We start from the raw sequence: 125985 nt of genomic DNA on the forward strand, positions 1-125985 counted from the left end.
GAGTATGTCTCCTCTGAGATGGTCTCACAAATCTTTATATGTGATACGGGTCAATCCTACCGATATTCACAATAAAAAATAATACTCTTAGCATAAAAAATAATATTTTTCATTAATATTTTTTTATGGATGATCCAAATAAGAGATCTGTCTCACAAAATACGACCCGTGAGACCGTCTCACATAAGTTTTTGAAAAAAAAAAAAAAAAAACCTAAGTTATGTGTAAAGATACAATAGATGAATCTCGAAGGGCTATATACTAGAATTTTTTTAATACATGATTAAATGTGCTTGATTCAAAGAAAAAAACACAGATATACTAGCCGATTAAGATTTTTAAACGTTTGTCTTTTAGATTTTTGACACGGGATCTGACGCAGTTATCCCAGGAAATCACATACGAAATTTTTATAACAATTGTTTGAATCGAAAAAATAAAAGCAAAAGTATTTCGGCTTCTAAACTCTATCACTTCAGGAACGAAAGAATACCTTAATTCAAGACAATCGCGATCCATCCTTCTTCTCATTCCATTTTATGAGGTAATCGTGTTTATATACCAAGAAGCTCTATTTTGATTGTACTTAGCGAAGTATATTCGGTTGTTATTTGGAAATTCTTGAGTTATTGATGAAAGATTCATACTCTTGTTGTAATAATTTTAATGGGTATTTCTTGATATAATTAATGTAGTTAGCTAGTTTGGCTGGTTTGATGTGTGAGATTTGTTTTCTAATGAACGTGGATTTGTTTCTTGCGAGTGCATGAGGAAGTACCGTTGTGAATATATGTATCTTTGCTGATCTGAATTGTGCAACTTCGGTTTGAAATGGTGTTTGCCAACTCAAATTAGATTTCTAATATTGTATTGGGTGTTTGAAATGCGAACAGTTATTCTTGTTAATGGTTAATCATAATACCAAAATAAACAGCAAATAAAGCTTCTTCCTCTTACTCATTATGAAACCTTGACCAATTACGCTGGCAGAAACACCAATCTATGGTGGACGATTTCTTATTAGCTATTGATTTTGAATATATCATCAGTTGGTGATTTTTTCTTTATGTTCCCAGCCTTTAGGTTGCAGCTGAAGACTCACCTAACAGTATTATAACGACAGAGATATTGCCCTGCCCAATTCGACGATTAGAGTTAGCGAGGAGCAAAAAATGGATTATAGAAGAATAAAGGATCAGGTTTTATTCTTCTTTCCATTGCTTACTTTTCAATAACTTACCAATACTATATATGTCCCTTGCGAGTGTTAAATATTTTAGAGGTTTCAGTTTTTGCCCTGACTTTTCATTTTTGAAAAGTTTATGCATCGATAGTTTACCCGCATGTTGTCGACTTTTGTCTGCTGGCACAGTGTCTGTACAGATTTCTATTTTTCCAATATGAATTGCATCTATTGCAATATTGCATCATTCAGTGTATATGGGTGGGTGGGTATGTTCTTTATTTTTTTTATTTCGCGCCCATATTTTAGGATGCTCTAAATTGAGTTTCTGAAAATGAATCGTTGCCCTATTAACTCAGTCCAACTCTATCCTGTTTCCTTAACACTTTTCATTTCTTAATTCCAAATCATTTAGGATAAGGACAGGACTATAGCTGATGATGTAGAGAGTCTACGGGGAAAATCCCATTCAGGTGCCATGCTTCTAGCACTTAAGTTTTTTGATCAGCAATACCATTTACTGTTCTTTTTTCTTGTATTCTCTCATTTTTCCTCAGACATGCATGCAGGTTAGTTGATCCTGATGTTTGCTATTGAATTACAGGATCTCCCAGTAGTGTGGCTGGTTTTGGAGGTAACTCTAATGAACTGTCTAAGTGGAAGCTCAAGTATGAATGCCTTTTGATTCCTCTGCATTGTAATAACTAGATGCTGCAAAATAAAGTTCTCATCTGTTACTTCTTTTTGTTTAAAAACAGGTCAGTTGTAACACTTGCATTGACTCTACTTACGAGTTCACAAGCAATTCTCATTGTCTGGTCAAAGAGGGCAGGAAAGTACGAGTACAGTGTCACAACTGCAAACTTTTTGGTGAGTCTATGCGTTCACTATCAGACTGTTTACACCAGTATCCTACCACAGTTGTTGTACTATTAGTCATATCCTACCACAGTTGTTTTACCGTTGGTCATATTTCTCCGTAGAATAAACGTTTCTGGCTTCTTACAAGAGTGTTCTGAAATTAGCTTCAGTTCCTTTTTTCTTACTAGGTAGAAGCTTTGAAATGTGCACTATCACTTGCTGCCTTGGTAAGAATATGGAAGAGCGAAGGTGTTACTGAGGATAACAGGTTTTCTACCCTTCACTGTTCAAGTCATTCCATAATGAAGTGATAAACAACAGCGATCTTAGATTTTGGACACGTATTTTAATCATTTTTACTTGATAAAAGGTTCTAGAACCAAAGCTCCGTAAAAGGTTCCAGTTCCACGACAATACAATTAACAGAAATCTAAGTCTGAACTCGCTGAGCTTGGGTTTTGACAACTACTTCTATCATTTTACCATATTCCAGAACTTGTGGGAGTTTAACTTATGAGCTTACGTTCATTAAATTTTTTTAGATCGCAATATAAATATTTCTAAAAAATGATCTCCTGCAGAATGACATGTCTATACTGATGAATATTGCCTTTTAACTTTAGGCCGGTATAATTGAACTAACATTCGGTTTTGTTACTTTTTGAAATCCCTTTTTAGCTGACCACAATTTTTTCCTCTCTTCAAAAACTTATGTTATCTGTAGGTTGACTACTACATTTGATGAAGTTAGTGTATATCCCATTCCTGCTGCTCTTTATCTTATCAAGAATTTACTTCAAGTAGGTTTTCATTATTATCTAACGAAGTTTTCCAGATAATTTTACTTTCTGTTTTTGCATTGCTAATTTCTAGTATGTATCGGTTTGTGGCAGTATTACATCTTTGCATATGTAGATGCTCCAGGGTATCAAATATTAAAGAATCTGAACATCATAAGCACTGGCGTGTTATACCGTATCATACTTAAGAGAAAGTAAGTCATTCCTGAATTTAAAGAATCTAGTGTCAACATTTCAAATTTAGAAAAGGCTCTGTAATTCTTCTCTGCACACAGAAAGGATTAATGCATTCTCGTGTTATGTAAGTATCTTTTTCCTCCGCAATGGATGAGAAAGTGACAAAGGCCGACCTTCTAATTTAAAAACTATTAATCAATTAAGAAAATGCATTTTGTTTGGCCAGGTTGAGTGAAATTCAGTGGGCAGCTTTCATTTTATTGTGTGCAGGGTGCACTACAGCACAACTCAACTCTAAGTAAGGATGCTTTGTGTTATCTTAAGCATATATTCGGAGTGTTCACTATATTCTTTACGATGCTTGCTCTAAATTTACTTTATTTTGTAACCGTTCCAAGATAATTATAAGATTTGCTTTATGCATTTTTTGTACTCCACACTATACTGAAAGAGTTGTTTGTGCAGTTCAGATCAAGTAATGCAAACTCCTTTGCAAGGCTGGCTGATGGCAATTGTAAGTTTCTTAATTGAGAGTATGGCAGTGTTATCAGTTATGGTATCCCTTGATTGAGTGCTGGATAGAGAAAAGGGAATTATCATTTACTTTATTCTTTTGACTTGTTACTTTTAGTAACATTTTGTGGATATGTTCCAGATCATGGCCCTTCTCAGTGGTTTTGCTGGAGTCTACACTGAGGTGAATCTGTATAAAAAAAAATTTCCCTAAGAAACAGTGAATCTTTTATTAATCACAGCTTTCGATATGTCACTATCAGCTTCTTTGAAAAAGTTATGAAATATCTTTTTTCAGTTGTTTGGCCTTAATATTTTTTTCCTGTAGGCTATAGTTAAAAAACAACCTTCGAGGAACATTAACGTCCAGAACTTTTGGTTGTATGTATTTGGGATGGCTTTCAATGCTGTTGCAATCCTTGTTCAAGATTTTGATGCTGTCGTCAACAAGTACATTGCAATTGCTTTTCCCTTTTACTTTTTCCTTCATTTTATGCCAATGATGCAGGTTATGCTTGCCATATTATGCATTTACTGTGTTATTCACCGTGATCATTGTTGAGATCAAAATCAACAAAATTATGCTCGGATGGTAGTTGCAAAACCTAGAATGATCTAATTTACCAAACAATTTATTCTGGATATTTCCATATGAATTATAATAAAGGTCACCTCCATTGGTAATCTTCTTGCCTTAGAATACTGGCCAAGGTTGAAGATTTGCTAGAGGATGATGTACATACGTTTACAAGGAAACAGACAAATTTGAAATATTCATCACCTGCCTCTTGTTGTGTGACAAAAGTATACATATATTCTGCATTGACGTTTATATTATTGTTTTACAGGGGATTCTTTCATGGGTATTCATTAATTACAGCTCTCATGATCCTAAACCATGCTCTCAGGTATTAGTTCCTTTGTATATCTTGAATTGACTCGACTGGCTGGAAGAGCATCGATTTTAGTATGGGTTACAGGCTTCCTCTTATTATTTGATAATTAAAATGCTATGGAGTGAGTCCGTTTTAGCCTGGGTGGGGAAAGGAAGTTTATCTTTGAGATGAAAATATTGAGTTGAAATTTGAAAATGGTTGTCACATGTTATTCATTACTTGATTTTTGATGAGTTTTTACTCCCTGCTCATTGATTATTTATTATTTCTAAAAAATATATTTAATGCCATCTTTCCCAGTCGGTTGTGAATATTGTCTGATGCCTGTATTTATTTTCTTCAACACATTAGTTAGTATCTCTTATTCCCGAGAATCTCAGCTTATTAGGGGTATTACCTGATATAGTTGATGTCATTGCAGTGGAATTGCTGTATCAATGGTAATGAAGTATGCAGATAACATAGTGAAGGTAAGGACTGATTATGTTTTGCTCCACAGCGCTAAGCATAAGTCAATTGTGAGATCACACTGTGGTCATTTATTGAGTAGGCAATAGCATAGCAGTAGGAAGAAATTCCCAAAACAGTCTTTATACGGATAAAATATCAAGAACTGTCAAATAGATATTATTGTTAAATGAGTGGGTTAATGTTGTTTCTGTAAGTGTTCTTATAGGCAACTGGAAACCTCCCAAATTACTAGCCATAAGCATGATAATGGAGAAGAAATGACTTTGTTTGCTTTATGAGATATGAAGGTTTCCAGCCAAATCGGTCTTACTAATTCACGGTGAGACTTGGATTGTTTCATCTGACAGCCGATTGAGTGAATTCCTTTGGCATGGATAAATTTCGGGAAGATGAGTGAAGAGACGTTCATAGTACTTAATTAAGATATGGTTATTGAATCCTCTTTCTCTACTCCCATGGCTGGTAAGTCATGGAACATAGATCGACTCTTGTCATTACTAAAGGGACCATACTTAACATTTTGTTTGGCTGGACATGGCTTCAAGTGCAAGGTGGTAGAAATAGTTGGGACAAAAACAAATAAATGATGGTGTGGTTTTTGTCCTTCAATTGTTTATGGAGCTGAGATCTACTGAATTAGCTTTAAATGTTATAGTTGGTGTGTATTTGTCATTGAAATATACTACAGAAAGGAGTGACTGATTCCACAGCGGCATTCACTGGATAAAATATAAAATATTTATGTGGGTGCCCAATTTTCACCTCCTAGAAGTATAAGAACGCTTACCTTTCTATCCCATGAGAAAGGAACAACAGATGCTTACCTAACTTAATTATTTTTGCAGGTCTATTCTACATCTGTTGCAATGCTTTTGACTGCTGTTGTGTCTGTTTTTCTATTTGGATTTCATCTTTCTCTTGCTTTTTTCCTTGGTTCCACGTGAGTACTTTCCCAATTTCACCATTCAGATACAAGCAAGTAAAATATGATCTGTGCACTTCTTAAAATTCATATATGAAAACGTGAATTGCTTTTGCAGTGTTGTTTCTGTGTCTGTTTACCTACATTCAATTGGAAAGCTCCAGAGATAGCAACAAATGGTATTTTCAGCCAGCTCGAGGGGTTAACTCAAGGTTTAAACTATTTTCTTCTACTCTCTCTTAAAATTTTTAAAACTAGGGAATTTGAATGCACAAGTGCATACTAACTCTTATTTTTAATCGAGCCATCATCAGAAGGAAATTTAACTGGATGATATAAGATGATTGGCGGTAAAAAGTCATTAATGACTAGTCTGCAATAGTGTTTTTACCATTGCAGCATTGTCATATTGTATTCCCACATATGCGCTAACGTTGTTGCCTGTTGTAAGTTAAGCTTAGGTTCCCGTTAGTTGTTACTTAATAAATGCTTCTTTCTGCAGGCTCCATAAAAATGTCATGGCCGTATGAAGCAGATGTTGCTATTGAGTTCACAATCCACCTATATTGTGCTATTTAGGTGGCTGTAGCTGGCATCTAAGTGAAGCGGTTGTTTTACATGATTGAACTGATGCTGTTTAGTCATCTTCACATGAGAAGATATGCGACGGATTATTTTTTGGTCATTGGATTTTTCGCCTCTTCGTAATCAACCATCAAGTTTCATTAATTCAATGTTAACTGTTCGAAACACAACATCATCAAGCTACTTCAGTTGGATCGGAAAAAAAAAAGGCTACTTCAGTTGAATGAAAGAAAACCTGTGCCTCTTCTATTTATAGCTTTTCTGTATCATTCCAATCTTACATTATAGCTATTTATTACACTACAAATATGAATTTAACTGATGCTTGGCTGGGATTGCATGTGGTGGTATCATGTGGACATTGACATTTATTAAATTGATGCTCAATGTGTCTTGTTGTTAATAAGATTTAAATATATTTTTGGACCTGATTATATAGTTCAATATGTAATGAGCTGATTTAGGCTCCCATGAATAATGTTTCGCTCTCATGATAATGGCAGTAATGAATTTGGTGATTTCAAATTTCTACTCATGTGGAACCAATGAAAGTTGCATTCTTCAAAACATTTAACTAATCAAACCTCCTACATTTTTGTTACAAAACACCAGATACAGGGACTTTGTGCGTGCTTCTGTTGCTTACCGGCTCTCTGGAACATTCGATCACTGATCCCGTTGATGTGTCGTCCTTAAGATTAAGATTTGACAAATCATTGCCCAATAAATCAGTTGTTGATGACATCTCTGGTGCCTCGACAGAGTTTTCATCCCCATTTTTGTTCGAAAATTGAGTGGTCGTTTCACCACTAATTTCCAGCTGAAGCTTCTTGAATTCATCTTCTATATCTTCTTCAACTAAATCTGTATACATTGGAGATGATTCTGACATATATACACAAATGCTTGTCAGATATCTGTGATATGTTGCAGTTTTCATTAAAAATTGGTTTTGAGTTCTAATGTAATAAAATAAACTTACCTAAAACACTGTCAACTTGTTTCAAAGAATGAATATTGTCATCGATTTCCTGTAGACAGAGCTCAACTTCTTCGACTGTGATCTGATTTTCACGTGTCGCCAGGCTGCTGATTTGTATGGCATCGGAAACCTAAATCAGGATACCATAAGTTTCACAATCTACAATTCAAAAGCGCTCTAAATTGTTAGAGAAAATAAATTATAGACCACAGTTAATATGAAGATGAAGGCCTAGTTTATAAAAAAAAATTCTAACTTTCTGGTGTCACATAAGGCAAGAAAAAACTGAGGCAAGATCCTATAATCAACCCACCATTTTAGATGACTCGGCATCTGCAATGACCTGGATAACTTTCTCCACCCGCTCCAAAAGTGCTGTGCATTTTTCTCGGCTCAGCGATACCTGCTTCAGTTCTCTTGCATATTTCAGGGCGACTCTCTTGTTTCCCGATTTAAGAAAAGCTAGAGCTGAATTCCTGGTTCTTAAATAGCAAAAAAAAATCTCAAGAAAAAGAAAGTCATTGCATATTACCAAGAAACTAGAATTTCATTTAATGGAGAATCGATATTTATAGATAAGTACTTTTCATTTCTGAAAATATCCCCCCGTATGTAGAATTATCCATGCTGTCGAATACCGACATTACCAACTAGAACATTTTATGGCGCCTCCTTCTTTCTGCTGGCATTTACAGCACTTGGGCTGCTCACTGTCGATGGTATAAATTGGAAACAACGGGTTTTTAGTAGTTCTAAGTTCCGTAATCTCTTTCCAAGCGTCTTTTCAACGTCCTTTTAATGAATCTGGATAGCCTACTCTTTCACAACCACCATGTCCAATTGGTTTTTAAGTTGATACTATTTTAAGGTCTGGAGCTGGTATTATGACTTGGTTGAGATTTTATTTATTAGGTTGAGATTGGTAGCAATGTTAGGTCTTTTTGTTGTATAGTTGTGTTCCAATAATGGAGGTTGTCAGTTAACTCCAATTTGTTTGGGTATGCCGTTCGAACTGTTTTTTTATGGTATTTTTTTTGTTTGATTTACCAGCATGTTGGTCAACAAGTTTGTGCAGTCCTGTTGCTGCAATTTCAAGAATCTCAGTTAATCGGTCTTTATTGACCTGGATGTTTTTTGACAAGCTAGCTACTTACGGTCAATATAACTGGTGAAAATTATTTCCAAAAAAAAAAAAATTTACTGTTAAAAAACTATTTCCCATTAGATTTTTAGTGATGGAGTCCATCAAGATTGAGTATTTCGTTATGACATGATAGGGTTGTTCTTAATATCAATATTAGATTAATCTTCAATTTTCAACAGTAGATGAGAAATTATAGTTCATCAAGCGTGGTATTTCCAAGTAAAATAACTATGTCTTACTTATGATATCGCTGGTCAATCACATTAAGCTGCTGTTCTAGCTTTTCTGCGGTCCAAATTAAGTGCAAAACACTGTAGTCCATACTCGAGGCACTAGCAACTGCAACCTCAGTAAGACAAACTTTTACTCCCTATATTAGAGAAAGAACGCCGCAATCAAGATTTGAGACAGCAGGATTTATGGAAGGTGAGAGAAACCGCCCCTTTAAATGATGGAACAATTGCTACATTATGAACACATAAATCAGGAACTATAGAATGGAATCCAAGTCTTAATATGACACATATATCATCACTGCAAAAAACTAGTAACACTGTAACCTGCTACGACCTCATTTCAGTGGAAAAATGGCAGATAACTCTCAAAACACAAAATCTAAGAACTAGAAGCCTGAAATGAAAAGTTACGCTATATGCTAACAAAAACAAAAGAGGAGGTTTCCCCTAGTTTAACAATATGTATTTTACATTACCTCAATCCGTTCAGCTGTGTTCATGACAAGTTGTTTTGCCTTGCCATGTGTTGACAAATAATTTAGAATCACGAGTGCTTCCTTGGATCCTAGACAAACATCTTGAAATTTTCTCATGGAAATGACACAAGAAAGTGTCCAGTGGTTTTCAGACAAAGTCTTTACTACTTCCAAAGCTCTTTCCTACAAATAACATTATCAATGTTGTGGCAAAAAGAAAACAACTAGTAGCTGACAAAACCAAAGTTGAGAAAAATAGTGGCAGCAAACCTCTAAGAGTGCGGCAAGAATGTAATTGTCTCCGGAAAGAGGGAGACTATCATCATTAGAAGTTGAAGGACGAGAAACCAAAAAATGTATTGATTTGCGAAGAAAGTGAGAGAGATGAGAAGTTATAGTAGGTGGATGGGCGGAGGAGATTGGCAATAAGTCACCGGCTCGGCACATCTCCACGAGTATGCGTTGGAGGCACAGAGGGGACAAACCATTTCGGCGGAACCAGAGGCATTGAACATGGGAGGGGCGGATGAGGAAGATTCGGAGGTGGCGAGCAACCTTAATAATCAAATCCCTCCAGAAAAGGTAAAGTGGTTCCCAATCAGATCTCTGTCCGCTCAGGGCTTTGAATCTTACTCGTTTCTTGACCTCGTCATCCCAATCACTAACCTCTTTCCTAACAAAATCAGCCACTGCCTCTGCCTCTGCCTCTGCCTCAGCTTCATCTTCAACTTTTTCTTCGTTCTCCATGGTCTACCAACTTTTTAATAGGTATAATAATGTGCTCTGCGTCAAGTACCAATAATTACTTCAAATGCCAAGGTTCCTAAGCAGGCTTTCAATTATAGCTTCAGCAAATTTTCCCTTTCCTCCACAGGACATGACCTTATATGCATAAGATATTAATGACTAAAAATAAATAAATTAAATATTTCTTTCAATTTTTTTAGTACCTAAGGAAGACAAATTTCTTCATCGATTCATTTTATGAATGAAGGAGTTCTAATCTTCAATGAAAACCTTTCCTGTGCCTTGTAGGTATGATGTGGGCCCTTCTCTATGCTGAAAAGGCTTAAAAGTCACTTGAGTTGATGGAACCAGGAAGTCTTTGGTAACATATTCGATAAGGTCCAAAAGGCGGGGGAGGTTGTTCAAGAGATTGAGCAACTATATAATACTGATGTTTCAGAACCTAGGTGTATGCATCTTTTTCAGAGTCGTGCTGAATTAGGTTCTATCTATGCAGGAAACTTTCTTGAAGCACAAAAGCATCTGCAGAGACAAAGAAACGCCAAACTTTTCATATCATGTTCCGTACTCATCATTTTTGCTTGTTGGAGAAGTGGCGTCCAGATTTCTTTCAAATAATGGTAAAATATGGTTTGTCTTTTTGACTTATAAAAAATTATTGGGTCCATTTCCAAGGTCAAATTGAGAACTTTCTTTTGCCATCTGAGTTTTGCATTTTGATTGTGTTCCACCGGAGACACCTCGGGGAAATGACCGGTAAAAAATAAAAACTCATATCAACAAAGACACGCACATTCATATCGGCATATTGTCAAGAACTTGCAAACAAATCCAAATTCATCACAAGAAAAATCTTACCCTACAACAAGCCAAATCTAACTATCTTCATTCAAGTCGATCAAAAGTTCCCATGACAAAAATTTTACATCACTCGCCACAAAATTCCAAACGACAATTCGGTAAAACTCAATACCTCAACTGGATTAAAATTCAGTAGAGGAACATAATTACCTCGTATAATCGCATGAGAAGAAGAAGAAGCGATCGAAGTCCCTCTTCCTCTCTTCCAGGCATAGTTGCAGAATGGCCAATACGGAAGATGAGTCCATTTATCGGACAGAGAGATTCGATTAGGCCAAATCGGGTAAAGTTTATGTGGGCCATGGCCCATTTATGGATTCTATTAAGAATTGAACTGTTTGGATTTTGTTAATTTGAGGCCCAATTTTAACATATTGACCCATTTATATGGGCTTGTTAAGTCTCAGTTTGGCGAGGCCCAATGGAGAACATAATACCTAAACAAATTAACGCACCTTTGAATAAGTATTAGGACTACCACAATAAAATCATAAAAGTTTTATAAACGTAATAATATTTAATTCATTAAAGAAATGACAAAAACTTGTGTGAGACGATCTCACGGATCGTATTTGTGAGACGGATCTCTTATTTGGGTCATCCATGAAAAAATATTTCTTTTTATTGTGAATATCGGTAAAATTGACATGTCTCACAATAAAGATATGTGAGAGCGTCTCACAAGAGGCCTATTCTAAAGAAATTATCAGACATCTTGTAATACTTAGTTAATAGGTAATATTTAATTAATTTTGAAATTCGAATATATATTTGCGGAAAAAGAAATGCAATATATATGCTATATCCCAAACTTTGACAAACTTCAAGAAAATTAAATAATACTTTTTCATCTCATGCATGCTTTAATCGCTCATTTCAAGAACTTGTGAAAGAGAGATTGGAATTTCTCCAACTCCTTAGGTGGCAATGCGACCAGAACATTGACTCCATTATTGATGGACGTAGCTCCGCTAATCTCAGGAAACAGCAATATGATATCCTTTCTATGGTACACGACGGGGCAACCGTAGATCGATTTCCCCCACGGGTACACCACCTCGTCAAACCCTAGTTTCCACCATGAAGAAATCAAGAACTCCCCGTCTGGAAACCCTTGGTATATCTCCCCCCAGTCTATGGAGGACCTGGCGTAATCGTTGTTCATTCGGCTGGCCCCCTCCGAGACCATGGTCACTAACTTGGAGAACGGTTCGTGTTCGAGCTCCGAACATTTGGCTGATGCGTAAGCAGGGAGCACCGCGTTACCGGAGTAGGAGAGTGGCAGCGGCGGCCTCAGCCGGGAGCGTATGTCCACGGAGAAGAGAATCGTTGAGAGCCGATCAGCGTTGTTTTCGACGTCACGCGAAAGCGCCTTGCACCGCCAGATGTGCGTGGCGACGACATTGAAGCTGGTGATCTTGGGGGTTTCTAGGGTTCCAGTTCTGATCATTTCAGTCCCTATACTAGTTTTCGCCGTTTCCTTCAAGAAACTTACATCATCGGGGCTCAAGTTCATGATCTTGAATTCTAGGTCCTCTTGCTCGGCCTCGAACTCGAGATTTGCTAATTCTTCGCCAATCGGGAGTTTGAGTTTGAGTAATTCAGGGTGAGGGAACGTGACTTGCGGCGGAGACCTAGCAGCGAGGAGGCGACGGTTATTGCATGGAACCGTGGCTAATGGCTTATCCTCAAAAGCTTGTGAAGCTAGGTTTTCCAAGAAATGCTTGAAGCTCATTCCATCAAACAACACAGTGATTAGCGGACGTTCCCAATACAAAACCACCACACTTGAACGAAGTCACCTGCAAATTTAAGGGCAAAAAATAATTAATTAATTTGATCAAAGGACGAGGATTGAAATTCGATTTATTTATTATTTTTTTTTCAGCAATTAAGATATTTAATTAATATAAAAAATAATTAAAAAAATTTCAAGATATTTCAGGAAATCGAAAGAGTAAAGGCTGTCAAGTACATATATTAAATATTTGCGATTAGAGAGAGTAGAGTTCAACAACCCATGCTCATTTATGAAATATTTAATGGCTTGAACTTAAAAAAAAAAAAGCATAATTATTTGATTTTATATAGGTAGAAAATTAATGATATGACAATGACTATATATGTTCGGCCATAATTAATGATCCTACAAACAAAGAATACATTTAAATTTTTTAAATTCAAATTCATCCATAAAATGCAACTTTAATGAAATTCAGGAATGCAATACTCGAATGTTTGTAAAGCAATCACACAAAAAATTTAGAGTAAGTCTTTTGGAAGACGGTCTCACAAATCTTTATCTATGAGGCGAGTAAACCCTATCGATATTCACAATAAAAAGTAATACTATTAGCATAAAAAGTAATATTTTTCCATGGATGACCCAAATAAAAAATCCATCTCACAAAATACGTCCCGTGAGACCGTCTCACATGAGTTTTTGCCAAAAATTTATTTGCTTAGGTTAATTAAAGGCATAAGTAATACACTCAACTCTAATGTTATTTAAGATAACAAAATTCGATCGAATTGTTTGAGATGAATGTTAGGCCATAATTTTTTTTAAATAAAAATACAAAATTATAATTTTTTTCTTAAAATTTTTCCTATTAGCTTGTGGCATTAAAAATATTTTAGATGGAGAACATGCATGTGCATATGTACCTGAAAAATGCAAAGTGGCTGATCACCTTCAACATCATCCAACCTCTGGATGATAAGCTCTCTATATGCTGGATTAGGATACACCAAATCCCCAATTTCCTCCATTGTAATGTCGGCCGAAGCCACCACGAAGCCTACACCTGGCCCGTTACACTCGATCTCCGGCCGCCCGGACTGGTGGTTCAGTATCAACTTTCCAGCCAAGAAATCATACGGAACCATGACTAGTTTCTCTATAGCCTTTTTAAGCCTAGCGGCCACAACTTCCAGGGGAAACTCAGGGTTCGGAGGGAAGAAATGCACTGTCTGGACATTGAAATTGAGGACTTTGTCGATGTTGGACAAGAAAATCGGTTTCGGGGTTTGAGAACTCTGTTGGGATATTGGTGATATTATTAGAGTTGAGCTGTGGGTGGTGACCTTCAAGTCTTGGATGGAAGCAGGGTGGTTAGGTTCGAGAGTTCCCATGAATTGATCTTGTGTTTGTTTGTGTATACTCTTGTCTTGACTCGACCATTTATATATACTAGTCAGTGCAGCGGATCCAGGGGGACCACATGGGATTGCAAGCAGACGTGAAATCTTTATAATTAATCGATTTTGAAAACGCTGGATCTCGTGGATAAGCGTACCTGACAGAATCCTACTGATGTGACATGATGAAAAAGTAGGACGGCGTGACAGGAAGTCAACGACAAGTCTACAAGTGGAAAGTAGGCACTGAAAACAAGGAAAATCAATAATCTTCCTTCCTATAAATAATAGGTTCTTCTTACATTAAACACATTCAATCACATATATTGACACCAGCAGCATTTATTTCTCTCCAAAAAAGTTGCACTAGTTATCTTCATTATCCTTCACTTGTTGACTTAAGTATCGGAGTGGTCAAGCCAGACACCCCTCCGGAGCTCATTCACGAGTTCATTTCCTTGTTTGCATGTTACAGCCGAAGTCATAGCCTACAGATATACCTTACTCACAAGCTATGTATCTTGCTCATTTCCTAAACAAAAACTCTTATCAAATCTAGTGAATTATCCGATCCTACTCACCCGATTCACCCGAATATCATCAATGGATATATTCTATTTATTTTGGACAAACGAAAAAAGAAAACCGACTTTGAGAATTGGGAGTAATATATATATATATATATATATATGTTGGAATGAAGAAGTTAATTAGGATCATATCTCTGCGAAATTAATATATATTATTTTCCAACGAACACCAACTTTATTAAATAATTTTGAATGGCCGTATACTGTAAAGAAACTAGGATGTTGGGAGCAATTAATTCTTGAAATTATTGAATTTGTGGTACTATACATCATCACTATATATATATATATATATATATGGGCCGAATTTGTTACCCTGCACATGTGCAGGGTATCATGAGCATCGCCTACGTGGCGGTGCATGATTGATCAGCCTTTTTAAAAAAAAACAAAAAAAAATTTTGTGTGGTTGTGGGCGTGCCACGTAGACAGACGCCCACATGTGTGCAGAAAAAGGATGTACAGGGTATCATTCCTCATATATGGGCATATATATATATATATATATATATATATATATATATATATGGGCCCTAAAAGAGAAACAGGATACGTGCATTAAATTATCGCGCACACAGGCATCAAAATTAGTTGAAGCTTTTTCGTCGCTGTCCAACTTGCCTTCTTAATTTAAATTCATTTGTCTCATGTGATTACATAATATACTTTTTGCGATGATGTTCCTAGAGTCGTGACATATATTAAGAAAAAAAAAACTATAATTTTTATTTTTATATATTTATCTTTTTACGATTTTCTATTTTATGTTTGTCAAATTTCAGTTTTTTAATAAAGAATTTTTCATTTTTTTTACAGTTTTAATCGTTTTTTTATTGAAAATGCTGACAAAATTTTACCTTTAATTTTGATATTTAGAAAATATTTCAATTAAAAATATAAAAGATGGCAAAATGATTGATTTAATTTGAGTTGAGGTGGATTCTACCAAAAATGGTGCAGTGTCCAAAATTATTATTATTTTTTTTAATGAACTAATTCATTAAAGTGTGGTAAAAAAAAATATTATTATACAAATACAATAGGCATCTCCATGAGATAAAATAAGATAACAGATACACGCACCCTAGGAGATAACACTAACAGTACAACCATACAACAATCAACTAAACCAATACTCGAAATACAATGTGAATGCACCTAAAGACAAGATTCTAAATAGCTTCTTAATAGTATCTCCTACATACATTTTCTCCAGATCGAAGATGATCCTATTTCTGGGATTATTCCATCCTGGGTCGGAATTTTTTCTGGCCCAATTTTTTTTTTTTAATTTTTTTTTCCCATGAAGTGGAATCTCAAATCATTCATATGGGGTGTGAGGACTGCCTCCACATCCAGGATCGAACGAACCCTATTTCTGGTGGTCCATATGTGGTAAAATGTTGCCGCAAGTGCTGTGTGCCTCATTTTTGCGAGCGTGGAGTTACCTCGATAAGTGCTTCTGAAAGCCTTGAGTATAAATGCCGGAGTACCCATGAGCTTCTTCACCCCGTGCCACACAATACCATTCCATATGCTTTTTGTGATTGGGCATTCAAAAAACAAGTGTCCAACAGATTCATCAACACTCTTGCGTAGCATGCATGATCGAACAGTGACAGTGTCCAAAATTATTATTATTTTTTTAATGAAGTAATTCCATTAAAAAGAGTTAAAAAGAGTTACAAATACAAGTACATTGGGTATTTCCAGGAGATGCACATAAAATCGAACCACTACAATCTACCTATGTCAAACTAGAAAACAAATCAGTGTCCAAAATTATTGATTATAGGTGAAGTTGCCAAATATTCTACTTTTTTTATTAAAATTGTGTACAAAATTTATATACCTAAAATATTGATATTAAGAAAAAAAAAATCTACATTTGTAATATGTAGCCCCCCACCCTCATGGTATGTATGCTTCATAAAGTTGGTCCATCCATTTGACTTCAAGGACCATGGTATATTATTATTATTATTATTTAGTAATGCATTTATTGAATTTTTTAATTCAATTAACTCATTTTTTTTATTTCTGTAGCAATTTTTTTTTTTTAAAAAAAAGTCTGTCTAGAACTGAATTGTCATGTTTTAAATTTTTTCATACAACTCCCCAGAGTTGGATCTTGATAAAAAACAATTTTTTTTAAGAAAAGTTCCAACTCTTATTTCGTTAGAGATTGGAGACACGTCGGCAATATCTAGTGTCATGCCACCAAAATTTCTAAGATTTATTATTAGTGTTTTTTAAAAGGAAAATTTGCTATTCGTTGTTAATTGAAAGGCATCCAACTTCGTAGGGAACAACTCATTTAATTTAATCTCAACCGCCCCTCACCAACAAACTGTACAAATTTATGCTGTCTAATGCCTTGAAATATTAGTAAATCTCCAACAAACCGATCACTCTAATATAATTATTGTTACTATGTTTAAATAAAACGTAATTTTTTTGTTGAAAGTAGCTAATGAATAAGAGTAGATTGGTAAGTGAATAAATAAAATAATATTAAATATCGATATATTGGATTTTTTTATATAATATATATATATATATATATATATATATATATGGAACGAATGAAAAAATGAAATATATTTGTATTTTGGTTATACATACAATAGATGGGAGAAGGATTTGAGCTTTACCAAAATTCATCAAAAATGTTATTATTCTCTTCTCTTAGTTTTTGAGTGATATTTTGTTAGTACAAATAATGTGATAGATAAAAGAGGATTATCCGAATTCGTATTTAAACCCAGAAATAGTTGAAAACCTTAATCCACGATTCTCAAATATTTTGGATCATGTGAAGGCTTGATCCCAATTAGATAATAAAAATGATATGCAAAATATGTCTCACTATATATATATACATATGATAGATACAAACTTAACCATAGCCACTATACTTGGTGAGAGTTTTGTTCATATTACTCACATGAGCAGTGTTTTTATCCATTCAGCATATGAGATAAATGACACATTTGGTGGGTGAATAAATTACGGTCACTCGTTCAATTATGATGCATCGATAAGTGATCATGATTTATCACTCATCACACGTATCATATTCGAGATAGATGAGAGTACTATCAACATGGCCATCAATGCATAATGCTATTAATACTGGTGGGTGAATCGAGCAGTTTGACTGCGATTATGTTCAGTGCATGTGGCTTTATACGGTCTTGACTTCAGTGCCATATTCAAGATCAGCACTTCAAAACTATTTTTATTCAGCCAGAGATTCTTGTCATATTTAATCCAGACAGATAATTATCAATCTTCTAATGAGTTATTTTTTAAATTCTAGCATCGAACAATACATAAACCGACCACCATTCATCTGATAAACATTAAAATAAATCGATAATTGTTTCGATGTAAATAAATCACCCTATATGTGGGAGGCTTCATTCCTGGACCACATCGCACAATAGTTCCAATTAGCTACTCATACCTATCATAATTATTATATTGGTGGAGCTGATTTTTGGGGAAGGAAGCGAGTGTCCATGCACATTTTGCGCCATAAAAGAGGTGGTGGCACCCATGCATGTCATTCCCAAGGACAGCATTTGTTTCAGTTTCGGATGCCCCGAAGGCGACCAGCTTTCTTTTTCATAAGAAAAAAAAAAAAGACTTAGAAGTGTACTATTAAGGTCCATACCTGCATCAGCCCCGCTAGCGAACCGTGAGCTCGAGTACAGCTGAGCATATGTCTGCATATCATTATGTCATTTTCTATTCATCCAAGAACAATGATCTTATCAAGCATCCATCTTTTACTCACATTCATCAGGGATCTTTCATACATGTTAGGAACAATGATCTAATGCATAAGATTCTACTATGCCACAGGTTTTATGTACCCAATTAAACTTGAATTGGTTCACACGCACCTAACAAGTTCTTCATTTGTTTTACAACTAGCGGATTCATCAACTAGATCAAGGTTAAAAGAATACACATGTTAAGCAAATAATTTCTCCAGGGCAAGGAGCTTCAAGAATTGTTCTCCTTCTTGACTACAGCATGTTCCAGCTTTGTTTTTCGTGCAGCTCTTCTCTTGTGTTTGATTTGTCGGACATACTCAGCAATGATGATATGGAGCTTAGGAGCAAGCTTGCTAGCAGAAGAGACATTGAGTCCCGCTCTCTTTAGAGCACATGCCATATGCTTTTCAGCCTTTTGAAAATGGATAGGGCAATAAGAAGGGACAGTTGATCTTAGTATTGGTTTCCCACAAAGTATTGGTCCGGTGGTTGAACTGGCATAAATAATCACAAATGGAGAGGAACGTCATCTTCAAGTAAATAAAATAATTCATTGTAGTGAAATCAGCGTAATGAAGGCGATAAATTAACTGAGATACCATTCTGATCTTATGCACGAAAAATCCACACCAATAATATTACTGTAATCATCATCAAGGCATCACAATTCTTGGAAATTTCGTATATGTGAACGTTAGTTCAAGGCTTCAAAACAGGAACAAAGGATATTTCTCAGCTCATGGAGAAACAGTAATTTAATAACAGTTATCTCCAAAATCAAATAGATATGGGGCAATCAGCGTCTGGAATAAAAGACCATCTTTGCTTACCGTCCGTTCTAATCACTTGCGATCTATAACATAATACCAATTCAAATCATGGATCATGCAGATGGACGATCGTTTAGACACAAAAGTCAATTTGAAACCCACATAAAGCGCAACACCTCCCAGCCCCCCACACCCAAAGCAAGCAGAAATACCAGCCGAGTGTTACTAACCAAAAGTTGACACGGGAGGCGGATTGCTATTTGCCCCAACTCCAACATCGTACTGAATTACTGCCTCATATAAAGCTTAAGTTATTGGCGAGAATTAATGTAATTAATGTCATGATAGATCTAAAGCATTAAAGACATGAGCAGTGATTAGAGCCCCAAAATGAAATTGTTGTAGAAACAACACATTCTCCTATAACCTCCTACATAAATTTTGAGGATGCAATGATAAAGCCATGTTTGTGCTGAGGGAAGAAAAGAAATGATATCGCAGAGCCAGCCCATGTACAAATGGATATATTATCAACTCAAATTTGTGTTAGTACACATCAATACCAATACCAACCTACAAAAGCGTACACATCAATACCAATACCAACCTACAAAAGCACCAAAATGACGAGGTCCGGTTACAGGTAAAAGTGTAATACCCAATCACACAAATGATGAGGTCCAGTTAAGTGGGCACGTAAATCAGGCTCAAGTCAAACAAAAAACAATTCAAGCTCGGTTAGAACTTTTTGAAGAGCTTTAAATTGTGTAACGGGTCAATATGAAATCCAATTTTAAATATCCTTCAATAAACAGAGTTCAACCACAAGTAGCTCAACACTGTTTTAAAGCTCAACGATATTTTTTTACCTGAATTTTATCAAGTGAGCCACAGAAATTTACGAAGGGGAGAGCTATTTTAGCGACTACTTAAAGGCAAAGTCGTTAATTAGCTCACATCACAGCTGCAACTTTCATGAAGAGAGAGTTTTATGCCTCACTTTAGCAAAGTATACAACATCAATCAACATCAAGTCAATCCATTGATCACGACAAAATACTCGCATTAATTTCATCCTTATATGAATACATCCAGCTGAGCCAAAAAAAAAAAAAACAGAATTAATCTTTGTTTGGAAAAAAATGCTTATATCCATTACCTTCAACCTGTAATAAAACTTGACAATAACAAAATGTTTTAAGAGGTTTTATCTAGAAGGATCAGAGAACATGTTTTCAAAAGACATAGCAGCTAAACATCTTCTTCAATTCTCGGATGTTCTTTATGACAACTATTTATTTTTTTCATCTAACAAATTTCCTATGCCATTTAGGAGATAGTAAAATTAATGTGGGCTTCCATTTCATAATTTAATAAGCTATTTTAGAAGTATCAATTTATTTAATTCTCCTTCGAATGTTTCAGTTAAGGGAAATTTGGTGTGATAGCATGTGGCGTCATCAGTTTACGAACTCATAAGAAACTCTGAATCAGATCTGGGCAGTCAGATGTTAAAACAGGCCCATCATATAAAGCAATTCCCAGCATAGATTATTGAGGATCAGGCTGTTTGAAAGGAAGTATGCAAGCACAAATTCCAAAAAGAAAACACTCAAATATATGCTAAGAATGCTAATATATTACCACCTTTCCGGTGTGATAGATAAATCAGTCGATGCAATTTTGAAAAATCAAAGGAATCATTCCATGTCACAGGCTCACAGTTACAGGATCTAACCCCAAACAAGGACAACGGCAACGGGTTTAAAACCTATCACAAAATATTTTTTGTATGTTCAGCACACGTGGCATTTACAAAAGGGTTAGAACCCCAAAGAGCCTGAAATGCTCTCAATTCGCAACTAACGGGTGAATCATACATGTGTCACTAGCTCATACTTTCACGCTAACCAGTGTTTCACTAGACAGGTAATGTGGAGCAAGAATGGTCTGATTCATCCTCATTATTTTATATTAGGATTACGACGAATGGTCGTGATCATGCCCCGAACCTCGTTGATTTGAATTCAAGTAATTTTCTACCATATTTCATCGCCAGTCCTGAAAAATCCCCTCCAACTTTCATTTTCCTTTACTATTTTTAGTTAAGAAAAAATAATAAGTCTTTCCTCACAACAATCACGCAGTTCCAAATACCAACCAAAGAGACGAGGAGTACATGTGCCTCCTACCCAATCAATCAACATCATTCCAAAAGACAGACCAATTTTGAATACACAATCCTCTGCGGATATATTACAATAATGCTGTAAATTAGCTATAATTAGCAGCCTCGAAGTAGTTTATAGTATAAAACTAAATTCAAACCTCTTGATGGAGAAACTGCAAGCCTCGTAGAGCTTCTGCTTGGCATCGGACAGTATATGCATATGACAAAATCTCGTCATCGCCATAGCCTTAGCCTTGCACCCGTGAACCCCACACCTACTATTATTCTTATTTGTAACCCACGGATTCCCATTATTGTCATTTCCATGTGCGTTCTCTGCGATCACAATGGTGCAGTCCCCCCGGTTCCAATTAGTTCTATCTCCCTCTTCGTCTTCTTGAAAAGGACTTTTGCCGAACTCCCAATAGTATTCTCTGTACTTGAATTTGAGCTCCTCCATCAACGCCCAATAGTGGTCCCTGTAAATTCGGGCCAACTGTTTGACCCTACGTGAACGGCGCTTTAACAGTTCCGGCCGTGTCAGGAACTGCGATTTGGATAAAATTAGGTCTTCTTCGAATCCATCGATTCGCACAGGAACCGCCGAAGATGACGACGACGGGAGGTCGAGCTGAGAAAATAGTTTCGGTTCGGTTTTGAAAGACGGGTGGGGTGTAGAATTTTGATTCTGCATAACGGCGGCGGCGGCCGCTGGGGCGGCGGAGGGCATGAAGTGTGTAGAGAGAATGGCTTGCACCCCCGAGTCTTATTGGGCCTTTCTTAGCGAAGCGCAAGTGAAAAAAGAGAAGGGCCGCACTGTGCCATTCTCATTATCTGGACTGGTTCAGTCAATGTGAGTTGGAATTAACATTTGCCGATCACCATTTTCATCGACATCAAAATTTCAAATTTGAGACGATGTTTCGATTCAAAAATCGATTATAATAGTTTCTCTCCCGCTCAAAAAGATTATAGAAAAATGTTTATATCTCGGGTAAATATCGTTTTTAACACGTGTGAAAATCATAAATATCATTAAAGTTTTTGTGAAAAATAAATGATAATATATATCTTTATTTTTTAAAAATATTAAGCAAAAAAAGCCCTATTTTACATTTGGATTCAAATTTTATTTTAAAAGGTGAAACAATAATAATTTTGATGATGATAATAGTAACAATTTATATTAATAATAATCATAATAATATTAATATAAAATAACAATAAAATAATTATTTTTAAAAAATGAAATTAGCAACAATAGTAAAATGATTAATAATAATAATCACAAACAATGATAAAAATTATCAATAAAATTAATATTATTAGTAATAGAAAGTAACAAATAAATTAATTATAATAGAGATATTACTAAAAAATGATAACAAATAAATTTATATTACTTCGTGGTATTTACCTGATTTGGAATTTCTCGAGCATCATAGATAAAATTTAGTAAGAACTAGTTTTTTTATTTTTGTTATTTAATGACTCAAATTTTTTTTTTAAAAAAATAATGATGATAAATAATTGAAAAATATAATTTATTTTTAATTTTTTATTAACCTAAATTTCTAAATTTTGTTATTTAAATTTTTCATTAAAATATAATTTATTTTATTTATTGTTGTTTCACATTATAAAATAAAATTTGGTTAGAAATGCAAATAAAAAAGAGGGGTTTTTTTGTTTAAATTTTAAAAATACGAGGTTATGTAAGATCATTTATTTTTCATAAAAGGTTTTATGATTCTTCTTTTTTTTCACGAGTGTAAAAAATGGTATTTTTCCTTATATATGTGTAAAGTGTTTAGACATAGATAGATAATCATACACCACATTTCATTACGTAAAATGACAAAAACTTGTATGAGACGGTGTCACGGATCGTATTTTGTGAGACAGATCTTTTATTTGGGTCATCTATGAAAAAATATTACTTTTTATGATAATAGTATTACTTTTTATTATGAATATCGGTAGGATTGACTCGTCTGAAAGATAAAGATTCGTGACACCGTCTCACAAGAGACCTACTCATGTAAAATATTCCACTAACGGTTGCCCTGGTTGACTTATTAAATAAAATACCTATTATAGAATTAAATTTAAACTCGCATTTGAAGATAAAATTAGTATCTTTAGTGTGATGCACGAACTGTTATTTTATTTAATTAATTATTACAAGTTAGTTAATATAAAAATTTGAATAGATTTTTAAAATCCAAATAAACTAAATTGATAACAAATCACATGATATTAAAACAAATAATAATAATTATTATTATTATACATTTTGAAAAACTTCTTTAAATACCATTTTTGTAAGTTTTTTATGGCTATGAATATTGCGACATACACAACTAATTAAAAAATGATACTTCAAAGACAAAAACTTATGTGAGACGGTCTCACGGATCGTATTCTGTGAGACGGGTCTCTATTTGGGTTATCCATGAAAAAATATTACTTTTTATGCTAAGTGTATTACTTTTTATTGTGAATATCGGTAGGGTTGACCCGTCTCACGTATAAAGATTCGTGAGACCGTCTCACAAAAATCCTATTCTACTTCAAAACGAGTCTTACATTAGATAAAAATCGACCTTGACTTTTTTTTTTTTTTTGTCATTATGTATGAAACAATCAAAGAAAATTGTCCTCATTAGAATTTAAAAGAAGTATTGGATCAAAAAAGGTAACATACATCCTTTGAATAAGAACATTATAAGTTATGATATGAATTATTTCTAGTAAGAATCTTTCATTTCAAAATATAGTTTCCGAACCTAGTCACAATCAATCTATATTCCGCTTCAAATTTAACTCGTGATTTGGTATTCCGTAACATCTTAGTACATTTAAAAATTCAAGCATATGCACATAATACAATGATTTTTATTCGAATGAGATGTTGTATCATAACTTAAATACAATCTCTGAGCTCAATTTATATATGTACTCAAAAGGTGCAATATCAAATATTTTGAATCTCTTCTGAACTACAGTTTTTTGGATGTCTCTCTCTTTCGTTGAAGCTCCAACTCACGGTTCTTTCATGGTGCCTGAGATTCCATGCTGCTATCATGTGGGATGGGTTAATGTCTCATTTAAGACTCCATTTTAATAAAAAAATTTACCTATTACATATGATATTTTTTCAAAAATCAAGTTTGGCATCTTCTGTTCAGAACAATTTTTTCCAATGTTGTCAAATAAAATTTGAAATATCGAAACTCTGCCTTAGACAAAATGTGGTTTTAGTGCAATGAATTATTCAACACAGATAATTCTCAGCTGCTGCTTCTTCACTAACTGATAAGCATCAATCTACCATGTCACCAAGTACGATATCTGTTACTTACAACTTTCATCAATTATCCTACAAACTCAAAAGTTTGACCATTTGAATTTATACTTTTAAACTTCGCGTGTGACGTACCGTACTTTTACCATTCAAAATTTGCGGAAAAATTAAAATTTTCTTAAACATAAAATAACCTTCAAATTTTGCCATAAAATATCTCAACCAAGTCCCCCATAAGACATGGTTGTTCAAAATAACTACAATAAAATTTGCTCACAAAAGGTTTGTTCAAAGTATTTCCATCAAAATATGAAATCAGAGTAATTTAACTTTTGCATAAAACTTAAACATGGCGGTCCTCGGGTTTAGCCTCCCGCTCAGTCCAAGCCTGTCCCTTGGTCGCCACCTCCTGTCTCCTCAACAACATACTCACCTGCATCGATCAAGTCTAGTGAGTCTAAAGACTCAACACGTATAAACTGGAAGTAACGAGTAGTACATAATAAAATCACATACAACTTTAAAATAGGACATACATACTGAAAACTTGAACTTGCATAATAAAACTGAACATACTGTACATACATACTTAGACGTGCCATCAACATAAACTTTTCTTAAACGTGCTTGCATACATGAACATACTTGAACATACATAACTTCATCATTTTGCGTAGAGGATGTTTCAAAGCAAGTGACCCATAACATAATAAATGCCTGATCAGACAAACCACAGTACTGGGCTGATAAGGACGCATCCACTGCCGCATACATGAGATCCCTGTTCATAATTTAACGGGTTGGTTGGTCCCCGTTCATAATTTAACGCTTTCCAACCTCGATCTAACCAGTTCATAATTTAACGGGCGGATTGGTCCCGGTTCATAATTTAACGCTTTCCAATCCTAACATAATTTGGTCACAAGACATTTAGCATACCTTAAAACTTAAAATATTTTCTTTTTGCACGTCAACATACTTACTTGGCGTTGAGGGATTCGTTGGACTTCGATCGGGGGCGTTGCTGCACCTACTAATCATGAATTGGCATGCTTATCTGCGTAACTTAGACATAATTTCAAGCTTACATAAGAACTCATTCAATTCCTTATGACGTTGTAAATTCCCATGACTCGAATGCGTAAATCACTGAACTAAAACCATGCCATCAACCCCCCCAAAGCATACTATAGAAATTTTCCCCAAAGTTGTGAAGGACACGGACCTCGTGCCTACCTCCGTGTAGGGGTCCGTGTAGACTCGGATGAGAAGGCTCGAAAGGGAAGGTGGACACGGACCCCGTGTCAGGGTCCGTGTGGACTCTAGAAAAAGGCACTTGGGTTGAACAAGGGCACGGACCCCGTGTGGGGGTCCGGGTGAGAGTCCGAGTACCTACTGTGAACGCGAACTTACAAAAATTTTGTACATGTTTCGCTTAACTTTCTAGACTCGATTGCGCGGACTATGAATCGACACTCCAAGGCTCATCCTAGCACGCCATAACCTCAAACCAAATTCGTACAAATCCCCAAGGTGACTATGTTCACCCTACGACACATACCAATCAAAACATTGTAATTGACATCAAAAGTTACCCACGACTTTTAATTAAATCGAGCACCTATTGACATGAACTGAAACCTCAAAAATACTCCCAACATCGTACTAAGCATACCTAAATGCAGCAACGATCATCCGACGATCCCCAACGAAGCCTGCAACAATAAAATCTCAAGAACACATCAAAACATAATTTCTGAAAAACGCAGTTTGTGCAGTCCCACAAAAAACCCTATAACTCACTCAATTTTTGTCCAAATATTTCGAATTTACTGTCAAATCGAAGGTATCAAAAAGTTCTACAATTCTCTAGTTGAAAGTTTTATCAAAATATCGACTAAAAACTCGCAGTTTCAACCAGAACAGTAAAAACGTGATTTTTGATCCCTAAAATGGTTTCAAAAGTGATCCCAACACAATTGCTCGAACTTCTACACATCGTACACATGGTTTTACGCATAAATAACAACGCACGCATAATATGACATGATCGATGCATCAAGAACAGATTATACGTGCCTTTTGATATTCAAAATACCGTAACGACGATACCGAAGCGGAGAAAGAAGCGAGGTTGATCCGGGACGACCGCGTCGCTAAAATCTTGCAATAAAATCACCGAAAACCTACTGGAAGATCGAGTGGAAGGGGAGGCTGCTCTAGGGAAGGAGACCCTAGGTTTTCTATCCTCTCAAAATTTTAAAATCTGAAAAGACTTGTGTGTGTGTGTGTGTGTCGCTATTTAGTGTGTGTAAAAATGTGTGTGTGTGATTAGTAATTTAGGGAAAAATTGCTTAATTAAATAATAAATAAAACTATTTTAAATACTTACACTCTTTAAACTTTAATAAAATCCTTCAATTAAAATAATGCACACAAAAATACTAATTTTAAAAGTTTTAAACTCTTAAATAACTAAACACCTAAATAAGGCTTTAAAATGCTAAACTAAATAAATTATTTAAAATGCACCTTCCTAACTTTTAAAATAAAATACCGCATTTTAAATTGCCAAGAATCGTCCCCGGTCTTTTCATCGATCCCGCCTCGAATAATCGCCTGATTTTATGAAACTCGAAAAACATTTTAACGTGCATCGTATAAACATAATTAATTTAAAATAATACATTTAAATAAATCATGCACTACTAAGACTCGTTTTAAAATTAAATAAATGCTTTAATAATTAAATAAATGCATGGGTTATACGTGTACTGAATTTGGGCACTACAGTTCCTCCCCCACTTATAAAAATTTCGTCCTCGAAATTAAGTCTTACCGAACAACTCCGGGTAGCGGTTCCTCATGTCCGCTTCTGCCTCCCAAGTGGCTTCCTCCACTGATTGATTCAGCTACTTGACTTTGACCAGCTTGGTCACCTTGCTCCGAAGCCTCCGCTCCTGTCTGTCTAGGATTTGGACAGGCCTCTCCTCATAAGACAGGTCTGGAGCCAACTGCAACGGTTCATAGCTCAATACGTGCGAAGGATTTTTTAGGTACTTCCTCAGTATCGAGACATGGAACACATTGTGTACCCCGGCCAGATTCGGCGGAAGGGCAACCCGATAAGCTAGTGTCCTAACTCTGTCCAAAATTTCGAACGGTCCAATAAACATCGGACTCAGTTTGCCTCTTTTCCCGAATCTCATAACACCCTTTATGGATGCTATCTTTATGAAAACGTGATCACCTACGGCAAACTCGAGATCTCTTATCCTCTTATCGGCATAGCTCTTTTGGCGACTCTGGGCGGTCTTCATTCTGTCTCGGATCTTGACCACCACATCTGCAGTCTGCTGAACTATCTCGGGGCCAATTCTGCTCTTTCACCAACTTCATCCCAATGAACTGGTGATCTGCACTTTCTTCCATACAACGCCTCGTAGGGAGCCATACCTATCGATGATTGGAAGATGTTGTTGTAGGTAAACTCCACTAGAGGTAGTTTAGATTCCCAAGTCCCCTGAAAATCGATCATACACGCTCGCAATAGATCCACAAAAATTTGTATCACACGCTCAGACTGGCCATCTGTCTGCGGGTGAAACACTGTACTAAATAGCAACTTCGTCCCAATAGCTGCATGTAAGCTCTTCCAGAAGGACGATGTGAACCTCGGGTCCCTGTCGGACACTATGGAAACTGGGATTCCATGCAATCAAACGATCTCCCTGATATAAAGCTAGGCACACTGCGTCATGGAGAAAGTCGTCTTCAGTGGCAAGAAGTGTGCTGACTTAGTGAGTCGGTCCACTATAACCCAAATAGAATTCGATCCCCTGACTGACCTCGGCAACCCAACCACAAAGTCCATTGTAATATTCTCCCATTTCCACTCGGGAATAGGGAGTGGCTTAAGCATCCCTGCTGGCCTCTGATGCTCTGCCTTCACCTGCTGACAAGTGAGGCATTCTGACACAAATAGGCGGATGTCTCTCTTCATCCCTGGCCACCAATACAAAATCTGGAGATCCTTATACATCTTGGTACCTCCTAGATGGATAGAATACGGAGATGCGTGTGCCTCTGTCAAAATATCATGTCTGATCGATTCACCACTAGGCACTCACATTCTACCGCTGTATCTCACAATCTCATCTGACACTGTATAAATAACACTGCCCTTGGCCTCATCTTTCAGTCTCCATTTCTGTAGCTGCTCATCTGAAGACTGACCTGCCCGGATACGGTCTAGCAAACCAGATTTGACTATCAGATTAAACAGTCTAGGAGCTCTGCCCTCACGATAAATCTCTAGGCCAAATCTCTGAATCTCCGACTGAAGCGGTCCCTGAGCTGACAACTGAGCGACAACTGCCACTTTTCTGCTCAAAGCGTCTGCGACAACATTAGCCTTCCCCGGATGGTAGCTAATTTCGCAGTCGTAATCCTTCACAAGTTCCAACCACCGTCTCTGTCTCATATCCAGCTCTTTCTACGTGAAGAAATATTTGAGACTCTTGTGGTCGGTGAAAATCTGACATTTCTCGCCGTATAGATAGTGTCTCCAAATCTTCAACGCAAACACCACGGCGGCTAACTCCAGATCGTGAGTCGGGTAGTTTTTCTCGTGCACCTTCAATTGTCTGGAAGCATAAGCTATGACCCGACCCTGCTGCATCAATACTGCGCCTAACCCGAGCTTAGATGCATCGGTATATAACACAAAGTCTCCTTGCCCTGATGGCATGGCTAGGACCGGCGCTGAAATAAAAGCTCGTTTCAAAGTATCGAAGCTCTTCTGACATTCATCACTCCAAACGAATTTAGCATTCTTCTTGGTCAGTGAAGTGAGTGGCACTGCTATCGACGAAAACTCCTGAATGAACTCACGGTAGTAACTGGCTAAGCCCAGAAAACTGCGGATTTCTGATGCATCCTTCGGCTCAACCCATTCCTTAACTGCTTCCACCTTAGCTGGATCCACCTCAATAATACTGCTAGATATTATATGACCCAAAAATGCTATATTCTCCAACTAGAATTCACACTTACTAAATTTTGCAAACAACTTGCGACTCTGAAAGGCCTGCAAAACTGTACCCAAGTGATGACTGTGCTCGCCATGGCTCTTCAAGTAGATGAGGAAGTCATCAATGAACACTATGCCGAACTGATCTAGGTAGGGCTGGAATACTAGGTTCATCAAGTACTAAAAATAGCTGGAGCATTAGTCGCTAAAAACTCGTAATGTTCATATCTAGTCCTGAAGGTTGTCTTAGTTTTACTTTACTATGACCTCGAATTCTGACTTTTCTCACAATTCCCAATATTAGAAATGGAGGTTCAAACTTATCTTATCTCACTTTCCTTATACTATACCCGTAATGTTCATCGATCTATTACCTTAGTATTTATGCAGTTCAACCTAAGAAATCTTAGTACCAAAAGTTACTGATCAATTTCTATCCTTGGTTCTACACTCAAAAGTTTAACCTTATCTTAACCAATAATAACATTGACCTACGATCCTTGAATCGAATTTTACCTTACGACACCAAACTTACGTAACTTAGCCATTTATAAGTACATCCTAAATAAAGATTGTTGCAAATCTTAAATTTCGACTAACATTAATCCATAAAACCCCAAAATATACATTATCGATATTCTGCTTTGATAATAAAACCTTCCTAGCATCAAACACATGCTCAAACTATTTCCTTCCCAATTACATTATAGTTGAGGCCTAAGAAACTTAAGCCCTCCTCATTGGAATGAATGTCACACTTTGACGTATCCTCAGTACTAAATTCATTCTAACGTATAAAGCTTAATAAGTTTCCCCATGTTAATGATGGACTAATTCTAATAAATCAACTTCGCTTATAACCCACAGAATTCAAGAATCCTCATATAAAGATTTTAAATTTCTTACTCGATAAAAATCTTAATATTCGACCATTGCTAACCTATGTTGAATACAACTAATTCCATTTTTTTTTATTTCATCAAATATCCCCGTATAATCACCTATTTCATAAACTTGAAATTAAAGCTTACACAACCAAAGTAGTCTTATATAACCTAATTCCAGTACTCGTATCCACTTAATCCTAAGTTTTTTAATGACTTACGAAGATTCCTTAAGACGAGGTGCCTGATAGGGCCTCTTGCCCTGCCTATCGACCTCAATGTCCCTCTAGTCCTGCTCTATCGCCAAAATTCTCGACACGGCAACTGCATAAGTCATCGGACTAGCAACCCTCACATCACGACGCAAGATCGGCCGTAACCTACAATAAAATGCCTCAACTTCTCCCGCGCATCATTTGCAATCAGGGGTACAAAGTGACACCCCCTCTCAAACTCCGCAACGCTGCTATCCCCCTAACGCAACGTCATAAACTCCCTAGTCAGTCTGGATCGTACTTCCTCATTGAAGTAATTGGAGTAAAAGACCTCCTTAAAGTCATCCCATGACAGAGTCTGCAGATTCACCGACATGGACGCGCTCTCCCCCCATAGCCTAGCGTCCTCTGTCAACAAAAAGATTGCACATCTAACTCTGTCTGCATCCTGCAGCTCCATAAACGCAAAGATTACCTCGATGGACTTAATCCATCCTTCTGCTATCATCGGGTCAGTAGTCCCCGAGAACTCCTTAGGGTCCATCCTCATAAACCTCTCGTAAACTGCTTCTGGTTTGAGCCTCGCCCCTGCATCCACTGTAGCTTGGTTCCCCGCAAACTATGCGACGAACTGAGCCATCCCTACAAGCTTCTAATCCTGCATATCTGGCGGTGGACGAGGAGGAGTAGCTCTCTCCCCATCCTGGGCTCCCCTATTCTTATCTCATGCTTCACGCACAATCCTACGTCTAGGAGGTATACTTTTCCCACATTTACTCAACACGTAAACCCAACATGCATGAACATGATATAGACAACATAAGATGCACGTACTTGAACTTAAAAACATGCACAAGCTGAAATCAGAACTACATGCTTACTACATAACATAAATTTAAAACTTTGAAACTTACAGATTTGAGGTGTGACTTCGTGAGCTTCTTGCGACTGGCAGTAGGCGTAACCCTTTACAAAAACACCGCTCTGATACCAACTGTAACGTACCGTACTTTTACCATTCAAAATTTGCGAAAAAATTAAAATTTTCTTAAACATAAAATAACCTTCAAATTTTGCCATAAAATATCTCAACCAAGTCCCCCATAAGACATGGTTGTTCAAAATAACTACAATAGAATTTGTTCACAAAAGGTTTGTTCAAAGTATTTCCATCAAAATATGAAATCAGAGTAATTTAACTTTTGCATAAAACTTAAACATGGCGGTCCTCGGGTTTAGTCTCCCGCTCAGTCCAAGCCTGCCCCTTGGTCGCCACCTCCTGTCTCCTCAACAACATACTCACCTGCATCGATCAAGTCTAGTGAGTCTAAAGACTCAACACGTATAAACTGGAAGTAACGAGTAGTACATAATAAAATCACATACAACTTTAAAATAGGACATACATACTGAAAACTTGAACTTGCATAATAAAACTGAACATACGTACATACATACTTAGACGTGCCATCAACATAAATTTTTCTTAAACGTGCTTGCATACATGAACATACTTGAACATACATAACTTCATCATTTTGCGTAGAGGATGTTTCAAAGCAAGTGACCCATAACATAATAAATGCCTGATCAGACAAACCACAGTACTGGGCTGACAGGGACGCATCCACTGCCGCATACATGAGATCCCCGTTCATAATTTAATGGGCTGGTTGGTCCCCGTTCATAATTTAACGCTTTCCAACCTCGATCTAACCCGTTCATAATTTAACGGGCGGATTGATCCCCGTTCATAATTTAACGCTTTCCAATCCTAACATAATTTGGTCACAAGACATTTAGCATACCTCAAAACTTAAAATATTTTCTTTTTGCACACGTCAACATACTTACTTGGCGTTGAGGGATTCGTTGGACTTCGATCGGGGGCGTTGCTGCACCTACTAATCATGAATTGGCATGCTTATCTGCGTAACTTAGACATAATTTCAAGCTTACATAAGAACTCATTCAATTCCTTATGACGTTGTAAATTCCCATGACTCGAATGCGTAAATCACTGAACTAAAACCATGCCATCAACCCCCCCAAAGCATACTATAGAAATTTTCCCCAAAGTTGTGAAGGACACGGACCTCGTGCCTACCTCCGTGTAGGGGTCCGTGTAGACTCGGATGAGAAGGCTCGAAAGGGAAGGTGGACACGGACCCCGTGTCAGGGTCCGTGTGGACTCTGGAAAAAGGCACTTGGGTTGAACAAGGGCACGGACCCCGTGTGGGGGTCCGGGTGAGGGTCCGAGTACCTACTGTGAACGCGAACTTACGAAAATTTTGTACATGTTTCGCTTAACTTTCTAGACTCGATTGCGCGGACTATGAATCGACACTCCAAGGCTCATCCTAGCACGCCATAACCTCAAACCAAATTCGTACAAATCCCCAAGGTGACTATGTTCACCCTACGACACATACCAATCAAAACATTGTAATTGACATCAAAAGTTACCCACGACTTTTAATTAAATCGAGCACCTATTGACATGAACCGAAACCTCAAAAATACTCCCAACATCATACTAAGCATACCTAAACGCAGCAATGATCATCCGACGATCCCCAACGAAGCCTGCAACAATAAAATCTCAAGAACACATCAAACATAATTTCTGAAAAACGCAGTTTGTGCAGTCCCACGAAAAACGACATAACTCACTCAATTTTTGTCCAAATATTTGAATTTACTGTCAAATCGAAGGTATCAAAAAGTTCTACAATTCTCTAGTTGAAAGTTTTATCAAAATATCGACTGAAAACTCGCAGTTTCAACCAGAACAGTAAAAACGTGATTTTTGATCCCTAAAATGGTTTCAAAAGTGATCCCAACACAATTTCTCGAACTTCTACACATCGTACACATGGTTTTACGCATAAATAACAACGCACGCATAATATGACATGATCGATGCATCAAGAACAGATTATACGTGCCTTTTGATATTCAAAATACCGTAACGACGATACCGAAGCAGAGAAAGAAGCGAGGTTAATCCGGGACGACCGCGGCGCTAAAATCTTGCAATAAAATCACCGAAAACCTACTGGAAGATCGAGTGGAAGGAGCGGTTGCTTTAGGGAAGGAGACCCTAGGTTTTCTATCCTCTCAAAATTTTAAAATCTGAAAAGACTTGTGTGTGTGTGTGTGTGTCGCTATTTAGTGTGTGTAAAAGTGTGTGTGTGTGTGATTAGTAATTTAGGAAAAAATTGCTTAATTAAATAATAAATAAAACTATTTTAAATACTTACACTCTTTAAACTTTAATAAAATCCCTCAATTAAAATAATGCACACAAAAATACTAATTTTAAAAGTTTTAAACTCTTAAATAACTAAACACCTAAATAAGGCTTTAAAATTCTAAACTAAATAAATTATTTAAAATGTCCCTTCCTAACTTTTAAAATAAAATACCGCATTTTAAATTGCCAAGAATCGTCCCCGGTCTTTTCATCGATCCCGCCTCGAATAATCGCCTGAAACATGAAACTCGAAAAACATTTTAACGTGCATCGTATAAACATAATTAATTTAAAATAATACATTTAAATAAATCATGCACTACTAAGACTCGTTTTAAAATTAAATAAATGCTTTAATAATTAAATAAATGCATGGGTTATACGTGTACTGAATTTGGGCACTACATCGCGTATTCCAAATTCATTACAAAAGCTCAGTCGGCAATAAACTCTACATGTATCTTATAATACATAACATAGCATAATATAACAAAATTGAAGAGATAAAACAAATAAATGGATACAACTGTATATAGACTTATATATATCACATGACTTTGTTCAATCTACTTTTGTGTATACCAAATACTCAGAACTTAATTTAGCAAAAATTAAAAGTCAAACTAAATATTACATGATCAAGAAACCTGTAGTTTCTCACCAAGATGGGGTATCATATGTTATGGTAGAGGTTGAGGCCAATGGTGTTGTACATACATATTCAAGCTCTGCAGCACATAAATATAAAGCCAAAATAATAGCTTGCAAGAATGTGCTGAATTCCCTCAAAGAAATTAAGCCGGATTCCTTGCACAGAATAGAGACCTGTTATGATAGCTGATTTGCTGGATTTCCGCATAGCACTTAAAATTACACTTACAGGGTGAACTTTTCTTCATTTCTTAATCCGGTCATAAAATATATGCCTGCCTTTCATAATATCTCAATAAAGGCTCATATATATGATCAAACTGGTAAAAAGATATTCTGAGTATTTGTCACCCATCGCAGCAAAGAATAAAATCATTTGCAGAACCATAATGAGAGGATCTTGCGCTGTTTTTTGGACACTAAAGTGGAATTTTACCCCCTTGTGCTTTGAGTCATGCTATTTGCAGGAGCGGTTTAAACTTTTTTGCTAAACAATGTGATTGTTTTGCTGGAAGTATTATCAATATTCTTGCATTTTAGTTTTCATTGAATATTTTTCTTATCTTACAACATATATTAATCTTTTATAGTTGGATAGTTGCTTTAGGTGCAAGATATTGTAAATTTGTTTTCGATATATGTCTTCTATTTCTAGATTTTTATCGGAGTTTATCCGTTTAGCAATTTGAATGTCTAGTCACTGTGTGTGTGTCTGTTTATGTATTGGTGGTGGTACGCCAGACTTCACCACTAGGCTCGTTGATTTTGATCAGAATCAATCGAAAGTCCCTAAAAACCAACTGCTTCACCAGTGAGCTAATTGGTTGATCACAGATGTAAAACTTGTGATCTATCTCAAGTCTCAACCTTGCTTGAACAACCCCGCGGCCATGCAAACAAAATGTTCAAGTTCTTATTTATATGTACTAAAGGAGGAGACGAAAACGTGTATGTAATCAAGACTTGTATTTCTGGCAAGAGAATGGGATCTTTAAGGTCGGTCTTCTCATGCATTCTGTGCTTCTAAAAATGCATTAAATTCCTCTCTGGCTTTGCGGAGGCGTGGCGTGATGCAAGAACTCGGTGAAGCAGGACTGAGTGTAGGAGACGATGCAGAAAAATGAACATGGCGACTTGAATTAGACATAGATCCACTGTGCAACAATCTGGATGCAGATGCTGCACTTGAATTAACAGTGTTGTTGACCGTACTGCTATTCTTGAGACCCCCTTTTCTACTTGTATTACTGTTGTTGGTGGGGGTGTTTTTATCGAACACGAAACCAGTCGTGACGGGGAGCTCAGCATCATTAACATTACTGCACCGTATTAGCTCCATCGGCAGATCAAAAAACAAACTTGAAGAGCTGTCCCCGTCATCTTCATTGTTCATATAAATGGCCGATGATCTCCACGACCCACATTCGAACTTCTCGAGAGAAACTCTCTGGGAGACCACTACATGTCCCTCATTGACTCCCATGTGATCAGCTAGATGTGGGATATGTTTTCTTGACCTCACCGGTTTTGCATTCTTTCCGAATCCTGGAAGGAACAAGCAAAGTACTCCACATTTGAACCTGTCGGCTTGGTCACACGGAACAGATTCCGAGTTTTTAATTACCATACCATGATGCAAAAGATGATCATCTGCTCCAGAGTATTCTGATCTTTTTTCAGTTTCTTGAAGGGTATTGATCTTGATAGCATGAGACAAAAGATCAAAGTCGAGTGATGGTTGGCACGTTCGGCCTTCCCCACAAGACTTGCTCCTCCTCATGTGCCTCTCCCGGAGCTGCTCCAAATTGGTGATGGCCACCGATTGCTGACGATATAAAGGGTTGGTGACATGCCCACCTTTACGTTTGGCCTTCTTCTTCTGATGCTGCTTCGACGGTGACGAAGTGACCGAGCTTGGGAGGCTAAAGCTCAGGAACTTGCTACTGATACCGCCCTTTCCCTCCCATTTAGAATTATGAGCTGGTTTTATTGAGACCGGATCCACTGAGATTTGCTTCTCGTTGTGTGTTCCTCCTTTTTGAAACTTGGGCTTTTCCCAATTGAAGCTTTCACGAGTGCTAGTTGAACATGGATCAGTAAGCAGTTGTATGTTGAAATTAGTGATTTCTTGTGTGTAGAGATCAGCGTGAAGCTTGTTCTTTGCCATGTTGTTCACGTAATTTGGAGTGATAGATTTGTCTGCTACTTGTATAATAAATAAAAGCTGATGGGGGAAGAAATTCGTGGGTGCCATGCACGTAGTTTTTTTTGGTTGTGATCGGCATGTTTAATCGTTTGACTTGCGATTGTTTTGAGTTCTTCCCACGTCGTACAATGATTAGTTCTGGAGGTTAAGAATAATTATTTTTTTATGCATAATTTTTATGGTATTGATTGATATGCTTGAAAATCTGTTACCATTAAATTTGTTGATTTTTTTTTTTTTTTTTAATTTTGGGTAATCTATGCTAGTACAAGAATCTAGTTTTACAAAACCCATATCTACAATATATAATTCTTTTTTGAAAAAAATAAATAATGGAGAAATCATAGCAATAAACTAAGATTTTAGTTTTCAAAATTATGTATTTTGTTTTGGTCTTCTAACTTGTCTAAATTGTGTCTTATTCATTTATCTTTGTTTTTCTTTTTTTTTTTTTTTGGTTGGTTTTAGTCATGTTTTGCCGGAGTGCTAACCTACAACGATACGTGTTGACGTGGTAATGAAAAATGCTGACATGACATCGAAAGATGATTATGTTTCAGGAACCACGCTAGCATTCCGATAAAAGTTGACTAAAAACCAACAAAAACTAAAATTACAAGATTAAAACACAAATTTAACGAGTCGGAGGACAAAAAATGACAACATAAATTATTAAATCAACTATCTATCTCTCGCTTTCCAAGTCTCATTTGGATGAGGCGCCGGCGCTACTAAATGCAACACACGGAGATTACCTCTCCAAAAAGATCTCATGTTCTCTCCATTGATGTACAAAGTGTGAAAACTTTGATTAGAGCAAGCAAAATCAAAATTAAAAAAAAAAATTTAGTTATTGTCTAACCGTCCCCATAATGAGTCTCTCTCTATGAAGGGGTTGACATTATATGCACTAAAACACAAACAATATAATTGTTGATAGTCGCTGGGCACCAACTATACATTTTTCTTCTTACTTGATTTAAATCTACTTTATGCTTAGACTAATCCGGATCCGATCCATTTTAAGCAGGGCATCTTCAACTAATCCGGATCCGATCCATTCTGACATGCCAAATGATCAGTAATTGAGTCACTTTCTTCATCAAATAATATAGTATATGCGTGTTATACCCAACAAACGAGACATTGACATTATATATATATATATATATATATAACCAAATTAATCAATCATGGCTAGGTGTCATCTAACTGATGATCCAGGCAGATAGAATTTAAATTTGTCTCTATATATGTATATATATATATTGAAAAATCTCCCATATTTTTAAAAATATATGCCCATCATCGAATAATATGCGTGAATATTAATATTATTAGTATTAATAATATTACTATTGATATTAATATTACTACTAACAATAATGTATAATAATAAGTTTTGATTTTGGGAATTCTGGTATATCTGACCTCGTCTGGCTCCATTAATATTTTTGAAACAGATTTGCTGGCGGGAATGAGGATTTAATCCTCACGGTTTTTTGTTCGCGATCGAGACAATATGAAGGTAAGGATGTAATTCGGAGATTAAAAGATGGCAAACCCGCACTGCGCCATTGTCATCCTTGTTCGTACGTAACACCATATATATTTAATACTTGAGATGATATTTCCACCCAAATGATCAAATCTCAATACTCCATATTCTAAAGAACGAATTCTGTGGACTCCTATTTGCGTCACAAAGTAGCGAAGACGGTCTGACATCCAAATCAGCAGTTACTCGATAAAAGTCTCAAAAAACCAATCATTTGACCGCAAACAGAAGGTATATTCAGAATGTGATAATGTTATTTATTTATAGATTTTTGACGAGTTGTACAACTTTAGAAAGCCTAGTTGAGTTTATCTAAATAATGACTCGATCTGTTGGGTCATGGCATATCAATTATATTTAATATATAATAAAAATTTGTGTAAAACGATTCACGAGTCATATTTTATAAGTCAGATATCTCATTTGAATTATCCATAAAAAATTATTAATTTTTATATTGAAAATATTATTTTTATTGTGAATATTGGTAAAGTTGACCGTCTCACGTATAAATATTCGTGAAACCATATCACAATATACCTATTATATATATATATATATATATATAAAAACAGGTTGGAACATTAATGAAATTAAAAAGAAATGTACTTTGTTTAATTTGGAAAATAAAAAATAAAAATTTAATCACGCGAACATTAAATTAATTAATAATTCACAAACAAAAGCTTTTAACACAAAATTACAACTTTAAACAACAATTACACGTAACAAAGAATAATAAAAAATCATAGTATAACAATAATGATAATAATGGTCTGTCTTTCTCTCTGACAACAGGGTGGTAAATTTTACACAAACTTTACACAAGGTATGGCATTGGCCGGAGCTCCTCTTCAAGGCGCATTCGCCGGCGGCACTTCTTCAACCTTTGGTCGATCGGCTTCGGCCACTGGTGGTGGCGGTTCGACTTTCTCAACCTCGGGAGGAGGCGGCGGTGCTTTCTCCTCCGGCACAATCTCCTTCTCTTTGACTTCAGCACGGGTAGACGTTTCTTCTTCAGTTTTCTCCGCAGCAGGCGGCGCCTCCACCACCACTTCTCTCTTCTCCTCCGTCACTACAAACGTAGAGACTTTCTCGAACACGAAAAAGATTGGACCTGGTAAGTTTCCGGGGCCGACTTTTGTGGCTGCTTCGCTCACTGGTTTGCTTCCAGGGAATTCTTTTTTTTTTTTTTTTTTTTGAGGTGGGGAACAATTCATGATTATCAATATATATATATATATATATATATAAACCTGATCAATCTATATATATGTGTGTTAAATTGATACGTACCAATTTTAGCGAGTTCATCAAGAAATTTCTGAACTGCTGCTGAGTGCTTCTTCAGACCTGATTCCTTCGGCTGCTTCACCAAAGTCTGTTATTTTTTCAAATATTTATTAATGAATCAAGTAAAAATTTATAATTAAAACTTGGATCTTTAGCAAAGCTTCCCCTTAAAGAAACGCGTCAATAATTAATTTAGCAAATTAGTCTTTGGAAAAAAAAATATGTATATATATATTTATATTATATATAAACATATGTGTGTGTGAAGATTTAACATTTTTTTTCTGAATTAAAATATTCTACTTATCTAAATAAAATATTGAAAACAAAATAATTTTAATTAAAAAGGGTGGATTTACAAAAATCTTCTCCAATAAATATAAAATTTAAAATCCCATCTCGAAAAGGCTAAACAAAGAAAGATCAAAACGAAATATATCACATGTAGGAATATTTCTCGATACAAAATATATTTTACTCCAACTGAGCAGAACAAATCTTCTTGACTAAAAGTGATTATTAAAAAATAACCAAAGATCGATGTTCCAGCAAGAAAGTAAACTCAGTCACAAACATATACATATATATACATATATATATATATATATATATATATATATATTGGATACCTTGATTTCAGCTGAGCAAGCTTCATAGATTTCAACCACCTTAGGTTGAAGCTCAGTCTTGTTGTCTTCAAAGGCTTTAGAGTATTCCTCCTGCACAATCCATGACTAAAATGTTCAGTATGTATGTATATATATACACATACACACACACGTACGTACATCTACACGTATGCTTATATCTATCTACATATATGTATGTATGTATGAATCTGTACGTATATACACCTTAGACTCATCGAAAGCCTTGCAAGTTTCGGCGGCGGCGGTCTTCTTGGGGTTCTCGAAAACTTTCTTGATCTTGGGAAGAACCTTGGATTTCCAGTAATTCACCATCTTCTAGCTTTCTTCGAATTGGAATAATAGTACTGATAATTTCAGGAAAACAAAGGGTATGAAAATTTTGGGTGTTCGAGGGAAGGAATAATTTGGTGGAAATCAATGATAAGAGGTGCAGAGTAGGTTTGATAAATAAATATATATATATATATATATAAAAAATCAATCATGAATTGATTCCCAAACCATACATTGCCCAAAATATATATATATAAAAAATATATATGGCTCAGGAGGCGTGTCAGCAACAGCCAACATATAGATATATTTTTATTTTTTATTAAAAGCATCATTTATATATATATATATATATATATAATTTTGATACGTTAAACATACCTTATTTATTGATAAAAACTTATCTGATATGATCTCACAAGTTATATTTTGTGAGACAAATATTTTATTTGGATAATCCATGACAAGTATTATTTTTTATGCTAAAAATATTATTTTTTATTGTGAATATCGATAGGATTGACTTATCTTACAGATAAAAATTTTTCATTTCATAAAAGACCAACTCTTATTTATTGTATGTAACGAGATAATAAATGAGTTGCATTTCATCAATATTTATTTAAATATATACGTTAGAAGTACAAAATAATATATATAATTACTCTATTGAAATGAGAATTCCGTAATTTTATTTTGTCTTTTTATTTTCAAGAACCTATTTGTAATAAAATTATAATTTTGTTATTGTATACAGATTCATTAGCTTATTTTCATATTTTACAATATAGTTATATGAAATATATAATATGAAACAGATTTGAAGGGAGTTGTTGGACATAATTTGAGAATAAATTCAAATTTTAATCAATTCGAAGGACCGATTACGGTATTATTTCAGTCAAAGAAATAGATATACCGCTACAATTATATTGTGAAGTGATGTATATATTCAATATAAATAAACATATATTATGTGTGATTTGTGATTATATATATAAAATTTTGATATGATATACATTTATCATGTTTATTTATATTATTCACTCAATAAATATTCAATTTAATATACTTTATTACAAACGATAATTTAGTATCATTTTAACCGTTGTATATAAATTTATACTATATTATTAAATGTGATATTTTAGAATAACTATTTTAGAGAAACCGAAATATTTAATTTCATAATTATTTTATTAAAACCTCCTCAAATCACTTCATATTTTTTACATATAAAAAAATGTTAACGAAACTTTCTTTTTAAATCGAATAATTCTTTTAAATTAAAAATAATTTTATGTTAATTATTTAATATTATTTGATCAAATTAAAAATAGATCTATTAGACGGTCTCACAGGTCGTATATATATATATATATATATATATACAAAAACTCGAGTGAGACGGTCTCACAGGTCGTATTTTGTGAAACTAATATCTTATTTGGATCATCTATGAAAAAGTATTACTTTTTATGCTAAGAGTATTATTTTTTATTGTAAATATTGATAAAGTTGACTCGTCTCACATATAAAAATTCGTGAGATCGTCTCACAAGAGATCTATTCTTTTATATATATATATATGTTTGTATGAGTGGAGGATTATTTGAATTTGATGAGAACAAGAAACATGGAAGGTCAAAAATGTCATCCATGACAGCTGGCAAAAGGATGATTGAAAGGTGGCAATGACAATTAGCGGGACCCAATGTCTTTTCTACCTCACGTGGCCTCGCTGGTTTCTTATTACTTCAATCTTTTATATTCGATCACAAAAATTCAGATATTTCAAATATAATATAATAAATAAATATTTCCTCAAACATTAAATTGTTGTCCAATCATCTATTTTTTAATAAATAATTAAGTTAATGTTTACAAATGTTTTGACTCAATAATAAATCACGAGAAAATCTTATTGAATCATAGATAAATTATTTATCTTCGTAATTAGCAAATGTAGTGCGATCCCTCATTACATTGTAAATGGAATATTGTCAAATATTCTTGTTATACGTCACGTGGACATCAATAATTGAGTGACATTATCACGTTGAAAAAAAAATAATATTTAAAAAATAATTTTTTTATGATTTATCTAAATAAAATATCCGTGTCACAAGATAAATTTTGTGAATTTGCTGGAACCTAGGGATGTAATCGAGTCGAGCCGAACCGAACTCTTGAATGTTTGAGCTTGGTTCGTTTATAATCGAGCCGAGCTCGAGCTTTATTTAACGAATATATGCATGGCTCACGAGCTTATTCAAGTCTTTATCAAGCCTAAACAAGCTTTAATAAATATGAATTATACATTTAAATTTTCATTAAATTAATTAAAAAACAAATTGTATATTTAAATAAAAATATATTATTCCTATTAAAATTTGTAAATTTATTATAATAAATAAATTTAATAGATTTTTTTATATATTTTATAAATAATATGCAAAATCAATAAATCAAATATCAAAACTATTATTGTTTCATCTAAAAGATTACTAATGAACTTCCCAACGAACATGTTCACGAGCTAACAAGCCAAATACTGTAAAGCTTGAGTTTGGTTTGTTTATCTTAACGAGCCTCATTAAACGAGCTCAAACGAGCTTTTATCGAATCGCGCTTCGAATAGCTCACAAACGGTTTGGTTAGTTTACATAGCTACTGGAACCCATCAACTGTCAGTGTTTTACAAACAAGCCCCTCTATGTTTAAAAATTAAAACTCGGGCATTCACGTCATATCCCACCAACCCGTTATGTTAATTATAAACAAAATGTACGAATGATACTTCATGTTTTCCAAAACAACGCAAAACACTAGTACTTCTTAGTACTAATATAAATAGTTCTATCTTACCACTTGTTCTGTACAAGTATTATTTATTTCGATCAATCATATTATTAATCATTTATCTCACATCAATCAAATTCGTAATTATTTATCTCACATCAATCAAATCAATAATATAAAAATACGATATTACCCTTAATAAATAATATTATTAATATTCTATTAATATTTCCAACAAGAACAAAATGGTAATATCATATTATCTCAAATTTAATCAAACAAATCAATCAAATCAAACTCTATATTAACTATCATTTTCTATTTATTTTATTATTACAAAGTATTACTTATCCCTGTACTATATATCTCATACCATGAACCAAACGGTACCTGAAAGATAAGATTATGGATGATGATAGGCGGGGGCGATGATGTTTTTTTCATCCATGTCTCTTGAATCCAAAACATGTCGTCCTCATTTTTTTTTAATCGGTGATTTCTCATCGTCGTCTTCACGTGGACTAAGTTCATTCTTGCCCCTTATACTTGAATTTTTTACTCGGAAAACCTCATCTTCGCTCCAATAGAGTGTGTGTGTGTGTGTGTTTGTGTATGTGTGTGTATATACATCCGATAAATGATCCGGAAGCAGCCCCTGTTTGGGGGCAGCACCCGTAGGTTCTCAAACCAGTAGATGAAATTGTCATCTCTAGATGAGATCGATCAGTGGTTCGGTTATCAAGGACGGTGTCAGAAAAACAAATTTGGGGACGAAAAATATATTGAAAATGTTAGGAGATGCCATGACTGAGGATCAGGCAAAGGAAATCCAACACCATAAATGAGTTTATACATGAAAAATCGGAGGAAAACAATCTCGAACGGTTCGTGAGAATCATCAATTTTCTCACCCAGTTTCGCAATTTTCCCCACGCTTGACTAACCTTGAGGTCCATCACTACGAGTTATATGTATGTTTAAGGGGAAAAAAGACATCAAATTTGACGAGAAAGTTACTGTTGACAAAACAATTTTAGTTTTTGCTTGTATTCAGAAATACCAATTGACTCCACCAGATTAGAATTTGTTGTGAAAAAGTAAAAATTTATGGTAAAAAGTAAAAATCTTAAACTCTCAAAATTTACCAAACTACACACTTTATAATATTTTTCTCTCTACTCAATTGTGATTTTCTTCACAAATGAGAGATCTATTTATAGGAAATCTTTACAAATAATCCAAAAATAAAATACATCATTACCTACATCATCACACACTAATTTTCAATATTTACAACTCTTATTTTCAACATTCAAATATTCAACATTCAAATATTCAATACACACATTTTAAATATATTTTTCAACACTCACCCTTGTGATGATGATCATAATAATTGTCTTCATTACGTGTTTTTTATACTGCCTCGTTAAAAACCTTACTAGGAAAAACTCATTGGGATAAAAACCATAGTAAGGGAAAAAGAGTGCAGTCACGTAAACTCCCCCTGATGTTGGCATGAACAATTTTTCACAAATTTCGTAGATTGCGCATCCCAATATTATATATATGCTTTCTGAATATTGTCGTAGGAAGTGCTTTTGTGAAGAGATCTGATGAGTTTTCGCTTGATTGAATGTGACGAACATCAATACATTTATTCTTCTCAAGCTCGTTGGTGAATGCGAAGAACTTAGGAGAAATATGTTTAGTTCTGTCGTTTTTTATGTATCCTTCTTTCATTTGAGCAACACATGCAGCATTATCTTCATATAGTATCACAGGCTTCTCGTCGAATGATAATCCGCATGAGATTTGGATATCTTGGGTCATTGATTTTAACCACACACATTCACGACTTGCTTCATGTAGTGCAATAATCTCGGCATGATTTGATGAAGTTGTTACGAGCGTTTGCTTCTGTGAACGCCAAGAAATTGCAGTGCCTCCACGAGTAAATACATATCTCGTTTGGGAACGTGTCTTGTGTGGATCAGATAAGTATCCAGCATCGACATAACCAATTATACTTGGATTAGCATCTTTTGAATACAAAAGTCCCAAGTCTGTCGTTCCTCGTAGATAACGGAATATATGTTTAATTCCGTTCCAGTGTCTCTTCGTTGGATATGTGCTAAATCTTGCCAACAAATTTACGGCAAAAGATATATCAAGCCTTGTACAATTTGTAAGATACATAAGGGCACCGATAGCACTTAGATATGGTACTTCTGGACCAAGAATATCTTCATCTCTTCACATGGTCGGAATGGATCCTTTTCTATGTTTAATGATCTAACAACCATTGGAGTACTTAAAGGATTTGATTTATCCATATTAAAACGTTTAAGGATCTTTTCTGTATAATTTGTCTGGTGAACAAACATTCCACATTCTTTTTGTTCAATTTGTAAACCCAGACAATACTTGGTTTTTCTAAGATCCTTCATTTCAAATTCTTCCTTTAAGTATGACACAACTTCTTGAATTTCTTTATTCGTTCCAATGATGTTTAAATCATCAACATATACAGCAATAATTACGCATCCGGATGTTGTTTTCTTAATGAAAACACAAGGGCATATTGAATTATTTACATATCCCTTTTTCATCAAGTGATCACTTAGTCGATTATACCACATTCGACCTGATTGCTTTAACTCATATAATGATCTTTGTAATTTCACAGAATAACATTCCCTGGGTTTTGAACTTTGTGCTTCAGGCATCTTAAATCCTTCAGGGATTTTCATATATATATTACTATCAAGTGATCCATATAAGTAAGCTGTAACAACATCCATAAGACGCATTTCTAAATTTTCAGATACCGCCAAGCTAATCAAATACCGAAACGTAATTGCATCCATCACAGGAGAATACGTTTCTTCATAATCAATTCCAGGCCTTTGAGAAAAACTCTGTGCAACAAGTCGAGCTTTATATCTTACTATTTCATTTTTCTCATTTCGCTTTCGAATAAAAACCCATTTGTATCCAACAGGTTTTACACCTTCAGGTGTAATAGGTCCAAAAACATTACGTTTATTTAGCGAATTTAATTCAACCTTGATGGCATCTTTCCATTTTATCCAATCCTGCCGATTTTTACATTCACCAAAAGATTTTGGTTCATGATCTTCGTTATCATTTATGATGTCGATTGCCACATTATAAGAAAACATATCATCAATTTCATCTATATCTTTTCGGTTTCATATTTTTCCAGTATGAATGTAATTGATAGAGATTTCATGATTCTCGTCAGTTTGTGGTTCTGACAGAACATTTTCATCATCATGTGTTTCTTCAGGAACATCATTCTCTATTTTGTGATCATCATGTGTTTCTTCAGAAACGTCATTCTTTATTTTGTGATCATCGTGTTTCTCTATGAATTTTATTTTTCGAGGATTTTTATCCTTGGAACCGACTGGCCTTCCACGCTTCAGGCGTTTAATGACATCATGAGTATCTTCCATTTGTTTCTTTGAAATTTCAATTCGAGCAGGGGCATTTGCAGCATGTATATATGATTTAGTTACCCCTTTTGTGTCTGCAAATGCATCTGATATTTGATTTGCTATTCTTTGCAAGTGCACAATTTGCTGTACATCTTTTTCACATTGTTTTGTTCTTGGATCCAGATGTAACAATGATGATACATACCATGTAATTTCCTTTTCGGTATGTTTCTGTTCTCCCCCTAACATTGGGAAGATTTCCTCATTAAAATGACAATCAGCAAAACGTGCTGTGAACACGTCGCCTGTCTGAGGTTCAAGATATCGAATGATTGATGGACTATCATAACCGATATAAATTCCAACCTTTCTTTGAGGTCCCATTTTCTTTCGTTGCGGTGGTGCAATAGGCACATACACCATACATCCAAAAATTCTCAGATGAGAAATGTCTGGTTCTTTACCAAATGCAAGCTGCAATGGGGAGTATTTATGATGTGCACTTGGTCTGATGCGAATTAATGAAGCAGCGTGTAAAATTGCATGTCCCCATATAGAAATATGGAGCTTTGTTTTCATAATCATTGGTCTAGCAATCATTTGCAGACGTTTAATCAATGATTCAGCCAATCCATTCTGTGTATGTACATGAGCAACAGGATGCTCAACAATGATTCCCATAGACATACAATAATCATTGAAAGTTTGGGAAGTAAATTCACCAGCATTATCAAGTCTAATTTTCTTGATTGTATAATCGGGAAATTGATTCCTCAATTTTATTATTTGAGCAAGTAATCTTGCAAATGCAACATTTTGAGTTGATAATAAACATACATGTGACCATCTGCTGGAGGCATCAATCAATACCATATAGTATCTGAATGGTCCACATGGTGGATGGATTGGTCCACAAATATCACCCTGAATACGTTCAAGAAACATTGGTGATTCAGTTTGGATTTTGACTGGTGATGGTCTTATAATAAGTTTTCCAAGAGAACATGCTTTACATTGAAACTTATTATTCTGAAAGATCTTATGGTCTTTCAGCGGATGACCATGTGTATTTTCTATAATTCTTCGCATCATTGTTGAACCAGGATTTCCCAATCGATCATGCCAATTGATTAATATTGAAGAATTATCAACTACCATGTTTGATTCAATCGGACTTATATGTGTATAATGCAATCCAGTAGGGAGCATTGGTAGTTTTTCAATCACATATTTCTTTCCTGATTTATATGTGATAAAACACATATATTTCTCATTCCCTTCATTCATTGTTTGAGTATCATACCCATGGGAATATATATCATTAAAACTCAACAAATTTCTTGTCGATTGTGGTGAATATAAAGCATCATTGATCAAAAATTTTATACCATTAGGTAACAAAAATTGTGCTTTACCACATCCTTTAATCAAGTCTACAGGATCTGATATTGTATTCACCGTTGTTTTTGTTGGTTTTAGTTCCAAGAAATATCTTTTATCTCGGAGGATAGTGTGCGTTGTACCACTATCGGGTATGCAACTTCAGCTTTGCTCATAGCATTTTCCATATTTGAAGTTCAAAAAAAATATGCAATGAAATAAAATTACTGACAATATATATGTAAATATAACACATATCATAATTGTACAATAAAACATTATTATATGAATACATGAAAAATAAATTATTGTACATTTATATTCTACCACTATATTGTTCATTTTCAGAGAAATCATTGAGAAAATCTGCAGCATCAATATTGTTCATTTCTATCCCACCAACATATTGATCATTTCCAGAGAAATCATTCATAAAATCACCAGCATCAAAATGAGTTGAATCACTCAAACGGTCACTGCGTTCAGTGAAGTTGGTCTCCTTTTCTTTTCCCTTTAATGATTCTTTATAAAGATTACAAAGGTGTTCAGGGGCTCGACAAATTTTGGACCAATGTCTTGGAGTACCACATTTGAAACAAGAACTTTCATATCTTTTTGAGTGATTCTCATTAACACTTGTATGCATTTTCAGTGGATGGTTTGGGACGCTCTTTTGAGATGAGTTATAAAAATAACTATCTCTATTGTTTTCAAAACCACGGCCTCGACCACGACCACGGCCAATTCCACGTCCACGTCCACGTCCACGACCTCGACCAAAATCTTGTCTTTGAATTTGATTTTGGTTTCGAGGTTTAAATTCATTTTTACTTACAGCATTTACTTCTGGAAATGCTGTTGATCCAGTGGGTCGGGACTGATGATTTCTCATTAATAGCTCGTTGTTCTTTTCCGTCACAAGAAGACAGGCGATGAGTTTAGAATATCTCAGGAATCCGTGTGATGGACCTCAAGGTTAGTCAAGCGTGGGGAAAATTGCGAAACTGGGTGAGAAAATTGATGATTCTCACGAACCGTTCGAGATTGTTTTCCTCCGATTTTTCATATATAAACTCATTTATGGTGTTGGATTTCCTTTGCCTGATCCTCAGTCATGGCATCCCCTAACATTTTCAATATATTTTTCGTCCCCAAATTTGTTTTTCTGACACCGTCCTTGATAACCGAACCACTGATCGATCTCATCTAGAGATGACAATTTCATCTACTGGTTTGAGAACCTACGGGTGCTGCCCCCAAACAGGGGCTGCTTCCGGATCATTTATCGGATGTATATACACACACATACACAAACACACACACACACACACTCTATTGGAGCGAAGATGAGGTTTTCCGAGTAAAAATTCAAGTATAAGGGGCAAGAATGAACTTAGTCCACGTGAAGACGACGATGAGAAATCACCGATTAAAAAAAAATGAGGACGACATGTTTTGGATTCAAGAGACATGGATGAAAAAAACATCATCGCCCCCGCCTATCATCATCCATAATCTTATCTTTCAGGTACCGTTTGGTTCATGGTATGAGATATATAGTACAGGGATAAGTAATACTTTGTAATAATAAAATAAATAGAAAATGATAGTTAATATAGAGTTTGATTTGATTGATTTGTTTGATTAAATTTGAGATAATATGATATTACCATTTTGTCTTTGTTGGAAATATTAATAGAATATTAATAATATTATTTATTAAGGGTAATATCGTATTTTTATATTATTGATTTGATTGATGTGAGATAAATAATTACGAATTTGATTGATGTGAGATAAATGATTAATAATATGATTGATCGAAATAAATAATACTTGTACAGAACAAGTGGTAAGATAGAACTATTTATATTAGTACTAAGAAGTACTAGTGTTTTGCGTTGTTTTGGAAAACATGAAGTATCATTCGTACATTTTGTTTATAATTAACATAACGGGTTGGTGGGATATGACGTGAATGCCCGAGTTTTAATTTTTAAACATAGAGGGGCTTGTTTGTAAAACACTGACAGTTGATGGGTTCCAGTAGGTATGTAAACTAACCAAACCGTTTGTGAGCTATTCGAAGCGCGATTCGATAAAAGCTCGTTTGAGCTCGTTTAATGAGGCTCGTTAAGATAAACAAACCAAACTCAAGCTTTACAGTATTTGGCTTGTTAGCTCGTGAACATGTTCGTTGGGAAGTTCATTAGTAATCTTTTAGATGAAACAATAATAGTTTTGATATTTGATTTATTGATTTTGCATATTATTTATAAATATATAAAAAAATCTATTAAATTTATTTATTATAATAAATTTACAAATTTTAATAGGAATAATATATTTTTATTTAAATATACAATTTGTTTTTTAATTAATTTAATGAAAATTTAAATGTATAATTCATATTTATTAAGCTTGTTTAGGCTTGATAAAGACTTGAATAAGCTCGTGAGCCATGCATATATTCGTTAAATAAAGCTCGAGCTCGGCTCGATTATAAACGAACCAAGCTCAAACATTCAAGAGTTCGGTTCGGCTCGACTCAATTACATCCCTAGGTTCCAGCAAATTCACAAAATTTATCTTGTGACACGGATATTTTATTTAGATAAATCATAAAAAAATTATTTTTTAAATATTATTTTTTTTCATGGAGCACATAGCTTTTAGCAATAACTAACAATGAAGGTTTTTTAAAAGCAATCATGAGTTGGAACTTCACATCCTTTAGCCTGATCAAAAGCAAATGGGTGAACTCCGCACAAAATAGTAAAAAAATAATTTTAGTTAGCATTCTTCGTAATGGATCAGGATCCTCTCCAGTACAAGGTAAAATGGAGAAATTGTTTCACAATAGAAAGGATGCCACATCATTTATTCCTTCCACTACGAAGTGAGCTTGATCTCTAAGATTATCTGCCGATGTTTTAAACCATGTAGGATGATTGGGAAAGAGGACATTAAACAAACACAGATTGATGGAACGAAAGAAAAAGAAGCTTTTGTAGTGTCAAGAAACACAATTACCTCCTGCCCCTCATAGTTGGTTAGCACAAATTCCTTTAGGTTACCTGCCATTCCGACCTGCCCTTAACAACAAATATCCAATTAGAGAATTTATTCAAGTTGGAAAAAACGGTAAAAAAAATCAATGACTTGGAAGCCAGAGTAAAAATATCCGAAGAGAGCAATCAAATATGTGTAATCTAACACATCCATGAAAAATATTATTTAAAAAACCTTCATTGTTAGTTATTGCTAAAAGCTATGTGCTCAAGAAAAAAAAATAACTATCTCTATTGTTTTCAAAACAACGGCCTCGACCACGACCACGGCCAATTCCACGTCCACGTCCACGTCCACGACCTCGACCAAAATCTTGTCTTTGAATTTGATTTTGGTTTCGAGGTTTAAATTCATTTTTACTTACAGCATTTACTTCTGGAAATGCTGTTGATCCAGTGGGTCGGGACTGATGATTTCTCATTAATAGCTCGTTGTTCTTTTCCGTCACAAGAAGACAGGCGATGAGTTTAGAATATCTCACAAATCCGTGTACTCTATATTGTTGCTGTAGAGTAATATTTGATGCATGAAACGTGGAAAATGTTTTTTCAAACATTTCCGATTCTGTGACCTCATGTCCACAAAATTTTAGCTGCGAGATTATTCGATACATCGCTGAATTATAATCACTGACTTTCTTAAAATCTTGGAATTTTAACATATTCCATTCATCACGGGCAGTCGGAAGTATAACTTCCTTTATATGTTCAAATCTTTCTTTTAATCCCTTCCACAAAGCCATGGGATCTTTTTCAATTAAATATTCACATTTCAATCTCTCGTCGAGATGTCGACGCAAAAATATAATGGCTTTTGCTTTTTCTTGTGATGTTGATATGCCATTTTCTTTTATGGTCTCACTTAGACCCAATGACTCAAGATGCATTTCTACATCGAGAGTCCATGGCATATAATTTTTTTTCTCGTGATGTCGAGCGCAACAAATTCGAGCTTTGTCAAATTTGACATTGTGGTACTAAAAAAAATTACGATGCATTTTATTAGTTAATGAATATTGCAATACAAAGTAATGGATAAACAACAAGTACAAGCATTTGTAAAAATAAAGAAAATACACGAGGAGGATATTCTTCGATAAATACAAGACTCATGAGTATGATAACCAAAATAATTAAAAATAACCTTGAGAAAGCCATCTTCTTTTTTCTTCAAAAATTTGATGAAGAATAATTTTTAGAGAAGAAGAGAAAGTTGGAGTGATTGAAATAGTTTGTGAGATCATATTTATATGGCAAAAACTAGTCGTTTTGTTACGGTTTAGGAACGTTGGTGTACAAAAAATAAATGTATGTATTTGTATAATTTTATGGTAATAATATGATGTATATAATATTAGTCATGTTTAAATAATTATGTATATCATATCACATTATTATAATGAGGTGTCATAAGTTATTTTGTTTAAAAAACCTTATAGGCTTTTATACTTGTCGTATCCCTTACCGGGCCGGGAGTGTGGGATGTCGTCTTAACATCCTCCCAGGATTTATACCAAGTTTTTGAAAAATTAATTTTTATTATTTCTAATAATAACATTATATTATATTATAAATATATACACAATAAATAAACAGTAAAATAAATATTATTACTTTTGTTACCTTTTTCTTCTGTTTGGAGGTTGGAAAAGTATGGAGGACTTTTAGAGCTTCGTGCTGATAACGTGTTGTGAAAAAGTAAAAATTTATGGTAAAAAGTAAAAATCTTAAACTCTCAAAATTTACCAAACTACACACTTTATAATATTTTTCTCTCTACTCAATTGTGATTTTCTTTACAAATGAGAGATCTATTTATAGGAAATCTTTACAAATAATCCAAAAATAAAATACATCATTACCTACATCATCACACACTAATTTTCAATATTTACAACTCTTATTTTCAACAATCAAATATTCAACATTCAAATATTCAATACACACATTTTAAATATATTTTTCAACAGAATTAAAATTATAGGAAGAAATTTTAAATTTTTCGTATGTATTCAAAAATATATTTGCATCGGTCTCCAAAAAAATAAAAATGTTTTCTTGTATGTATTCAAATCTATTCCGCTTAGTCTCATGTGTAGTTAGGAATTAGATTGGTTCAGGATCGAGTCCCAATAATGGGTATGTGCATGTATCTAGTCCACTAAATTCGGATGCATTCCTAATTTAGTTATTTTTAAGCATTTTTGAAATATTGGATGAACCTAGCAAGGACCAGTACTGGTCCTCATTTTTTTTTTCAAAAATCATAATCTGTACGTATGTGTGTGTATATATATATTTTAAGAATTAAGGGGCCAGTCTGCAAATTCATGTAAAAGATGAACTCTTTTTGAAACTACAAGTACCAACGGCGCACATGGCTATCATCTAACAGAAAAAACCAAACTAGGAGACAAGCAGGCAGCAATTATTTCTTAGGAGACTGGGGACTCCTCATGGATTATGAAATTTAATTCAAATTTCAGGTGTAAATTCTTTAATTTTTTCCCCCTTTAAACGTAACAGAAATATTATTATCACCAAAATGATTATATACATGCATGGTTTAGTTTTACGACATCAAAAAGGTCCTCTTTTGGGAAAAGGGCCCCTATTTTTCTTATTAATTTTCAATTGTACGTTGGTTGCAGGTTCTGCCAACTGACAGATAATCCAGATTTCCTTGTTGATATGAAATTCTTTGTGTCATATCATCTATAATCTAGAATGCAAATACACATTCAATTTTCTAGATAGAATAGATCTACTTGGTGTTCATTACATAGATATTTATGCTTTCAATGTTGGACTCCCTTGAACAACTCCAACCATGACCGGATCATACCAAGAATGGCATATAAGTGATATAACTTATGTACAACGAAAGAAATGTAAAAGAACAGTGACATACCATTAATCAAGAGAATAATTTGGTGCCACATCTAATATCCTATCATTTCTTGATGGAGCTTTTGCGGTCTCACCCTCTTCCGCTCGTCTCCCATCATACACGACTATCAAACAGCCTTCTCTTCGTATCAAACTCTGCATCGTACCCAATAATCGAATCAGCATCATATACAAGTCGAAAAACCCCAAGTTTTGCGAGTAAATCCTTCATTAAGTTAACTGAATATTTGTAATAGGCTTCGTTACACAACACAAGACAAATAGTCAATCAGCTTATAATGTACAGGACAACATTCGGTTCTGCTATATAGACTACACATTCACTTACCATTAATTGAATATTTAGCAATTATCACTTCGATTTAGAAGTTACTGGCAAAAAATTCAGTTTATAAAGTAGTATTGTAATCAACATTAATTGGGTGAATTTGTACCTCAATAATGGCTTTCACATTTGTTAATTCAGCAGCTGCCTCTTCCATAGAGCTGTAATTATTTTTCTCATTCTGCTGATCAACATACCACTTAATTAAATCCCTCTGCTTCATTCCAGACAATCCTGTCCCTGCAGTCACAAAAACACATAAACATGCATATTCACATTAAACTTCACCAGAATATAGAAACCTACAACATAAATAAGAAACAGTTATTTTTCCTATTCTCATTTTTTCCAGTCCTTTAATTTTTCACCCTTCTTGAGACGTTCTATTCATTTTTGTCTTTTTCAATATATATATGTAACATTTTAAGTCATTGTGATGTATGACAACCACCTTGTTGTGTTATTGTCTCTTCGTGTTGCCTGAGTCGCATTATGAGTGCACGGGTTACTCGCTGAAAATATTCATCACTTATTACTAGTTTATTTCCTTGCTTGCTAGCAATCCCTGCTCCATTTTCTGCACAATGAAGATGCCAGTGATATAGAAGGGCGTACATCTTCAGAAAGTGCAAGAAGATATAATATTTTGAATGACTCTCCGCTAACCCCTATTTTCAGATTCTGGTTGAGCTGTTTCACTGGATGAATGGCTTTTGCCTCGGCTAGAAACACGAGTTCCATCATCATTACCATCGGCATTACCATCATTGTCATAATTCTCTTCCTGAAACTCTGATAGATCAATTTCAGTTGATTCCACGCTGTAAGTCAATCAAATGAACAATAATAATTATCAATCTTAATTAAACGGGTGATAACTATGGTACTTAACTTTCAAGAAATGTATTTGATCACTCACTTGATTATTGATGTCTTTAGCAGTCTCACAGCAAGACGTACGTGGCGAGGATGCACCTAACCACACAAGATAAATAAATCAACGCAAAGAAATTCAGACAACTTATTATTTGTAAAGTGATTTGTGTACCTCAGTATCTAGATGACTTCGTGCAATTGCCTCTGATAGCCTTATTAGCGCCTCCAGTTGCCTCACGGTCATCCGATAAGCAACTCTACTGCCAGGAGCCGCATCACCTCTGCGAAGAGAAACATATGATTCCACCAAGCATTGTCTAGCTTCAGTGGTTAGCTGCATGACGATATGACCTGTCATGTTTTTATTAACAATTACAATTACATGCTTGCCATGCTGGTAAGAACAGACCTTTGGTTTCAGAGTCTTTGCATATAAGATGTAGCGTTTCAATTGTCCAGTAGTAAATGGAGGATCAAGGGCATCTTCGTGCTTTTGATGAACTCTCACGATATGATGAGCAATGCGGAAATCAGTTTGGTCATCGGGGTCATCAATCATAACATATACAAGGTCGAACCTTGAAAGAATTGCAGGAGGGAGAGCCACATTGTACTACAGAAGTATATAATAGAAGCATTACTCTACAAAATAAGACATTTCAAAATCCAATTGGCCAAACTTTCAAAGAAGGTCATGATCTTTCCATACTGGTGTTTTATTCAAACGGCAAGACACAAATGAATGCTCACCTTCAAGGGTCTAGTCTTGTCATATCGCCCCCCTGCGGGATTGGCAGCAGCTAAAATTGAAGTTCTAGCATTCAGAGTTGCTTGAATTCCAGCTTTAGTTATACTTATTGTCTGTTGCTCCATAGCCTCATGTATGGCAACCTTGAGATGTGTGAATGAGATACAATCCCTTGAAGTTAATCCATATTTTGCACTTGAGCACCTTTCTAAACTATTTTTTAGCAGAGGCAGGGGAAAATATCAACTAAGTTACAATTACCTGATCTCTGACATCCATTTTGTCGAATTCGTCAATACAACAGATGCCGTTGTCAGCAAGCATCAGTGCCCCAGCCTGAAAGAAATCAACAGATAGTATATTAGCACAGGGACAGCACATAAGTAGGACACAGGCGAAGAAGTTTTGCCGCTCAAGGTTCAAGTTTACTTTTCATTTCCAAAAGAACCTCACATCAGAATCTAAAGCTCTCAAATGAATCATTCATCATAAAACCTATAGAAAAAATTACTACCTCAATGCAGAATTCACCAGTCTCTGGTTCCTTGGCCACCGTCACGGTAAGCCCTGCAGCGGATGAGGATTTTCCTGAAGTGTAGACAGACCTTGGAACTAGACGAGAGGCATACCTAAGTTGGGGGGAACAATAAAACTTAGAACGACCTTGAATTAATGAGAGGGCATAATAAATTCAAATGGCAGCATACTTGAGAAACTGAGACTTCGCACAGCTGGGATCACCAACAACACAAACATTAATGTCGCCTCTTAAGTTGATGCCTTCATGTGTAAACTTATGGATACCACCCAAAAGCATAAGCAGGATTGCTCGCTTGATATCTTGGTGACCAAACACCGTTGGTGCAATGCTGTCAACAAGCTTATTAAAGAAGTCGGGTGTGTTTCTCATCCTATGTATCTCACTTAAGTCTTCTGCCTGTCCAACCAGTAAAACCATGGGGAAAAAGGCATATTTCAAATGAGGAGATCAAAACTTCAGAGAAACGGGCTTTACAAGAGTTTTGGATGAATAAAATATGAAAAAAAAAGCTTGAACTTCGAACAAAAAAAATTGGCTGGTTAAGGAATCCACCGTGTATTGCTGGCTATCATCCTCATCAACATCCCTTCTATTTCGGATGTCATTATCTCTTCGACCATCACAAATCTTGAAAGGAAAAAGAAAATCATTTATAAAGAAAGAAGTAAAAAATTAAGAGCTTAAATATGCAGCTTATTAGCTTAATGATCTTACGTCGAGTTTTACTCGTTCGTAGCATTACAAGAGTCTTCAGCCAATATCATGTCTTAAAACGCACAATATCAAAGGGATTACACACCTGAACTGAGTTTGCTATAAAGGCAAGACGGTAAGAAAGGTCTCTCACACCCAAAGCTCGAAGACCTTTTGCACCTTCTTGACCAGTATTTACATTTTTACCCTGAGATCCTTCTCTGCGGCACTCAGCCCTCTCTCCTGGAGAGGCTAATGCTAGAATGTCAGGTAGAACTACAACAGTGCCAGTGAATACAACCCTATAAAGTTAAAGCACGAGACGTGAAGTTTTTCACTAGTCAATTCAAACAAAGCATCGACAATGCAAATAAATGATCCTCACCTGTCACCAGCCCTAGCTTGTTCAACAATATCATGGCGTAGAATGACATCCAGTGATCTGGGAAGGGAGCCAGCAGGTATTTCCTGGAGGTCTCCTGCATTCGAACCCTCTGCCAGTCTGCAAACTTGCTTTCTTGTCTCAGCAACGCCCACTTTGATCTGTTATGGCAAGTTGCATTCATGCAGATAATTGGCTGCAGAAGATCAGAGGGATTCAGAGACAAATGGAGTTGATAGAGAAGATTCGACGAACAGTTGAAGGTAGCACCAATAAGAACATCAATAGTAAACTTGCTGCTCGCATCAATTTCGTCCCAGAGACATGTCCTATCAGTTTCGTTATTTATTACAGCAAATACACATATATATGTTTTTTTATAAACTCAGTGGAACGTAGCACCCAAGTCCAAGTACAAGAAATAGGTGTCAACTGTTTCTTTGGCACAATCTCAAATTACAACACTCGCTCGGATTAAATAAATAACCTGTTTGCAGTGTCAGACACTGGAGAACCAGTATTTGAAACTCATTATTCATTATAAGGGAATTAATGTGAATTCTGGTTCCGATAAACGATTCATCCTTTCTTGCCTCAATTCTTAAACTTGGATGTACTCTAGAAGCTGGTAAAAAAAAATCTTGCCTCAACCCATAGTAAAGATAGACTAACAAGTTAACTACAATGGCAGAACCAGCACTAGATGACAGTTTAGCAAAAAGGCCACATTTTTTTGTCATGTATGCATTAATATGAACGTATTAGAGGGGGGAATAACCTCGGAGTACTTGAATTGCTGTTCAACATTCTTGACGACATTTCCACAGTCCAAACATTTGAAAGTGCCCTGAAGAAGTTCGGGCCTGACCTCGCTGGTCCGAGTGACTACGCCACTCACTGACACAAGCTTCCCTATCTCCGCGGTGGTCAATTCCCTCAATCTGCGAAAGCGCACAATCGAATTAATAAAACAAACAAATCGCAACCGTTGTCTGATTACAAAAGAAGTAAATTAGCAGCACCTCTTGACCATGGGGAGGTTGTAGAACGCAACGTTAATGTCCTTATTCTGATTATCATCAGCAATAAATGTAGGCTTAAGCTCCATGACAAACCTCTTGCATGCACTATTCAAGTAAGGCTCGAAACGGAGAAATTCATCTGAGATTGCCTTCTGTATGATATTATTGAAGGTCATGACGTGAGAGAAATCGATGAACATGGTGTTGGATTCGTTGGGCCTCATCGCCTCTACCTCAGCCTCGTAGTACGGCGGATACCGCCCGCCTCCCCGGCCTCCCTCCGCTTCCGGACTGAATGTCTTGAGAAACTCCAAGAAGATGTTCTCCACCCGCACTGCTTTCTCGTCCAGACAGTATCCCCCCCCCCCGCCGCCGCCGCCATAATCCTCCATTTCCCGGAATCTAATTATCCCTCTTCTCCCGCTAACAAAATCAAGATACGCGTTTGGTTCTAGATTCGAAATCGAAACGATTCAGATATGGAGGGTGCGGACGAAGGCGGGAAAACGGCCAGTTTCCCGCCACTATTTCCCTCCACCGGCCATAAGCTTGAACTGGGCTGGGCCAGACCAGCACAGCCCAATATGGCCCTGATAAAGAAGATGTTTTTATTTTCCTTTATTGGTCCAAACTAATTAAAAAATTCTTCGAACATAATATTATTTTCACTCCCTAAAGAATTTGTTCGATGGAAACTTACATTGACCGTAATGATTTTCTACGACAATTTCATCAAATTTGAAATTTTGCCGATGTTGTTTTAGTTTTGTGTCCGAATGGAGAAAAGTATAACAATCCAAGTAGAGTTGAATCCTCCAAGTGTTAGGCCCCCACCTAAATTTCCCCAAGAATGAGACCAACTGCGTCACTGCCTCACAAACAAGATGGGCAACTGCGGCACTAGGGAAGAATCAGCCATCGTCGCCACCGCTCAAGGTTCCTTATCTACTATCATTTTTCTTGCATTGCGCCGTACACTGGTAGATCTAGGTTTAGCTTCTTTTTCCCAGCTTCTTGTTCTGAATGTCCAGTCATTTAATTCTTTTTCAGGTTTTTTTGAGTGAACAGTTGTATCTAGTACTGATATCTGCTTGGTTTTCTGTTTTTTTTTTTTGTGTGTTTCTTTATTTTTCATGTGATTATTGTTATTATGCAAAATGTGTGACCATTGTATAATTTCAGCTCTTAGTGATTCCGTTTCTATCGTTTTGAATGTGGGAGTTTTAGTTAGGGTTTAATGTTACTCCATATTTTTCATAATTATAAGAGATTGCTTTTAAGTTTTTTTGTGCTTGCTCTCCAATGTCGTAGTTTTTTTCCTTTTTCTTTTTGGGTTTGGTGTGAGTGGGATTGTTGCCCAAAGCATAAGCATTATGTAATTGTTGAAATATTGCGTCACTTGATTGCATTTGCATCCTATCGTTTGAATGGAGGAGATAGTGTAACTGGGGGGTTCAGAAGTTCGAGGATACTAATGTTAGAATTGAAATGAAAAACAATGACCAGTTCAACAGCAGCTCCAGGTGTTGCCAGTTACCACCAGGAATCTATCAGGTCTAGGGAGGAAACACAGTCGCTCTACGTCAGATCTGAGTGATCCCTCCACACCTCATAACTTGGAGGACTTTCGGAAAAACTCCTTGCTGTACACACATGTAATTGCCTTCACCCTCTTTGAGCTTGAGACCATCACAAAAAGCTTCTGTTCTGACTACATACTTGGAGAAGGTGGCTTTGGAACCGTGTACAAAGGTTACATTGATGAGAATGTTCGGGTTGGACTCAAATCTCTCCCTGTTGCTGTTAAGGTTCTTAACAAGGAAGGCCTTCAAGGACACCGTGAATGGCTGGTGAGTTTTTGGATTTTTTCTTCCCTTGCTGGACTGACTTCCTTTTTCTTGTGCTTACATGTATTAACTGCAATTGTTTTCTGTGCTTCATTTCAAGTTGTTGGTGGATGATGTACTCAATCCTCCTCCTATTTTATTTATGTTCATGGTTACTCTTCTTCTTATGAAAGAATTGGTTGTATCTAAAGTTAAATTTCTACAAGTCAAGCCGTTTTTACTTTGTAAAAGTTTAATTTCATGCGACACAAAGTTACCATGAATGCTGGGTTCGTCAATTTCCCTACAGTTCCATCTTATTGCCTCATGAATATGTCCAGAATATCTGAATGACCCGGTTGATTTCCTGTTTCAGACTGAGGTCAACTTCCTCGGGCAGCTCAGGCACCCAAATCTGGTAAAGTTGATTGGATATTGCTGTGAGGACGATCACAGGTTACTAGTTTATGAGTTCATGTTTCGAGGAAGCCTTGAAAATCACCTCTTTCGAAGTAGGTTTATTTCTTCCTAAGCTTAGTTTTTTTGCTGTTGTTACTAATAAGTTTTTCTTCCATCTCATTTACGTTTTTTCTTGTGAGAACGTTGGTGAAAAAATGGCTCCTCACTTTTTTGGCTTGGTGAATTTTCCTCTATTTAAGAAAGCTGTTCCATCTTGGTTCGTGCCGTAGTCGGATATTTGCTTTCCTAGTTCCTATGTGTATGTTTCTGCTTTGTGAAGGAGATATGACTGGCATGCAGTTGGAGCACACTGAGTTAATAACAGTCAAGCATGAGTTTAGAGTCTGGTGATGTTCAGAATTTTCATATAGTTCAGTAAACTGGTTCATGTAGACATTTTCATGCAATTCAAATGGTGCTTTATGTTGAGATCCTAAATAAATTGAGGTATGATTAATGGAGTAACATAACTCGTAAAAGATTAGCGAACAAATTTTAAAATCGGCAATTAGACATGATATAATTCTTAACGTTAAATCAATCATTGCTTGTATATTGTGTTGGAGCTAAATTAATTTCATTGGAGACATCTCCACTCAATTATTTCTCTTCTCAGTTTGGTTCTATAAAGTTCCTTTTTCTGCTCATTGTATTCTAGCTTTTCTACCTTGTTTGCATTATTTGATTTCGAAGTCGCTAACACATTTGCATATATTATTCTGTGTTTCTTTGGCATGGGTGCTATGCTGAAAAGTGCATCTCTCTTTCTTGTGTGATTCATTTGATCTTTTGCTGGCTAAAATTTACTTGGAATGTTCTGAGGCATCCAGAAACAACTGCTCCACTATCTTGGTCAACAAGGATGATGATTGCTCTTGGGGCCGCTAAAGGGCTTGCTTTCCTTCATAATGCTGAAAGGCCAGTTATATATCGGGACTTCAAGACGTCAAACATTCTTCTGGACTCGGTAGGTGGCGGTGTTATATTTTGATTTAAAATATTTCCTTTTCACTCTTCCTGGTCTCTTAACTGGGAAAAAATGACTCGATTATACTGTCACCTATTTCTTTTGGGATATATGTGTGAGTCAATTCTTAAGCACGTGGTCTACTTTTACAATCAAGCACAAGGGCAATTAATCAAGTCCAGCAACAGGTTTTCCTGGAAGCCTTACAAAGATTCAAAAAAAAAACAATGAATGACTTGATCAAAATACTGGAAATTATCAGATAAAAGAGGAACGGAATTGTCAACGTTAATAGCTATCTCTCAATGATAACCATTTTGGAGAAGGAACTTTATCACTTTAGCTAATAAATTATGCATGGGTTGCAGGATTATGTGGCAAAACTTTCTGATTTTGGGCTTGCAAAAGCGGGGCCACAAGGTGACGAGACCCATGTATCCACTCGAGTTATGGGTACCTATGGTTATGCGGCCCCAGAATATGTCATGACTGGTATTACCTCTTAATTTTTACTATTGCCTTTTATCGGCATATCTTCTTACATCTCTCTGTTATTTGAAATGTAATCCCAACTCTTGAAGATAAATGTATTTAGAGAGGTCTAATATTAATGTCAGCCATCATATATCAATGTTAAGAGCTTTGATCTTCCACAAGATAAACAATACACCACATGAGAAAATAGATTCATCTTTGTGAAATGATTTTGTTGCAAGAGAATGGAACTATGTCATGATAAGTCATTATTGTGGGTTCCAATATACAGCTATTTCTATATCTTTTCAAAGCCAGACCGAGGCTTTTGAGGTTTAGTTTCATGGAAGAAGAAAACTTTAGGAGAAGTGTGTGTTATTGATAAGTATTGATGAAAGAGAACTCTCTCTTGAGTTGCGTTTGATTTAAGGATGTGGAGTTGGAGTGAGTATTCATAATTTAGATTTCAAATGACTCCAATTCGGGAGTATTTGGATCGATGGTTTTGACTAGAATAAAAATATAAAATATTGAGAAGAGTTTTGAAATTCAAAAGATCGAAAGATATTCGAATTATATAAAGGATTTGAAATAATTGTATACATATATTATACTTTCTTTATGTGTTGATGCAAATATTAGCATGCAAAAATAAGCTTTAGAAAGCCTGACTTACGTACTTTCTTTATAGATTGATGCACTGCATTGTGTACATATATCATGTCATCCGATTTTATAAGGGATTGTGGGATCCATGTCATTTTAAGCTCCATGTGCATGTGGCGCAGAAGTTGGAATCCTTACTTCGTTAAATTACTACGGGTTTGTAATTTGTTTACATGCATCCTTAAGCACTCAGAGTCCATTGATACATCTGTTTTTAAGGAATACTAATCTCTCAGTGATGGTTATTATTCCATAAAATTTGGAGTTGATTTGTTGGTTGCTTTTCTGTTCTCGAGTATCTGGTTGATGTCACCTCATGACATGGGCAGGTCACCTTACTGCTAGGAGTGATGTCTACAGTTTCGGAGTAGTTCTTCTGGAACTATTAACCGGAAGGAAGTCTGTTGACAAGACTAGGCCGAGCAAGGAAGTAAGCCTGGTAGATTGGGCCAGACCAAAACTAAATGACAAGAGGAAATTGATTCAGATAATCGATCCTAGATTAGAAAACCAGTACTCTGTAAGAGCATCACAAAAAGCTTGCAGTTTGGCATACTATTGTTTGAGCCAAAACCCGAAAGCTAGACCTTTGATGAGCGATGTAGTTGAGACATTGGAGCCTTTGCAATGCACCAGCGGTAGCGAGGTGTCACCATCTTCGTCCTCAACCCCTACATTTATATGCAGTGGCAGCCCATTTGTTTCAGGTAGGATTCCAGGTTACCGGATGCAAAGCTGAATTTCTAAGGCTTGTGGTACTCATGTGGGAGCAGAAAATGTTCGGCCAGAGTAGATGGAAAAAACTGTTCACATATATGATGTATCTGTGTTTGTTCATTCGAGCCTGCCATAACTCGTCGTGGGCTGGGGTGCCATTTGCTGCTGCGTTGTGCTGGATGTATATCTGTGTGAAAATTGCAAGCTTGTTCTTTATTTATGTTATAAAACCCTTGCCCCTTTTGACATTTTGGTGATAGTATGTTTTGGATTTGTGATCCAAATAGATGTATTTTGTCCATTTTGAAGTTAGAGAATTTTGCTTTGCTTGCATCGTTCCCCTTTAAAACAAATATGATGATTAATCTTTGTGGAGGGCAACACCATGGAAAATATACAGTGTGTAATATGATATAATAGAAAATTATGTTTGAATGTGAATTTCTTTTATTCAATTCAATAAATATTAAAATAACACATGTAATTTAAAATGTTAAAAAGGAAATAAATTTACTAATAGTTAAATCTAATTAACTAGGGTAGAATTTTTTATGAATAATTTGTTCTCTCATATGATAAAACATTGACGTTGCACTTCACTCAATATCTTTCTACGTGATCCGATTTTCCAACGCCCTCCTCCTTATTTTGTTCTTCTTTATAATATATTGCTCAATTTTTGCATAATATTATTTCGTTAGAGCAATACTCACATAAAATACTCTTAGATTTTTTATAACATTCGTCGAAACTTTTTCAAATTATTCGAAAGATCTTCTCTGTCATTTAAAATTATTCGAAAGATCTTGTCTGTCATTTTTCGAACGATCGTGTCTTCCATTTTGGTCGTTCCATTAAGACAAACTAAGTTTTCTAATCGAGCCATGTACTCTCGTAATTTTGCTCACATGTTTGAACTTGGATATACTAACAAAAAAATTGGCGGAAGCATTACACTATGCATTTACGATACGTTCATTTTTAGTCTTTGTCCAATGTTTTTTTATGATGTTTTCATTCCACCTTAACCTTAAGCAACGACTTTCTTTTTTTTTTCTTTGAAAGACGTTGTTTCAAAAGTAGAAGACAAAAAATCTTCAATGAAATTTTGGGAGAATTGAGTTTGGCGAAAGTTACATGAAAGAGATCTTTTCTTCGTTATATATTTTCGTATTTGGATTGAAATGAAATAGGAAAAAAAATTTATTTTTTAAAAAAAGTGAAATAAATTGTGTTTTTTTTAAGTTAATTATACGAGTATAGTTGGATTTGAAGAATATATTTTCAAATTTTTTTTTCTTCTGAATTTTATAAATTTTTAAAGTTTTTTTTGAATTTAGTTTAAATTGCAAAAGCTTAACATATGATAACTAATTTTGGTATCATCATATATCTTTTTTCTTTTCAAAATACAAAATTCCATTTTAGTTAATAAAAAAATATAAAAATTGAATATATATCTCGTCTAAATCTCTTATTATATTTTAATAAAATAAATTTTTAACCTTAATCATTAAAAAAAATTTATTTAACACAATTTTAATATGTATGAGATTCCAAGTATCATTTGCTTTTCGTTTTGTAGATTTTATTTTTGAAAATTCTAATTCCTGAATTTGCAACACTCTTCCAGTGCATGGAGCTCGTGGGTGATGGCGGTATTCCATGGATTGCACAAATTCAGTGTGTTGTTCTTTCCTCTTGCTCGATGTCTCGATAAAAATGAGAAAGGCATTGTGGATCGAAGACAGGAAATTGAGGTAATTTGTACATATTCAATTGCTGTTACGAATTACAGCAAATTCTGAGTAAATTTAAGCAAAACGGGGATGCTGAGATTTCAGGGAGATTAGTAGAGTTGCCCTTCTCGCTTAATTTATTTCAGTATATATGATTTATATTTCTACCAAGACTGATGCTGCTGTAAGGTATGTAATTTGCACGTTCTGAACCCATTTGTGAGACGATGAAAGTTGAGTGGTCAATGAGTAATCCTTTGGAAATACTTCAAGATGGCAGATACATTTTCCAACAACAGGTTTAAAAAAACTGAGATTCGCTTTCTTCAACTCTGGTTTTGATCTGATAGCCTGTGTGTATGCACTTTTGTGGTGAATCTTTTGTTGCATTGATTGGATGTGTGGAACATGTCATTTACAATGGTTCAATGCGTGCCGTGTGGTTGAAAGAATTTTTGAGAAGATTTATTGCGAGTCATAATGTTACTTTACTTCTGGTGTTGCATCTTCTGCGTTTAAATATTTGATGATTTTGGTACCTGTGATACCTATTGATTTGTTCCGACACGTTTCTCTTTGCTGTTTTTTACTTTTGGCTTTAATTTTTAGATTTGAGTATCTTGTTAATTCGCGGTGACATTAATCCACAAATATGCTCACTGGTGCTTGATCTGTCGTCAAAGTTTATTCCACAAGAAGGTTTTGCTTTCCACTCCAATTCTCTAAATGATGCAACTTAGAAGATAATATAAATGGAACCAGAACATATCAATGCCAAGAAATGGGAAAAATAAAATAACAAATTTCCTACTTCAGCAGAAAAGGAAAATAGAAAACGAAATCCTAAAGAAACAGCTATCGCTATAAAAAAAAATATGGAAACAAATTGTGAGGGAGGCATTATTTAAGCAACTCAAATATTTCAAAATTGCCCTCAGGCTAGGTTGGACACATTTTTCATGCCTGGGTTGGAACGCAAATGCTAAAATGTCTTAGTAAGGACGTTTGCAACGTGATTGGTGGTTGTTGTGTACAACATACTGATTATTCCAATTGAGTTTATACTCTTTCTGATTGGGGAGAAATGTTTGTATTAAATTGATAGAGTTGCACATGAGCCATAATATTCTTATACAATTATCTTCAGCTGTCGAAGTTACTGTTTCTATTTATTTATTTATTTTTGTGCCAATTAAGTTACTCAATTATTTAAGTGCTGAAGCCTTATCTCAGGCCCCAATTATTTCAATGCAGACAAGCATGACAACGTGATTGTTGCATGCACAACAGGTTGATAATTCCGCTTGAGTTTTTACTCGTCTCTCTCTGATCAGGGGAATGTTTGTAATGAATTGATAAAGTTGCACATGAGCCATAGAGTTTCATTATGCAATTACCATGTACATTTTTAAGTTAGCAGAGTAACAATTTCTTTGGTTTTTTTATATCCTGAATGGTTTGAGTTACAGTACGCAGACCCATCTCGTACAGAACTGGTACCGGTGAAAGCCAACTTCCGGATTGATTGGCACACTCTTAACATCATCAAGAAAGACACTATTGTCAAGCTTGGGATTAAGCTTGGAACTAAGAGGATACCAGTATATCACGGAGATGCTTGGGTTGATACTGATCCAATTGATATCAAAGACTTATCTTTCCTAGATCACGATGGAAAAGAGATTATCAAATCACTAAGGAATTATGTAATACAACTACAGAAGCTGGGGAGAGCCGGTACGGTTAACTTTCCGATGTGTTAGTGTCGTTCCAAACTCTTAATTGACTTATCCCAATTAAGTTACTCAATTATTTAAGTGCTGAATCCTTATCTCAGACCCCAATTATTTTAATGTGATTGAGCATGTGTTGATTATTTTTATCACATATAATATGGACAAAAACTTTTGGAATGTCCTTTTATTAAATAGTTAATTTTTCAACCTTAAATTTTCATTTATAAGTATATCCGTTGATTCTACTATCAAATAATATTTACCATTTAGACTTTTCTCTTTTGTAATTCGAATAAACATTCATAACATATTTCTTGTTAAGAGGCAGGATTAGTGATTGAGTTAGCCAAAGTATAAAAGTGCATGTGAGAGAGTTTCCCTTTCTTGCGTAATTTGACTCGTATTTTTATTTTTTTGAAATCTTTCCATTCATCAACTGTTCCACCATTGTTGAACAGGTTATCGGTGTTATTGTCTAAGATTGCCTTAATATGATTCATGACATAATATTTGTGAGATTCTATGATAATTGCTCAGATTTACTGAATATACATATAATACATAAGTTTTGCGACAATGTGACAAAATATTTATTGCTGTTGTAGATTGACCAAACCATTGCCAGATTGCCTTCTTTTATAGACACAAATATGTCATCATATCCCCACTCACCAAATATCTGCACTTTTTAATTTTTTCACTTGTGCTTTTGCTCTGTGATATGGCATCCGTTACGTGTATTTATTCTATTTAAGCGAATTGGAGAAAGGATAGGTTAAACAACAGAAGGCAATCCCTTACTCACTGTTCCTGGTGGGAAAACAACTGAGAGAGTGATAGGTGGTAACAAATGGAGAAGAACAACGGATATTCACATGATGCGCTTCCATATGATTTGATTGAGAAGTTGAAGAATATCACCAATTGGGATGAGTGGGCTTCTCCTTGGACATATGCCGAGGAACAGATGTGGTGGTTGGCTATACCTAGAAAATTTTCAGTGTCAACTCGCTGAAGATGATGGTGCATATAGTTTATATATGGGATTAAGAAGAATCAAGAGCTCTCTGAAATCCAAAATTAGAATAAATCAATATTTGTATCTTCCTGCGATGATTTCAAATATTTGGCAATAAATGGGAAATATTTAGTCATGAATGTTGCTTTTTTCGTATTTTTTTTTTGTTTTTATTGCTTGGTTCTTTCCCTCACATTATCATATATATTCTGGTGTTTCAGATTTTTCTGGTGTGGTTCCCTGTCTCGTCTGTATAAACATAAACTTGTGTTACTGCTGTGAAATAATTCAAACTCTGGTTTCACAATGAATCTATACTTTGTACTAGAAGTAGGGAACCTTTTTAATTGACTTGTTGCCACAATTTCAGTGCCGTTAGCGTGCATGCTTGTGTAACCGATCTCAGCTTGAGGCAATGATTCATGTCATGGATCAGAAATTTCTACATCTAAAATTATATTAGCGGATCTGGCACTTAAGTCTCATAAAACCTCCCTCTATTAGAAAGTTCCAAATCTAAGATTATATCATCAAGTCACACTTAGTCAGATAAAGCCTTTTGGGCTAATTGCATTAGGCCCCCTATGAAAAGTTTAAAAAACATAAAACCTCTAAAAAAATTATTATCAGGCTATTATATCCTCAATTTTTTTTAAAAGCAGGCACATTTAAGCACTGTGTTAAAAATCTCAAGCACATTTACTCCATTTTTCAGGGGTTTTATGCCTGATTTTTAATAACACATTGTTTAAAATGCAATTAATTTTACACAAGGGGTTTTTTGTTTTTTTGAATTTTACGAGGATGCTGATGCAATTTGCCCAAAATCTTTTCTTGGGTACTATTCTATGTGGTTCCTTGTACATTATCTTCTTATACTCCAAAATGCATCCTAACATTACGTCTACTCATCCATAATAGTGGAGACTATGATTTATGTGTTATGGGTTAAGTTTCAATCTTCTGTATTGAAATACTAATGCTGAGAACGATATAGCCTCCTGTTATTATAAGTTGTGGTGATATGAAAATGAGGCAATATGTTGCTTTATGTCATGAAGAATCCAGAGTACTTTGTTTTACAGTTGTTCAGCTACTGTGCTACAATTATCAGTGGAAGATTGTGACTTGGGATGGATTCTAAAGATTTATTGCTGGAAATTGGTAAAGATGATGTTGGAATTTTACAGGGTTTGGAATTGGCAAACTTGGGCGAAAGTTCCAGGCTCAAGCTTGATCAATAAATATGATTTCAAAGGCTGGTCTTTTGTCATTTAAACCATAGCCAAGATTCGAGCTTTAGGAACATATGGCTTGAAGCTCTTTTATTTTCTTATGTTGCTTCAAACATTATACTTATGCTTATAGGGCATTTGTACAAGAAAACTGTGAGCTGCATGTAAGATCGACCAAATATATCTCCAATTTGTCAATATTATTTTGAAACCGATGACGTTGTTTTATGTATGAGTTGTGAGTTTTTGAATTTGGGTAGCACAATTATCAATTAGATGTTAGTTATAATTTTATGAAATAACAAAACAAAAAATTTCGGTGGTACTTGATCAATTGATTTTTAATACTTGTTGCCGTGTCAATGTACACAGATGTACACAGTATACGGTATGAATGTAATATATCTGGTGTCTAATCTTTTCAAGACTCTTGAGTGCAGTACAGCGGAAATAGGTTGATTAACTGGTTATGCAGTTCTACATGGTAAAAAACTGTTAAATGCATCCTGATATGACCGAGCTTATTACAGTTTACAGTATGCTTACATGTATGTTTCTGTTGCTGATCTCAACCGTTAGATTTTCCGTCATGGATGCATGAATCAGGTAAAAATCATGATATAACATAATATTTTACTTACAATACATGACGGAAAATCTAACAGTTGGGATCAGCTTACAATACATGACGGAAAATCTAACAGTTGGGATCAGCAACAGAAACATACATGTAAGTAAAATATTATGTTATATCATGAATTTACCTGATTCATGCATCCTGATATGACCAATCTTATTACAGTAGACACTATAATGTGATTGCTAGATTTGTGTTTAACTCATGTTATTATTGTATATTAATAATTTGTAGTCAACTATTTTTTTATGTATTCAGAAAACAATCACTCTGATGTTGTCTCAACCTTTGCACTCTTTTTTTAAAACTTTTTCACTCTTCTCTCTTCGATGCCATCTTAGAGGTATGCCATCTGTCCCGCTGTGGGAGCTTAAATCAGGTATGAACTGACCTTTCTTGATACCAGTTTGATTAAGCACTAATACTTCATGTATAGATTCATCGTGTGTAGCCAATGTGATGACCAAAACTTTACCTTTGGATTCCATACTTCCATTGCTGGGAAGTAGAGTTTCTGAATGTACAAGATTTTGGGTTTGGCTTTGATATTTTGAAAATTTTGAAAGCGCCAATCAAGAGCATCAATTGGAATATGCTACCTGCGCTATTTTGCTTCGTAGCATATTTTCAAAACATCATGAATAATTTTGCCACACTGTGATGTATGTATGATCAACTATTTAACTAAGAAAATGATATGCTAGTTGATCGAGGTTAGTTTATAAATTTTCTTGATCTAATTCTTGTCGAAAATTATGAAAATTGTGATGAGAAATATGACTTATTTTGTCGAGAGGATATCGAACAAGTAACAGGAAATATTATTGATGGTTTCGAATTAGCTTGTAATTATTGTTAATGTCTTTTGTTTTTATGCATGCACTCGACAACATCAAGCTACGGAAAAGCGAGTTTGAAGAATTTGGAAAACGTGTACGGATTGGTGATTATCATTATAACTGCAAACGATTGGTAAGACCTTGAAATTGGTTTAAATTTCAACATTTATTTCAAAATCTGTTTGTGATTGTGAAATTATATTTATTTTAAATTAAAATTTCAGTCTCTTTGAAAATTATGTAGCAAGTGTGCGTGAAGAAATATGTGTTTTTTTGGTAAACTGAAAGTTAAATATAATATTTTTTAAAAAACAATTGGAGATATTAAATTTGCATATAAATCTAGATAAAAATTTTTAAAGAAGGGAAGGTTTCTCATGAAACACACATTTTGGGTTAATAAAAGATATATGATACATTTAAAATTTAATTAAACAAAAGAGGTTTTGACTTTTTTAAATCAAGGAAATAGAGTTTGTTAGTTATGTGAGATTATTAATTAGCTCATTAATTAGTTAGTTAGATTTCATTTTAAAAAAAATATTTTTTAATTGATCTCATCTCGGATTTCAGGGTTTCATTTTAGTTATTTTTGTGTTCTTCACAACAAAATAATCAAAAATCAACTGAAAATTTGAAGATTTGTAAGAGAAGTAAATATATAATCGTAAAGCTATGTTGTAGTAACTAGATTTGTTTCAGTTTAGTTCTTATTGTTTTTTGTTAGAATTTTTATGGGTGGAGTTAACGTGAATATTTACAGTTTAGCAAGGTAGTGTGAGTTGAGTGTGCTAAGTGTGTCGGTCGAGCAGATGTATGGAGTGTACTGGTGTGGGGTCGAGTGTGCAAATATGTGGGGTCGAGCATGGTCGTGTGTGCTGATGTTTGGGTCGTGTGTGGGGGTCGAGCATGTGTGTTGACTCGACCCAAATCTCTGCCCAAATCTCGCCCCATCATCCTCGACCCACAGGTGGATCGACCCAGGTGTGAAGAGCTCGACCCTCACACGTCGACCCAGGTGTGAAGAGTGGGTCGAGCTCTTCATACTTGGGTCGTGTGTGTGGGTCGAGTGATGTGTTGGTTGAGCTTGCAATCCATGGGTCTAGTGATGTGTATGTGTTGCAATTCATGGGTCGAGTGTTGCATATTGTGATCTCTTTAAGGTAGCGCAGCGGCGCTGTATAGGTAGCGTCTAGGCGCTTGAGCTTCGCAAATTCAGGCGCTGCAGCGCTAGTTTGTAGGGTCTAGGCGCTTGAGCTTCGCAAATTATGGCACTGCGGCGCTAGTTTGTAGCGCCTAGGCACTCATCTTTCCAAAAAAATGAAACGTCTGCTATTCGTTTTCTTAAACATACTAGATTTTAAAAAATTAAAACTCACTTAGCATCGGCCGAACAATAAAATATTTTTGACATCGTTTTAAAATAACTCAACCAACTATAATTTGAAAACCAAAGGAAATAGCTCATACTATAACCTCTCAAAAACCACTCATAAATAATTAAAAGTCATAAAAATATTCTTAACATAACTTAAAATCATAAATAATAACTAGTGCAGAAAACTAGCGTCGGTCCTCGGGTTATATGCACCTTCAGTCCAGCAAAGTCAACCATCAAGACCTCCATTTACATTATTATCATAAACACCTGCATCAATCACACCTAGTGAGTCTAAAGACTCAACACACCATAATATTGATAACAAGTAATACGTATACAGATAACATACAACAGTGAAAATAATTGTACTTAAAATATCGTTTTCATGAAGATGCATAAACTTTAGACATAACCATTTTCGTAAACATTTCATGATGCATAAACTTTAAACATAAACATTTTCATAACCTTATGCATAAATGTTTTCATACACATTTTCATATAAACATAAATATATTCATATTAATATTCATATTTATATCAACATATTCATGTCATCATATTCATATTCATATTCGTGTTTGTTAAATTCAGATCGTGATTGTGACTCGTATTCTTAAACGTGTTGGGCGATGGATCCATTTACATGTAACCACAATACTGGACGGCGGGGACACCAGCAACGCTCTCACCGATCAACTGGGCTTGGCCTTACGTATTAACATATTATCGTATTCGTACTCGTATTCGTATTCATATTCGTATCCACAGAAACACTATCGTCGGACTCCCACTGGGACCATAACCATCACGATATTTCCAACACATTTAGTCACAATCCCTTCACGTCTTTCAATATTTCGTATTTCCATCGCTTAATAAAAACATGCATATAATATTGTTTTTCTTTTAAACCAAGCATGCATCATATCTTTTAAATGTCAATGTTAAATCACAAAAATCCATAAACATTTAAAAATCATAATTTAACATATTAAATTTATTAACATCCATAAACATGTAAGGCCCGAGAATTTGATTACCGTAATCGGAAATGATTTGGAGTATATTTACCGTAATCTGAGATTATTCTATGATGATTTCTTGATTAATTGAAGTAATTATAGACAGAACGGAGTAGACCGAGAAAGACGAGAAAAGACGTGAATATATGTGCAAAGGTGTGTACTCGCGCACATGCGCGGCTGGAATGCGCGAGCATGGCAGAGCAGTGGGCGCATATGCGCCGGATGGAGGCGCGCATATGCGCGAGTTGTGCGGAAAGAGTGGTGCGTGACCAGAAGGTCTCGCGCATATGCGCGACTTGGGTGCGCGCATATGCGCGAGCAGTCCAGAAGCCAACGTTTTGGAGCAGAAGCTTTGGCGCATATGCGCCGGATTGAGGCGCGCATATGCGCCAGTAGTTGCGAAGCCTATGCGAGTAACTCCAGAGAGTCTCGCGCATATGCGCGGAGATGAGTCGCGCATATGCGCGAGGCGATGTGCGGGATATATGCGGAGACAGTAGGTCTCGCGCATATGCGCGATGTCAGTGCGCGCATATGCGCGAGTAGTCCAGGAGCCGGACAGTGCTTCTGGCGCATATGCACGGATTTTGGGCGCGCGGCATGCAAAACAAGAAGCAAGCCACTTGCCATAACCTGGCAACGTGTACGTCTATATATATAAGAAATAAGTTGCATTTCAGAAGAAGGAAAAAAAAAAGAAATAGGAGTCGAGAAAAGTTTCTGTAAATGCGTTGAAAATACTTGCGCCTTTTGTGAGAAATTCGTCCGTCCGATTTTAAATCCGACTTCAGTATTGTGTTCATATCGACGTAGGCTACAACTGGACGTAAGTTTTACTACGTTTTGATATGTTTTAAAATTATGATGTTGTCAGAATTGAATGGGATTCATATATGATGTTCTTGACATGTTAGACGTCATAGAATCGAAGTAGATTAAAAAACGGACTGATTATGTAATTGATATGATTTTTGGAATTGATTAACTGAGATTCTGAAACGTCCTGCCCTTTTTATTGCTTTAAAAGTATTAGAAATTTTTTTTTATCCTCACTTAGCATCGGTCGAACCATAAAATATTTTGACATCATTTTAAAAATAACCATCCAACTGCTATTTAAAAATCCAAAGGAAAATATTTTAAAGCATAAAATTGTCAAACATTTTACCAAACCTAAAAAGCAATAATTTGAAAAGAATAGCCCATACTAAACCTCTCAAAAATCTCTCAAATGCATAAATAAATAAACTTAAAAATCTTTAACTTAAATCATAAAGCATAATGCAGGAAAATGTAGCGCTGGTCCTCGGGTTGTGTGCGCCTTCAGCCCAGTCAAATCACTCATCAAGTCCTCCCTCAATACCACCTGCATCCATCACATCTAGTGAGTCTAAAGACTCAACACACCATAATCTTGATAACGAGTAATACGTAATACAGTCAACATATAACGGTGAAAAATATGTGTACCTAAAATATCATTGTCATGAAGATGCATAAACATAAACATTTTCGTAAACATTTTCATGATGCATAAAACTTTAAACATAAACATTTTCATAAAATACTTTTTCATGACATGCAATCATAAACCTTAACTTTTTCCTTTTTTCCTCAACATGACATGACGTAAAACCTTTAACATGATCATGAACATTTTTCTTTTCTTTTTCTCTTTTCTTTTGTTGAATTCAGATCGTTAATTGTGACTTTCCTGATCATGCTCATGAGGGTCGATGGATCCATCTACATAAAACCACAGTACTGGGCGGCGGGGGACTCCAGCAACACTCTCACCGGTCAACTGGGCCCTGGCCTATCATGATTCGAATAGAAATACGATCGTCGGGGCTCCCTCTGGGGCCTTTTCCCATAAATGGGCTCCCTCTGGGGCCTTTTTCCCTCACAATATTCTCATTCTTCCGTTACCACAAACCGTTACCACATATCCGTTACCACATATTCGCAATTATGGAAACACGATCGTCGGACTCCCACTGGGACCATAACCCTCACGACGTCGCCAACATTAACGAATTAGTCACAATTATTTCACATCCTTCAACATTTTTCATTCACATCACTTTAGAAAAATCATGAATATCATTATATTTTTTTTCTTTTTGAAACCAAGCACGCAACATGTATTTTAAATGTCTTCTTAAATCATAAAAATCTCTTAGATATTCAAAAATCATCATTTAATCATGAACAATTCATATACATTTAAAAATAATCATAATATCATGAAAACAGTATTTAGGGCACTGCCATGACCTTTACTAATTTCCCGGTGTAAAAAGACCATTTTACCCCTGGACTAAAAACATTTTACGTTTTCGACTTTTTCTTGATTTCATGACTCTAACATGTCCCAAATAATTATTTAAGCTTACGTGAATTTTTCCATAATTTTATTTGGCTTAAATGTTAGACTTTTAATTTAATCTTTAAATAAGACGTATTAACACGTTTTAATCCCGAATTAAACCAAACCTTAATATAAAATTCCCAAATTAAAACTTAGACTTATAATAATTATTTAAGCTTAAATATAATTTTTTATAATTTTATAAAGCTTAAAACTAGGCGTTTCAATTAACTCGTTAATTAGAGTTTCGTGCGGCGATTAAATTCCGAATAAATCCAAAACTCGTTATTTTGATTCCAAATTTTTAACATAACCTTTTTATGATTTATTCTACCCTCCCAAGTCATTAGCCACCCCGTGGACCCTCGGATCAATTTTTCCTTCTTTAATTTTCGAAATTGACACGTTATCGAACCACCCGAGCCATCTCTCGATTTACTCGAGCCACGCCCGAGCCACCTCGAGCCAAAACCTAGCCAACCCATCTAAGGACCCTATTGACCAAGCCCGGCCCCAAAAACATGACCCTAACCCGCTCAAACACCTGCTGAACCTTGCCCCAAATTCTGCCCGTGTATGTGTTTGTGTCTCCTAATCACATAAGGACTCCTAGCCAACCTAGGACACTTCCAGCTGAGCCACCACCGAGCCCACACGACCCTAACCTTCCCTAGACCACGCCCAGCCCAAGCCCGGACTAACCCAGCCCCTGAACCCGTGCAGCGATCTTCCTGAACACAGCAACAGCCTGGGCGCGATCATCCTCCTTGCTGCCATCCTCACGGTCACCACTTCAGTTCAAGCCAGCAGCGAACCACACCGCCCAAGCCCCTGGCCCGACCCTTACCCATCACCTTAGGACCCTGATGGACCACTAGCTGGCCCCCAGACCGAGCCATAGCACCTGAAACCCTCGACCACCCTGAAAGTTACGCGTGAAGAGTCCCTTCTCGCAAGGGCTCTTCCTCACCCTCCTCCTTCGAACCTAGCCACCCTAGGACCCTATCTAGGACCTAGCCACATCCCAACCGAGCCCTCCTCAAGCCCTGGTCGAACCCCTAAACCCCATGCAAGACAACCGAAACCTTGCACTTTGACAACCCAACCAAAACCATCGTCCCTCTCTGTACGTATTCCCCTTGGATTCCAGCCTTTAACTTTCATGTTTGTGCAGCATTTTGGGGTGATTAGGACTCTTAAAACTTGTGTAAATCATCCTTAATTATATCCTAGCCATGACAGCCCCTTTAGCAACCATATAAACATGTTTTTGGATCAAAATTCATGGATTTCATACATGTATGTGCAATATTCCGAAATTAATTCAAAGAATTTCATGTTTTTCATGCACACGATATTTAAAACGATACTATGATGTGATAGATGAGAAAAAAGAGATGTATGGCGTGCCTTTGCGTATTATACGCTCGAATAATCGTTGACGACGAAGAACGGGACGCAAACGTTGGCTTGTTCTTCTTGCTACCTACGAAATCCTCAAGAAATCCTCTCTAATATGATTGTGTGTTGTGCCGTGAAGTGTAGGGTTGGGAGAGAGAGTTTTCAGATTTAAAACTTGAGTGGCCGAGACTTGGTTTGCAAGGTAGACTAGGTTTTGATTTGATTAACAAATTAAATATTAAACTAATCACTAATCTAGACTTTAGGCCTAATAAGCCATTAAATTAGGCCCATTAGTCTATTTAGGATTTAAATAAAATATTAGCAATGTTTTTGTTTAATTAAGTTTGTGAATTTATTAGCCGGGTTGCCAAAAAGTCCGATTTTTAATTGAAAAACCAATATCGATAAAGTTTACGTCCCGGCGTATAAAATCACCTCAAAACCCTTTATTTTCAAAAATACTAAAAAGCATCGGCCATATTTTAAATAATTAAAAATAATTATTTAATAAAAATATTTTCTATTTTTCAGCCATTGGTCCACGTTCCTCGATCGCAACTCGAATAACCTTTAAAAATACATTTTAATGCAACCATGTATAAAATATAATTTAAACATACAAATATGCACAACATAATCAATTAATGCAATTAAAACATTTAATTAAAATACAAAAGAATTTAATAAATCGCATGCATGTGGTTCGCGTGGACTCTTAAATTTTCGGGGCGTTACAATATCCCCCCCTTAAATTGAATTTCGTCCTCGAAATTCGCTTATCCTTGATAACCCAAAGTTTAGACTTAGTTCTTAGTATCCCAAAATCCACGCTTCCGCTGCGCTACTCTGATAAAACTTAAATTCTAATTTTCCTTACGTCTCCTTGATCCCAAATAAATTTTCCTTCTAAATCCTTATTTGTGAGTTGCAACTTAAAAAGACCCAAATGACCTAGTGCTATTATTATTGTAACCTCGAATTTCAATTTTTCTTACGATCCCCAATGCTAAAATATGGATAACCAAACTCATCGTATATTACTTTCATTATTTTATACCCAAAATGTTCATCAACCTATCAATTTCAATCTTAAAATCCCAAACGCATCCGCTAACGCTTAGATTTTCAAGCCTAATATCGATTCATTCTTAAAAAACCCTTGATTAACATTCCTTATAACATTATACCCATGATATCCCAAGGTTTCAAATATTCTTAAAAGTCTAAATCCTCAAAATTCCTATCAATTAAACCATCAAATTATCGCTTATTGCTAAATTAGTCCCCAAATTCCTTAAAAATCTCAAAATTAATTCTTAATTTCCCCAAGAATTATCTTAATTGGTCTTTAATTTCAAAAATCCTACGATTAACCCATAAATTCTTGGAATTCTTAATTCTCTTCTACTGGTTTCCCATAACATAATTTCAAAAAATTTAAACTTATTTACCCAAAAATCAATTCCTATAACCAATCTTACATTTCATCAAAACTTAAAATCCCAATTTATACATTTTCTTACTCCCAAAGTCGTTGCAAATCTTTAAATCATTATTTCTTACGTCTAATTCCCAAAAATTAATTCGACTAGTAACCATGAATCATAAATATTTTCTTAGAAAATCTACGTGTCCCAAAGCATTCATAATATTCATGATTAACTTATAGCCCAAAAAGTAGAACGTCAATTCTAAAACCCAAAAATCATCGTCGTCCAATCCCACCACAAAACCAACATGCGTTAAAATCAAATAATTTCTTATTTCATATCGTAACACGTATAAAAATCCAGAGCATATAGAACATATATTATCGTGAAGCTACTAAACATGTGACGTAAACATTTAATTCATGTACTTATGCAGGTAATATCATAAATCATATAAAGCATGTAAAACTTACAACTTTGAGGCTTGACGACTGATCTTTCCGGCGCTGATGGTGGCACAACCCTTTACAGAACCATTGCTCTGATACCAACTGAAACGTCCTGCCCCTTTTTATTGCTTTAAAAGTACTAGAATTTTTTTTTTTTATCCTCACTTAGCATCGGCCGAACCATAAAATATTTTGACATCATTTTAAAAATAACCATCCAACTGCTATTTAAAAATCCAAAGGAAAATATTTTAAAGCATAAAATTGTCAAACATTTTACCAAACTTAAAAAGCAATAATTTGAAAATAATAGCATATACTAAACCTCTCAAAAATCTCTCAAATGCATAAATAAATAAACTTAAAAATCTTTAACTTAAATCATAAAGCATAATGCGGAAAATGTAGCTCTGGTCCTCGGGTTGTGTGCGCCTTCAGCCCAGTCAAATCACTCATCAAGTCCTCCCTCAATACCACCTGCATCCATCACACCTAGTGAGTCTAAAGACTCAACACACCATAATCTTGATAACGAGTAATACGTAATACAGTCAACATATAACGGTGAAAAATATGTGTACCTAAAATATCATTGTCACGAAGATGCATAAACATAAAAATTTTCGTAAACATTTTCATGATGCATAAAACTTTAAACATAAACATTTTCATAAAATACTTTTTCATGACATGCAATCATAAACCTTAACTTTTTCCTTTTTCCTCAACATGACATGACATAAAACCTTTAACATGATCATGAACATTTTCCTTTTCTTTTTCTCTTTTCTTTTGTTGAATTCAGATCGTTAATTGTGACTTTCCTGATCATGTTCATGAGGGTCGATGGATCCATCTACATAAAACCACAGTACTGGGCGGCGGGGGACATCAGCAACACTCTCACCGGTCAACTGGGCCCTGGCCTATCATGATTCGAATAGAAATACGATCGTCGGGGCTCCCTCTGGGGCCTTTTCCCATAAATGGGCTCCCTCTGGGGCCTTTTTCCCTCACGATATTCCCATTCTTCCGTTACCACAAAACCGTTACCACATATCCGTTACCACATATTCGCAATTATGAAAACACGATCGTCGGGCTACCACTGGGACCATAACCCTCACGACGTCGCCAACATTAACGAATTAGTCACAATTATTTCACATCCTTCAACATTTTTCATTCACATCACTTTAGAAAAATCATGAATATCATTACATTTTTTTCCTTTTTGAAACCAAGCACGCAACATGTATTTTAAATGTCTTCTTAAATCATAAAAATCTCTTAGACATTTAAAAATCATCATTTAATCATGAACAATTCATATACATTTAAAAATAATCATAATATCATGAAAAAAGTATTTAGGGCACTGCCATGACCTTTACTAATTTCTCGGTGTAAAAAGACCGTTTTACCCCTGGACTAAACATTTTACGTTTTCGACTTTTTCTTGATTTCATGACTCTAACATGTCCCAAATAATTATTTAAGCTTACGTGAATTTTTTCATAATTTTATTTGGCTTAAATGTTAGACTTTTAATTTAATCTTTAAATAAGACGTATTAACACGTTTTAATCCCGAATTAAACCAAACCTTAATATAAAATTTCCAAATTAAAAAATTAGACTTATAATAATTATTTAAGCTTAAATATAATTTTTTTATAATTTTATAAAGCTTAAAACTAGGCGTTTCAATTAACTCGTTAATTAGAGTTTCGTGCGGCGATTAAATTCCGAACAAATCCAAAACTCGTTATTTTGATTCCAAATTTTTAACATAACCTTTTTATGATTTATTCTACCCTCCCAAGTCATTAGCCACCCCGTGGACCCTCGGATCAATTTTTCCTTCTTTAATTTTCGAAATTGACACGTTATCGAACCACCCGAGCCATCTCTCGATTTACTCGAGCCACGCCCGAGCCACCTCGAGCCAAAACCTAGCCAACCCATCTAAGGACCCTATTGACCAAGCCCGGCCCCAAAAACATGACCCTAACCCGCTCAAACACCTGCTGAACCTTGCCCCAAATTCTGCCCGTGTATGTGTTTGTGTCTCCTAATCACATAAGGACTCCTAGCCAACCTAGGACACTTCCAGCTGAGCCACCACCGAGCCCACACGACCCTAACCTTCCCTAGACCACGCCCAGCCCAAGCCCGGACTAACCCAGCCCCTGAACCCGTGCAGCGATCTTCCTGAACACAGCAACAGCCTGGGCGCGATCATCCTCCTTGCTGCCATCCTCACGGTCACCACTTCAGTTCAAGCCAGCAGCGAACCACACCGCCCAAGCCCCTGGCCCGACCCTTACCCATCACCTTAGGACCCTGATGGACCACTAGCTGGCCCCCAGACCGAGCCATAGCACCTGAAACCCTCGGCCACCCTGAAAGTTACGCGTGAAGAGTCCCTTCTCGCAAGGGCTCTTCCTCACCCTCCTCCTTCGAACCTAGCCACCCTAGGACCCTATCTAGGACCTAGCCACATCCCAACCGAGCCCTCCTCAAGCCCTGGTCGAACCCCTAAACCCCATGCAAGACAACCGAAACCTTGCACTTTGACAACCCAACCAAAACCATCGTCCCTCTCTGTACGTATTCCCCTTGGATTCCAGCCTTTAACTTTCATGTTTGTGCAGCGTTTTGGGGTGATTAGGACTCTTAAAACTTGTGTAAATCATCCTTAATTATATCCTAGCCATGACAGCCCCTTTAGCAACCATATAAACATGTTTTTGGATCAAAATTCATGGATTTCATACATGTATGTGCAATATTCCGAAATTAATTCAAAGAATTTCATGTTTTTCATGCACACGATATTTAAAACGATACTATGATGCGATAGATGAGAAAAAAGAGATGTATGGCGTGCCTTTGCGTATTATACGCTCGAATAATCGTTGACGACGAAGAACGGGACGCAAACGTTGGCTTGTTCTTCTTGCTACCTACGAAATCCTCAAGAAATCCTCTCTAATATGATTGTGTGTTGTGCCGTGAAGTGTAGGGTTGGGAGAGAGAGTTTTCAGATTTAAAACTTGAGTGGCCGAGACTTGGTTTGCAAGGTAGACTAGGTTTTGATTTGATTAACAAATTAAATATTAAACTAATCACTAATCTAGACTTTAGGCCTAATAAGCCATTAAATTAGGCCCATTAGTCTATTTAGGATTTAAATAAAATATTAGCAATGTTTTTGTTTAATTAAGTTTGTGAATTTATTAGCCGGGTTGCCAAAAAGTCCGATTTTTAATTGAAAAACCAACATCGATAAAGTTTACGTCCCGGCGTATAAAATCACCTCAAAACCCTTTATTTTCAAAAATACTAAAAAGCATCGGCCATATTTTAAATAATTAAAAATAATTATTTAATAGAAACATTTTCTATTTTTCAGCCATCAGTCTCCGTTCCTCGATCGCAACTCGAATAACCTTTAAAAATACATTTTAATGCAACCATGTATAAAATATAATTTAAACATACAAATATGCACAACATAATCAATTAATGCAATTAAAACATTTAATTAAAATACAAAAGAATTTAATAAATCGCATGCATGTGGTTCGCGTGGACTCTTAAATTTTCAGGGCGTTACAGATTCGATATCAGATTGGTGTTGTTATTGAAATTATGAATTGCACCGATATTGATTATGAGTTCTGGTATTATATCTGTGGTGTTGAAATTGACGGGGTTATCGAGACTGTATTGTTATACCGTCGAAACATCCGTAAATTGATATTGATCAGATTCAGTATCGGTTGAGATTGTATTGTGGTATCGTATGTCGATGGGCATTGATCAGATTATGTTTTGATTTGAGTATTAATCAGAACAGGTTTTGAACTGAGTTATGTACTGATATTGTATCTATTCGATTGTCATTATCAGATTGGGTATGGACAGAGTTGACTTCGATACTTCGTCTTCGTCGGACCGAGAAGATAAAGGTATAAATTAATGTTGAGTTGGGATTGCACAACTCGAGTGAGGTTTGACTCGAGTTTCTCTAAATCACATACTTTACCTTATTGTATTGATTTGATTGATATACTTGTTCTCTTGATTGATAGATAGCAGGTATTAGACGAGTATCTTGGGACAGAAGTGCCTGATAGTGGTGGGATCGCCACGGGCACATTGCACGATGTCACAAGATAGTGTATTGGCGATAGTGCCAAAGTCTGTCACCGGATGATTGGCTATCGATGTGGATAGAAATGTGGCTTCTTCTATTACTGGTGATCGGTACTGTATCGATGTGGATAGAATGTAACTCTTCTGTTACTGATGATCGATATTATATCGATGTGGATAGAATTGGAGTTTCTTCTATTACTGGTGATCGATACCCTATCGACGTGGATAGAACTGGAGTCTTTTCTATTACCGTTGGTCGATATGGGAATGCTAACTTCTGGAACCGGGATCCCTAGACTAGGATTGAGTCTAGTCTTAAATGTGACGTCATGAGTCTAATTGATAGTGTATATTGAGTTATGTTGATTATGTTCCTGAATATGGTACATGATGAGTTATGTTCCTGATGATGGTACATGTTTAGAATATGATTTATTCTTGATATGGATTTATATTCTGATTTGAATACATGTTAGACATATCTGTTATATGCTTTTATATTGTTTTTATGATTGCATGTATACATGATTTATACTGAGAATGTAATTCTCACCGGAGTTATCCGGCTGTTGTCTTGTTTGTATGTGTGCATGGCAACAGGTGGGATAGGATCAGGGTCAAGAAGAGAACGAGGCTGGACTAGATAGCGTGGAGATCCGGGCTTCGAAGCAACTTAGGATTCAGCACTGATATATAGTTGAACCTAGTTGAATTCTTGTAGATAATACAAGATTTATATGTTTATGTTTAATATGTAATTTGAATTGAATTACATTACGTTTCCGCTATGTATTTTAAAAAAAAAAATTTAGACCCCGTTTATTATAATTGTTTGAATTATTCCTCAAGACGATTAAGGAATGAATTAACGTCCGGGTCCCCACAAAACATTTTAACATATTAAAAATATGTAAGCATTTAAAATAAACATTTAACATATATAAAAATCATAAACATTTAAAATAACATTTTGACATATTAAATCATAAACATTTAAAATCCACCTCATAAAAATTCATAACCATTTGAAATAATCACATTAGCATGTAAAACAACATTCAGGACACTGCCATGACGTTTACTAATTTCTATGTGTAAAATGATCGTTTTACCCCTGGACATAAAATTTCCCGTTTTTGATATTTTCTTAATTTCATTGACTCTATTTCATTGACTCTACCATGTCCCAAATAATTATTTAAAGTTACATGAATTTTCTCATATTTTTATTTGGCTTAAATCGATGACTTTTAATTTAATATTTAAATATGAAGTATTAATGCGTTTTAATCCCGAATTAAACCAAACCTTAATATAAAATTCCAAAAGTAAAAACTTAGACTTTTAATAATTATTTAAGCTTAAATATAATTTTTCATAATTTTATAAAGCTTAAAACTAGGTGTTTCAATTAACTCGTTAATTAGCGTTTCGTACGGCGATTAAATCCCGAATAAATCCAAAACTCATTATTTTGATCCCAAATTTTAAACATAATATTTTTAAGATTTATTCTACTCTTCCAAGTCATGAGCCACACCCGTGGACCCATGGATTCAATTTTAGTCTTATTAATTTCGTTTTTGACACACAATCGAACACACCGAGCCATCTCCTAATTTACCCGAGCCACGCCCGAGCCACCTCAATCCAAACCCTAAGCAACCCACCTAGAGACCCTACTGACCAAGCCCAGCCCAAAGAACCGTCCCTGGCTCGCTCAAAAACTTGCTGGAAACTCACCCAAACCTGCGCACAAGGATGAACTCTTTCATATAAACTCCTAGTGACTCTAGGACTCTCCCAGCCCTTAACCACCGAGCCCCACCTGACCCTAGCCATCCCTGGACCACGTCCAGACCAGCCCAACCCCTAGAACCCAGCAGCAAAGCCACCAGAATTCTGAAGCGTAACATGCGCGTTCCCTAGCCCCCTCACGGTTTCCTCCTTCTCTTGAGCCATCAGCCAGCCAACCCACACCAGCCCCTGGCCCGACCCTAAGCCATCTACCTTAGACCCCATAAGACCCACCTGGCTCGCCCCCAGGCCAGCTGCAAGCCCCATACTTCCCGTCCAGCTCCTGCGCGCTGATGCACATCAACCTGCGCGGCTTCCCCCTTGAGCTCTCGGGTAGGACTCCTCCCCAGCCCTTGGTCACGAGTCCTAGCATGGCTAGGACTCTTTCCCAGCCCCTAACCGAGACCCAGCTGTGACCCAAGCTAGGCCATGCATCGATATTCCCTTAAATCGAACCCCATGATCAAGACGTTTCGATTTTGGTCACGACTTGTTTCTATTATCGTTTCCGGCGTGTTGTGTAGCTCTCGGATTCCTTAAACTCATGTAAAACATTCCTATAACATATCCTAATCATGGCAGCTCCTTCTAGCACATATAAATCATGTTTTGGAACACAATCAAGCTTTAAAAAAATTCATGAAGATGCATGAACGAAAATGTTCAAGGGTGCAACTTGATTTTCATTCAAAACTCAATTAAATAAATACTATGGTGTGATAGATGAGTAAAAGGAGAATTATGGCGTGCCTTTACGTTTTAAACGCACGATTTTACGTTGACAAATCGAAGAACGACGGAGAGGAGACGACGGCTAGAAAACCTTATCAAAACTTCAAGCTTTTCCCCCTCGGATATTTGGTGTGTGCCGTGTATTTGAATATGAGGGGAGAGTTTTGATTGAATTGGGGAGGTGGGGCGTGTGATGTGTGTGGTTATGGGGTCAAAATTGCATATTAAATAGTTAATAAAGTACTAACCAAGCTTAGGCCCATTAATCATTTTAATTAAGCCCAATAGTGCTTAATTAAAATCTAAAATTAATTTTGTTTAATAAAGTTTGTGAATTTATTAGCCGGGTTGCCAACACGTTCGTATTTTTGTTGAAAATCCAACACCGATAAAAATTACGTCCCGGCACATAAAATCACCTCAAAATTCCTTATTTTCAAAAATAAGAAATGGCATCACCCATATTTTAAATAATTAAAAATAATTATTTGATAAAAACATTTTCTATTTTTCAGTCATCGGTCTCCGTTTCTCGATCGCAACTTGAATAAACTTTAAAAATACATTTTAATGCAACCATGTAGAAAAATATAATTTTAAACATGCAAATATACACAACATAATTAATTTATGCAATTAAAATACAAGAGAATTTAATAATTACATGCATATGGTTCGCGTGGACCTTTAAATTTTCGGGGCGTTACAAAAAATGTATTAGATAATAAAAAATAAATAAAATGAATTTTTTGTATTTACCTTGTTATGTATATTTTTAAAGGCTTTGTGAAGGAGAATGGTTCTTCATTTCCTAGTCAACCAATGACACATCCGAGGCAGTCGGTATATTGGCACCTTCCCGACGTCTAGCAAACAGTTCAGCAATTGCTGAAAAATATTCATACGTCAAAATCAAGCACAAAAAAGTGAACATATTTATTAGTATGATATAAAATAACAACGATAGTTTCATAAAATGAACAATATTATTTACATGTAAATGATGAATAAGTCCACTTATATGGAAGCTACCGCACCCACTGAAATCTGGATCATTCACACGGCGTGCGACCAAATTTTCATAGCTTTTAAACTTACTTTCGAGATCTTTTCTTAGTACATAAAGTACTTTCTCGAAAATTATTCTACCTCATGGATAGTTAATAAAACTATCAAAGTTATTATTAATCTAATCCATTCTTGGTCTGCTGTATTATTTTTATTTTTTCTTTCTCTACCCAATACATCTTTCACGGACAAAAGACTGGTCAGTTTCAATTTCTCTACGTCTATCTCTTCCCCTAAGTAATTTTTATACTCATACATTCTAACTATAAATCCCCCCAAACATATATCGTCTCTTCCATCAAAATGTCTCCACCTAAATTCATCATCATCGGATATCACAGGATAAAATTTTGAACAATTTAGCACTGTTAGCAAATAATACTCTAACAATGAAAACCGTAAAGGTCATTTACGATGTATCATCCAAAATTCACTACATTCACTATCATAAGTCTGTATACTCATAAAAAACCATAACAATTGATTTGAATTGTTATAATCCTTAGCACATATAATTAAATTATCAAATTGTGTATGCTGGACCAAATATTCTATTTCTTTCTCATTCAAAAATGATACAATCTTCTTACAAATCTCAACGTATTTTGATACTAAAGTTAACTTAAATTCAAATAATTGATTTCTTCCAAGTTTAGTGGGGAAGTAAATATGCAAATAAACAAAATTGTTATTACTTGTCAAAATTTAAATTTAATAGTGTTCATTTAAAAAAATTGGGTCGAGTCACTGAGATTTGGGTGAAATAACAGTTGACTCGACCTATCACGCCCTCGACCCACAGGTGAGTCGAGCTCTTAGTTTGGGTCGCGGCCCAAGTTTGAAGAACTCGACCCACTCTTCACACCTCGACTCACTCTCTTGGGTCAAGTTGGTCGATTTAGTTGCGACCAAAATTTGTGTGTGCGTGTGTGCTGGCTAACAGGTAGAATAAGTGTGGGGCCCTTAGCTCCTAATCGTTATTACAATGCAATCTGATTAGGGTTAACTAATTACAGCGGAAAACGAGTTTAAATTTTCTTTATAATGAGCCCAAATTATTTTATTTGAATACTAAAAATAGTATTTCATCTCACGTCATAAACATGCCCACACAAAATCAAAATCAATCATATACAAACAACTCATATTCTCGGGACATGCCCCGGAATATAGATACATATACATATATACTGGGAACAAGACAAAAACATAAAACCTCAGCCCAAGCTGTGGCTCCCTCCAGAAGTACCCTCTCCGGTCTCCTGATATCCTGGAGTATCTGCCATTGTCCACACACAAAGACAACAACAGCCCCCCTTGGGGGTGAGCAAAGCTCCGTATGGAACAGCCAATCATATATAACACAAGTATCTAAACAATGATATATGGTATGCAATGCATGTATGTCGTGGAGGTATCAGGTCAAATGCCCATCCACTGAGCACATGTCAGAATCAATCGAATCGCTATCAAATCAATGCTCGAGCTGGCACACCAGCCAATATGGGATACTCATATGATAGCGTTGGCAAAGCGCCATCAAATCCCAAATCTCATATCCAATCATATGGGGCCACAATTGTCTATGCTTTACGGGTCATATAATACCAGCATAGCGACTATGTTCACAAACCCCGAAATCCAATCAAATCATATCAGGGTATCCAAGGATCATAGCTCAACGTGCATGTCATGTATCGATGTATGCATAAAATGATGTGTGTTAACAAAACATTTATTTTATACATCGATATCTCAATCTCAATATCATGTATGCCACATCAATCAACAAATAAGGCATATAGACACATAATCTCATTCCAATCAATCAAATCAATCCGACATATATCATATAATACAGATACCTGTCGTATGTTACCCAGTCGCAACATGCCTCAATTCTTCGTTTCCAGTTAATGTAGCCTGAAGATATTGATATTACACTTTATCTACATCAATAACATACTCATTCCAATCAATAACATACTCCAAAATCATTAATATGAGTTTCAAATATCATTTGAAACTTCAAAAATTCATATCAAATCATATTCATATCATAATTCAATTCCGACTTCGAATACAAGTTTCTTGTCGGTTATTCTACTACATATCAGAAATTCAACTTCAAATACATACTATTCCAGCACTTTGATATTGAGAGCTGCTGGAACTAGAAGAAAATTACCTCAGTCAGAAGCCCTCGACGCGAAGATCACAAATATATTATTTGTTTCGCGTTAGACAGCGTTTCGAAGTCGATTCGGACGAAATAAATTTGATTTCTCTCGTTTTTTCGAAGTTGCTAAAAGATAGAATGAAGAAATCGAATAGCAAAATCGTTCTTATCCTTCCACCGTTTCGGCGCTCGGACGGTAGACTTCTCGCGCCCGAGCGCGAGAGGTTCTGCCCTCGAGTTTCAAATGCATCGCGCTCGGGCGGTCGCAAACTACCGCTCGGGCGCGATGTCTTCTGCCCGAATACTCAAAATTTTTACCTTGGCGCTCGGGCGGTCACTTTCTACCGCCCGGGCGCCACATCTTCTGTACAAATATTTATGTTTGTACTAAATTGACGTTCAGCCTCTCCACTCGAGCTCTTACAACGTCAATTCATATTCAATATTCATTTCATCAATTCCATTGTCACGATATACATCAAATACATAATCACATGACAATTTCATTAATTATCGATAATCACATAAGATGTACGATAATACAATACACGGTCCTTACAATAAGAAATGAACAAAATAGATATATTACATCCTAATCGAATTCATGAGTCGAGTTCGATCCAGTAAAATTCAAAATAAAAAGTTGATTTCTTACCAATACGTGATTCTCTCGTTCTATTTTTGCAAACGAATACCTTGTAGACTCATTTTTAGCCAGAAACCAAACAAAATTAGAGTGGATGGTAAGGAGGGTTGAGAAGAAGAAGAAAATATTTTGTGAAGATTGAGAAAGAATAGAGTGATATGTAGATTGAGTCGAGTTGAATGAGATTGGGTCGTGTAAGTTTTTTATTTGATTAAATTATAAATTTTATTATATATAACTTAAAATAAAAATTTAAGAGTATGTTTCTTGTGAGACGGTCTCACAAATCTTTATCTGTGAGACGGGTCAATCCTACCGTTATTCACACTTAAAAGTAATATTCTTGGCATAAAAAGTAATATTTTTTTATGGATGACCCAAGTAAGAGATCAGTCTCACAAAATACGATCCGTGAGATCGTCTCACACAAGTTTTTGTCAAAATTTAAATACACAAATGAAAAATAGGTTTTAAATAAATTTGAAAAAAAGATAAAAAGATAAATCAAATTGACTTTTTTTTTAATAAACTCTTTCAACAGTCCCTTTTCCTCGTTTTCCCATTTTTTCAGTATATGACATGTCTCTGAGATTTCAAGAATTCACGGCACAAATACCTAAACTAGCACGTAGTCTGTTCGACGAAACTCCCCTACCAACGCTTTAACCTGTGCAACTCCATCATCCGACCTTGTGAACAAGCTCCATCTAATGTTGGATGCATTTGTGGTTTCTAAACGTCTGGTGATCTCCGGAATACGGGCCGGTTACTACACTTTTGCCTGCATTGTGCCATGTTTGGAATGATCTGATTTACTGGGGTGGCGCGTTGTGCAGAAAAGTGTGTATATGTGCAGAATGGGCGAGTGGCTATTTTCCAATCTCGTTTCATAGGCAATGGACACTGCTTATGGCGGAAGTTGCGACTCTGAGGCAGAAGCTTCGAAAATCCGATGAATGGCCAAATTTGTTAGATTCAAAAACTTTCCTTTCTCTCAAGTCACCAAACGGTTGCTGTTGCACTTTAATTCTTTTGCTTCTTCTTATTCTTCTTTAGACCTGAAAGCTTCTCATCATATTAAGCAAGATTATGTTTTGTCTAATCGTATAAAAGACAAAGCTCTTTACTTTCTGAACTCTTGCAAAAGCTTGGCCCATATTTTCCAAATCCAAGCCTTCTTAATAACTTCAGATCTTTTCCAAGACCCTTCTTTCTCCGGACGCCTTCTGAAGCTCTCCGCAGATTTGTGTGATGATTTCTATTATACAATCTTGATTTTCAGGTGTATTGATTGTCCTGATACATTCTGTTTCAATAGAATCATAAAGCACTATTCTTGCAGCAGTTATTACGAGGAAACTATTGCCTTTTATATTGAAATGCTGAAAGAAAGCAGATTTTATCCTAATAATTTTACTTTTCCACCACTTATTAGTGCTTGCGCCAAAATGAATTGTTTGAGTTTGGGGCAAATGTGCCAAGGACAGACTGTCAAATTCGGGGTGGATGGTGTTTTGCCCGTGCAGAATTCTTTAATTCACTTCTATGCTTGTTGTAAGATAACTGATGTTGCTATGAAAACGTTTGTTGAAATGCCCATTAAGGATTTGGTGTCTTGGAACACAATTATTGATGGTTTTGTGAAGGCCGGTGAAATGGACGAGGCACACAAGCTATTTGATTCAATACCTGAGAGGAACGAGGTTTCTTGGAATGTTATGATCAGTGGTTACTTGAACTTTCAGAACCCAGGGATCGCAATGAAGTTGTTTAGGAACATGATGAAATTAGGATTTAAGAGTAATGATACCACCATGGTGAATGTGCTTACTGCTTGTGGGAGGTCAAATAGATTAAAGGAAGGAAGGTCGGTTCATGGCTTTCTTCTTAAATCGTTTAAGCCTTCTAATCTGAATGTAGATTCTGCTATTATTCATATGTACAGTAAATGTAGGAGGGTGGATCATGCTCAGATTATCTTTGATAGAATGTCAAGCAAGAACTTGGTTTCATGGAATGTGATGATTTTGGGGCACTGTATTCACGGTAATCCTATTGACGGGCTTAATTTGTATTCAGAAATGGTGGATAATAGTAGGATGCTGAATAAATCAACTCCAAATTCTGACAAGAATCTGAATATATACGAAAAGGATTGGATTCTGCCTGATGAAATTACGTTTATAGGTGTTCTTTGTGCATGTGCGCGTAAAGGAATGTTGAACGAGGGGAGAAACTACTTCTCCCAGATGATTGACGTGTTTCATGCGAAGCCGAATTTTGCTCATTACTGGTGCATGGCTAATCTCATGGCCAGTGTTGGTCAAGTGCAAGAGGCAGTGGATCTATTAAAGGACATACCAACTGAAACTTATCAGTTTCCAGAATCCTCATTATGGGCAGGATTGTTTGCATCATGTCGTTTTCAAGGGGCCGTGAACTTGGGGGAACAAGTTGCAAAAGACTTGATCGAACAAGATCCTCAGAACTTCTCCTATTATGCTTTACTTGTAAATATTTATGCTGTTTCAGGTAGATGGGAAGAAGTTAATAGAGCAAAAGATATGATGAAAAAGAGAGGTATTAGGCGAATGCCTGGTTGCAATCTTAAGGACTTGAAGGAAGTAGTTCACACAACTCTAGATCACGAGGCAAATGACAGTGGGATTAGCTGATAGAGCTGATAAAGTGAATCATCTATATTGATTATTCTCTGCTGATTATTACACATTGCTACAAGTTCTATGAATACGAGGAGAGGAAAAGAAAGCGCGCAGCAGCACGTGAAATCTGGCTTGTGGAGCTCTCCATTTTCAGTTATTTGGAGATTCTCAAATAAGTTCACATGAATATTTCATACAAGCCTTTCAATATGTTGGGATCAGTTTTGATGAAATTTCCTTAAAACCACATGAGATTTCAGTTTTCCAAATGATTGACACAGATTAAGCATAGTTCTGAATCTGATAACAGCTTCTGTAAGGATCAAGTCATCTTCATCACTTCCATCTCAATCAATGGATAGAAATTTAGTCATTTATTTTCACTGTGGGTGCTTGGAAAAGTATTCATTATTTATTTTAATTAATTTTTCTGAACAGTGAAAATATTTTTAAAACCTCAACTGAGATATATAAATTTGTGGAGTGGTCCGGAAAGGATACGACAATTAACAAATTGAGAGCTGGGTGAGAATATTATACAATATAATTTTCATGCAATAATAAATATTCTTTTATATCTCTTCAATACAGGTTTACTAGTGAAGCAACCTTAATTATGCATCTAATAATCCATATTTATCTTCGCATACGAGATTCACGTAAAAATTATGATCATATGCAAGAATAAATGTGGAATAAGAGTAAGTTTGAACTCTGCTAATTGGACTTGATAAATTAATAAGCTTTTATCAGTCATAACTCCATAATATATTTTTTTCTTCTTCGGAAATTTAAAAAAAATACTACAAATATTTTTTTTCAATATATACATTTATTCAATCTAATAACAAATTACCAAATACAATATACTACCACGAAATTAGATATAAACCAGCCTAAGTGAGACTAGAACCCAAGATTTTTTTTTGAGGGCTTCTCCCTACGATTAGAGTGTTCATCGATCGGTTCGATTCGGTTTTCGGTTTTTTATTTCTGTTTTTTCGATTTTACAAATATATAATCCGATATCCGAACAATTTTTCTTTCGGTTATTTCGATTTTGATACAATTATTTAAATTAATAAGAAAAATATATTGTAAAATATATTATGTTATCTTTTTACATGATTTCATAGTAAAGCATTTAAATTTAAAGTCTAAATGAATTACATGAACAACAATCAACTAAATATTATTCAAAATAATTAATCATGAATATTATATCAAAAATATATAATAAAAATAAAATTATTAATTTAATGAAATTTCGATTTTTTCGATCTGTTCGGTTTTGATATATATAATCCGAATCGAACCAAATAAATTTTTTTTTAACATTTATATCAAAAATATAAAACTAGATTTTCAATTCGGTTCATTGTTTGATTTTTTCAGTTTAGATTTTCGAGTTTTTCGATTATGTCCGAAATTTAAACACCCCTACCTACTACTAGTCCAAGGAATGCTTGGCCTGGATTTTGTTTTTTGCAAAGACAAGTGCTTTTTCTTTTTCCAAGATCTAAAATATTTGTCAAATGCTAAACGTCACATGGAAGTATAGATAAAACAATAATTTTAGAAACCCTCGTTGTCTTGGTCATTTGACTGCAACACACCAAGTTAACGTAGGCGGAAGGATGCCGTTAAGCGCGACGGCGATCGGAGCTCTGCTGGGACTGGGGACGCAGATGTACTCGAATGCCCTGCGAAAGCTTCCTTATATGCGCCGTAAGCACCCTCGATCCCTTTATATCGAGATTTAATTATATAGAGGATATTACTTTTATCATTTATTGATGGATCGATTAATTGAACAATTACGCGAAATTAAATGGCATAGATCCGTGGGAGCATGTTTTGGGAATGGGAATAGGGGTGGTGTTCGCTAATCAGATGGTGAAGTGGGACGCCAAGTCTCAGGAAGACCTTGACAAATTGCTTCTCAAAGCTAAGGAAGCCAACCAGCGTCGCTACTTCGGTATTTCAATGTTTTCTTTGCAATTCCTGTTGTAATTGGGGTTTGTAATTCGGTCTGCAATCTGGCAATGTGTCACTCCAGTGATTTTTCTTTTGAATTCGTTCTGTCTTCATTACTATCTAATTTGTAGTAATTGTTAACTTAAATGGGTGAATGGTGGGGTTGAGATTTTTACAGTCTCAGTTGAGTGTCCTGTAGAACCAATGTCTGAATGCAGTTTTCGTGGAACCATTTCAAGTGAAATCAGGGAACCAATATCATTGGATTTACTCTTCTAGAAAAGTTGAAAAATGTTTTTCGATTTAGCTTATTATTATGAAAAATGAATGAGTAAAAGTGCAGTATTATAGAACTTGATTGTACAATCATTTCCTTCCCGTTTTCTTTAAAATCAAACTTGAAAATGTTATACTCATCCAAGGTTCAAGTAAAAACTCTGTTTTTACCTCAATGGAGTCGAAGATCTTAATTTCTAACTGAAAGGTACTTTATGTGACATTTAAAAAGAGGTTCTATTGATTTAAAATTGTGAGGGCTCATGCTCCTTATTAGCATTTAATTACCAAACAACGAGAATTAATTAACAGTGGTCATCCGTGCCAGGAGCGCAACATCAAGTTGCCGCTCATCCATGCATGTAAGTCGTCCTCATACTGTTATCAGGAGTGTGATAATCTTACGTCTCCATCGATGACTCAAAACATCTCGACAAATCAATATCAATAGTAGTCAGAGGAGTCAAGGCTCAACGTGCTATTCAAAGGCAGTTAATGTCACTAGTCAACGGATATCACTTAATTTTTTGAAAATAAAATTTGTTTGAAATAAAGTGTTACTTCGTAATAAAAACAGTTCATGCGTATCTCCATCGAGTACTTAAATTACCACAAAAATATAATAAGGACTTCCTGACGAATCCAAACCTGTGACAACTAATTATTCTCATCAAATTCACATTTTCCAAAATTAATTCAACTTACTATGATGCGTTATTTTAATTGCTAACAATTAACTTTTAAGCCTAAAAATCCCATTATCATGAAATTAGGCAGTTTTTTTAAGTTTATCATTTTCAGCTTGTAACTAAGCTCGATTTTAAAGTCATAACTCATCTAATACTTATCCAAAATATACATATCATACATAGCTGGAATGCTAACTCCATTTCTCATATTTCGTCAAAAGGAATTGAAGTGAAATTCGATCATTTCGACAGGCTAACTTACACGAAAACATTAACTATGTGCAACAGATTCTGATACAGATTTCAGGTTAGCCGTTTGATAGCATAAAATTCACATGTAATTCATTTTCCACCCAAATCAAGTTCCGCCAATTGGAAATGAAAAATATTCGATTGTATAAGTTTGTCTAGTTGGGACCAGATTCAAAATCTCAACCGTTTACACCCAAAAATTACTCCAACATACTGCATCAACATGAACTCGCGCAGTTTCAGTAAAATACGTTGAACTCTTTCGATTCTCAACCAAATCATACGATTTTGGTGTTATTTCGAATATAAAACATAGCTCTATAACTTTCATTTGAATTCCAACTCGAGATTCCTAACCAAAAACATTCTCAGAATTTAATGAAACATACGACTAAAATTGAGCACAAACTGAAGTTTGGAATAATACCTCTGAGTCGCCGAATTTTTGATCCTACAACATTAATCCGGTAAATAATCAATAACGAGTTAATGATCGAACTAAAACCGAATTAATACGTAGTTATGGCAGCCTATATATCGAACAAAAGAGGCTGGAAAATTGAGTTTAAGCTTCTTAAAACTCGAAGCAAAGATACGCTAGGAGATGACAAGTTGTGAACGGCGGCAGATGGTGGTGGAAGTCATCGGCAGCAGCTGGAAATCGTGAGGAAAAAGCTGGGTTGGTTCAGAAATATTCCCTAGGCTCAAGTAGGACCAACCCATGACCTTAGCAAGCTGTTTCTGACAAGAAGAAGAGGCAGCGATGGTGGAAGAAACAAATTGTGCAGCACAGGGGTCGAAGAGCTTGGAATTTTGTTTCATGTTATTGTTCGAAATTTTGGTAGCAAAATGAAGCCTAGGTTGAGATCTACCCGAATATATAATCACTTGCAAGTTTCTGGTGGCGAGGCTGTGGATATCGGCCGCAGAAGCTACGGTTCAGGGTGGGATCGGGAATGGGTTGGGGAATTGGGTTTCTTATTTAGAAATGATAAGCGTGTAATTATATGTGCGTATAAATTATTATATATAGTAACTTGTACACAATTCCCGGTTTTGAATTATTTTAACGTCCGTGTGTTATTTAGTTCAAATATGTATTTTAATTTGCTAATGCATATTTGTAACACACAATTAAATTATTTGGTTTAATTATTTTAAACTCGCAATTTAAAATAATTATCGTTAATTCTTAACCAATTAAAAATCGGGTTCTAACAAAAATCTTTAAATTTTGTGATGACTAGTTATCATAATCAGGAAGTTAAGTTGAAATTTTAGTGTCTGAGTGGTAGAATCATTTCAATTTAGTTCCATCTACGTGATAATATTGTGGTTTTAGAATATTGGGAGAAAATAATGCTCTGAATAATAAACTTTACCTATTGTTACAAATGAATAGGTTTGACCTAGCGTAACCTGTATCTCAATGCTCACAAGTCACTACTATCAAAAGGCAGTTAATGTAGCATCTGTGAGATGATGATGATAATGGAACTGAACTCAGACTGACCCAAGTTTTGGATGCGATATTAACTCTATTGCTAGCGGGCAAAACCCTGTTTTAATCCATGTTGATGTATTCTCCCAACTGAAAACAGCAAAATAGATTAACGTAGGTGTTTGTCACGAAAATTGCGGGGCGTGTCGGACCGTCAGGCACGTTTTCGTGCCAAATGTGAATGATCTTACTTCGTTTATCAAACGTTGCGAGTCCCGATTCAACCGTTAGTTATAGTTCCCTCGATGTGGCTTCAAAGCTAAACGTATAAACTGAGGAAAATAAAAAAATTATAGAGAGAATTCATAAAGAACATCAAACTTAAATATGCTATTATGAATTTTGATCGACATTCTACAATAAATTTGAAGGAACGAGAAAATAGACTGCTTGGAAATGGAAAATGAGCGAACAATTAATAATAGAATTCTGTAGAAGTTTGCTGTAGATTTTTTGTTGGATCCTCTTTCGTTGTTCACCCTTCCTCCTTTTTGTTACATTCTGCATGTTAGGATGTTCTACCCGTCTCCATACGCCGTCGGGGTTGCTCTGGGAGGAACAACAAAACGAGGTTTCCTTTCATATTTTTTATCGGAGTTTAGAGGTGCTGGCGAACTAGTCAAGAAGGCTACTTTCAAGGTAGGACAGATTCTCGTGTCATTTGAGTGTGTCACTGGCTCGTTTTAGTTGCCAGAGGAGTTTAAACGCAAAAGGATGTTTGAACCCGATGTATCCACTGGAAACCACAATGTTATTAAATCCATTCAAACCAATATTTTAATGATTGCGTTGGTGCTCTTGTTGACGAAGAGAAAAGAGTGTCGATGAAGCGACCTACCAATGAGATGACTAAACATATCAAACCCCTCTATATTATAGCGCATGTTAATGGAAAACCGTTGTCTAGAGTACTGACAGATAATGGGTCTGCTGTGAATATTTTACCATACAGAATCCTTCAAAAGTCGGGAAAGAATGTGGAAGACTTAATTCCTACTGAAGTCTCTGCGGCGGCTTTTACTGTGGAATCTACAATAAATTTGGGAGTGTTGCCAGCAAATGTTACTGTGGGGTCTCAATCCTCGCTGTCAGCTTTTTTCGTGGTCTCATGGCCTCTGGGAAACCCAAACACCGCAACAACAAACCATCGTCTCCTTTCCTGTACAATTCATCTTCCATCAAGACATAATGTAAAATTCTCATCTTCAAACCGTAATGCAACTTCTGCTAAGGATTTCTCAATGCATCTTTTATCTCATCGGCGAGTTCAACATCAATATCAAAGGTATCCACTTGTATCCCTCGCTGGTGAATAGAAAGATGATTTCTCTTTTGTACTAAAAAAAGTTTGTGGGTGAGCTCGGGCGACATCCTTAAACCTGAAGCAATATGAGCCAATTCATCAGCTTCCCAATTGTCTTGTCTTGGCACGTGTTGGAATAGTCACATCTTCAAAATCGTCAAGGAGCTGTGAAGCAGCAGTAAAATAAGGGGCTAACGCCAAACTTGAACATTTATATTCCCCGGACATTTGCTTGAGAACCAGCTGGGAATTTCCAATAATCAACACATCTTTAGCGCTCAAATCTCGTAAAATTTCTAAGCCAATCACTAGCGTTTCATATTCAGTCTGGTTATTGGTGCATGAAAAGTCCAGATTAAGTGACAAAGTTGTCTTAACTCCTGTTGGGGATGTTATCACGACTCCTACCCCCGATGCACTCTCTGTACTGGAACCATCAAATTTCAAAGTCCAGGACTGATTGACACAAAACACTGGAATATCCACTGGTGCACTCCCTGCCACATCGACCATAGGGTGGTCTCCCAGAAAATCAGCAGCAGCTTGGTCTTTCACCGATTTTTGGGGGCAATAAATCAAGGTGAGTTCGGCCAATTTCAGCGACCATTTGCCAATCCTTCCAAGGATCGTTACCAAAGAGTGCTCAAGAATCTATAGCAACACAAAGCAGACCCCAATACATCAACGTAAAATTTCGAACAAACACAAAGAGCATCATCCAGTTGATTCTTCCTACAGTCTCATCCCCCTATCTACTGAGACCGCCAACATGTTGTTTCCCCTATCCACACTTGAGTCAGACGCTCTATTGTTGAATCGTGCCGTCGCGCCTCCTTTTGAGTTTGCTAAATTTAAGTCTTTACCTCAAGGGGACGTCAATTGGAATGCCTGGGTTGATAGATTGAAAAAATTCGGTGGGAGCATCTGGCGAAAACAAGGCCTTTATCAATTCATTCAAATGTCCACCATTGACAGTACTTTTAATCTTGATCTCCTTGAAGGTGTTATTAGGTTGTGGGCGCCGCCATGTAATTTTTTTATATTCCCATGTGGCCCCATGTCATGATGTTTTGCAACTTATGGGCCTTCAACTTACAGGGAATGAATATGCTGGATTAGTGAACACTTCAGGCTTGCCCCAACTATCTGACCAATATTTGAACCCGTCCTCGTATTCCTAGGTTATTCGTTGTTGGTGCGGGCTGAAACAAACCTCCCCTACTAGTGAGGAGAGCATAGCTTTTATGTGGGTTCTAATAACAAATACTTTTTTTGTCCTTCTTCTGGCAAACCTACCATGGAATATCTTGCTCTTGCCAGGTCTTAGAGTGTTGGGCAGGTACACAGTTTGGGTGTGATGTTTCCGGGGTCCTTTTACCACTGGTTGAACGTCGCTGTGAACGACGCACCTTTTCTAAGCTCAATGGGGTTATGTGGATCCTCCAGATGTGGTTGTTTTTTATTTTCCCGAGCTAAAATCTCCACCGGGACTCTTTTCTGAGCGGTTATCATTGAAGGAGCTTGTGTCCTGTCAAAGTGACTTAACAATTGAGAAGGGTACAAAGCTGGATTATAGAAACGAGGATGGAGGATTGTAGTGCGCACATCTTTAACAAAGGATAACACATCAGTTTTTTGCTGGCAGCCATGTGTCTGATCCATGGGTAATCCTCGACCGCGATTGTGGAGTTAATAGGACGATGGACTGCCCTAGCGAAAGGGAGAGATCGCAAAAAAAAACAAACCCCTGCAACGGTGAAGTCACTTTGACAGGACACGAGCTCCTTCCATGATAACCGCTCAGAAAAGAGTCCCGGTGGAGATTTTAGCTCAGGAAAATAAGAAAACAACCACATCTTGAGGATCCACATAAACCCATTGAGCTTAGAAAGGGGTGCGTTGTTCACAGCGACGTTCAACCTGTAGCGCCCTTATCCGAGCCACTACTAAACAGACTAATAAACATTAAACTTAATAACAACAATTAAACAGCGGAAACCAAATACTTAATCATCATACAACCCAAACGAAAATATAATAATAACAGCAGTCTTAAACATTAATACAACAATATCGAAAACATGATTCTGAACGAGAAAACAATAAACCACATAAAACATTCACTGGATTACCATCGAAAACCCAACTGCTTTAGCCACTGGCCTAGCCGTCCAACCTAAGACCTGCACCGTGGAATTGAGTGTCCAAGATTAAAACAAGGGCGTGAGCGACAATCGTCCAATACAAGAATGTACGAGTATACAAACTGATATGATGCATGCAATATGCTCGGATATCAAGGATCAAGTCAACAATCTCATGCTCAGTCTAGAGACGCCTGAGTGTGTAGTCTCTGATATACCCTAGGCATGTTTTGGCTCCCACGCTAATCATCAAGACGTAGACCTACAATGTCCAGGTAATCAGAGCCCGCGGGTCTCGTCGGACACTGTAGCTCTCGATGCCCCATCGTCCACAATACAGAATAGGGCTGAGCGGCCCCTACAAACAATGTATATCTCAAAAGATATCAGGCTCAACATGATATATCATGCATAATATGCCAAAGCAGTCAAACATGTATCATGCAACAGATAAATATGCAGCATATAAGTGTGTATATTACGCTTGGATATCTCAGTCAGTACATCACGTATCTCACTAAAACAATCTGACAGAAAGCTCTGAATCTAGACAATACCAACATAATGAAACCACTATCAAACCAGAATCCTGAATTAGCAAACATGCTACAAAGTTCTTCCCAATGATCCTTAAATCACTATTTAAGGCTTTAGGATTATACATGCGTCCGTCGTCAGCCCATTGATGATGTCTCGATCTCAGTTCACCGACCCCTCCTCAAGTCGACACTAGATCCGAAAATTCTCGACACTGAAGTGCCCTAGAAACTGGCTAGAAAACCTAAGGTATATGGCTAGAATTCTGTCTGAAGAATGCAGTGTAGGAAACAAAAGAAATCAGCTTCCATTTATAGGCTGCATCTGGACTAGTTCAAAAAATCCGAATCAATCTTATCTGCCACGTGTCAGAATCTCATTTGTCTAGTTGGATTTCTCGGGATAATGTAATCTGAATTAGATCGGATTGTCCATTTTAAATTTGGTAGATCCTAACAGCTTGATCTCGAATTATCAATTCCTTAATAATACTTAATTAAGAACTCTTTAATTATCTCTTAATTTGTATTTCATTCAAAATAAAGATTCGGGTCATTACACAACCAGTGGTAAAGGGACCCCAGAAACATCACACCCAAACCGTGTTCCTGCCCAACACTCACAGACCTGGCAAGAGCAAGATATTCCATGGTAGGTTTGCTGGAAGAAGGACAAAAAAGGTATTTGCATATTAGAACCCACATAAAAGCTATGCGCTCCTCGCTAGTGGGGGAGGTTCGTTTCAGCCCGCACCAATAGCGAATGACCTGGGAATACGAGAACGGGTTCAAATATTGGTCAGATTAGTCCAGCATATTCATTCCCTATAAGTGGAAGGCTCGTAAGTTGCAAAACATCTTGTCAAGTTATAGACATAGGGCCACAGAGGGATATAAAAGAATTACATGGCGGCGCCCACAGCCTAATGACACCTTCAAGAAGATCAAGATTAAAGGTACGGTCAATGGTGGACATTTGAATGAATTGATAAAGATCTTGATTTCGCCAGGTGCTCCCATCGAATTTTTTCAATCTATCAACCCAGGCATTTTGAATTGACGTCCCCTCGAGGTAAAGACTTAAATTTAGCAAACTCAAAGGGAGGCGTGACGGCACGATTCAACAATCGAGCGTCTGACTCAAGTGTGGATAGGGGAAACAACATGTTGGCGGTCTCAGTAGATAGGGGAATGGGACTGTAGGAAGAATCAATAATGTGATTAAAGACTTCCACCGAGGTGGAGTTGTCATCAATGATCGTCGAAGGCCTGCAAATGGTACAAAATTCGAAATAAGGCAAAATGGGATTTAACAAATTAGACCCGGATGAAGAAGAAAATACCCAGGAGCTGACATCCCAGTAGCAGATGGAGGAAATTGGGTTCGACGGGTAGGAGAGTGTGTGCTCACAAGCGAAAGATCACTGGTATATCTCAGGCCAAAAAAACCCTAAGGGAGGAAACTTTGGGATTGACGAAAAAGAGGACCATGTGGCATAGGAGTTTTGCACGTAACAAGTAACAGGGAATCACCAAGATTCGAGTCTCACTTGCTTGGAAACTTTGATCCAAATGGGAGACTTTAAAGCGCAAAAAGAGAAGTTGGACAGTATGCTTGCAGAGAGAAAAACTATCATAACCAACCTTCAACAGAAAAATGCCGACTTTGATTCTAAAACAGTAGGTTACATTTGGATCGATGGATTTGGAGCTACAGATTTCAAATCCAGGATAACAAATTCATTCCACTTGTTTGGGTGTTCTTAAAATCCATGGATTTCCATTTACATGTTTTACTTGTTTGTTAAATGCGATGGATTTCAAATTACCACAAAATAGATTTCAAATTACCACAAAATAGAGTCATTTGAAATCTTTCACCCAAATCCTTTTTTTCTCAAATCCAAAATACTAATGCAACCGTAGATTTTTTTTAAATTTATGAAATAAAGTGAAAGCAAATGATTTTTCTCACTCTTACATCATTACTGGTAAGCATATCCATATTATGTAGGTGGGATGAATCAGTCCCATGCTTGGTTTTGACCTTTTACTTTATCCCACAACTGTAAGTGAAGAAGTAACTCTAGATGGCTACGGTAGTTCCAGGGAGCATTTGATAGAGCAAGCTATTTTAACTGAAAGAGAACCAAAATTTGATTCAATACCATAGAGAATCAGACAAATCTATTCGGTGAGTTGATCCCAGATTTAGGCTCAAGGAGGGGGGTAGATAGAACATCTTCTGCTGTTTTTGTAAATTTTGAAAATTGGATTTAAGTTTGGTTCTTCCTTTCCTCAATTTCAAATTTTGGTTCTAGCCTTTAGTGTCAAATTGATTGAATGTTATAATTATTATTCTCAAACTTTCTATTACTCACTTTCGCGAAAATTTTGGAATCTGAATTCGGAAGAGCTTCCAGTTTTACACGGTGAAAATTTTGTATCATCAGAAGGAAGTTAGCTAATTGATGCGAGACATTTGACATAACCTTAAAACAAAACAAAGCCAACATTGGCTTTAATGGCCATTTCGTTCACTTGACACTTTGTATCATTTGTTGGTATAATGTCAAAGAAGGACACTTGGGCTTAGTAATGCTAAGTTATGTATGGTGAGATCGAACTTTTTTTTGTACTTTACTATGTCGTTGCTTTTATTCTCGCTTTCTTCATGGCTTAATTGTTATGAATTTTCCTCTGGTTTAATATGTTTGGATATTTTAATTGCAGATGATGATGAAGATTAGAATCCTGATATTGGGGTTGAAACAAATTTTCTTCGGTATAAATCACTTTACTGAGATTGTCATTCTCCTACCCGTTCCAGTTACAAATGTTATAAACATCTGTTTGCCTAATGTCTAATCTTATCTTTCTGTATGGCTTTGGTGTCAACTTTAGAAACGAAATACTGATTTCTTTGGTTATCAAGTAAAGAGTAAATTACCTGAACCTGAATTTGAATGAGTAGATTGCATTAAACTTCTTCGATTGAATGCGTTGCTAATGAATGAATATAGCAGTCTCTGGAGATTGATATTTTGGTTGTCTTCTCACAAGGTGTGGGATCATTCTTGCGTGGATTGGGTTTGATATATATTTAGTATTTTAAAGAATGTGTGGTCTATGTTAAATCATGTCACGCGTTAAACAAATTTCAAATCATAAAATGGTATTTATGACCTGATTAACGTGACATAGTGCTGTGAAAATGGATGGCTAATAGTGCAACACACGCTCTGCACAACTAGAAATGTTGGACATGGTTGTAACTGATTTTGTAACATCACTAGTCTCCTCTTTAGCTTCAATTAATATGGAACGCTATTCTGCTTCAAAGCTCCTGAGAAAATGCTCTTCTTGCAAGTTAATTACCTTTACTGCCAGTAGGGTACCGTCTCTGAGTACCCCTTCGTAAACGACTCCATAACTCCCCATACCCAACAAATTGCCTTTACTGAATCCATTAGTAGCTTTTTCAAGTTCATAGTATGAAATTCTTTTTTGTGGATTCAGTGAAGGTGTTTGGTTCAAATCAATACTTTTCTTGTGTCGTTTTCTGAACACCATCAATGTTGCAGTCAATACAAGGACTATTGAACACCGCCCAAAACAATGTATAGTGCAATGTTTAGTCTTCTTTTTCTCCTTGGCTGTTGTAAGGACTCAACTGACATGGTGGAACCTGAAGAATCTCCACATAGAGCCTCATTAGATGTAAAAGACTTCCTCGTAAAATTCACGAAAGGGCCACCATTTGGGATCTCTCCTGTCAATTCGTTGAATGAGACATCAAAGTATCTAAGATATGCGAGAGCCTCCAATGATTTCGGAATCTTACCAGTTAGATTATTGTATGAAAAATCCAAACTTTCTAAGCTATGGACTTTTCCAAGTGAATCTGGCCCTTCCAGTGTATTATGAGCCAAAGAGATATTCGTCAGCATTTCAAAAGCACTGATGGTGGTGAATGTTACCTGATAAGTTATTCGTCGACAAATCAATGAGATACACGGCTTTTAAGTTGCCGATTTCTGGAGGTAAATGGCCACTTAACTTGTTCGATGAAGCATTGACCGTCAACAGATTATTAAGGTTCCATATGGTGACGGGTATAGTTGAATTCAATCTGTTGACAGCTAACTCTAGATTTCTCAGGAACTTCATATTGCCTATACATGCTGATAAGGCACCAGAGAATTGATTCTGTCCCAAATCTAATGCACCCAGATTTTATAAATTACAGATGCCATTTGAAATAGAGCCTTGAATCATGTTATTGTTTGAATATAGTTGCTGAAGCTTTTGTAGCCCTGTGACAGTGCTTGGCATGGTTCAGGTTATCTCATTTTCGAATAGGCTTAAAATTATGAGAGAGCTCGGGTTACCTATTTCTTCAGGAATTTGCCCCTGGATTTGACATCTGCGAGGAAAAAAAATTTGGACAGATGGGGTTATTGTTCCACCTAGAGGGCTCCTAGAATCACCGGTTCTTACAAGAATCTACTCTTGGTCAAAGAAGTGAGAAAAGCAAGTTTTGAAGATGGCGACGGTTTTACAAATTTGTTTTCGCCCAAGTTTAAGATTCTCAGGAATTGTAAATTGCCAGAGAATCAGGAGTAGTACCAGTAAAGCTGTTGTTTGCACTGTCCAAGACAGTGAGAGTTGAAGCATTAGAAAAGGAATCAGGAATATGCCCATTTGAGTTATTCAAATCCAGATATAACTCTTGGAGATTAGGCGTCCCCTGGCCGATATTTGAAGGAAGACTTCCTTAGATTTGATTTCCCACCACCGTTAAAGATCATCAATGCTGAAATGATGTAGATACTCGCTGGGAGAGGGCCAGTTAAATAATTTCAGTTCAACCCATACACCTCTAGTTTCTGAAGATGGTCAATTTCCAGTGGAATTTGACATGTCAAAAAGAAAATCTTAAAGTTAAAATTAGAGTTCAAATACCCTGGTCGAAGGAAATGAGGAAATACAAGTACATACCTTCCAATATTTCCCCCGAGATGCCAAATTTCCAGCCTAGTCAAATTTCCAGCATAGTCATGGTATGCTTCTTTTGAAATAAATTACCGCTGAGAGACGAAACTTATAGTTTGTCACATTTATGTAAACTTGGAGGTGTTGATCCAAGTAACAATTTTTTTGAAAGATACATTCCCTCCAGGTCCGGAAGGTTGTCGCATATGCTAACCTGAAGTTCAACGGTTAGGTGATTAAGCCCCTGTCGTTTGTAAAGTTGAGATGTTGAAGGTGGTCAATGGAAATCGGGCCTGTCAACAGATTCACATCCAGATTCAGGAAAGTCGGGGCACGAAGATACCCGATTTCGTGGGGAATTTTCCCTTCAAAGGAGTTCAGGATCGATAGTAGCTCCTGTAATCTTGAAAATTGGCAATTGAAGCTGGAATGGGACCTGAAAACGTGTTTATTGATAAATCCAAGAAATGAAGCTCAGGCGATGAGCTTAAAAAGGACCAAACGGGCTGCCAACTTCGTTTTTCCTCAAATCAACTGATTTTAACATGTGTAATTTGGATAACTCGTGGCAAAGTTCCTTGAAATTTGTTGTTGCTCAAATCCAGGGAGACGAGAAAAGAGAGATTTCCCAAGTGTAAGGGAATGACCCCTATTATATTCATGCTCAAAATGGGGAAATTTGCATATATCACGCCTGTGAAATCCCGAGTTTGTTGATAATCTCTGAGAAAATTTTTTGTGCTAATAACCCCTATGATTCTAGATGTGTAGCACATGACCCATTCCCGCTATGTTTTGTATTTACACACATTATTAGTTGTGAATATCCATGTTAAAATTGTAACTTTGACTTAACTCAACCCGAAGATTGTCCAAGACCATATATACAACTCTCATGTATTTTATACAACTGATATGAAATAATTGCCGAAATACATGTTCAGTACATAGATGTTTTCGTGCTGCAGCTGCAAAAAAACGTATGCATGAACATTTATGTGCACGATAAGAGAATAAATATATTGTTCTTGTATTATGTTGCATGTTTATCCGAATTTATATTCAATAGGCAGCCAAGCAGGCTTCGAGTGGGAATTTTGAATAATGGTCCAGTGTACTTCCAATAACAATTATTTCGAGTTCAAGTTGATTTCGTTTGGATTTTGGTTAATTTATAAAATTATATGTCAATTTTATGGGTTCGCAGACTTTCGAAACATAACCAAACAAAACACACTTCCTCTCACAGTCGCATTGCAGACAACTTTTGTCTTAGTGACACAAATTTTCTTTAAATTTAAAATAAATCATAAATCCCTTTTTATTGTTCAGTAATTTGGTATACAAACAAATACAAAGATAGCACAACACTTGTGCATCACTTGGCATCAACATAGACATCAGCTGAAGACGTATCCATATCATTTAGTCCAAGTTCCTCATTTTGCTCCAAACTCCTCTCGTATTCCTCCACTGGCATGCACCATCAACGCAAAGTAAATGCATGCTACGCTGATTGAGTTTTGAAATAATATTGGGGGGCAGACTTACATGTCAACTGATTGTCGTCCTTTAATTCATCGGTTGCGGGGGCAACGAACGAGTTTGACAAAGCATCATCGATAATCAAAGTCCAAGGTTCTTCCAAACTTTTCAACTGTCAAAAATGTGTGACAAGTTGACATTACGTACAAAGATTCGAACAGTTTAGTAAGAACAATACAAGTGAATAACTAGACTAGGCATTAGCATGCGTTTTTAAGAGCTTCTAATCAGGTACATGCACATGTATCTACAAAATTCACTGTTTCCAAAGAAAAAAAGGTTCAAGTAAAAAACTTCCAAGGTCAGGCCGATTAACCAAGTTTACAAATGACAAAATATGGATCCTTGCCGATCGAACCATTTACTGTAAAGCCCATCCCAGTTTGCATGAAATTAGTTTTTATTTGTCAATTCCTCGTAGTTACCTATGTCATATCGTCGGTGTCCTCTGTGCCTAAATGTACGTGTTACCATGACATTCCCAATACGGAAATATGATGCAGAAATTAATCAAGCTTCCGTGCAGTTTCCTCGAGAGCTCGTGAAAGCTAGTCTAATTCATGTTTCAGGAAAGTAAATTGTCCATCTAGTGGTGATCTTGCATCTATACATAGTCGATATATATTATACCTCCTAGAGTAAGCTCACAGCACAATGATTGTGTTCTACTTAAACAAGAATCATTAAAGAAAACAAGGAACAATATTACATAAATTTCTCTACAATCCCAATTCAAGAAGCACGAAAGCTCAAGCCCGAGGAACAAAACACCGGAAGTCCAGAACAGAACAAGATTAATATAAAATATTAAAACAATGAGAATAGGCAGCATAGATATTGCGAAGAACAAGAGTACAAGGAGCAATGGGTTAATTCATGTATCAAGAGGAAAGTACGCAAGTGCAAACGGGAAGGCCTCAAATTCAAGGATGGTAGAGTTGACATTGTCAATAGTAGAGCGAGCACCTTTTCAAGTTTTTCCCTAAACTCCTGCCACTTGACCTTTTTAGTATAATCTACACTATCACCAAACGTGAAGCCATGTACTCTCTCAAGACCTGCAGTTGAAATTTGAAGATTACTTTTGAAATCTGGAGACTCATGATAGTTTAATGTGAAAAGTTATTCATCAAATTGCATATACAAGGTTATCTATATTAATTTAATGGCTTTTGCAACCAGAGATGGACAATAATGGGAAGAAATGTATAAAGATAACAACAAAAATCTCACTTTCATCGAGGAAAAGCTCACACAATAGGATTAGGAAGCCAATAGTGCATATGCTCCTAACCAAAAAATCACACCTTATTCTGTTCCAGCCTACTAGGCATGTTTTCCACATCTCCAGTTAATAGATTGAAGGCACCATAGTATGGTGCTTGGCTTAATTTATGTTTCTAAACCCCCTTTGCTCTACCCCAAAATAACACAAAGTAATATTCAATTGAAAAGAGGATACTTACTCTCACCAATCTTTGATATCAAACCTTCAACAGTTGTGACAAGTCCACCTAAAGTGCCACTTGTCAATTCCAACTCAATCTCTGGAATGATAACACCAGCCGTGTCCGACTACCATGTCGTAAGGATCATTAATCAGAATTATACAAAAAACATGAAAGACTGCCACAGGGCTTAATGATAAGGAATTAGAGTTTTCATAGCATTTTGTCCGACCCAAAGTGGAGAAAAGGAAAGCATTTTGAGGCGCAACAAAAATAGAAAAAAAAACAATTGAATTGTGAGAATGAGCAATTGAACTGTAGTAACATAAAATGAAACACTTCTAGTAGTAAAAATAAAAGATGCAACGCCAACTGTTTCTGCAACTAAATTTGTGTTTAATACTTTCCACGTGCAGTGAACATATCACTGAAATAAACAGCGCATCTGTAAACAAGAAAAATGAGAGTGACATCCCAGCTACTTACCAAAATTGCGTACCTTTATGACATCCCTGGTAAGGTCTCTTACGTTCTTCACACTAACTGTAATCCTTTTTCCTTTGTCAGAAATAGGTCCACCGGGCTTCACCTGCAAAGCACATGAAATGATCATAAAGTCGAGAGAATAAAATAAAGAGAACTGACATTGGCATATAAAATAGAGCCAGATGAATTTTAACATAAGCAAACCTCAGAATTACGGTAACCACAGGCATCACAAGAGGAGGCCATGACGATGACTTCTCTGAAATAAGGAATATCTGTGGATAGTTAAGCTTGCCAATTCGATGAAATATCATCAATACATCATAATCAACTGCTAAATAATCTTAGGATAAGTTTTGTATACCTGTTGGAACAAATACCTCTTGCACAATGTATTGCTAGAAAAATTAACGGGAAATGAAGAAAAAGGCCAGGTACTTAATAGGTGAATTAACCTGTTAAGCACTAGCATACTACATCACTTCTGATTCTATGAGAGAACGACTTCCAGTACATTTAAAATATGGAAATAAGGGTACTACCATACTGTCAATAGCAACTGATACAATAACTCGACATGAGATAAATCAACTTTGGTATCAACCACACACAATCTGAGATAAATCCAGAAGAAAAATCACCCAGAGAAACTGTCGTCACAACTCAAGAAGTGTAACTCTTGCCTCAGAAATTAAACAATAGCGAGCAACACAACACATCCTTGCATAAAAAAATGAGAACTTTCCTAATACATCTCATCATAAAGGAGAAAGCTTAAAAAAAGGATACTTGTAACGAACATTCGACACTCAGATTTGGTGGCACAAGCTCCACAGGTTGATGGAAAAGTCATGACCTGCCCACAAAGTGTAGTGGTGGTTATAATCCAATGTCATAATAAGAAATTATGAAATCATGCCCCAGCGCATATATTACCTCTTCAGGCGACGAATATCGAAACAAAGCATCAACACTTTCCACACTATTACCCTGAGCTATTGCTTTACGACCAGCTTTAGCCCCAACTGAACCATGAGGTTCACTTTGGATTTGTGGAATACTGGTGATCCCATCTGTAGTTGGTTCAGCATAGGGTTCTCCTACTTGTGATGGGTCCACAAGATATCCTAATGAAGCATGTTGCTCAGGTGTTCTCTCGTAGGACTTTATTATCAACAATGGATCAGGTGAAGGAGCATATCTAATCAAAAGTTGTTAGTTATTCTCCACAGTGTTTATCTCATACGCGCAAGTAAAAAGATGATACTGGGTTTTTTGTGTCGTAATTTCAGTTCCCGATGATTTTTTGCATAAAATAATTAGACACTTACGGGTTCTCAATGAAGCTGTTTCCAGCAGGATCATCAAGAATGAAAGTAAAATGTGAATCCCCAGTGGCACAAGCCCTCAGTTTTTTCAAGAACTCATCTATTGCTTCCGCAGTCAGTGGATCCACTTTCTGAATGTCCCCACCCCCAAAAATAAAAAAAATATATATAAAAAATAATCACGAGGACAATAGGATGATGGTTTTTTAAAAAGCAAGTATCTGAATTGAAACAAAACTTACCTTTCTCTCATCCTGAAGGGCTTCCAACTCATCTGCAGCCCGGACCAGTATTCCTTCAACCTGTAAACATACCAAAAGAATGATAAAACCATGAAAGATTAAAAAAAAAAAAAAAAAAAAGGTGCATCAGGGTTTATGAGAAATCTACAGTCAACTTTTACAAAATGAAAAAACCTATAAGTTTGCATGGAACTGCATATACTGTGACTTTATGCAGTATTCAACTGTCCAAAGTAAAATAAGGCTGTTTATATAAAAAGTTACATCTCAAGCACATATTTGCACTAAAATCAAAATTGGGTAAAAGCATTATATGCAAATCTCAGTGACAAAGGAGACACACATAATAAGCCATTATTAGTGTTCGCCATTCCTCTCTCTCTCTCTCTTTGAAATACACAAAAATGAATACATAACAGAAACACGTGGAAATTTCCTTGATTTTAAACAGAACCAAAATGCAAGTTGTGAGCCAATTCATTCTCATGTTCAATTTAACTAATTCTCCAATCAAAAGAAACAAAAATTGAATTGAAAAGATATCAGGAAATACAGTTGACAATGACCCACGCTGAGCCTCAGTAGGAATCTCAAAGCCCAGCTCGGGGATCTGCACAAAGAACATAAAAATAAATATTTCACAGTAGTGAAAATTATTGATAAAAGATTGACGCAATTTGTGAGAGGGAAACTGAATTCCTAGTCAGCAACATCCAAGCTTTATGAAATTGGCAACGATCACCTCAGTCAATATGCATGCACATTGCAATTCAAATGCTAAGTAAGTAGTTAAGAAAAGAACCTTGATTGTGGCAGTTTCTGATTTCACAACCTGACGGTTGAACATCTGCAATAAGAAGCCAACCAGCATGATATTATTTAAATCAGCCGGTAAAAATCAAACGGACCCCACCAAAAAACAACCAGTCACACTTATCTGCGAGATGTAATAGTTTGAACAGTCTAACTAACCAAGATAATCAAAATTCACGGAAGACAACCTTTTTGTCACCTGATGGTACTTCCAGATGATATTGACATCCTTTAGGCTGGATTTCACCAGCAAATTGCACTTCGTTGTTCCTTCACAAAGAAAGCACAAAAGGATAAAAAAATAAAACCTTAGAATGTTAGGTTTTTGTGTATTTTGAGAGAGAAAAGGTGAAATACCTCTCCCCACAATGGGGGCATTCAAAAGCTGACAGTAGTATCTGTAGAGAAGATATACAAGTCAATTGAAAAACAATAAGCATTTTCTTGAATAAGAAATAAGTCACCTACACACGACATTTGTATCCACTGAAGAAAATAACATTCCAGTTCATTTGACATTTGATTTTTTTATCTTGAACATGACCTTAATTCAATCAGCATTGGGAGAAAGAACAAGGAGGTTACCTTTCTAAAATGTGGAATGAGAGTTAACAAAAACCTTGTTATCCCCTGTTAACAAGAAAAAATTAGAAATGGCATTGCTAATGATAAGAGTTAAAATCACATTTTCCAAACATAAAATCATGAATTTTATCATTGTCATGTAAGATTGACCATCATCTTTCTTCATTACATCGAAATGTTAATATCCGAATTTACATAGTAGTGTCATGCAAGTAAAACCAACACTTTACATCCAAAATGTTAGTATAAAATTGCCTTGAGACTAATGCTTAAGCGTAAAATTTCTACTCAAGTCTAGTCCGACTCCCAAAGCTACCATAGCATGCACATAATACGGAGTTATTGGAAAACAAAACGTACAAAAAAAGGAAACTTTTAACATTAACCAAGATCCTTTGCAAAAACGAAAAAAAGAGGGGGAGGGAAAAAATATCCAAAAAAAAACATCCATCATACGAAACATAGACCCAGGAACGAAATTGTTGCGGTGGAAAACCCCATTACAGACCATTTTATAAAAAAATAACAAAAAAATAGCCGTATGTTTAACCCCAAAAAAAAACCCACGATACCCATATAAATCAAACAGTATCAAGACTAGTGTAGAAAAACAAAAACATTACTGCCAGGAATGAAACAATAATACATAAACACAAAGCACCTTTGCATGCGCAGAGCAGAGTAAGAACTGGAAAGCACAAATCCACAATTAGAACAAAGAGAGTCGTACATTATCTCCGCATCGCATGCATAGGCTCTCAACCTCGTAGAGAGGGGTGTCGGAATCTTGAGCGGATACCGCCTCTACCACGGACCGCACATCCACTATTCGAGGCTCGCTCTGGGATGTCTTTTCTGCCGGCGGAGCATCCATCTGTACAGTGATTCTAGGGTTTTCTTGATACTTCACAATTGTTGCTTGAATTCAGTTCCTTGTTCGTTCTTGGGGCACTCTTCGAGTAAGGGCGAGAAGTTTCCAGAAAGACATATTTTCTTTACTAATTAAACAAAACAAACAACTGAAATCAGATGCCGTCTTAGCTCAGCTGGTAGAGCGCGTGGCTTTTAACCACGTGGTCGTGGGTTCGATTCCCACAGACGGCGTTGATATAAGTTTTCTATTTTCAAACCTTTTGTGAACACTGAAAATATATATATAGAATATATTATATAATTTTTTTAATTTTCTCCAAATAAGTGAAATCGTACTATTTTGTAATTTTAATATTATAAATTGATATATTTTGAACTAATAATAATTGCTTCATTGCATGCAACCAATGGAGTCAATGGACAATGGTGCTAAATTCTTGACACGCTTGCTTCCTCCATGGCCGATACTTCGTGTCAAAAGTCAAGCGAGAAAGTGATGTTTTCAGCATACGGACCAATTCCGCAGTCACCCTTCTGTCGGGAGGTGGCAGTCTCCAATCTAACAACTGTTGTAGCATTACATTTGGAGCAAGTTGTTGAGATATCGTGGAATAAAGGAAGTCGATTGGGTGATTTCCAAACATTGTTTCAAGGGCCACAACTCAGAAGCTGTAAACATAACATTTTTCGGTTATGGCGTGTAGGATAACTCTGCATGAATTGAGGAATTAAGTTGTTGATTTCCTACTGGCTCTTGTTCTTTACATAACTTAGTACAAAGAAAAAGATATGAATTACATTATACTTGGATCAATATAACCCAGATTTTATGAATCAGGATCAACAGTCTAGCGACATCGAAATCAGATAGACAGGCTCCAAAATTCAGGTCCAAAAGTATGTTGCCAGTGGAAACGTCCCTATAAAAAATGGGCGGATGACAATCGTGATGCATGTGAGATAATGCATAGGCTATACTCTTAAAAACATTCCCCCTCTTGATCCAGTCCAGCTCCTCAGCATCAATGTCGTCCCGTAGAATTTGAAACAAGATGCCCCTTTCCATGTAGTCGTAGATAAGAAACAAGCAACTCTTATGTAGGCAGAAGCCAAAAAGCTTCACTGTGTTTCGGTGCCTTATTTCTGACAAAACCCGTTTCTAAAAGATGTGTCAAAAGTTGGATTTTCTCCTTCCAACCCGTGAAGTTTTTTCAAAGCAACAGCTCTACCATTAGGTAGTACCACTTTAGATACAGTAACATAGCCTCCAGTCTCAACGCAGTAACGTATATCAAAGTCTTGAGTCGCCTCTGTAATTTGCTCCCATCGTAATTCCATATCTGGAATTATTAGAAGTGAGCTTTTGTAGAAACACATTTTTACCAAGTTATCTTCCACTTTTGAGTCAACTCCATTTTAGTATAAATACAAGTTTGGAGATGTCATTTTCAAGCTAAGATTGTAAACTCTCCCGCATTGCGGTTATGATAGAATTCATTTTATACAAATTCTCGAAATGGTATAAGAGCAATAATCCGCTCCAAACTCTTCCATGGCCAAAGGTGGTCAAGCTTCGAGTAATCAGACTGTTGCTCGAGCATCGATAGAGGATACAAGCAGCCTGTTCTATTTGCACAATGGTGATCATCCAAGATTGAATATGGTGTCTCATGCCCTTACAGGTACGAATTATAATACCTGGAATCGTGCTATGTCAATGGCTTTGACATGCAAAAATAAGCTTGGATTTGTCGATGGTAGCTTCTCGCGACATCCAATTGAAGATCTTCTATATGGATCCTTGTTGATATGCAATAGTATGGTGATATCATGGATTGTGAACTCTGTTAATCACGAAATTGCTAATAGCCTATTGTATTTCAAGACGGCGTATGAAATTTGGTTATATTTGCGCGATCGCTTTCAACAGAGCATGCTCCTCACATTTTCCAAATAAAAAAATTGTTAAGTGGATTGCAGCAAGGTTCTATGGATGTTAGTACATACTATACGCGAATGAGAACACTTTGGAATGAATTAAAAGAATTTCAACTAGTTTCGGTGTGTAAATGTGGTGCCATGAAGGATTGGATCAATTACCATAACTAGGAGTGCAGCATGCAGTTCCTGGTGGGGTTGAATGAGTCTTATGCTCAGAATCGAGCTCAAATTCTCCTAATAAATTTTGACATATATCAACCCCAAAAGCTAGCTCGAGAGAGGAGGATTGTCCATGTGAATGTGTGCCTCTCATGTTGGCACATAGAAAAGGGCCCAGCTCAACTACCGGGTAATTGATGGGTTGGTTGGAATCTAACTACCAAGGGGAAACAAACTTGGGAAACAACCAGATGGAGGCCAATGCGGTTATATAAAAGAAGAAAGAGAGAACACAAGGGAAGGGGCTTCACAGATCCATTCAAAGAAGTTACAGAAGGACGCAAGAAGAGAAAAAGAAATAGAGAAGGCACAATAGCTTTCTGAGAGAGTTTCATAGCTTCTTCTCTTTGTATTCTTTTTTGTTTTTAACACAGGCTCTGTACTTGTAATCCATCTTTGATCAATACAATTTTGGTTGCCCTCCCGTGGACATAGGCGAATTCCGCCGAACCACGTAAATACTTTTGCACTTTCTTCAGTAGCGTGAGTTGTGAGTAATCTGGCGTGCATGCATGAACATTGAGCAGGTCCAAGAACGATCGACAAGATAAGGAACGAACTCTAACAAGTGGCGCCGTCTATGGGAACGAAGGAAAGAATGGGTTCGTTGAAATTTGACATTGAGAAATTCTCTGGAAAAAACGACTTTGGCTTGTGGAGGATCAAGATGCGTGCAATCTTGGTACAACAAGGATTGATCGAAGCATTGGGAGGAGAAGCGAATATGTCAGCAACACTAAAGGATACTGATAAGGCATCAATCTTGGAGAAGGCTCACAGCATGATAATCCTCAGCCTCGGGGATAAAGTTCTTCGAGAAGTCTCGAAAGAGAAGTCGGCAGAAGCAATCTGGAACAAGTTGGAAAAATTGTATATGACAAAATCCTTGGCCAATCGTCTATATATGAAACAGCGGTTGTACTCTTTCAAGATCAGAGATGAGAAAAGCATCTTAGATCAGATTGATGAGTTAAACAAAATCTTGGATGACTTGGATAATCTGGACATCAAACTTGAAGAAGATGATAAATCTCTGTTTTTGTTGAATGCCCTACCACATACGTATGAAAATTTCAAGGAAGCAATGTTATATGACAGAGAGAGATCAATTTCACCGGAAGAAGTCTTATCAGCAATCCAAGCTAAAGAACATCAGAAGAAACATCACATCTCTACAGAACCCCAAGGTGAAATGCTTCATGTTCGAGGGAGGATAGAAAAAAGAACACAAAGGGGTCCAATGAATAGATCAAGATCCAAGAATCAGGTCAAATACAAGTGCTTTAACTGTCATCGAGAAGGATATTTTAAAAGAAATTGCCCTGAAAAACATAGAAAGCCTCAAGACAGATCCAACACCAATGGTGAAGCAGCCATAGCATTAGATGGTTATGAATCAGCTGAAGCCCTCATGATCTCGGATCAAGATTCTAACACTGACTGGATTCTCGATTCGGGATGCACTTTCCATATGTGTCCAACTAAATCATGGTTCGAAAATTTGATTGAGGCTGATGAAGGGCTAGTGCTACTGGGAAACAATAAACCATGTAGGATAAAAGGCTCAGGTTCCATCAGATTAAGAATGTACGATGGACAAGATAGACTTATCACTCAAGTAAGGTATGTTCCCAAACTAAAGAGAAATTTAATATCCCTAGGAACTCTTGACAATGATGGTTTCATGTTCAAATCCGAGAATGAGACCGTGAGAGTAATGAAGAGATCCCTAGCTGTCATGAAAGCCATCAAGAAAAACTCCTTGTATGTACTCCAAGGAAATACAGTAGTAGGAGGAAATGCTATGGCACAACAGGAAGAAAATCAAGCAAGCCTTTGGCACCAAAGACTAGGCCATGTAAGTGAAAAGGGGCTGATGCAATTGGCCAAGAATAATTTGTTGTGTGAGACAAAATTCAAGGGCTGGAATTTTGTGAAAATTGCATATTTGGGAAAGCTAAGAAAGTGCAGTTCGGTCAAGGAAAACACACAACAACCAAGCCTCTAGAATATGTCCATTCAGACCTATGGGGGCCATCAAAAACAGCAACACATGGAGGAAGCAAGTATTTCATGTCCATAGTAGATGATTACTCAAGGAGGCTTTGGGTGTATATATTAAAATCAAAGGATGAAGCTGCTATGAAATTTAAAGAATGGTTGCAGGCTACTGAAAACAAAATGGACCTAAAGCTCAAGCACCTCCGCACAGATAATGGGCTAGAATTCTTCTCAGAATCATTCAAGGAAGTATGCAGGGTGAAGGGGATTACAAGGCATAGAACAGCTGCTGTAAATCCACAACAAAACGGGGTAGCAGAAAGAATGAATCGAACACTGCTAGAACGTGTTAGATGCATGATTATAAGTGCAGGACTTCCAAAATCATTTTGGGGAGAAGCCATTCATACAGCATGCTACCTAATCAATAGATGCCCCTCAAGTGCAATAAGTTTTAAAACACCAATGGAATTATGGACAGGAACTCCAGGAGAATACTCACACCTTCGAGTATTTGGTTGCTTGGCATATGCACATATTAAGCAAAGCAAATTTGAAGCAAGAGCCTTGAGATGTATTCTTATAGGTTATCCAGATGGAGTTAAAGGATATAAAGTATGGAATTTGGAAGCCACTGGACCAAGGTGTTTTAATACAAGGGACATCACATTCGATGAAACCAAGATGGGCTATAAACTGAAAGATGAGTCTACTGCCTTGGATAAAACAAGCCTACCCGAAACATAAATTGAGGTGGAGACCAACAAGAAATCACCTCAAAAGGAAACTGATGGACATACTGAAACTCAAGAGGAGATTGTAGAATATGATCCACCAAATCATAATCTTCAAACTTATACTCTAGCCAAAGACAGAGCAAGAAGAGAAGTGAGACTCCCACAAAGGTATGCACATGCTGACCTAACATGGTATGCCCTCACTGTTGCTGAAGAAGTGGAGTTTTTTGAACCATCAAGCTATGAGGAAGCTGTCACATGCAAAGAAAGGGGAAGTTGGCAAGCTGCTTGGATGAGGAACTAAACTCACTCATGAAAAATAAAACATGGCAACTAGTGGATAGACCGAAAGGAAAAAGAGTGCTTGGATGTAAATGGATATACAAAATAAAGGAAGACTTGCAAGGAAAAGGAAAAGAAAAATTCAAGTACAAAGCCTGACTAGTTGCAAAGGGATACACCCAAATGGAAGGACTAGACTTCAATGAGATCTTTTCCCCAGTAGTCAAGCATTGTTCCATAAGGATTATACTTGCCCTAGTAACTCAAGTGGATATGGAACTTGAGCAACTTGATGTGAAGACAGCGTTCCTACATGGAGAGCTTGAATAGACCATCTATATGGATAAACCGAAGGGATTAGAAGGAAAAGGGTATGAACAGAAAGTGTGCCTACTGAAAAAATCACTCTATGGACTAAAACAAAGCCCAAGGCAATGGTATAAACGATTTGATGAATTCATGCTGAGAATAAACTTTAAAAGGAGGAGATATGACAGCTGTGTCTACTTTAAAAGGAAAGAGAATGGTGTGATGACCTACCTTCTGTTGTATGTTGATGATATGCTCATAGCAAGCGTGAGCAAGTCGGAAATACAAGCATTGAAACACCAGCTTAGCTCAGAATTCGAAATGAAGGACTTGGGGAAGGCCAAAAGAATCCTTGGAATGGAGATTACAAGGAATATGGAGTATAAAAATCTGTTCTTATGCCAAGAATCATACATAAAGAAAGTGTTAAAACGATTCAATATGCATGAAGCTAAGGCAGTAAGTACACCTCTAGGACAACACTTCAAACTCTCTATTGCACAGTCACCATCAGGTACAAAAGAAAAAGAAAGAATGATGCATATCCCGTATGCAAACGGGGTGGGAAGCATCATGTATGGAATGGTGCGTAGTCGACCAGACTTAGCACATTCAATAAGCCAAATTTCCAGGTTTATGGCTGATCCCGGAGAAAATCATTGGGAGGCATTAAAGTGGACATTGAGGTACTTGAAAGGAACCTCTAAGCTTGGATTGATGTTCCAAGGACAAAAGGAAAACTCATCACAGCCACTTGAAGGATATATGGACTCAGATTTTTCTTGAAATCTAGATACCAGAAAGTCCATAACATGATACATTTTTACACTGTATGGTATTGCCATCAGCTGGAAAGCATCACCTCAATCGGTGGTAGCCCTATCAACAACTGAGGCAGAATTCATAGCTGTCACGGAGGCAGTTAAGGAAGCAATCTGGTTAAAATGCTTGATAACAGAGTTGGGAGTTCATCAAGAACAGGTTGTGGTAAACTGTTATAATCAAAGTGCTATACATTTATCAAAGCACCATGTATTCCATGAACGCTCAAAGCATATTGATGTCAAGTTGCATTATGTAAGGGGTATCATCTCTAAGGAAGAGATAAAACTTGAAAAGATAGCAACGGAAGACAACCCTGCAGACATGCTAACAAAACCACTGTCTTTGGTCAAGTTCAAACATTGCTCGACCTTGATCAATGCAGTACCACAGGAATAATAAGTGGTGAAAAAGGAGAGTAGTCAATCTTGGAGACAAGGTGGAGATTTGTGAAGGTGTGTCTCTCAAGTTGGCACATGGAAAAGTGTCCATCTCAACTACTGGGTAATTGATGGGTTGGTTGGAATCTACCTACCAAGGGGAAACAAACTTGGGAAACAACCGGATGGAGGCCAATGCGGTTATATAAAAGAAGAAAGAGATAACACAAGGGAAGGGGCATCACAGATACATTCAAAGAAGTTACAGAGGGACGCAAGAAGAGAAAAAGAAAGAGAGAAGGCACAACAGCTTTTTGAGAGAGTTTCATAGCTTCTTCCCTTTGTATTCTTTTTGGTTTTTAACACAGGCTCTGTATTTGTAATCCATCTTTGATCAATACAATTTTGGTTGCCCTCCTGTGGACATAGGCGAATTCCGCCGAACCACTTAAATACTTTTGCACTTTCTTCAGTAGCGTGAGTTGTGAGTAATCTGGCGTGCATGCATGAACATTGAGCAAGTCCAAGAACGATCGACAATATAAGGAACGAACTCTAACAGTCCAAATCTATATATGCAACTCTCAGGTGTTTTATCTAGCCGATGTGAGACAACTAGCACATCTCTCTCATGCTCAGGATTGAACATCTGGAACGTGAAGTTTACAAATACCCCATTATAGACAGAACGAGTGTCCCAACTATGGGCAATTCAACACATACTGGTAGAACCTGAGCTCCGTTACCAAGTTAATATTGGAACTTGGACATAACTCAACCCCAAAAGTTGGCTCGAGATCGAGAGAAGAGGAATGTCCAAGTCTATATATGCAACTCTTAGGGATTTTATCTAACCGATGTGGGACAATTAACATGAATATATTTCCATGTTTACTAACAAGTGTAGGGGTTATTTGTTTTGCCTTGATGCGAGACAGGACTACATATGCACCAAAAATAATTGTTACAAAGAATAATACGATAGGAAGTGAAACTATCGCATAGTTTTCGTGTTTTATTTTTATTTTTTTTTATTGAGTCGAGCAAGAGGAGTAAATTTTCTTACAACCATCTAGGAATGTTTTTGTTGTCAAGAAATGAGTTCTCAGGAGATTTTCCCTAAACTGGACCTTTTAAATCATTGTAGGACAAGTCTATAGTTTTCAAATTAGAAACTGATGGATGGACTCTTCCCGGCAAGTTATTGTGAGAAAGATAAATGCCAAGAGCATGAGGACCTAATTATAAAAACAGACCATGATACCAAAGTTAGTTAATCTAAGTATCTCAAACTTAATAAAATAGTATAGATATTATCAAGCACACATTTCAAGTTTTGTTTGATCTACTCTAAGGATCATTTGTGCTTGAGATTTTACTAAAAGTTCTTTAAATATTTATCATTTCTAATGTGAGTTTTGTAACTGACAAAAAAAAATATTTTTGTTTAGATTTTATTCAAAGTTTGCAAGTTGCTTACTAAGAGTTTCATTTGTTTTTATTGTCTATTTGATTTCTGGTCTTCTTTGCTATTTTATTTTAGTTTAAGTCCGACGCTTGTTGAATCAACTGCGAATTCGGGTCTGATATCAAGAAGCGTTAGTTCACTGAGTTCAGCTGTACTTTTCCACACTTATTATTCAAGTTATCTGCTACAATCAAAAGATCGAGAATTAATCTTAGATGCTAACACCAACTGAAATTCTTTAAAACCTCAGGCAAAAAAAATATTTGTGAAGTGTTTATTTATCTTTCCTCTAAATGCCTCTACATATCGCAACACTCTCATGTTATACAATAAAAGAATTGAAATAAAAAAAAAGCCAAAAAAAAAAAAATTTCACCACAGTTGAAATCGGTTTCCTCAAAAGAAATGGGCCCAAAATTGCGTGGCAAGAGCCCACCTTTTGTCTGTATGTTAAAATCCGTCTTTGTCACGTGACACGCTCACAAAAAATCGAGTCAAACACATACCAACAAACCTAGACAATTATTACGATGAACATCTAATTTATAAAACTATATATTAGCAAACAAAAATAAAATTAATAATAATAATAATCTAGTTTTATCTATAATTAATGATATTTCACTGTAGTAGTTTTTGAATTACTTGAACCTGATCAAAATTTTTGTTTCTTCATCGGTCTAGATTTAATAAAATAGAAAAGATAATGAAGGTATAGGCTAATTTACAAAACTATCTAGTTATTAAATATTTAAATAATAAAAATATTTGAGTTTTATCCAATAATGATAACTTACTTTGATTTTAAAAAAATTTACTTTCTTGATCAGTCCATAATTTTCAGTTTGTCCATTAAAGTAATAAAATAAGATAATAATTTATATGATATTTAAACTAAAAACATTTATATATCAAATCGGGACTCATACTCAAATCAACCTTCACCAAAATAGCCCTTTAAATTTCTGGGGAAAAAAAAATCAGAAGATTAGTGGATGGTGGCTTCCCAAAAATAAATAAATAATATTAAATTTGTCCCCAAAAAAAAGAAGAAAGAAATAAACCAAAAAACACAAAGAAATAAACCAAAAAACACACACACACAGAGAAGCTGGACGTACCAAAAATTAGGGGTGTCACAATCAGGTCGGGTGGGTCGGTTTTCGGGTCAACCCTTGAATTTTTTTATTTTTTTTCAACCCGAACCCGAAGCAACCCGAAAACCCCCAACCTGAACACGAACCAGTCTGACCCGACTCAACCCGTCTAACCCGCCTAACCCGAATTTTATTTATTTTTAAAAAACAATTAATGAAAAACATTTGAAAAAATAATAATAATATTTTAATTTAAACACATAATAACAAAATTTCTGATTTAAATTTAAAAGTTTAATGGTAGAAAAGTAAAGTATATTTGCTAAATCAAATAACAATTGTTAAAAAAATAAAAAATATACAAAATAAATATTAAATGATGAAAATTTATCATATAAATATACAACAAATTTTGTTCAAACATACAATATATAAAAATATAGGTAATATTTTCAAAAAAAAAAGTTTTCGGGCAACCCGCGATCCAACCCGACCCAACTCGAAACACGTCTAACTTGACACTAACCCGAATCCACCCAACATGAACCCAAAAAACACCAATCCGAACCAGATTTTTTTCGTATTGGATCGTGTCGAGTTGACATATCGTATTGAATTTTGACACCAAAAATCAAGGTTCGGTCGACCCTACCCCTGCGGGCACTATCTGCAGGGGTCGATCCAACGGCTCGAATTTTTTCGAGCCAATTTTTTTTTTTTACAGGGAGGTGGGCCCGGATCACTCATGTGGAGTGATCCGAGCCGTTCATTGCTCGTGCAGGCAGTGCCTGCACAGGTAGGTGAAACAAACCAAAAATCAACGGACAACAGATGGCTGGAAAATTTGAGCCAGTAGATGGTCTCCAGGAGGATAAACAGTACCGTGGAATTTACAATCTCCACAGATGTTTTCTCTCAATCATTTTTTTTTTTATGTCAGAAGGGATGGGGATAGGACTTGAACTCGACCCCACCAAATAGACGGACAGGTGAGACTGCTGAGTCCGGGTCATAGAGGTTTCTGTCATTTTTTGATAAACATTTAAAATATATATATATATATATATATATTTGGACAGTTGAATTTATATAAACTCTGTCAAATATTTAATTATCTCAACAAAAAAATTATTATAGTTATGAATAGGTCTCTTGTGAGATGTTCTCACGAATCTTTATATATGAGGCGGGTCAAAACCGATATTCACAATAAAAATTAATATTCTTAGCATAAAAAGTAATATTTTTTCATGGATGACCCAAATAAGATATGTGTCCCACAAAATACGACCTGTGAGACCGTCTCACACAAGTTTTTGCCTATGGTTTTTCAACAAAAAAATCTATTACATGTCAACTTTCAACATCTTATATAAAAAATCTATTACATTTCATTATGTTCAATCATATTCACTCGAATTTCCTCTCGTGGCTATTCCGGATGTTCCTTCGATTTCGTCTTGGTCTTCTTCGTCACTTTTAATATGTTGTGTTCAGCTAACGACCTTTGATTAATCATTGAGCAAACATTGAGCCTCCAACTTTTCTTTCATCAAATGTGTTTCCTCTTGTACTAAAAGTTTGTTCCACTGCAACCGTCAAAACGGCGCAAACTAAAATCTCTTCGTCATTATAGACAAAATTGGATATTTTTATATTTTTATGACCATCATCGCAAAAGAAAGTTTCCTCATCTGCATCACTAAATTCAAAAGTAGCGGTAAAATAATTCTGAAGTTCCTGACTAGAACTTGAGGATCTTTGTGGATGTTTTATATGTTCCATTGATAAAATTGTGAATTAGTAAGTTTATAAGTAATATTACTAGTAAGAGTGGATTGTGTTTATGTGAAACAATTTGTCCACTATCTTTTGTGTTATATTAATTATAAATATGATTTCAATATTAAACAAAATCAATGACATATTAGGAATCACTTTCGTAATAGGGTCTAAAGATTCATAATAATAATGTTATCATTTTTCGTAAATTGTGTAATTTAAGTTTAAGATCTAAGACAATTGCGCATTAAAATATTTCAGGAATTTGAAAAAAAAAATATTTTTCTCATTTTTCTTTCATGACATAAAAACATTGAACTAAAACATTATCATTAGATTTAATATGTTCACTAAAAATACACGTGATGTTGCAACAATGTGTTATTAAATGATAAGTATGATAATAAACATCGGATAATTGATCATTAAAACTTTTAAAATGTCACAAATATTAGTGCGTGTGTTCCCTTAATTTGAAAACAAATAAATATTACGAGTTTGAACATGTTGATGAAAAATATATACATAATAAATTTTTATATTCAAAATACGATAATAACAATTTATATGTTGAATTCCAACAAGTTGGAACATCTCATGCTAATTGTTTAGGCTTAATATCATTTATTTTGCAAAATGTGTCTCGTCGTTTCATAACTCGGGGATATATACATAAATAACGAATTGTGTTCTTAACTGGTTGAATATGTGATGCTAATTTTTTTAGTTTATCTTGAACACACAAATTTAAAATATGAAATGTGTCCTAATATGAAAACATTTACGAGCTAGTAATGATTTACATATTTTTCAATAAACTCGGTAATACTATAAGTATTTGCACTTGTATTATCAAAAGAAATTGAGAAAATTTGAGAAGTTACACCATACTTATAAAATAACAAATATAAGTTGAGAAATATTTTGTGTCGTATATGTTTCGTTAAACTGAATCTTTTTTAATGTTACAAGAATTATCAATCCAATTAGATGTAATATCCTTATATGAACAATTTCGCTAATGATCACTCCAATTATTGGAACACAAAGAACATTTTTATTAAATTATCAGATTCTTTAATTAACTTTTTTTAATCAATGACTAATTTTTTAAGTGTGCATTTTGAGAGTAATTGTGGGATACGTCTAATATAAAGATTTGCATTTGTAGAACGCTTTAGAAGATAATTTATCATCAAAACTAAAAGAAAGTTATTCAATCACACAAAATTTAGGCGTTTCATTTCTAAATTTAGCTTCTTCAAATTTGAAAAGTTGAGAATCGTTATCAAATTGAGAAGAAAGCCGGAATTTAAGTTTGTCAACGATCTATACCTATTTACATCAGATGATTTTTCTTCACGAGCCAAGTCAAAGTTCTATAACTATCTCATTGTTGAAATTTGTAAGTTTTCGAATAATAGTTGCATTCGGTTTGCATATCACCAAAGGAAAAGCATCACATTTTCGAAATGTCT

General features: G+C 35.9%; 12 protein-coding genes and 1 non-coding gene across 37 annotated transcripts; 6 read left to right on the top strand and 7 right to left on the bottom strand.

The window, feature by feature from the left end:
• The first annotated feature begins 217 nt into the window (after positions 1–217).
• Positions 218–6428, top strand: LOC142548878 (CMP-sialic acid transporter 4-like). 5 transcript variants are annotated; one of them, XM_075657506.1, is made up of 17 exons: positions 218–544; positions 1084–1199; positions 1599–1656; positions 1753–1817; positions 1942–2053; positions 2237–2312; positions 2769–2844; positions 2938–3038; positions 3248–3319; positions 3487–3535; positions 3677–3718; positions 3863–3984; positions 4383–4442; positions 4852–4900; positions 5747–5841; positions 5942–6035; positions 6326–6428. In XM_075657506.1, exons 4-16 carry the CDS (start codon positions 1767–1769, stop codon positions 5991–5993), a joined length of 957 nt encoding a protein of 318 aa, XP_075513621.1. In that variant the 5' UTR covers positions 218–544; positions 1084–1199; positions 1599–1656; positions 1753–1766; the 3' UTR covers positions 5994–6035; positions 6326–6428. The 5 variants fall into 5 exon arrangements, with proteins under 5 accessions (XP_075513621.1, XP_075513618.1, XP_075513617.1 ...); XM_075657503.1 differs by having other exon boundaries at positions 221–544; positions 1124–1199; positions 1788–1851; positions 2233–2312; positions 5942–6024; XM_075657502.1 differs by having other exon boundaries at positions 222–544; positions 1124–1199; positions 1788–1851; positions 2233–2312.
• A 523-nt stretch (positions 6429–6951) lies between these two features.
• Positions 6952–11109, bottom strand: LOC142548877 (uncharacterized). 4 transcript variants are annotated; one of them, XM_075657499.1, is made up of 8 exons: positions 11005–11102; positions 10197–10515; positions 9517–10128; positions 9247–9429; positions 8774–8904; positions 7704–7872; positions 7391–7520; positions 6952–7293 (listed from the first exon to the last, which is right to left on the bottom strand). In XM_075657499.1, the coding sequence occupies exons 3-8, from the start codon at positions 9991–9993 to the stop codon at positions 7007–7009; spliced, it is 1377 nt and encodes a 458-aa protein (XP_075513614.1). In that variant the 5' UTR covers positions 9994–10128; positions 10197–10515; positions 11005–11102; the 3' UTR covers positions 6952–7006. The 4 variants fall into 4 exon arrangements, with proteins under 4 accessions (XP_075513614.1, XP_075513613.1, XP_075513616.1 ...); XM_075657498.1 differs by having other exon boundaries at positions 9517–10029; positions 10197–11109; XM_075657501.1 differs by lacking the exon at positions 10197–10515 and having other exon boundaries at positions 9517–10029; positions 11005–11104.
• A 513-nt stretch (positions 11110–11622) lies between these two features.
• LOC142548876 (acyltransferase GLAUCE-like) lies at positions 11623–14029 on the bottom strand. The gene is given in 3 exon segments (XM_075657497.1): positions 11623–12604; positions 12606–12656; positions 13522–14029. Coding segments are annotated over 3 exon segments (1398 nt in total). The 5' UTR covers positions 13990–14029; the 3' UTR covers positions 11623–11725.
• A 4332-nt stretch (positions 14030–18361) lies between these two features.
• On the bottom strand, positions 18362–22149 carry LOC142548880 (uncharacterized). Its single transcript, XM_075657507.1, has 2 exons — positions 21469–22149; positions 18362–18864 (listed from the first exon to the last, which is right to left on the bottom strand). The coding sequence occupies exons 1-2, from the start codon at positions 22038–22040 to the stop codon at positions 18600–18602; spliced, it is 837 nt and encodes a 278-aa protein (XP_075513622.1). The 5' UTR covers positions 22041–22149; the 3' UTR covers positions 18362–18599.
• Positions 22150–35398: 13249 nt separating this feature from the next.
• On the bottom strand, positions 35399–36822 carry LOC142548385 (uncharacterized). The gene has a single exon (XM_075656676.1). The coding sequence runs from the start codon at positions 36820–36822 to the stop codon at positions 35662–35664; it is 1161 nt and encodes a 386-aa protein (XP_075512791.1). The 3' UTR covers positions 35399–35661.
• Positions 36823–39059: 2237 nt separating this feature from the next.
• On the bottom strand, positions 39060–40824 carry LOC142548881 (plasma membrane-associated cation-binding protein 1-like). Its single transcript, XM_075657508.1, has 4 exons — positions 40567–40824; positions 40342–40431; positions 39716–39800; positions 39060–39599 (listed from the first exon to the last, which is right to left on the bottom strand). The coding sequence occupies exons 1-4, from the start codon at positions 40672–40674 to the stop codon at positions 39274–39276; spliced, it is 609 nt and encodes a 202-aa protein (XP_075513623.1). The 5' UTR covers positions 40675–40824; the 3' UTR covers positions 39060–39273.
• A 13280-nt stretch (positions 40825–54104) lies between these two features.
• LOC142548882 (DNA replication licensing factor MCM6-like) lies at positions 54105–59420 on the bottom strand. Its single transcript, XM_075657510.1, is given in 17 exon segments — positions 54105–54397; positions 54697–54827; positions 55039–55164; positions 55254–55408; positions 55507–55562; positions 55636–55797; positions 55873–56076; positions 56214–56354; positions 56473–56547; positions 56726–56840; positions 56919–57148; positions 57305–57379; positions 57552–57747; positions 57831–57915; positions 57918–58023; positions 58606–58768; positions 58850–59420. Coding segments are annotated over 17 exon segments (2544 nt in total). The 5' UTR covers positions 59242–59420; the 3' UTR covers positions 54105–54265.
• Positions 59421–59522: 102 nt separating this feature from the next.
• On the top strand, positions 59523–64287 carry LOC142548883 (putative serine/threonine-protein kinase PBL8). Its single transcript, XM_075657511.1, has 6 exons — positions 59523–59785; positions 60356–60699; positions 61052–61187; positions 61965–62101; positions 62470–62593; positions 63571–64287. Exons 1-6 carry the CDS (start codon positions 59734–59736, stop codon positions 63978–63980), a joined length of 1203 nt encoding a protein of 400 aa, XP_075513626.1. The 5' UTR covers positions 59523–59733; the 3' UTR covers positions 63981–64287.
• Positions 64288–65499: 1212 nt separating this feature from the next.
• LOC142548884 (uncharacterized) lies at positions 65500–69884 on the top strand. 17 transcript variants are annotated; one of them, XR_012821015.1, is made up of 3 exons: positions 65500–65718; positions 66931–66987; positions 67167–68591. XR_012821015.1 is itself a non-coding variant. In XM_075657512.1 (3 exons), the coding sequence occupies exons 1-3, from the start codon at positions 65611–65613 to the stop codon at positions 69686–69688; spliced, it is 423 nt and encodes a 140-aa protein (XP_075513627.1). In that variant the 5' UTR covers positions 65502–65610; the 3' UTR covers positions 69689–69884. The 17 variants fall into 17 exon arrangements, 1 of the variants encoding a protein (XP_075513627.1); XR_012821016.1 differs by having other exon boundaries at positions 67174–68591; XR_012821018.1 differs by having other exon boundaries at positions 66952–66987; positions 67174–68591.
• A 20487-nt stretch (positions 69885–90371) lies between these two features.
• On the top strand, positions 90372–92859 carry LOC142548886 (pentatricopeptide repeat-containing protein At3g51320). Its single transcript, XM_075657513.1, has one exon. The coding sequence runs from the start codon at positions 90770–90772 to the stop codon at positions 92486–92488; it is 1719 nt and encodes a 572-aa protein (XP_075513628.1). The 5' UTR covers positions 90372–90769; the 3' UTR covers positions 92489–92859.
• A 1163-nt stretch (positions 92860–94022) lies between these two features.
• On the top strand, positions 94023–104148 carry LOC142548887 (uncharacterized). The gene is made up of 3 exons (XM_075657514.1): positions 94023–94204; positions 94317–94454; positions 103888–104148. Exons 1-3 carry the CDS (start codon positions 94114–94116, stop codon positions 103902–103904), a joined length of 246 nt encoding a protein of 81 aa, XP_075513629.1. The 5' UTR covers positions 94023–94113; the 3' UTR covers positions 103905–104148.
• A 3337-nt stretch (positions 104149–107485) lies between these two features.
• On the bottom strand, positions 107486–113587 carry LOC142548888 (uncharacterized). 2 transcript variants are annotated; one of them, XM_075657516.1, is made up of 16 exons: positions 113327–113583; positions 112597–112641; positions 112369–112409; positions 112200–112281; positions 112001–112045; positions 111752–111808; positions 111199–111258; positions 110960–111087; positions 110565–110829; positions 110418–110484; positions 109833–109903; positions 109642–109731; positions 109161–109269; positions 108661–108752; positions 107701–107806; positions 107486–107622 (listed from the first exon to the last, which is right to left on the bottom strand). In XM_075657516.1, the coding sequence occupies exons 1-16, from the start codon at positions 113468–113470 to the stop codon at positions 107528–107530; spliced, it is 1497 nt and encodes a 498-aa protein (XP_075513631.1). In that variant the 5' UTR covers positions 113471–113583; the 3' UTR covers positions 107486–107527. The 2 variants fall into 2 exon arrangements, 1 of the variants encoding a protein (XP_075513631.1); XR_012821019.1 differs by lacking the exon at positions 108661–108752 and having other exon boundaries at positions 113327–113587.
• Positions 113588–113627: 40 nt separating this feature from the next.
• Positions 113628–113700, top strand: TRNAK-UUU (transfer RNA lysine (anticodon UUU)). Its single transcript has one exon. It is a non-coding gene; the product is annotated as a tRNA-Lys (tRNA).
• Positions 113701–125985: the final 12285 nt, after the last annotated feature.

The sequence above is a fragment of the Primulina tabacum genome, chromosome 6, assembly GCF_025594145.1.
Source record: "Primulina tabacum isolate GXHZ01 chromosome 6, ASM2559414v2, whole genome shotgun sequence".
NCBI classification, from domain to species: Eukaryota; Viridiplantae; Streptophyta; class Magnoliopsida; order Lamiales; family Gesneriaceae; genus Primulina; species Primulina tabacum.

Coding starts and splice junctions, on each gene's coding strand:
- LOC142548881 (XM_075657508.1), bottom strand. CDS start 40,674: ATGGTGAATTACTGGAAATCCAAGGTTCTTCCCAAGATCAAGAAAGTT. Junction 40,432..40,566: donor AGGCTTTCGATGAGTCTAAG/GTGTATATACGT, acceptor TGGATTGTGCAG/GAGGAATACTCTAAAGCCTT. Junction 39,801..40,341: donor CTTGCTCAGCTGAAATCAAG/GTATCCAATATA, acceptor AAAAAATAACAG/ACTTTGGTGAAGCAGCCGAA.
- LOC142548385 (XM_075656676.1), bottom strand. CDS start 36,822: ATGGCAAAGAACAAGCTTCACGCTGATCTCTACACACAAGAAATCACT.
- LOC142548883 (XM_075657511.1), top strand. CDS start 59,734: ATGGGCAACTGCGGCACTAGGGAAGAATCAGCCATCGTCGCCACCGCT. Junction 59,786..60,355: donor CATCGTCGCCACCGCTCAAG/GTTCCTTATCTA, acceptor AACAATGACCAG/TTCAACAGCAGCTCCAGGTG. Junction 62,594..63,570: donor CCCAGAATATGTCATGACTG/GTATTACCTCTT, acceptor TGACATGGGCAG/GTCACCTTACTGCTAGGAGT.
- LOC142548887 (XM_075657514.1), top strand. CDS start 94,114: ATGCCGTTAAGCGCGACGGCGATCGGAGCTCTGCTGGGACTGGGGACG. Junction 94,205..94,316: donor AAAGCTTCCTTATATGCGCC/GTAAGCACCCTC, acceptor TAAATGGCATAG/ATCCGTGGGAGCATGTTTTG.
- LOC142548878 (XM_075657503.1), top strand. Junction 1,200..1,598: donor ATAGAAGAATAAAGGATCAG/GTTTTATTCTTC, acceptor CAAATCATTTAG/GATAAGGACAGGACTATAGC. Junction 3,719..3,862: donor TTGCTGGAGTCTACACTGAG/GTGAATCTGTAT, acceptor TTTTTCCTGTAG/GCTATAGTTAAAAAACAACC.
- LOC142548886 (XM_075657513.1), top strand. CDS start 90,770: ATGGCCAAATTTGTTAGATTCAAAAACTTTCCTTTCTCTCAAGTCACC.
- LOC142548880 (XM_075657507.1), bottom strand. CDS start 22,040: ATGCCCTCCGCCGCCCCAGCGGCCGCCGCCGCCGTTATGCAGAATCAA. Junction 18,865..21,468: donor TGCAGTTTCTCCATCAAGAG/GTTTGAATTTAG, acceptor TATTTATGCCAG/TTCAACCACCGGACCAATAC.
- LOC142548877 (XM_075657498.1), bottom strand. CDS start 9,993: ATGGAGAACGAAGAAAAAGTTGAAGATGAAGCTGAGGCAGAGGCAGAG. Junction 7,521..7,703: donor ATGCCGAGTCATCTAAAATG/GTGGGTTGATTA, acceptor ATCCTGATTTAG/GTTTCCGATGCCATACAAAT. Junction 7,294..7,390: donor ACAAGTTGACAGTGTTTTAG/GTAAGTTTATTT, acceptor TATATATGTCAG/AATCATCTCCAATGTATACA.
- LOC142548884 (XM_075657512.1), top strand. CDS start 65,611: ATGGCGGTATTCCATGGATTGCACAAATTCAGTGTGTTGTTCTTTCCT. Junction 65,719..67,166: donor ATCGAAGACAGGAAATTGAG/GTAATTTGTACA, acceptor TTTGAGTTACAG/TACGCAGACCCATCTCGTAC. Junction 67,435..69,641: donor ACAGAAGCTGGGGAGAGCCG/GTACGGTTAACT, acceptor GGAATTTTACAG/GGTTTGGAATTGGCAAACTT.
- LOC142548888 (XM_075657516.1), bottom strand. CDS start 113,470: ATGGATGCTCCGCCGGCAGAAAAGACATCCCAGAGCGAGCCTCGAATA. Junction 111,809..112,000: donor CAGAAACTGCCACAATCAAG/GTTCTTTTCTTA, acceptor TTCTTTGTGCAG/ATCCCCGAGCTGGGCTTTGA. Junction 108,753..109,160: donor GATATCAAAGATTGGTGAGA/GTAAGTATCCTC, acceptor TTTCAACTGCAG/GTCTTGAGAGAGTACATGGC.